The 144,179-nt window shown below is 36.7% G+C and overlaps 2 protein-coding genes across 7 annotated transcripts; one reads left to right on the forward strand and one right to left on the reverse strand.

Moving 5' to 3' along the window:
• The first annotated feature begins 47,411 nt into the window (after positions 1-47,411).
• On the forward strand, positions 47,412-67,718 carry LOC110877728 (BTB/POZ domain-containing protein FBL11). Of its 3 annotated transcripts, XM_035981002.1 has the most exons (19): positions 47,412-47,626; positions 47,759-47,809; positions 48,178-48,295; positions 48,718-48,853; positions 49,643-49,689; positions 49,869-49,957; positions 50,030-50,120; positions 50,713-50,749; positions 50,851-50,993; positions 51,064-51,571; positions 52,151-52,221; positions 52,387-52,572; positions 52,648-52,968; positions 53,035-53,278; positions 66,359-66,414; positions 66,761-66,841; positions 66,927-66,971; positions 67,056-67,124; positions 67,243-67,718. In XM_035981002.1, exons 1-19 carry the CDS (start codon positions 47,454-47,456, stop codon positions 67,384-67,386), a joined length of 2,610 nt encoding a protein of 869 aa, XP_035836895.1. In that variant the 5' UTR covers positions 47,412-47,453; the 3' UTR covers positions 67,387-67,718. The 3 variants fall into 3 exon arrangements, 2 of the variants coding, with proteins under 2 accessions (XP_035836895.1, XP_021981613.1); XM_022125921.2 differs by having other exon boundaries at positions 52,151-52,572; XR_004874941.1 differs by lacking the exon at positions 66,359-66,414 and having other exon boundaries at positions 47,421-47,626; positions 52,151-52,572.
• Positions 67,719-67,808: 90 nt separating this feature from the next.
• LOC110877727 (ABC transporter G family member 39) lies at positions 67,809-100,407 on the reverse strand. Of its 4 annotated transcripts, none has more exons than XM_035981000.1 (22): positions 100,250-100,407; positions 82,245-82,365; positions 82,074-82,162; positions 81,910-81,994; positions 81,690-81,831; positions 81,556-81,611; positions 76,402-76,492; positions 75,222-76,122; positions 74,965-75,125; positions 72,160-72,263; positions 71,855-72,020; positions 71,438-71,521; positions 71,173-71,300; positions 70,569-70,901; positions 70,184-70,474; positions 69,940-70,023; positions 69,731-69,864; positions 69,421-69,648; positions 69,125-69,296; positions 68,699-68,953; positions 68,083-68,593; positions 67,809-67,944 (listed from the first exon to the last, which is right to left on the reverse strand). In XM_035981000.1, exons 1-21 carry the CDS (start codon positions 100,375-100,377, stop codon positions 68,327-68,329), a joined length of 4,020 nt encoding a protein of 1,339 aa, XP_035836893.1. In that variant the 5' UTR covers positions 100,378-100,407; the 3' UTR covers positions 67,809-67,944; positions 68,083-68,326. The 4 variants fall into 4 exon arrangements, with proteins under 4 accessions (XP_035836893.1, XP_035836894.1, XP_035836892.1 ...); XM_035981001.1 differs by adding an exon at positions 83,957-84,017 and having other exon boundaries at positions 81,556-81,831; positions 100,250-100,382; XM_035980999.1 differs by having other exon boundaries at positions 81,556-81,831.
• Between the last annotated feature and the right edge of the window lie 43,772 nt (positions 100,408-144,179).

Here is a 144,179-nt window from a genome sequence, read left to right on the forward strand (position 1 = left end):
GGATGGACATTTTATTTCGTTATTCAAGTTCATATATATATACATTTTTGGTAATTTTTGTGGATGTGTAGTAATTTTGTATTTGTTCCTACTAGAACTAATACATGATGTACACATCAATATATATACACTTATGATACTTGATGAATATTTTTGTAAGTACACATTTTATCCGAAAATATATACTTGTCATTTTTATTTAGAAATCTTTTTATAAAACATGGATTTATGATTTTGTCCAGAATTTGTTTAACCATGTTTAAAGACCTCAAATAATTGTTTTAGTAACAAACTTCTTTGTTTAACAACTTTTAATACATCACAAAATTTATAAAAATTTTGCCATAGTTTTGTTTGAAATATGGATTTTTCCCCAAGTTTATACAAAACTTGTTTTCAAATTATTTGAACACAAAACATCATCAAGTATCAATATTCAACAAAATTTGTCAACAAAAGTAGCATGAACATGATATTGTTCTTAACTTTCCTAAAAAGGAAACTTTATTCCTTATTTTTACCAAAAATTTGTAGGACAAGATTTTATGAAAAACTCTTGTTTTAGATGTCTTACAAAGTCATTTAAAGCATAAATATGTATTCAAAACGTTTACTACCAACATATTTCTTGATTTTGATCCTTTCCAGAAATGGAAACTTTATTCAAGAAATATTTCAAAAATTTATTTTCTTGGTTTTAAATGGTTTCTTACATTTTGCTAGCATGCATGTTCATAAAAAAAACAATTCATGTTCATCACTTTGTTGATGAATCTTGGTTGATCCTACATGCATGTATGTAGATCATATTTTTGAGTAAAAATAACCAAGATTCAAATTTATTAGGCTAGATTTCTCTAAGTTCATCTCTTAATCATAAAAAAAAATCATGTTTAAAAGTAATGATTTTTAGTTGTTTCTTGTTATTTTTCAAGTGGGTTTATGATGAACTTGTAAAAGAAATCAAAAAATAAAAATGAGACTAGTATGATGTTCTTACAAATTTTGCAAGGAAATAAAGATGATGATAAGAAATCTTGATGATTTTAGGCTTCAATTTCCACCAAAAAGATTCCAAAAAGCTTTACTAAACACCCTAATAGTTTGTTTTATCCATGGACCTCCATAAGTGCATGAACTCTTGAGTTTGGAGATTGAAAGAAGATGGTGTGAGGGTGGTTTGATTCTAGCCGAAAATTTGAAGGAAGAGAGAGAGAGAAAGGAGAGTGGTAAATTTTGATGGTTTTGAGATTATGGTAGAAGGTGGAGTGTAAGAATTAACTAGATCTTGGAAAATGCCACTAATCAAGCATGTCCTTGTTCCAACAAAGGAATTTAATGAGTGAGCTTAGATGGGGGTCCCACATGGAACGAAAATTCAGCTAAGGGAGGGGATATTTGCTGAATTTTTAATTAAAATCTTGTTTAAATTATAATCTTTAATCATTTTTTTAGAACTTTGATATTTTATATAAAAATATCTACAAGGTTTTAAGCTCTAATATTTTAAAGTATGGTGACATTAGCTAAAACTAGTTCACCAAAATTTTTAGTTTGTAATTCGGGTGAAAAAGTCGGTTCGGGTCCTGTACCGGGTTAAATACTGACACCGTGTTTTGTTTAGATAAATACATAACAAAAATTATTTTTGCACTTGTTTTATTATCCAAATAATTAATCCAACTTTTTGGACTAAAAATTTTATTACTTTTGACACGGTTCCGGTACCGGCTTTGCTGACTGATAGTTTACTGAACTAGCCGTGGAGCTTAACGCAATAAGATTCGATTGCGAATTTTATGTCGTTTTTAATACCCATTATATTATTTATGTCAAATAATATTTATTTTTGGGTTTTTCAGACAGTTACTGTTTCGCTCTGCGGATTGCTGTATATTTTCGCAGGATTGCTGTATTTTTCTGCGGACTTGGACAGTTTAGTTTTTAATTAGAATTTTGTAAATAATAAGGCACATATTATTTTTGGACAAAGATTTTTTTTTTATAGAATATTTGTGTAGACATAACTGTATGTCTTGTTTTCATTGTGTCAGACTGTACCGCGACTAGTACTGACAAGTATCGTTTATTCGCGTTCCTATTGTTAGTCTAGGATATTGTTTCTAATCGCAACGGATTCGTTATCATTATTCACTATGATTTTTGTAATTCTTAGACTTTTAAGACTTTAATTAATTAAAATTAAGTCGTATACGCGAAAATAAAAGTTTAAATAGTTATTCAGGTTGTACGGAATTACCGGAATTTTGCCGTTTTTCACATTCTCCCCCTGTTAAAGAAAATTTTGTCCCGAAATTTTAAGCTACATCACTTCTTTGTTGGGACTTTCTTAAACAAATGAGGGTACTTCTTTTTGATTTCGTCTTTTCTTTCCCATGTGAACTCGGGTCCTCGTTTCGAGTTCCATCGGACTTTGATTACTTTGATTCGACTTCTCCTTGTTTTGTGAATCTTTGAATCTAGAACCTCAACAGGTTCTTCTATGAAATGGAGTTTGTTGTCTACATGGATTTCGTCCAAGGGAATAATAAGTGGTTCATCCGAAAGACACTTTTTTTTTAAATTCGACACATGAAAAGTGTCATGAACGTTACTGAGTGATTCAGGCAGCTTTAATTTGTAGGCGACATTTTCAATCTTTTCCAAGATCTCATAAGGTCATATGTATCTCGGGCTAAGCTTCCCTTGCTTACCAAATCTAGCTACGCCTTTCCATGGCGAGACTTTTAACAACACCTTGTCTCCAACTTCAAAAGACAACGGTTTGCGACGTCTATCCACGTAGCTTTTCTATCTGTCTCGAGCCGCCTTGATACGGTCTCGAATCTTGAATATTTTATCGGTAGTTTCTTGAACTAACTCAGGACCTAACATTTGTTTGTCGCCTAATTCTGCCCAGCATAGTGGAGATCGACACTTACGGCCATATAACGCTTCGAATGGTGTGGCTTTAATACTCGTGTGGATAACTGTTATTGTATGAGAACTCCACTAAAGGCAAGTGAGTATCCCAATTTCCACCTAAGTCCATCACACAAGCACGCAACATATCTTCGAGAGTTTGAATCGCGCGTTCACTTTGACCGTCAGTTTGGGGATGAAAGGCCGTGCTCAAATTTAATTGGGATCCAAAGGCCTTTTGAAAAGACTGCCAAATCCTTGATATAAAATGACCGTCTCGGTCAGAGATTATCGACACAGGTACACCATGTCTTGCTACAATTTCTTTGAGATAGATTTCAGCTAACTTCTCAGTACTATCTTTCTCACGGATAGGCAAAAAGTGAGCTGACTTGGTTAATCAGTCGACGATTACCCAAATCATGTCGTGACCACGGGAAGTCCTGGGTAATTTAGTTACGAAATCCATAGAAATATGTTCCCATTTTCAATTAGGGATTTCGGGTTGTTGTAGCAATCCAGATGGTTTTTGGTACTCGACCTTAACTTTAGCACATGTTAGACATTTTCCAACATATGTCGCAATGTCACCTTTGATATTAGGCCACCAATAAAATTCCTTGAGATCGTGATACATCTTATCTGCTCCAGGATGTATCGAATACTTGGATTTATGAGCCACATCAAGAATTAGGCTTCGAAGACCACCAAAATGAGGAATCCAAATTCTATTCATAAAATATAAGGCTCCGTTCTCTTTTGGTTCTAATTGTTTTTCCATACCTCTAAGCATTTCTGCTTTGACATTTTCTGGTTTTAATGCTTCTTGTTGAGCATCATGAATTCGAGAGGTAAGTTCGTTATGAATTTGTGAGTCTTAAAGATCGCATACGCAAAGGTTTAACTCGTTCCTTTCGACTTAATGCATACGTGACAACGTTCGCTTTGCCCGGATGATATTTGATCTCGCAATCGTAGTCATTCAACAATTCGACCCATCGTCTTTGGTGCATATTTAACTCTTTCTGGTTAAATATATGTTGAAGACTCTTGTGATCCGTGAATATCGTGCATTTAGTACCATAAAGGTAATGACGCCAAATTTTTAGTTCAAATACGACTGCACCTAACTCTAGGTCATGGGTGGTATAGTTCCTTTCGTATATCTTTAGTTGGCGTGATGCGTATGCAATAACTTTTTCCCTTTGCATTAACACGCATCCTAACCCTTGTCGTGAGGCATCACAATAGACTACGAAATCATCTGTACCGTCTAGGAGTGACAGAATTGGTGCATTACAGAGTTATTCTTTAAGCAATTGAAAAGCTGCTTCTTGTTTCTCTCCCCATTCAAATTTCTTATCTTTTGAGTGAGAGAAGTAACGGATTGTGCAATCTTCGAGAAGTTCTTAATGAATCTTCGATAATAACCGGCTAATCCTAGGAATTGACGTATTTCGGTCGGTGTCTTTGGTGCACTCCAATTCTTTATGGCCTCAATTTTCGGTGGATCAACATGTATGCCTTTCTCGTTGACTACATGTCTGAGAAATTGAACTTCGCGAAGCCAAAATTCACATTTGGAAAATTTCGCATACAGTTTCTCCTTTTTCAACAACTCAAGAATAATTCTAAGATGGTACTCGTGTTCACTCTTGTTTCGTGAATATATCAATATATCATCGATAAACACTATCACGAATTTGTCAAGGTAAGGCTTGCACACGCGGTTCATTAAGTCCATGAACACCCCCGGTGCATTTGTTAAGCCAAAAGGCATAACAAGGAACTCGTAATGTCCGTAGCGAGTTCGGAATGCCGTTTTTGGAACACTTTCTTCTTGAACTCTGAGTTGATGGTATCCTAATCTCAAATCGATTTTCGAATAATAGCTCGATCCTTGAAGTTGATCGAATAGATCGTCAATCCTCGGTAATGGATACCGATTCTTGATTGTGAGTTTATTCAACTCCCGATAGTCTATGCACATCCTAAAACTTCCGTCCTTCTTCTTCACGAATAACACTGGAGCTCCCCAGGGTGAGTAGCTTGGTCTAATTAAAACCTTTGTCCAACAACTCTTGAAGTTGTGTGGAAAATTCTTGCATTTCCAAAGGAGCTGACTGGTATGGAGACTTTGCCACAGGCACGGCTCCTGGAATTAAGTCTATTTAGAATTCGACTTTTCGTTGTGGAGGTATTCCCAACAAGTCTTCTAGAAAGACTTCAGAGAATCCCTTCACAACTGGGATTTCCTCAAGTTTTAGCTCCTTGGCCTTCTTGTGAACAATGTGCGCTAAGAATGCTATACATCCTTTTCGTAGGCACTTTCGGGTTTTCATACAGGAAATAATTTGTAACGGTATTTCGTTTTTCTCACCGTGAACAAGAAGTTTCTCGTTATTAGGAAATGGGATTCGAGTGATCTTGTCGTAACATACGACTTCGACTTGGTTGGTGGATAGCCAATCCATTCCAACTTACAATATCAAAACTACCTAGTTGAACGTGTATTAGGTCAATTTTGAATTTTCGTTTTCCTAGTTCTAAGGAACATCCTTTAACTATTTTATCGGATTCAGTCACCTTTCCATTCGCTAATTTGATAGTGAATGGAACATCTAGTTTAGTTGACTTTAGTCCAAGCATATCTTTAAATTCTAAAGATATAAAACTAAAATCTGCACCAGTATCAAATAAAATAGAAGCGAAATAATCGTTGACAGGGAACGTACCGGTGATTACGTTGGGATCCTGTTACGCTTCTTTAGCTCCAACCACAAAGGCTCGTCCATGACCTTTGTTTTCTTTGGGACAGTCCTTCCTAAAGTGTCCCATTTCACCACCGTTATAACAACCGTGGTTCTTTCCTCGTCTGTTCCCATTACCATTGCCTCCATCTTTCTTGCCTTTGTTTTTATTCCCTTTGTTGTTACACCAACAATTTTCAGTGCAGTAACCCATTTTCCCACATTTATCACACTTGATGGTTTGGCATCCACCATAGTGGTGATATCCACACTTGTTACACTTAGATGTATTTCCATTATATTTCTTACCACTCGTTTCAGTTGTGGCAACGAATGCCTTGGTTTTCTTAGTCGTGGGGGTTTTCTTATGTTTGTTGTTCGCTATAAAACCTTTCTGGAAATACTAATACTTTCTCTTATTGTTACCCGAAGAAGACTCCACATGTGTCTCCTTTTTCACCGCACCTTTATTCAGTTTTCCCATCCTTACTACATCCTCGTAAGACTTAAGGCAAGAGTTATAGCCTGAGCAATTCTCAATATGGTTCCTCCAGTTTCGCCATCGTTTGCAGTATGGTTTGCTTCATGTTGTACGATTGCTTCTACAACTCACTGGTTCAGTAGAGCATCAAGCTCAGTTCGTGTTATAGGTAAGGGTTCCGTTTGGGCTTAAAAAGTGTTACTTCGTTCTGGTGCCATGATCTTCATATATATATAAAATATATATCGAAGAGATTAGACATGAACGAAAATAAAAACATATCGTCACGCACTATGATCATAAGGTCAAGATAGATCATAATGATACTTATGCAAATCTTTCGCACCATATTCATCACATCCTTGCAGGGATGTAAAATAAATTACAACAGTGTGTCAATAAGAAAATACGAACTTATATATGCCATGTCACCTTTTTACAATTATTTTAGTGAAGAAAACAAAAATAATCTCGGAGTTACATCACTTCGGTCGATACACGACATATAGTAATATATAAAATAAGGTGAAGTCTTTTCTTCACATTGTTCATGATTGATATTAAGTCTCCAAGTCTTCAACAGTCTTTAGTCTTTCACAAAATCGGGTATACTTCCCAAAAGTTAGTAATTGAACATAACTACCGTGGTGTGGGATGTGTAAGTGAAGACTTAGAAATTAGACCGTGAAGGCACGTAACCTCCTCCTCGAGACCAAAAATGTGCCTAATGGTGGCAGTCGAGTGGTTCTCAAGGGTATGAATGTGTTCCTCAAATGATAGAGGCGCTTTGTGGAATGTAGATTGTGGATGTACTGATAGGAAAAAAAATGATAGTAATGGGGCATTCTGGGGGAGGTCGAGTAGAAGAAATCTGAGTCTCAAGATCATGGACTCATCGAAAGGGAAAACTAAGATGAATCTTGGAAGATAAAACTCATAGTTTATAATAATAAGCGGAAAATGGCATGGACGATAAGGATTAGATGGGCTCATGTCCGGTGGTGGAGGTTGAGAATGTGCATCGGAATAGTAAGTTGGAGAGTCGTGGGTGATAGGATGTATGTGTTGTCCATATGCCTTAGCAGAACAACCATCTGTCCAGGAGGGGAAAACCAAGCAGTTGCCTCTATCCTTACAGTATGTATTCCATACTCTATGGACCTTGGTCGTCCAAAGTAAGGAAAGTCCTTCATCGCATTAACTCATGTGATGAATACATTGGTATTGTTTGAGCTCAACAAGTTCCAACAAAGTTATTATGATTTCTATAGATATCGAATGGAATATGGTAAGAGAGTTGCGCCATGGCTCGTGCCATATTACCCTTTGAGACAAAACGATTGTCAAATAACGGATTTTATCGCAATAACTCCAATAAATATGATAAGGTGTTATAGGCACCCTGAGATTAGCCCAAATGTTGGAGTTTTAGAATGTTTGAGGAAAATCCTTCCTGGATGGTTTTCCTAATTTGTTTGCTTAGATGACTAGTCTCAATTCTTGTGATATAGATTGGATGCTAGGCACGAAATCAATACGTGTAGTCTTTAATGTATTGTGGGGAGTCATAGTAATCACCTTAGTTAACGTTCTAAGAAATGGAAAAAAAAATGAACTCTCAAGTAACAACTCAAGGATTTTGAACAGGTAATGATCATTAGTCTGACCCGCAGGGCCCACCAGGATTCCCATCCACTGCAAGTTATTATTACGTGGGCCCCCGTAATAATAAATTGCCTTGTATGGTCACCCTAGCGTTCCCTCGTTCAAAACAGACGATCAGTCGGATAGGGGGACATGATTGTCTAATTACCTTTAACATAGAATGGACCTTCATGATGGTCCAAGCGTTAATACTTGAAGCCATCGCTCGCGGAATGGCACGAAGTTAAGAAATAGAAGTAAGAGGATTCATAACAATAATGGGTGAATGGGTACCTTCAAGATGAGTGTTTCATCTTCCTTGTCTTGACAAGAATGTCACCAATCATGATTAATATGAACCATTGGGACCTCGTTCCTACTAATAGAGTATTCATCCAAGGCTACCACCTCCACCTAATTGTCATCATCGAGGTCAGGCATTTTCCGTATCGGAGGGAAAACAACCATCTTTTATGGAATGTCAAGCTCAGGGTTTCACTTAGGGACTACGCCCTACCATGAGCTCATCAACAGATGCGAGGTCAATACGCTTGTTATGAGAATCCAGAATAATAGAATTTGAATACAAAGATATCATGGTCATGGCAAAATAATCCGTACAACGTATACCTATGAACAACTTATAAATAATCAATTTTTGGGCAACTATACTTTCGTTTTCATCGTTGTTTATATCGTATATCGTTTCCAGTTCGACTTATTGTTATCGTGTCTAAACCCCATAGACTTGTACCAAATAAACTAGTCTTTGGTATTATCGTTTCGAACTATCGTTTAATACTATCACATAGTATCCTTGCATTATCGTTTTGTATTAGTGGACGCTTTGTAAAAATATAATGCAGAACGCTTGTTGTAAAGGACATCGTTTTGAAATTGTAGACTAGACTCAAAAAGAATCTTAGTTCACTACAATTGATGCTCTGATACCAGGTCTGTCACACCCTGATTTTCGGTTTATGCGGAAGCGTATGGCGAGGTGTGACGAGAGCAGCAATCGTTACAATCAATTGAGTAAACAACATATTTGAAACATAAAAGATGTTCATCCATACATTTGATTCAAAACCTTAATTTACATTACATATGTCTTGTTTAAAACTTGAAACAACAACAACTTTAACTACATTATTCAAAGTTCAAAACATAACAACTGAAAACGGATGACATCACAAAAGCTTGCGTTCTTGATAACCCATTGAACATATTTTTCCAAAGCCGTCCACTAATCTCCTGTAATACATGTTAATTTTGAAAACGTCAACAAAAGTTGAGTGAATTCATGTTATTTTGTTTTTGCATCAAATGAGTCTCCAAAACATTTGAAGTAATAAAATTCGTTTTTGTATAGTATGATAAAAAAAATTGTATGATCATTAGTGTGTTGCAAGGACACTAATATGTATGCCGAATAGGAGGCAACCAAACCTTGACAATTTATCGTGTGTGTCAACGACACTAGTTTGGACACAAAGGCACTCTTGACGATCGTGGTTATCGTTGTCGTTAAGAGTGGGGCTTGCCAAAACCCAAATAGATCTATCCGTTTGTTCCTCGGTACTTGTTTATTCATTAATGGCCCCTTTATTTTAAACACCTATCCGCATGTGATCATAATAGTTTCATTGTATTATCATACTACTTGTAACATATATACATCCCCGAAGTTTAAAACTATAAACATTTAAAGTAAAAGGGGAAACATAAACTCACAGATTTGCGTTCCGTGCAAATCTCTATTCGATTCCTTGTTCGTGGTTCGATTCTCGACCTACAAGTGTTCTAATCTAGTTAGACACTCAGGTTTATGTTTATCGTACAAATATTCTATCTTGTATTTTGTTTTTGTGTTTTCGTATATATATATATAACTTCCTTGTATATATACAATTATTTTATTTTATTTGTGTTTGGCTGGGCTTAATTTATGTTTTAGAATTTAAGTCCATTTTGGGTATTTGGTGATTATGGGCCTAGCCCAATAACTTTGTTTAAAAAAAATATGGGTCAAGCCCAAATTAATTTGTAGGAGTGGGCCTTAGCCCAAAACATTTTATAAGGTAGGCCTAGCCCAATTTAGTTTATAGTTGTGGACTTAGCCCAAATAACTTGTGTAAGAATGGGCCTAGCCCAAATTGTTTTCTAAAATATATCTAGTCCATAATAATTTGTAAATATTGGGTTTTTAGCCCAAGTGCTTTGTAAAGTGGGCTTTAGCCCAAATTTGACTAAAAATATATTTTTAGTCCATTGTTTTGTAAAAGTGTGTCTAGCCCAAATTTTATTTATGAGAAATGGGCATTAGCCCAATTTTTAATTTATGGACTACCTTTTAAAATACAAAATTTTGGGCTAGTAAAAAAAATAATAATAGTAATACTTGTATTTTTATAAAAATCTAATTTTTATAAAAATCATTACTTATGCCATAGTTGAAACATTTAAGTGCATAAACTTGTGTGACGGCTAATATTTTGTTATAGTCGTTTACTACTTGTAGGTTTTAATTATTCGTATCGTTTATCTCATTTGTGTCGTCCGTCACGTTTTACCAATTGCTTTGTTTGTGCCATTTTAGTTTGTCCAAAAGTCCATATTGTCCAATAGTGTCCGAATTTATCCATTTGTGTTTTCGTGTCAAAGGATTGACATTTTATTTCGTTATTCAAGTTCATATATATATACATTTTTGGTAATTTTTGTGGATGTGTAGTAATTTTGTATTTGTTCCTACTAGAACTAACACATGATGTACACATCAATATATATACACTTATGATACTTGATGAATACTTTTGTAAGTACACATTTTATCCGAAAATATATACTTGTCATTTTTATTTAGAAATCTTTTTATAAAACATGGATTTATGATTTTGTCCAAAATTTGTTTAACCATGTTTAAAGACCTCAAATAATTGTTTTAGTAACAAACTTCTTTGTTTAACAACTTTTAATACATCACAAAATTTATAAAAATTTTGCCATAGTTTTGTTTGAAATATGGATTTTTCCCCAAGTTTATACAAAACTTGTTTTCAAATTATTTGAACACAAAACATCATCAAGTATCAATATTTAACAAAATTTGTCAACAAAAGTAGCATGAACATGATATTGTTCTTAACTTTCCTAAAAAGGAAACTTTATTCCTTATTTTTACCAAAAATTTGTAGGACAAGATTTTATGAAAAACTCTTGTTTTAGATATCTTACAAAGTCATTTAAAGCATAAATATGTATTCAAAACGTTTACTACCAACATATTTCTTGATTTTGATCCTTTCCAGAAATGGAAACTTTATTCAAGAAATATTTCAAAAATTTATTTTCTTGGTTTTAAATGGTTTCTTACATTTTGCTAGCATGCATGTTCATAAAAAAACAATTCATGTTCATCACTTTGTTGATGAATCTTGGTTGATCCTACATGCATGTATGTAGATCATATTTTTGAGTAAAAATAACCAAGGTTCAAATTTATTAGGCTAGATTTCTCTAAGTTCATCTCTTAATCATAAAAAAAAAAATCATGTTTAAAAGTAATGATTTTTAGTTGTTTCTTGTTATTTTTCAAGTGGGTTTATGATGAACTTGTAAAAGAAATCAAAAAATAAAAATGAGACTAGTATGATGTTCTTACAAATTTTGCAAGGAAATAAAGATGATGATAAGAAATCTTGATGATTTTAGGCTTCAATTCCACCAAAAAGATTCCAAAAAGCTTTACTAAACACCCTAAGGTAGTGTTTGGTATGCAGAAATGAAAGGTGGAATGGAATGAATGATTACGAGGGAATGAAGAAAATGATGTTTGGTTGGTCAATGGAATGGAATCATCCATTCCAAAAGGCATTCCATTCCCTCAAAATCATTCCTTCCACACCCCATGTTTTTTTTCCATTCCATCCACTCTTGCACCATTCATCAACAAAACCACAACCCACCAACTTCGCCACAACCCACCACCACCACCACCACCCACCACATACGCCATCGCCGCCACCCGCCAGCACCTCACCCCGATAGCCACCGCCACCCACTCGCCACCGTTATCACCCACAGTTGCGACCAACCGCCAACGTCACTCGCCGCCGCCGCCCACCACCATCGTCGACGCCACCACCACCGCCACCACCAACCATCGCCGCCGCCGCCAACCGCCACCTCTGCTGCCACCCACCACCAATGGCCACCTTGCCGCCACCACCACTCATCGTCACTGCCGCACCGCCACTCACCGCCACCACCACCACCTATCGCCGCCGCCGACACCCACCACCGCCTCCCATAACCACCCACAATCACTACCACCGACCACCACCACCTCTCACCGTTGATTTTATTACTCCGTTTTTCTTGCTTACCGAACAATACACAATAATAATTCATTCCATCCACGCATGGTAACCAAACAAGACATGGAATGGTAATGATCCATTGCATTCCCTCGTCCATTCCATTACCTCGTCCATTCCATTCCTTCGTCCATTCCATTACCCGATACCAAACAGACCCTAATAGTTTGTTTTATCCATGGACCTCCATAAGTGCATGAACTAGTGAGTTTGGAGATTGAAAGAAGATGGTGTGAGGGTGGTTTGATTCTAGCCGAAAATTTGAAGGAAGAGAGAGAGAGAGAGGAGAGTGGTAAATTTTGATGGTTTTGAGATTATGGTAGAAGGTGGAGTGTAAGAATTAACTAGATCTTGGAAAATGCCACTAATCAAGCATGTCCTTGTTCCAACAAAGGAATTTAATGAGTGAGCTTAGATGGGGGTCCCACATGGAACGAAAATTCAGCTAAGGGAGGGGATATTTGCTGAATTTTTAATTAAAATCCTGTTTAAATTATAATCTTTAATCATTTTTTTAGAACTTTGATATTTTATATAAAAATATCTACAAGGTTTTAAGCTCTAATATTTTAAAGTATGGTGACATTAGCTAAAACTAGTTCACCAAAATTTTTAGTTTGTAATTCGGGTGAAAAAGTCGGTTCGGGTCCTGTACCGGGTTAAATACTGACACCGTGTTTTGTTTAGATAAATACATAACAAAAATTATTTTTGCACTTGTTTTATTATCCAAATAATTAATCCAACTTTTTGGACTAAAAATTTTATTACTTTTGACACGGTTCCGGTACCGGCTTTGCTGACTGATAGTTTACTGAACTAGCCGTGGAGCTTAACGCAATAAGATTCGATTGCGAATTTTATGTCGTTTTTAATACCCATTATATTATTTATGTCAAATAATATTTATTTTTGGGTTTTTCAGACAGTTACTGTTTCGCTCTGCGGATTGCTGTATATTTTCACAGGATTGCTGTATTTTTCTGCGGACTTGGACAGTTTGGTTTTTAATTAGAATTTTGTAAATAATAAGGCACATATTATTTTTGGACAAAGATTTTCTTTTATAGAATATTTGTGTAGACATAACTGTATGTCTTGTTTTCATTGTGTCAGACTGTACCGCGACTAGTACTGACAAGTATCGTTTATTCGCGTTCCTATTGTTAGTCTAGATATTGTTTCTAATCGCAACGGATTCGTTATCATAATTCACTATGATTTTTGTAATTCTTAGACTTTTAAGACTTTAATTAATTAAAATTAAGTCGTATACGCGAAAATAAAAGTTTAAATAGTTATTCAGGTTGTACGGAATTACCGGAATTTTGCCGTTTTTCACACGGTATGCTAAAATGAACGTATTTGATCAATAGAGACTAAAAGCGTCAAAAGTGCATAAGTTTGCATTTTTGCGCATATCTTACGTCCTGAATATATCCGGACATCCAAAAAAATATGTAATCATTAAAATATTTTATTTTAGTGATTGGAATGATAAAATTCCATTTGTCGCTTAATTTGGATCGTTTTTGCGTTCGTTACGACTTCCGTCGTAATTAACCGAATAACGCAACCGTACGGCTAAACGAACCGACATCCGTGATGTCTTTGAGCATATTTTAAGTTCCCTATACTTTAATATCATTTTAGTGCCTTGAAATGAGGTTAAAGGGGTTTAAAAGTGCCAAAAAATCTAGTTTTACAAGTGCATGGACCATTTTTGAAAATTCTTGTAGATACATTGAACTTGGTCCATTTTTTAGGCATCCATGGTATTTCAAAACAATGTGCCACACATGGATGGTTTTGATCCTTGTTTTGCAATACCATTTGATGGTTTTAAGTATTCCCATAGTTTTTAAAACCATGTGCCCACATGTAAGGTCTAGATCAAAGCACATTTTTCGACGAACGATCTTAACGGTACTTGAATTCCTATAAATACCCAAACCCATTTCACTCCCAAAGCACACTTGAATCTGATTTTTGCTCTCTAAGTTGAAGTTTATGCTTCATACCTGAGAGTAAATCGGATCAAGAGCTTGCGGGGACCTTCTGTAAGTATTCTTTCGTTCTTTTCATTCATTTCTATCGTTAAAGTCAAACTGTGTTTGACTTTCTACTTTGACCAGTGTATGGTCAACGCGAAGTTCGTTCGAACTTCATAACGTGAGCGTAATCACGATGGTTATAGTCCCTAGTAACTATACCTACTGATTACCACGTTATCTAGGCTCAGTGGCGAGTCGTAGTTTCGGCCAAAATGCGTTTTCTCGCGTATTTTGTAACCAAACTACTCTAGGATGTCAAAACCATTTGTTTTGATATCAAAACCTGTTTTCTAACTTAACTAAACATGTTTCAACATGTTTAGCTCGTCACTTGTTAGTTTAGTGCTTGTGTAGAGTCGTAAGTCAAGCGGACTAAACACCCGCTTAGACTTTCGAACACGACCCGTTTGGTCGATCATTAGGATCCGACCAAACATGTTTAGTGACCATAGTAGCATAGGGAATAACCTTTCAAGGTTATACCTTATGGTCACTTAGGTTTAATTAGTCGCATGATAGGTAGTTATATGCCTTTGGTAAATTACCAAAATGCCCTTTTCATACATAATTGGTAATTAAGCATATGTAACCTAAACTTTTGACACATAACTAATTATGTAACATAATTAAACATGTATGGGCATATAATACTTGTCATAGGACTAGTTAGACGTCTCGAACGCGCTTTTGCGTGCACGACGCGTTAAAGTAGCGTAAGCTACCTTAATGGGTCGCGATGGGTCGAAAGCACTTAGGTTAGGTTCCGATTTAGGATGTGGGCTTTGTTTAACCATATCACATGAGTTCCAACACTCATTTGGTTTACAAGACCTCATTCTGTCCGATCTCCCGATTTAGGCGTCTATTGTTTAACTAGTGGTTCGATTACTAGGAGCTACTTGATTTCTCTGGTTTGCTCGAGTTTGTTGAAGTTCAATTTGATCGAGGATACTTTGCACTACATGTGAGTACATAGTTTCCCCTATTTTACTATTTTTAAATGTTTTGGGGTGATTCATATGTACGAAATGTTTTCAAAGTTTAAACGAGGATTTCAAACGATTTTTACTAAACTAAGAACGATTTCGATAAAGTGAACGAACTTCTTGGTTGTAGTTACATAACGAATGACATTCATTAGCATTGATCAAGCCGACCAATATTAGGTTATGGTACCATAGGATCTGACAAATCCCGTTACTTTACTACACCCATGGTTATGTGTGGGGGTTGTGGGTAGCGACTGAATCTGATGTTTGTTAACTTACCCTTTGGTGGTTTGTTAATACGAGAACGAGTTGAACGATGGACGAGTCACAAAGGTTTCAATGTTGTTAACGAGACGACCATATATAAGTTTTCACAATTAAAACGATGACGATTTAAACGATTTGGGAACGAGTAAACGATTTGGGAACGATTTGGAAACGATGTTACATGATTTCGATAAACGATCGGTTTTTGGTTAGGTGTTTAGATAACGAGACGGGGGTAATGTGGTGAAAACATGGTAGATACGCCGTTGGTACTTCTTATATATAAGTGTTTTCATCATATTACATATTGTGGCGTTATTTAGTTCACTTGGGTAAACGATTTTGAAACGATGTCACACAACGATGTTTTTCTAAGAGATATAAACTATACGAGTTTTTAACGAGTTTTTACAAGATGTTTTACAAGTTGGTTTTCTAAAGAAAATGTTTTTGGGTTAAGAATCATGGCTACGAGGTTTTATAAACTATAACCCGCTTGATTTGAGTTGGTTAATTAAGTTGCAATATTATACTCTTTTCAAAACAAAGTTTTTAATAAAGTATTGCAACACTTAAACTAGCCATGAATTCGACACTCCTTTAAAACCTATGTACTCGCCAGCATTTCTTTGTTGACTAAGTTTTTACATATGTTTCAGGTGTTGATGCTTGAATGACTACTAGGATGCATGCGTCACATAGGATCTGGACGAGGCCTAAGTGACATAATAATAGTGATAGACGATGTAAAACTTGTTTATTCTATGTTAAGACAATGCAATGTTTAATATTATCAATAAAACGAAACACTTTTGTATCCATGGTTGTGAAACAATAGCTTCTGTTGCAACACTCCCCGACGTTTCCGCCACGGTTTGTTGTCCTACGTGGTCGTGGTGTGACAGAAGAAAGTTGGTATCAGAGCCAATGGTTATAGGGAATTAGGTTATTAGTAATGCTTTTACCTAGATTATAACTTTAGGACCCTAACACAAGTTTACTTGTGTTTAGATTTTAAAACAAAACCGTCACCTATCCTTAGGTGATAACTACAACGAGAACACAAATCCGAATCTGCTTCGAAAATTAATCATCCGTTCTAGGATGATTGATTACTAGGTTTTGAACCCTCTGTTATATGGTTTTGAACCCTTCCACTTTGATTCATATTTGGCTTAGTGCCTTTTGAATTTTCAAAATCTCGTCATAGTTTGGGTCTAAATAGTGTGAACACGTGCAAACTGGAAGAGTGGGTGCCTGTACCCTGGGTCTTCTGTCTAAGGCTAGAGTGTTCGTACAAATCCGCAGTATCGGACCAGTCACTCTTACCTGGGAACTCTTGGGGTGAGTATCCACTTATAGGCGAGCATGTCTTTGGCGATACATTAAATTGACCCATTTACTTTGATTAATCTCTGCGTGTCATTTGTTTGTTCGAGGTAACGAACGAATGATCGCCTCTCTTGTGTTTTATTGATGCCTCTTTTGTTTTTTTTTTCCAATGGTCGATCCCGCTCATGGAGGAGCATTCAATCTGAATGCAAACGAGGCTCGAGCTGACCGCCTCGTTGTCAATGGTACCTTTCTGGTGAATGGTACGTTTCTTGTTAACAATCAACCTGCATCTATTCTTTTTGATTCTGGTGCCGATAAAAGTTTTGTTTCTTTATCATTTGAGCCTTTGCTTACGATACCTAGAACTAAACTGAGGAAACCCTTATCTGTCGAAGTTGCTACTGGTAAATCTCTTGTTCTCGATTCTGTTATTCGTGGTTGTCAATTGAACCTCGATAACCATCTTTTTCCTATTGACCTCACACCAATGCAACTTGGGAGCTTTGACATTATCGTGGGAATGGATTGGTTAACCAAACACCACGCTGAGGTGGTTTGTTTCGATAAGATTGTTCGTATTCCTTTGTCTTCTGGCGATATTTTGGAAGTTCGTGGTGAGAAACCTTCAGGTGGATTGAAGCTTATGTCGTGCATTAAGGCCCAGAGTTATTTGAGAAAAGGATATGTTGCTTTTCTAGCACATGTCACCGAGGAGAAAGACAAGAGTAAGAGTATTCAGGATATTCTGATTGTTCGGGATTATCCAGAGGTGTTTCCTGATGAACTGCCTGGTTTGCCTCCAGTTCGTCAAGTTGAGTTTCATATCGACCTTGTACCCAATGCCAACCCGATTGCGAAAGCACCTTATTGTCTTGCACCTTCAGAGATGCAAGAGTTATCGAAACAGCTTCAAGAGTTATCTGATAAAGGATTCATTCGTCCGAGCTTTTCACCTTGGGGAGCTCCAGTCCTCTTCGTGAAAAAGAAAGATGGGTCTTTCCGAATGTGTATCGATTATCGTGAGCTTAATAAGCTTACCATCAAGAATCAATATCCCCTACCTCGAATTGATGATCTCTTTGACCAGCTACAAGGTGCTTCATGTTTTTCTAAGATCGATCTGCGTTCTGGGTATCATCAACTTCGCGTTTTCGAAGAAGATATTCCCAAAACTGCTTTCCGCACGAGATATGGGCATTACGAGTTCACAGTCATGCCTTTTGGCTTGACGAATGCTCCAGCTATCTTTATGGACTTAATGAATAGGGTCTGTAAACCTTATTTAGACAAGTTCATTATTGTGTTCATCGACGATATTCTCATTTATTCAAAGACTCGAGCCGATCACGAGCAACACCTTCGCTTAACGTTGGAACTCCTTAAGAAGGAACAACTTTTCGCTAAATTCTCCAAGTGTGAATTCTGGCTTAAAGAAGTTCAGTTTCTGGGTCATATAGTCAACGAGCAGGGTATTCATGTGGATCCATCCAAGATTGTTGCTATTAAGGATTGGAGTACGCCAACAACACCTACAGAGATTCGATCTTTTCTTAGTCTTGCTGGTTATTATCGTCGATTCATTTCAAACTTCTCAAAGATTGCGGTTCCACTCACTGCTTTGACTCAGAAGAATAAGCCTTTTGAGTGGGGACCCAAACAAGAAGAAGCATTCCAAACACTGAAGTGGAAGTTATGTAATGCTCCTGTTCTATCTCTGCCCGAGGGAAACGATGATTTCGTTGTCTATTGCGATGCATCCAACTTAGGCCTTGGTTGCGTCCTCATGCAACGAGGTAAAGTTATTGCATATGCATCTAGACAGCTGAAAATCCACGAGAAGAACTATACGACTCATGATCTTGAGTTAGGAGCTGTGGTTTTCGCACTTAAAATCTGGAGACATTACCTCTATGGCACGAAGTGTGTGGTTTTCACAGACCACAAAAGTCTCCAGCATATTCTTAATCAGAAAGAGCTGAACATGAGGCAACGACGTTGGGTTGAACTCTTGAACGATTACGATTGCGAGATTCGCTACCATCCTGGTAAGGCGAATGTCGTGGCCGATGCGCTTAGTCGAAAAGAGCGAGTCAAGCTTCATTCTGTTCAAACACTATCTGATATTCAAACTCGTGTTCTTCAAGCTCAGCAATCTTGTGTCTCACAAAATTTGATGTGTATGGAATTACCACATCAGCTTGAGCTTAAACTCGAAGCAAAAGGCGATGGTTTGCTTTATTTCAAGGATCGTTTGTGGGTCCCGAAACAAGATGATCTTCGCGCCCTAGTGATGGACGAATCTCACAAGTCTCGATATTCTATCCATCCTGGTGCTGATAAAATGTACAAGGATCTTCGTACTAAGTTCTGGTGGCCTGGTATGAAGAAAGATGTTGCCTTGTATGTAGCGAAATGCCTAACTTGTCTTAAAGTCAAGGCTGAACATCAACGACCTTCTGGTTTGCTTGTACACCCAGAGATACCGGTTTGGAAGTGGGAGAGCCTTGCAATGGACCTCATCACTAAGTTACCGCGTACATCTAAAGGTCATGATGCTATTTGGGTTGTTATCGATCGATTAACAAAGTCAGCTCATTTTCTCCCGATTCGCGAGGACCTATCTGCTGATAAACTTGCAAAGATTTATGTTGATGAGATTGTGTCACGACATGGTGTTCCTTTGGATATCATTTCTGATCGTGATGCTCGATTTTCATCTCATTTCTGGAAGACCATGCAATCTGCTATGGGAACCCAACTAAATCTAAGCACTACTTATCATCCCCAAACAGATGGTCAATCTGAAAGGACGATTCAAACTTTGGAGGATATGCTTAGAGCATGCGTGATAGACTTTGGTGGTAATTGGGATTCTCATCTGCCAATGATCGAGTTCTCTTACAACAATAGTTATCATGCTAGCATTAAAATGGCACCATTCGAAGCTCTCTATGGTCGCAAATGTCGTTCACCTGTCTGTTGGAACGAGACCGGTGAAGCTCAGCTTACTGGACCTGAGCTCGTTCTGGAAACAACAGACAAAATCAAGAAAATCCGCGATAATCTTGTGATAGCTCGAAACCGTCAAAAGAGTTATGCGGATATGCGACGCAAGCCCTTGGAATTTCAAGTCGGAGACCGTGTCCTACTCAAGGTTTCACCTTGGAAAGGAGTCGTGAGATTTGGAAAGAAAGGAAAACTTGCACCTCGATATGTGGGACCATTCAAGATTGTGGAAAGAATTGGGAAGGTTGCCTATCGACTAGAGCTACCTCCAGAGCTTGGAAATATTCATCCGACTTTTCACGTGTCCAAACTGCGAAAGTGTTTAGCTGACGCTGATCTTCACATACCTCTCGACGAGATCCAAATCGATGAAACAATGCACTTTGTCGAGAAACCCGTGGAGATAGTGGACCGTACTTTCAAGCAGTTGAAGAACAAACGGATTCATTTGGTTAAAGTTCGTTGGGAGTCCAAACGTGGCCCAGAATTTACTTGGGAACGTAAGGATCAAATGATGACCAAATATCCGCAATTGTTTTCACAAGCTTCCTCCAGTTAAAATTTTGGGACGAAATTTCCTGAAGTAGGGGAGACTGTGACAACTGTGCTCTGTAATCTCTGTACGATGTAAAACAATGTTGATTATTAATAAAACAATGTGCTTTGGTGTTATTATATGTGTTTTGGTATTATTTTGTGTGTATTTGTGTTTGGTGATTTTACAATTCAATTAGATTCCAATTTCAAGCTCTAAATCGCTTTCTGGAAGGTTATACGCGCACGGATGCGTAAATATAGCCAGTTTAATGCAACAAACACTCTGGAATAGTGAAATAGGCTTAACATGCCTTAAATAACCACCACATAACTTAGAAATAAGTTTTGGATGGTGTGGTGTGTTAAAATCAACTTTGTTCGATCGTAGGGACTATTTGCGCCAAACTGCGAAACTATACCGATTTGTATGGTAACGAACGTTCCGAAACTTGATCATAATTTAAACATACCCTAAATATCCTTTACATATCATAGAAATAGGCTTTGAGGGGTTCGGTATGCTAAAATGAACGTATTTGATCAATAGAGACTAAAAGCGTCAAAAGTGCATAAGTTTGCATTTTTGCGCATATCTTACGTCCTGAATATATCCGGACATCCAAAAATTTATGTAAACATTAAAATATTTTATTTTAGTGATTGGCATGATAAAATTCCATTTGTCGCTTAATTTGGATCGTTTTTGCGTTCGTTACGACTTCCGTCGTAATTAACCGAATAACGCAACCGTACGGCCAAACGAACCGACATCCGTGATGTCTTTGAGCATATTTTAAGTTCCCTATACTTTAATATCATTTTAGAGCCTTGAAATGAGGTTAAAGGGGTTTAAAAGTGCCAAAAAAATCAAGTTTTACAAGTGTATGGACCATTTTTGAAAATTCTTGTAGATACATTGAACTTGGTCCATTTTTTAGGCATCCATGGTATTTCAAAACAATGTGCCACACATGGATGGTTTTGATCCTTGTTTTGCAATACCATTTGATGGTTTTAAGTATTCCCATGGTTTTTAAAACCATGTGCCCACATGTAAGGTCTAGATCAAAGCACATTTTTCGACGAACGATCTTAACGGTACTTGAATTCCTATAAATACCCAAACCCATTTCACTCCCAAAGCACACTTGAATCTGATTTTTGCTCTCTAAGTTGAAGTTTATGCTTCATACCTGAGAGTAAATCGGATCAAGAGCTTGCGGGGACCTTCTGTAAGTATTCTTTCGTTCTTTTCATTCATTTCTATCGTTAAAGTCAAACTGTGTTTGACTTTCTACTTTGACCAGTGTATGGTCAACGCGAAGTTCGTTCGAACTTCATAACGTGAGCGTAATCACGATGGTTATAGTCCCTAGTAACTATACCTACTGATTACCACGTTATCTAGGCTCAGTGGCGAGTCGTAGTTTCGGCCAAAATGCGTTTTCTCGCGTATTTTGTAACCAAACTACTCTAGGATGTCAAAACCATTTGTTTTGATATCAAAACCTGTTTTCTAACTTAACTAAACATGTTTCAACATGTTTAGCTCGTCACTTGTTAGTTTAGTGCTTGTGTAGAGTCGTAAGTCAAGCGGACTAAACACCCGCTTAGACTTTCGAACACGACCCGTTTGGTCGATCATTAGGATCCGACCAAACATGTTTAGTGACCATAGTAGCATAGGGAATAACCTTTCGAGGTTATACCTTATGGTCACTTAGGTTTAATTAGTCGCATGATAGGTAGTTATATGCCTTTGGTAAATTACCAAAATGCCCTTTTCATACATAATTGGTAATTAAGCATATGTAACCTAAACTTTTGACACATAACTAATTATGTAACATAATTAAACATGTATGGGCATATAATACTTGTCATAGGACTAGTTAGACGTCTTGAACGCGCTTTTGCGTGCACGACGCGTTAAAGTAGCGTAAGCTACCTTAATGGGTCGCGATGGGTCGAAAGCACTTAGGTTAGGTTCCGATTTAGGATGTAGGCTTTGTTAAACCATATCACATGAGTTCCAACACTCATTTGGTTTACAAGACCTCATTCTGTCCGATCTCCCGATTTAGGCGTCTATTGTTTAACTAGTGGTTCAATTACTAGGAGCTACTTGATTTCTCTGGTTTGCTCGAGTTTGTTGAAGTTCTATTTGATCGAGGATACTTTGCACTACATGTGAGTACATAGTTTCGCCTATTTTACTGAATTTAAATGTTTTGGGGTGATTCATATGTACGAAATGTTTTCAAAGTTTAAACGAGGATTTCAAACGATTTTTACTAAACTAAGAACGATTTCGATTAAGTGAACGAACTTGTTGGTTGTAGTTACATAACGAATGACATTCATTAAGATTGATCAAGCCGACCAGTATTAGGTTATGGTACCATAGGATCTGACAAATCCCGTTACTTTACTACACCCATGGTTATGTGTGGGGGTTGTGGGTAGCGACTGAATCTGATGTTTGTTAACTTACCCTTTGGTGGTTTGTTAATACGAGAACAAGTTGAACGATGGACGAGTCACAAAGGTTTGAATGTTGTTAACGAGACGACCATATATAAGTTTTCACAATTAAAACGATGACAATTTAAACGATTTGGGAACGAGTAAACGATTTGGGAACGATTTGGAAACGATGTTAAACGATTTCGATAAACGATTGGTTTTTGGTTAAGTGTTTAGATAACGAGACGGGGGTAATGTGGTGAAAACATGGTAGATACGCCGTTGGTACTTCTTATATATAAGTGTTTTCATCATATTACATATTGTGGCGTTATTTAGTTCACTTGGGTAAACGATTTTGAAACGATGTCACACAACGATGTTTTTCTAAGAGATATAAACTATACGAGTTTTTAACGAGTTTTTACAAGATGTTTTACAAGTTGGTTTTCTAAAGAAAATGTTTTTGGGTTAAGAATCATGGCTACGAGGTTTTATAAACTATAACCCGCTTGATTTGAGTTGGTTAATTAAGTTGCAATATTATACTCTTTTCAAAACAAAGTTTTTAATAAAGTATTGCAACACTTAAACTAGCCATGAATTCGACACTCCTTTAAAACCTATGTACTCGCCAGCATTTCTTTGCTGACTAAGTTTCTACATATGTTTCAGGTGTTGATGCTTGAATGACTACTAGGATGCATGCGTCACATAGGATCTGGACGAGGCCTTAGTGACATAATAATAGTGATAGACGATGTAAAACTTGTTTATTCTATGTTAAGACAATGCAATGTTTAATATTATCAATAAAACGAAACACTTTTGTATCCATGGTTGTGAAACAATAGCTTCTGTTGCAACACTCCCCGACGTTTCCGCCACGGTTTGTTGTCCTACGTGGTCGGGGTGTGACAGGTAAAACACCGTTAGTGTTAAAAATTAACGTAATAAATATTAGAATTTAAATAAATAAACTTGATGTTAATTAAAAGAGGATAAATACTTTGAGAAAACAAAAGTATATAGAAGGCCCGAGTTAACGGGACTTAAAATAAAACGGGTTATGACTTCCCGAACCCATTAAGTTAACTAGGAATGTTTAACCTAGTTAATAAGGGGAATATTACTAGAAATAGGTGGGTTATGGTCTACTTAATAACTAACCAAACATGAGGGACCAAAGTTGGATAACTTGAAAGATATATTATAAAAAATAAAATATAACACAACACACACATAGAGTGTGTGTGTGTGGAGATCGACCAGGAGGAGCTCTTTGGAGCCCAAACCCTAACTTCAACAAAAATCAACAAATTGAAGGAGTATTTGGGTCTCAAATTCGTGCATGAACGCGTAGAAACGACCACCAAGTCATGGGGATCATAAGGTATGTCACAAAACCTAGATTGGTTGAAGTTGAAATTTGAGACAAGTAGGTTACTTGCAAATAAATTGATGGATTATGATCCTAGGATGAAATTAGGAATGATTTTTATGTCTAGGAGTAAACCCTAGTCATTTACTTGTTGAATTGAGGTTCATAATTATGAATTTCATGATTATCCATTTATGTGTTAAATGGGTTTTGTAGAAATAAGATGAACCCTAGAATTATTACTATTAAAATGGTGATTAACTGATTTCCATAAGATGAATATGAGAATAGTATGCATGCTAAACATAATGGAATTGAAATCATGTTTATGCTTAGTAGAAATAACTAGTTATGAACTAGTTGTAAATGTGTAAAAATTTATGCACATTAGGTGTTTGTTAAAATGCCTAAATGAGGACTAAAGTGTTGAAATTAGAGTGAAAATGTGTATTTGAATGATATGGCAATTACGCGTAATATGAAGTGATAAGGGTTCTAAATATTATGTTGATTTAGACTTAATGTTGTAACCCATGTGATCAAAAAGTAGTTAACTTTAGATAAGCTAAGTTAACTAATCATGAAGTGGAATAGTAGCTTCGGCATAGAAAATAAGTGAGGTGGAATAGTCGTGATTTTTATGACTAATTTAACCACCTTGTAAATGATTGAAAATAGTTTGACGCCTAACGAGCTAGGTGGAGGCTTGGGAAAGGAAGCGGGTCAAACAAATCAAGAATGGAGGAAAAGCATAATTCGGATGCAAGGTAGGTATATCTTACACTAGTCATATATTTTAGAATATCCTTTTGTCATGTTAATTACGAAAAAGACAAATACCTAATTGAGATATGGTGTTTCGGCGTGTAGTCGTACGGAACAAGATAATCAAATATGATGAGAAACCATAGTGATGGCTAAAAATGAGTTAAATCGGTAATTCGATCATATTATGACGAATGAAACGTGTACTTTTAATGGTTACCATAAAAGGTAAATCATAATAACCAATAAGGGCAAAATAGTAATTTGGTCACACGTTGACCATAACCGTCAATTTTGAAAGACAATTATGACGTAAGCTATAATAGGCCAAAAAGTGTTAAGAAATGGAATTATAAGTAAAATGACCGTACGGTGTAAATCAGAGCGAGTCATATATACAAGCTGGTAATAATGTCATCTCGCTAATATAATTGGTCATTTAGACCAAACGGGTCAAAAGGTGAAATTATCACCCTTTGACAATATCGACTAATGGGTTGTCGAGTTGTATGATTTTAGGGAATAAATAGCACATGGATGTTTACAGCGCTATCACTTAGCGGCCACTAAGGCAAGGTATTGAAACGGGTCAATATATTGATCCGAGCCAGGTATGTATAATAACACAACTCATCATGTAGAATTTGGAGTTCTATAAGAGTTAGACAAGATTAAAATATAGATATTCGGTTATCTTTTAGGCAAACCGAATAAATTGAATTATGTTTATGATGTTTTAGAAGCACATGGGTTTATAAACAAGATTATAGTTAAAAGGGTCGGATTTTGGGTCAAACAAGTATTTAAAGGTCCTTTGTAGTAAATGAAGGATGAAAATTGACCAAATTGCCCTTGTAAGCTAATTCGGATGAACGACCCTTAAAGGTGGTTCGGAAATGAGTTTTATGATTAAATAAATGCTTAGAATAAGTATAGATAGTGAAAGATGTAAATTCTTGGGTCGAATGACTTTTTATGAGTCTTTGCCGTAAAATGGTAATCCGAGGGGTAAAACTCGGAACATATAGATATCTACATTAAATCCAACACACATATAGTTGTAGTGGAAGATTACTTGATAAGAAATGTAGGAATAAGATGCTAGAAATGAATGAAAGCGATTTCATGCTTTAAAGTGCTTAAAATACCCTTAACGGGTCAAAATAAGCATACGAGCGAAAACGGGTTTAAATTGTGTAAGAAACCTATGATTAGAACCTAACATGGTAGATAAGATTAATTTGAAGAGGTGCATGTGAAATAAGGATCAAAAAAATATGTTTGTTTGATAAAATGCATAAACGGGTTAAAATTCGGTAAAAAGGTAAAACCAAACGACATCACTAAAGGATGTTCATATATCATCATCGTATTTGATGTTATTAGTCATGATCACACTGATCATATAGACCATTAGGGTTGGGTATAATCAACCACTCTGTACAGGGAATCATAAAGACCACCACTAACTTTGTCTTATTGACAATAGAATAAAAGTGTAGCCCGTAGGCATTTCATCACGAGGGATGTTATTATTATGATCATCATACTGATGGTACTAGTCAGGATCACAATGATCATATAGACTATGGGATTTGAGCATAGCTCACCCCCCTTGGGCAAAGAATCACGACAGATTACATTTGCCTTGTCTTAATTGGACAGTATAATATAGCCCTTAGGCAAAACATCATTAAGGATGTTAAATTTTAATCATTGTACTGATGATTTTAGTCATGATCGTATTGGTCATATAGACTATTAGGCTTGAGCACAGCTCACTACCTTAAACATGGGATCGTAAAGATCACAATGTCTTTGTCACAAACGGACAATATAATATGGCCCGTAGGCGAGATATCACTAATGGATGTTTATAATAGGTTCATCATATTCGATGATATAACTCATGATTGCATTAATCATATTAACTATTTGGCTTGAGCATAGCTCACCACCTTAGACAAGGAATAATAAAGATCACAATGTCAACGTCTCAAATGGACAATATATTATAGCCTGTAGGCAAAACATCACTAAAGGATGTTAGATAGCATGATCATCGTATTAGATGATATTAGTCATGATCGCATTGATCACATAGACTATTATGTTTGGACATAGTCCAACATTTGTAGACAGGGGGTCATAGACCACAACTGTCATTGTCTTATTAGACAACAAGTACAGCCCGTAGACACTTCACCACTAATGGATGTTTATGGTATGATCATCACATTGATGATACTTGCCATGATCTATTCTGATCATATAGGCTTTAAGGCTTCGACGCAATCTAATACCTTGACGGCTGGTGTGGTTTCTCACGCCACACTGCCAGGAGTGTTAACATGTTCTTAGATGTTAACAAGGATTAACTTGTCTTAATGTGTCACACCCCCAAATTCCACATGCGGAGTATCACCGCTTGGAGGCGTGACTGACTAGGATCAAGCCACCAATTATATTGAACATAGCGTGTAAATAATTATAAAACCCAAACACAATATAATTAGTGTCCAAACAAAACAATAGTTTAAGTTGTAAGCGGAAGCATAATGTTTAAAACCAAAATATAAGTTCAAAAGTATGATAAATGTTTAACATGGCATATGACCATCCATGTCCCACAACGTCCACGCCTCCTCGTGCAAGCTCCAAAAGTACCTATTGACCTGCAAGGCATGTAACAACGAGTCAACGACAAAGTTGAGCGAGTTCACAGTTGGTTGTTTAGTTTTACCAGTTTGCTTTGAAATCATAAGTTGTTTCGTGTACCACGAGTTAACCAGTTCTTTTGTTTCCCAAACCATAACCATAATCAGTGGGGGGCTTCCCCTGTGAACCACTAGACCGTACCATATCGACTACTAACGAAATATAAGTTGTGCCCTACATCAGTGTCTATCGTCACTGATAGTTTGCCATAGTCCATTAGTACATGCATGTTCGAACGACACGGTGTGAGGTTTGTTAAACCTAATAGCGCTATTAACTAATGATCCGCTCACCATCAGCCTCGGCGATTAAGTCCATATAAAGAGGAGGGACTTCATGATAGAGTTTTGTCTAGTAAGTTAAGGTTGTTGTCCTACCCAAGGAGGACGAACGTACATAGTTCTACCCAAGGAGAATACGCAGGAGTTATAGTGGCATCCTACCCAAGGAGGATGGCCGTACATATCCTACCCAAGGAGGATATGTAGATTCTGTTTTAGTTTATTAACCCATTCCCAACCGTTGGGAATCCCATGCCTTGTAGAAAGTGTGAACTCACCTCGGCTTGCTCGGTATGCTTAATTACTTGTGCACAATTAATTCAGTCAAAGCCTATAGTTTGCATGTACACACAATCAGTTTATATTCACAATGTTCGGCTAACAGTCAAGATCATCACTTACATGCAAGTAACAACTAACACATAGCATTTATCGGTTATACAAGCTCATGCAACCATGTTTTACTATTAACAGTTACTTGTACTATCCTTATCAGTTAACATAGTCTTCACTAACTTAGTTAACTACTAACAGAATTAACCGAGTTACTGTGCAATTTTCTCATTCGACGAAACCCCTTGTTTCGTCGTGGTTCCATAGCGACGAAACACCACCCGTTTCGTAGTGAATACCCTCGGCGAAACACCACCTGTTTCGTCGTGATTACCCTCGGCGAAACACCACCTGTTTCGTCGACATTGGCGTTTCGTCCATTAGGTTAGTTACGTCGTGTAACTGATGATTACCCAGAAACCCTAACCGCCGATCATCATCATACGGAAATCATACCAAAATCATTCATTGTTAATTATCATAATAACATTTAACATCTAGCATGGATCCTAAATCGTAAGGTAACCATATACAACCTAGATTACAACATGTGAGTATCCGATGCTCGGATTCATTTAACACAGCACGACTGATAACATACTAAGTCATCATCAAATCATCAACTTAATGAATCAATCATCATAAACGAATCATTGTGGTTACAAGCATACGTCAACAATTTCTATCATCAAACCCTATGCCACATGAGACTATAATCAATCAAACATACGAGTCAGGCATTCATGGACCACCACGATGTTCATCGATCCTAGCGATATTCATTATCAATACATAAAAGATAAACATTAGAAAATAACTAACCGATCCTAAGAATGATCCAAGGGTTATGTGCGGCGATCGAGCTTCAGAGAATGGAATTGGCCGTCGGGTTTTCAAAGAGGAGGAGAAAGTGTCTAGGGTTGAATTTCACGCAACCTACAGCCTAATATATGAAAGTTGTAACATGTTGGGCCCTTACTGGGCTTCGGGGTGAAGTGGCCGGCGAAATGCCCCGTTTCGTCGTGATAGCCATGGCGAAACCCCTCCGTTTCGTCGAAGTGGTTAATGGCGAAACACTTGGTCTCGTCGAGCTTATACAAGGTGAATTAGTTTTAAGTTTTTTAAACAGGTCACATGATATATCATCAAACACTTTAATCACATTAAACATATAACATATCCAACAAACATCTCAACATGTAATCCAATGTGTACAATTACAAGGCAAACAAGCAAACAACTAAACAATTAACGTGCAATTAATGCGAAGATGGAATCTTGGAAACTCGAGTTGTCACATTATCCCCAACTTGAAAGAAATTTTGTCCCGAAATTTAGCATGCAGTTACTGAGGTTGCGTGGTTTACTGGTTTTCCTGGGGTGTCACATCATCCCCCCGTTGATTTGGAATTTCGTCCCGAAATTCCGCAGTAGCTTCAGCCTCAGTAGTAGTTGCATTGTTCTCGAACAACTGGCGATACTTGAGTTTCATTTGGTCTTCTCGTTCCCAGGTGAACTCTGGGCCACGACGAGAGTTCCAACGAACTCGAACAAGAGGTATTCTGGTGTGCTTGAGAACTTTCACATCTCGGTCAGTAATCTCTACTGGTTCCTCGACGAATCGCAACTGGTCGTCTATAGTGAGCTCCTTAAGAGGAACTATGAGGTTCTCATCTGACAGACACTTCTTCAGATTTGACACGTGAAATACGTTGTGAACTCCACTGAGTTCAATTGGTAGGTTCAGTTTGTAGGCCACCTTGCCTATTTTCTCGATGATTTCGAACGGTCCAACGTAACGTGGGTTAAGTTTACCTCGTTTGCCAAAACGAACCACACCTTTCCACGGTGAGACTTTGAGTAGCACTCGATCCCCAACCTGGAACTCGAGTGGTTTCCTACGCTTATCAGCGTATCTTTTTTGACGGTCACGAGCTGCCGCCATTCGTTGTCGAATCTGAGCAATCCTTTCCATTGTGTCTATTATAAGTTCTGGACCCGTGATCTGACTATCACCCACCTCTGCCCAACAAAGAGGTGATCGGCATTTACGCCCGTACAATGCCTCAAATGGAGCGACCTGAATACTGGTGTGGTAGCTGTTATTATACGAGAATTCAACTAACGGTAGATGTTTTTCCCAACCATTGCCAAAGTCAATCACACATGCCCTAAGCATGTCTTCGAGGGTTTGAATGGTGCGCTCAGACTGCCCATCCATCTGCGGATGATAAGCGGTGCTCATGTCTAAACGTGAGCCAAAAGACTTGTGCATTGCTTTCCACAGCTCAGAAGTAAAACGTGCATCGCGATCGGAAATAATGGAAGTTGGCACCCCGTGCCTCGAAACCACTTCCTTTAAGTAAACGTCTGCTAATGTTGAAAACTTATCCGTTTCTTTGATAGCCAATAAGTGTGCAGACTTAGTCAATCGATCCACTATAACCCAAATAGTGTCATTTCCCCGTTGAGATCTAGGCAGGCCAGTAACAAAATCCATAGAAATTTGCTCCCATTTCCATTGTGGTATCTTTGGTTGCTGAAGTAGGCCCGATGGTTTCTGATATTCAGTCTTGACTCTCACACAACTCAAACATTTGCTGACGTAAGTTGCTATGTGTGCTTTCATACTAGGCCACCAGTATGTAGTCTTTAAGTTGTGGTACATCTTATCTGAACCAGGATGTACCGAATAACGAGACTTATGTGCTTCATCCATCACAAGCTCACGTAATTTTCCATAGAGCGGGACCCAAATACGCCCCCGTTACATAGTAGGCGCCGTCTTCCTTTTGTTCTAACCGTTTCCTTAATCCGCGTAGGGCCTCAGCCCTGACGTTTTCTGGTTTCAATGCTTCTACCTGAGCATCTTGTATCTGGGAAGGAAGACTAGACTGGATGGTAAGTTGTAATGCTCGCACGCGTTTAGGCATAGTATCCTTTTGACTGAGGGCGTCGGCCACAACATTGGCTTTCCCCGGATGGTATTTGATCGCACATTCGTAGTCATTCAATAGCTCGACCCATCGACGTTGTCGCATGTTTAATTCCTTCTGTTGGAAGATATGCTCGAGACTCCTGTGATCGGTGTAAATGGTGCACTTGGTACCATACAGGTAATGTCTCCATATCTTGAGCGCGAAAACAACAGCTCCAGCTCCAGATCGTGTGTAGTGTAATTCCTTTCGTGAATCTTAAGTTGGCGCGAGGCGTAAGAGATGACTTTATCTCGTTGCATCAATACACAACCAAGACCCAGAATTGATGCGTTGCAATAAAGCACAAAGTCGTCTGTGCCCTCTGGCAATGAGAGAATTGGTGCGCTGCATAGTCTTTCCTTTAAATACTGAAACGCTGACTCCTGGGCATTGCCTCAACGGTAGGTGACGCCTTTCTGGGTTAGAGAGGTGAGAGGTTGCGCAATCTTGGAGATATCCTTGATGAACCTTCTGTAATAGCCCGCCAAACCCAAGAATTGGCGGATTTCTGTTGGTGTACGGGGTGCAGGCCAGTTCTTGATCGAGTCTACCTTGGATAGATCAACATGAATCCCACCCTTGTTTACCACATGGCCTAGAAAGTGGACTTCATGAAGCCAAAAGTCGCATTTCAAAAACTTAGAGTACGACTGTTTTGTTCGGAGGAGTTCCAAAATAAGCCGTAGATGGTGCTTGTGTTCCTCCTGACTCTTAGAATAGATCAGGATGTCGTCGATGAAAACAATAACAAACTTGTCCAGGTAAGGCTTGCCCACTCTGTTCATAAGATCCATGAAGACTGTAGGCGTGTTTGTCAATCCAAAAGGCATAACCAGGAACTCGTAATGCCCATAGCGAGTCCTGAACGCTGTCTTAGAGATATCCTCGTCTCGGACTCTCAGTTGATGGTAACCTGACCTCAGGTCAATCTTCGAATAGTAGCTCGACCCTTGCAGCTGATCGAACAAGTCATCAATGCGTGGAAGTGGATAACGGTTCTTCACAGTCACCTTGTTGAGTTCGCGGTAGTCGATACACATTCTGAAGGTATCAGTCTTTCTTCTTCACAAACAATACTGGAGCTCCCCAAGGCGAAGAGCTAGGACGAATAAAACCCTTATCCAAGAGTTCTTGTAGTTGCGTGGACAGTTCTTCTAGTTCTGATGGAGCTAAACGATACGGTGCTCGAGCTATGGGTGCTGCTCCTGGAGCTAGCTCGATTTGAAACTCAACTTGCCGATGAGGCGGTAGACCAGGTAATTCCTCAGGAAATACCTCAGGAAAGTCACGTACGATCGGAAAATCTTCTATCTTCTTCTCTTTCTTCGAGGTGTTAGTAACGAGGGCTAAAATAGCAGCGTGGCCCTTTCGCATACACTTCTGGGCCTTAAGAAAAGAAATGATGCCAACCACAGCACCACTCTTGTCGCCATGAATCACTAAAGGTTCTCCATTTGTACGAGGAATGCGGACGATCTTCTCTTTGCAAAGGATCTCTGCTCGATGTTACGATAACCAATCCATACCAATAACAATGTCGAAACTACCCAATACAATAGGAATGAGGTCGATAGAGAAGGTCTGACCAGCTAAGATGAGATTACAACCCTTAACTACGTGTGTGGCCTCTAAACTCTTACCATTTGCTAGCTCTACCATGTGCTTAGTGTTCAAAAGTGTTGGGACACGCTTTAACATTCGACTAACTTTTAGAGACACATAACTGGTATCGGCACCCAAATCAAATAAAACATTAACATAAAAGTCATCCAGTAGAAACTTACCCATCACGACGTTGGGATCATTCCTTGCATCGCCCTGACCAATCACGAACGCACGGCCCCGGGTGCCATTATTTCCATTGTTTCCCCTGTTGTTATTCTCATTGTTGTTCCCGTTTCCCTGATTATTGTTGTTATTCTGATTCTGGTTCAACTGGGGGCAGTTTCTCTTGAAGTGACCTTCAGCACCACACTGAAAGCATCCCCTGTTACCCTGCTGTTGTTGCGGCTGATTCTGTAGAACTTGCTGTTGCTGTTGACGATTCTGATTCGCAGGTCGCGCGCTCCTGCAATCCTTGGCTTCATGACCAAACTTGTTACACCTCAGACAACGACCCTTGTTGCACTGCCCACTGTGATGCCTGTTGCATCGGTTGCACTTGAGGTGGTTTCCTCTGTATCCACCCTGCCCTTGACTACCAGACGATTTCTGACCAGGACTCTGGTAGTCATCAGTCTTCCGCTACTGAGACTGAGACTGAGCCGATGTTGAACCCTTGCTTGAGATCCCATCCCATTTACGCTTGTTGTCGCCGGGGGCATCAGAGGTAGTAGTAACTGTAGCAGTAGCACCAATGCGCTTGGGCAGCCTGTTCTGCTCGACTGCCTGATCAGTGAGATGATGAGCAAGTCGAGTGACTTGCTGGATGGTACCAAGGTTAGCCGCGGTCACATGACTCTGAATTTCTGGTACGATACCCTTGAGATACAGCTTGATGCGCTTGATAGGAGGATCTACCATAGTAGGACACAAAATTGCCAGCTCATTAGACCTTTTCGTATACGCTTCGATTTCTGACCCCGTCATCTTTAAGTTGAAGAACTCGACTTCCAACTTGTGAATGTCGTCGCGACTACAATACTCTTCCTTGATCAGTTCCTTAAAATCATTCCATCGGGTGGCATTAGCAGCAACAATCCCCAGCATTTGAACCTGAGCGTTCCACCACGTGAGCGTTATTCCTTCAAGAGTACCAGTAGCATACTTCATCCTATGTGCCTCAGGGCATTCACACATCTCGAAAACAGATTCGAGCTTCTCGAACCAGTGGAGGAGGCCTACAGCTCCTTCAGTGCCGTTGAAGGTAGTAGGTCGGCAGTCCATAAAAGTTTTGAAAGTGCACACAGGAGGTTGTGCAGGTTGACCTATCGTGTGTGTAATAAGAGACAAAGTTAAGCACAAGTGTGGGTTTACGAGAGTAGGATTTAGAGATCCTAGAGTAAGTTGCAATGGCATGTTATACCTCCTGCCTGAGCGACTGTTAGTGTTGCAGTAACTTGTTCATTGATTAGAGCCGTTAGCTGGGCTTGAGTTAGGTTAACGCGTCCATTCATGATCTTCATACCAAAGGAAACATGAGTGAGAGATGTTCGCGAAAGTGCGAGGATAGAAGAGAGTAAGCACACATGTGTTTCAAACAATAGTTGTTATGTTCATCTAAGCATACCATGAGCAAAGTACTATATATCTAGCAAGTAGGCAATAATACCATAAACCATATCACCTATAGTGATGAGCCCTGCACGTGGAGCGAAGTGTCGTTGTGGATCGTTGAGCACTGTACAGTTTATAGTCTGGTTTTAACAAAAACTTTTTCCCCTTATTAAAACCAAGTTCACTATAACCAATGGCTCTGATACCAATCTATCACACCCCCAAAATCCACATGCGGAGTATCACCGCTTGGAGGCGTGACTGACCAGGATCAAGCCACCAATCATATTGAACATAGCGTGTAAATAATTATAAAACCCAAACACAATATAATTGGTGTCCAAACAAAACAATAGTTTAAGTTGTAAGCGGAAGCATAATGTTTAAAACCAAAATATAAGTTCAAAAGTATGATAAATGTTTAACATGGCATATGACTATCCATGTCCCACAACGTCCACGCCTCCTCGTGCAAGCTCCAAAAGTACCTATTGACCTGCAAGGCATGTAACAACGAGTCAACGACAAAGTTGAGCGAGTTCACAGTTGGTTTTTTAGTTTTAGCAGTTTACTTTGAAATCATAAGTTGTTTCGTGTACCACGAGTTAACCAGTTCTTTTGTTTCCCAAACAATAACCATAATCAGTGGGGGGCTTCCCCTGTGAACCACTAGACCGTACCATATCGACTACTAACGAAATATAAGTTGTGCCCTACATCAGTGTCTATCATCACTAACAGTTTGCCATAGTCCATTAGTACACGCCCGTTCGAACGACACGGTGTGAGGTTTGTTAAACTTAATAGCGCTATTAACTAATGACCCGCTCGCCATCGGCCTCGGCGATTAAGTCGATGTAAAGAGGAGGGACTTCATGATCTAGTAAGTTAAGGTTGTTGTCCTACCCAAGGAGGACGAACGTACGTAGTTCTACCCAAGGAGAATACGCAGGAGTTATAGTGGCATCCTACCCAAGGAGGATGGCCATACATATCCTACCCAAGGAGGATATGTAGATTCCGTTTTAGTTTATTAACCCATTCCCAACCCTTGGGAATCCCATGCCTTGTAGAAAGTGTGAACTCACCTCGGCTTGCTCGGTATGCTTAATTACTTGTGCACAATTAATTCAGTCAAAGCCTATAGTTTGCATGTACACACAATCAGTTTATATTCACAATGTTCGGCTAACAGTCAAGATCATCACTTACATGCAAGTAACAACTAACACATAGCATTTATCGGTTATACAAGCTCATGCAACCATACTTTACTATTAACAATTACTTGTACTATCCTTATCAGTTAACATAGTCTTCACTAACTTAGTTAACTACTAACAGAATTAACCGAGTTACTGTGCAGTTTTCTCATTCGACGAAACCCCTTGTTTCGTCGTGGTTCCATAGCGACGAAACACCACCCGTTTCGCCGTGATTACCCTCGGCGAAACACCACCCGTTTCGTCGTGATTACCCTCGGCGAAACACCACCCGTTTCGTCGACATTGGCGTTTCGTCCATTAGGTCAGTTACGTCATGTAACTGATGATTACCCAGAAACCCTAACCGCCGATCATCATCATACGAAAATCATACCAAAATCATTCATTGCTAATTATCATAATAACATTTAACATCTAGCATGGATCCTAAATCGTAAGGTAACCATATACAACCTAGATTACAACATGTGAGTATCCGATGCTCGGATTCATTCAACACAGCACGACTGATAACATACTAAGTCATTATCAAATCATCATCTCAATGAATCAATCATCATAAACGAATCATTGTGGTTACAAGCATACGTCAACAATTTCTATCATCAAACCCTATGCCACATGAGACTATAATCCATCAAACATACGAGTCAGGCATTCATGGACCACCACGATGTTCATCGATCCTAGCGATATTCATTATCAATACATAAAAGATAAACATTAGAAAATAACTAACTGATCCTAAGAATGATCCAAGGGTTATGTGAGGCATCGAGCTTCAGAGAATGGAAATGGTCGTCGGGTTTTCAAAGAGGAGGAGAAAGTGTCTAGGGTTGAATTTCACGCAACCTACAGCCTAATATATGCAAGTTGTAACATGCTGGGCCCTTACTGGGCTTCGGGGTAAAGTGGGCCGGCGAAACGCCCCGTTTCGTCGTGATAGCCATCGCGAAACCCCTCCGTTTCATCGAAGTGGTTAATGGCGAAACACTTGGTTTCGTCGAGCTTATACAAGGTGAATTAGTTTTAAGTTTTTCAAACAGGTCACATGATATATCATCAAACACTTTAATCACATTAAACAGATAACATATCCAACAAACATCTCAACATGTATAATTACAAGGCAAACAAGCAAACAACTAAACAATTAACGTGCAATTAATGCGAAGATGGAATCTTGGAAACTCGAGTTGTCACATAATGGTTACACAATATTACCATGATCGCATTGATTATATAGGCTTGGAGGCTTGAACGTACTTCGCCACCTTTGGATAGGAGGGGTAACTCCTTTAACTATCATAGTAGAAGGAATAATCATCCTTAACTACCAAAAGTTTTGGCCAATTAATGTGGACTTGCCACTTGGCAGTGGTAAACCATTAAGAAGATCTTTTGAAATTATTTAGCAGATCGATAAAATTCAAATCAAGTGATACTAATGGTTGATAAAGGACGAAACACCTATATAAATTTTTCAAAACTTTCAATAAATCATTAGGGAATTTACCATAGTGCCTTAAACAGGACTTTTAATATCATACTTGTCCATAGAGGACTTTAAAAAGAAATTATAAGTCCGTATAGGGACTATAAAATTATAGTTTGCCCATGAAGGGACTATAATAAAGTATCAGGTCTATGAAGGGGTTACAAGGAGATATCACATCCGCTAAAGGACTTATAACGAAATCTCATGCCCATGGAAGGATTATTTAAAAATAACATATCCCCGAAAGGATTTTAATAAAATAATATGTCCATAAAAGGACTATATTGAAATATAACGCCCTCGAAGGGACTATGATAAACATACGTATATACCAAGTCTTATTAGGAGACGTTGGTCCGCAAGGACTATAATGAAATACTACGTCCACAAAGGACTACAATAATCAAATACCCAAACAGGGATTTTAATGAAAAGAAGTATGATGAAGGAGGGTCTTCTAATGTCTTCCTTTCTTTATTCTGGTTATTTCTTCATCTTTATTTATCATACGCAGTAGCGACTATGAAGATTTTAACGAATAAAGTAATATTTCAAATCAGGATCCATTGCAGAAGTAGAATCCAAGGATTCAATGATTCAAGAAAAAGACAAGGATCACGGATTAAGTTCTGACTGATATATTCTGAGTCTGAAATTCCGAAACTCAGAGGTAAGAAATAGGGACTAATAACCATCCACATGTATCATCTTCGATGTGGGAGCCTCAGGGACCTTCTGGTATGGACTCCATAATTTGGATAAGGGTTTAAACAAGTTTGGTTTTGGAAATAGGTCCATAAAGGTCTTTCCTCCAACCGGTTGTACGCTTATCCTAGTCGTGGTATGAAGCTTAGCATTTCTTGGCTTCTGGCAGAAAATCCCCATCCACGGCTTCTATGCTTGACGACATATTCAAAAATGCATAAAATCGAAAGCAATGTTTACTTAATAGGGATGAGAGCATTCCTATGTTTTGTCTAGACTCAGAAGGTCTAAGGAATGTGCTACTGTGTCATTTGAGATTAAACACTAATGGCTAGTGTTTAATTCATTCAAACGTTGGCTCTGATACCAACCTGTCACACCCCGATATTTCCACGTATTACCGGTGGGCCCGGTGGGGAGTATCGTGACGTAGTTGATATCATCATGGTCAAATTATCACAGTTTAAATGCACAGCGGAAGTCGAAAGATAAATATATTACAAACCGAATGAAAAGTAATATCAAAGTATTACAAATGGAATGTATAGGATCCGCAGGCGGATCAAATAGAAGATAACTGTTCAACAGATCTTAAGTGACCAAGCTTACAAGACTTTTATTTATTCACTCAGGAGTAGCCAGCCTATTCCGTCTAGTACCTGCACTTTAACCTTTAGGAAAATACGTCAGTTTACACTGGTAAATACAATCAACTAATTCATTTTGAAAAGAGCTTAAGAAAATTGATTTAAATGCACAAGGCACAAAATATCTTTTATAACTTGGGAAAATTAATCTTGTATACAGTTTTACTTATTTGTCGTCCGTCAGGGCCGGTTAGAAGAGCCGGACAAGATTAACTGACACGCCACAGGTATAATGCCCACAAGGTAGATTCCATAAAGTGGGTTACCAGTTTTTACATATGCAACTGTCAGGTGTATGCCTACACCCCGTGCTTAGGTCGTGGCCATTTCAATGAATGATGCCAAGGATATCCGGGACATGGTCATTAAACCCCAAAGGCCATACACCAAATAATACAGATTAAAACGGGTTATGTAAATATATTAATCATAATCCGATTATAAATGACTACATACCCGACCAAGCGGTATTAGTATAATACTGTATCCCAAGCTCGTATAGGGAAAATAAGTTAAAAGTATTTACCTGAGCAAATATTCAAATTTATCTCAACCGTATTCAATCAGCAAGTGCAGATAGCTTTTACTAGGCTCCTAAATCTGGAACGAAGGTTTTTATAACCTATTAGATTCCTAACGGGTCTTAATTAAGCCTAAACTTAGACCGGTTAGTTTTAAAGGAAGATATTCGGTTTAAAACACACGATTAAGCCAAGACCGGATCAGAATGTGGTTTAGACCCGACAAGTTTGTATACTTGTATAATATGGGTAAACTAAACACATTCTGGATTTTGAGATAAAAAATATTAAGGTTTAACCCGTTTCCGCTAATTTATGCAAACTAGTTACATAAACCGCACCGAACGCGAAAAATGCGTATCGGGTAACCAAATGAGTCATGAATAGGTTTCCTAAGTTAATATGACCTAAATATGTTGTGATATCAGTAGGATACCTTCCATTATGCCCAAAATGAATTTAAACTCAAATTATGCCCCGTAGGGGTATTTTGGGCATTTTAAAGGTTATAAAAGAGTTTAAATATTAATCTGAGATTCAGGTCTGATGTAATCAGTAAAAATACTTAATTTAATAAGTTATATCAGTAGGGTATTGCATATATGTGAAATTTACCATTTATAACCAAATTATGCACCGTAGGGGCATTTTGGTAATTTCACATAAGCTTAAAAGGTCAAAATTAGAATTCTGAGTTCAAAACTTTTGCTTACTGTTTAATTATAAAATTTTACTTAAAACATCAGTAGGTATTAAGTCTTATATGATAAAAATGGTTTTAACCTATACTATGCGCTTAAAACGCGTAAAAAGGCGGTTTTAAGCGATTTCCGGGTTTTATAAGAAAAGCTGATATTTTATCATTCCAAAAGGCTTAAAATATTTTATTTATCATATAAAATCAGTAGCAAAAGGTTTGGTATCAAAATGTTATGTAAACCTCATTTTATACAAGAAAAGGGATAACCGACAATTACCGAATCAAAGCTATAACCCTATGTTATGCTCAGCCTAAAAATAAATAAAAATCTTCAAAAATCCCAAAATATTATTTTACATCAGTGGGCAAAAAGTTTGGTATCAAAATTTTGGTTTAAATAGGCTATATGCTAATTAGGCCGTTTAATTGATAAAAGCATCTTAATTACGATATTGAGCATAACTCCTAATCTAGACCTCAAACTGACGTCAAATTTTTAGGACAATTTTATAAATCAGTAATAAATATTATTGTCGTCTCACATTTTCAAAATTTTCGTTTTAAGGTCAAAAGGGCATAATGGTCAACATTTAAGCATATAACGGAAACATGCAAATGAATCGGATAGATTAGGAACCAAGTTGTATAATCTCAGAGAGTTATACTAATCTATAACCTGGTCCTAATGGAACTTTAAGGCATGTCTAAACTAAGCTAAATCGGGCCAGAACTGAAAGTCAAAGCAAAAGTCTACTTTTGCGACTTTCGGTTCCGAACCGAGCCTAAACTCAAAATTGTCGGGTTGAACATGCTTAGATATATTCCTACATTAATTACCAAGTTATATAAGTGTTAAAACAGGTTTCATAGCTTCTACTTTGCTAATTATGATTTTATTTGCAAAATAGCTTTCTGTTGACTTTTTTATAATTAAGTTTGACCCGACAATTGACCTAGTTAGAGTGGGAATCAGACGGTGCCCTTTTAAGGGTTTATTACCCACATAATTACCAACTCATAGGTATTTTCAATTCGAGAATTGACTAGACCATTAGTGATTAATCACTAAGTCAAACCTTAATTACGACGGTTTTGACTTTAGGCCATTAAACTAATAAAACATGATTAAAAGAGGTTAAAGATACTTACAAGGGTCCAATGGACTGAATAGAGGTTCCAAAAATGTCTAGGATCCTCTTCAGAACTGAGAGAATGCTGATTTGAAAAGGAAAGTGCAAATGTTCAAGTGGGTGTTCACTCCTATTTATAGTATTTTGAAAGGAACAAGATTGTGACAAGTGTTTCAAGGGTTTGAGAGATTGTTACAGGTGTAATCTGGTTTTACAAATCAGTTAACAAGCCCCTTGTATGAGTTAAATGGTTTTGGGGTTCAAAAATAAAACAAACAGCAAGGAAACAAGCTGTTGTTTCTGCTGTTAAATGGTCGCGGCCCGCGTAGGTGGCCCAAGTGGCCTTCGCGGCCCGCATAGACATCAGCCCCAACTTATTACTTTGGCAAAATGTACAGCTCTGGTCCCTGTTTCTGATATGTGCATGTTTCAAGTTCCAGAAATGACCATATCAGTCCCTGTTATGTTTTCCAAACATAATTGACTTTCAAAACTGACCAGATCAGCCCCTGTACATGTTAAATGCCATAACTGACACATTCGAGGGCCGTTAAACCATTTTTAAGGATCTACAATAATGCCTAAACATAGGGGACACAAAACATGCCCAAAAATATGTCGGATGTCGGTTTGTTTGGCCGTACGGTCACGTTGTTCGACTAATTACGACGAAATACGAACGGACGCGAAAAACGATCTGAAATACGCGACGAATGGAATTTTATCATGCCAATCATTAAAATAAAATATTTTAATGCTTACATAAATTTTAGATGCCCGGATATATTCAGAACGTAAGATATGCGCGAAAATGCAAACTTATGCACTTTTTGACGCTTTTAGTCCTTGCTTGACTTAAAAGTTTATTTTTGCGCACCAAACACCTCTAAGCCTATATCTAAGCTATGTAAAGGATATTTAGGGCATGTTTAACTTATGATCATATTCCGGAAGGTTCGATATCCAATGAATAGGTATACTTTTGCAGTTTGACGCAAATAGTCCTTTAATCGCACAAAGTAGTGCGAAATGTCGTTTAATGATATCCAAGCCTTCCAAGGCCCATAATGGGTATTACCAAGCATGTGTTTAATTATTACTACGCTCCCGTTCGCTTAAATGGTCACCAAAAGGCGTAGATTCAAAAATTGACGCTTTTGGTCCCTCTAATGCGCAAACTTGCGCATATCATCGTTTAATAGCATCGAAGCCTTATCTAATCCATGTTAGGCATTCTCGAGAGTATTATTAAACATCACGATGCTTCGGGTTCGTAAAAAGGTCATTCAGAGGTATAATTAAACATATTGACACTTTAGTCCCTCTAACTTGCAAAGTTACGCGTAACTTCACTTATAGGCATAAAAGCTCTTAATGGAAGATATTAGGCATTCCCGAGAGTGTATTCAATTATCATGAAGCTCATGGTCTGTTAAAAGGTCACTCAGAGGTAAGTATTAACCTTTTAACCCCTTTGACGCGCAAACTTTTAATTAATTATGCAAACGACTTCTCTCGATCATCAAATGGCTCATTTGTGAATATGATTGCCGTGCAACGTTATTCAGAGGCTTATTTTAAGCATGTTAACATTTCCAGTTCTTCTATAATCAAAGTTTTAGACTTTTCGCAAAATTAGTCCCCCAAATTCAACGTTTGACTTTATTAGGGTTCATTACACGTATCGATATATCATTGGACATGTTTTTACGAGGTGTTACAATTTGGTTCATATCTTGTAAATGGTGAATGGTTGTTGCTTAGTGTGCTTTGAGAAACTCCAGATGTAGTACAATTGAACATCTTGTTGTACATTAGAAGATTTCATTTTTCTAATCTTTTTAAGTTCAAGCTCATGCGATTCAATTTTCTCGATGAACGTGCTTAGATTGAATCCAACATATTCCAAGTTATTTTTCAAAACCAACAAATATGTGCCCCACTCATCATACGGTAAAGCATCTGCCAACTTGTCAACCCATTCTTCATCTATTTTGGTTATGTTCAAACGCTTCATCTCTACAACCAAATGACAATACCTTTCGATCAACTCTTTTGTTGACTCACCCTTGATACCCGTAAAAATATCAAATTCCTTTTTCAGCAATGCTGTTTTGCTCTTTATCATCGAAACACTTCCAAGAAACTTCATTTTTAGTGCATTCCATACAGACTGCAAGTTATCCTGATGTTGTAGTAGAACTAAAATATCTTCTTTGATTGCTTGCTGCAAGATACTCATCATTTTCTTCTCAGCTATAAAGCTTTCCTGTTCAAGCAGAGTTAAGCTGCCAATTGTTTTCTCAATACCCGCTCCATTCATCAGAGGTATATACTTTGACTCAATTTTCATCCAACACTCAAAATGATTTGCCGGTACCCAGGTTTTAAACCTCTATGACCACCCTGAATATTCGTCAATGTTCATTAATTTTGGTGGCTTTTGCATTGTACCAAGCTCATTCTCCATGTTTACGTTCTGCACAATACTCGCTGGAGTTTGAGATGCTGTCATTCCTCCTCCGAAAAACATGTTATAAAATTCTTGGTTCTCCATTTTAAAATGAAAACAGTTTCAAAAAATTTTCTAGGTTTTTGAAAAAATCACTTTTCAAACGAAATGACTTCCACACGATTTGGATTTTCAAACGGATTGGTCCTCAAACGAAATGGACTGTTTTCAAACGAGATGATTTCAAACGAAATGTTGTTTCAAACTACCTGAATATTTCAAACGAATTGGAATGTCAATTCGTACGAAATGAGTAAAAAGTTTCTAATTCGTGCGACTTGAACAGACAATTTGGATTTTCAAGCGAAATGGTCCAATTCGTGCGAATTGGACAAAATTTTCAAACGAACTGGTAAAAAAATCACACGAAATGGTTCATTACATGCGGATTGGACGCAATTTTCACACGAAATGGTACATTTTCACACGAAATGATGTTTTTGAGACTTTTTGATCGATTTTAGTCCAAATTAAGGTCTGTAACTTTGAAGGATTGATTAAAATGGTGTTTTACATGTTATATTCCAAATTCAGTCCATTTTGTCCGTAGAATTGTTCAAAAATCCAAGAAAGAGGTAGAAGTAGAAAGTTCTAAACCATTCAAAGCACTGATTTAGCCGATTTGACTCATCCTGAGCTCTGATACCACTTGTAGGATCGATATTCGACCTAAATGAGTCGGTCTGAGTCAAATCTAGGCCACTAGAAAGGCGGAAACAATCTAGTAACTGTGAATCGGGGTTAGAATGTGAGTAGAAGCAGAGAAATACACTTTAAACTGGTTTTCCATTTATTTTAGACGTTAATACATGCAGAGAATTTGACAGCACTTCGTGAGAGGTTTCACCGAATCGTATCAAATGGAAAACACAACATCCCTATTTATAGGGAATCCATTTCGCACGAGATGATAAGTCCATTTCGCACGAAATGGCAAAGTCCATTTCGCACGAAATGGCAAAGTCCATTTTGTACGACTTGGCCTCACAAACTCCATTTCGTACGAAATGGTTTACAACACTAATAAACTTAACTTTTTACACTTTAACCCCTATTACAAGCTACTGACACGGCCTAGACTGATGACGTACCAACATGACCGTGTCCTGGATATCCTTGGCTCATTTAAAAAGTGAATGGCCACAACTTAAGCACAAGGTGTAGGCATAACACCTCCTGTTGCGTATGTAAAAGATATACTTACTCGTAAGGGTAACTTGTGAGATATATTTGTGGTGTGTCGATTAATCTTGATCAGTTTGTATAATCACCAGCCCTAAATGTTGGACAAACATGTAAATCTGATACAAAATGTTGGACAAACATGTAAATCAATTTTCTTAAACATTTTCAAAAGAGTGAGTTAATTGTATTTACCAGTGTAAACTGACGTATTTTCCAAAAGATTGAGTGCAGGTATTGTACGTAATTGGCTGGGTGCTCAGGGCGTTAATAAGGAATCTTGCAATTCTAGGCGTCTAAAGTCTGTTGAACAGTGTTTACTTTTCTGTTTTAAGATCCACCTGTGGATCCATCTTACATTCCGTTTGTAATATTTAATGTTACCTTCGAATCGGTTTGTAATATATTTACTTTAGACTTCCGCTATGCATTGATCTGTGATTATTGACTATGATGATATTAACTACGTCACGATACTCCCCACCGGGCCCACCGGTAATACGTGGAAATAACGGGGAGTGACATTAAGTCGTAACGAACACAATTAAATGTATAATTAAGTTGTTAAGTTGTACGGAATTACCATTATTTTTTACAGTTGTCACAGTAGTGACCTCGGATGGTATGGTGGGTCGAACTTTCTACAAATTATGAGTTCACAAGAATTTAAAAATTTTGATTTGTTGGCTTGATGGAAAAGTAAGGAAGATCAATTTTCGATCTTAGCCACAATGGCCCGAGATTTACTAACGGTCCAAGCTTCCACGGTAGCTTTAAAAAGTGTTTTTTTTCTATTAGTGGTAGGGTGATCTCGATAAGGAGGACTCGACTAACACCAAAGGCGGTTGAGATGTCGATTTTCTTGAAAGATTACTTGGATGCGGCGGAGAGATGTCAACACATACGCTCGCTCGAGGGAGAATTGGAATACAAAGGTGAAGTGTACGAGGACGAGGTCGAAGCGGAATTTACAACCTCGATGAACGACGAAGAAGCCACATACGATGACTTCCTACGTAATAGTTCAAGTTCGGGTTCAGGCGAAGAAGATTAAACGTTTGTTCCACTAAAAAATATATATTAGTGGACGTTCTTGCGGATTAATAGTTTAAGTTTATGTATTTCCTTTGTTATCTTTAGCGTTCGTATTTTCTTTGTTATATAAAAATGTTTGTTCCAAGACTCAATTATATCATATTCTAAGTTTTTATATTTTCATTGTTCATTTTTTATACAAAAAACTACATTTACAGCAGAAAAAAGGCGAAAAACTAGCAAAAACAACAAAAAAACAGCATTCTGTTCGTTTTCTGCAGAACCAGTTTTTTTGACCGGTTTTTTTGATCAGTTTTTTGACCGTTTTTAACCGATTTTTTGACCGGTTTTTCATTAACCGATTATAAAACCGGTTGTAACCGGTTAGGACCGGTTGCAGGTTTTTAGTTTCAAAACCGGTTTTTTAAATAACCGGTTTTTATTTTTGCTGATATTAACCGGTTCGGTTAATAATCGAAACTGGTTTTTGAAAAAAATCGATTTGTACACCTCTATGAAGGGTAATGGAGTTTGTGGTGTATGTATTGAATGTTTGGCTCAACTCATTTAACCTTCGGGGTTTACATCTCTATTTATAGAGAGTCTGGATCATGAATAAACATTTGTTTATTCATGCATTTATCTACACAAAGTAGCTTTTTGGCATATTCATTGAATTCGTGGATGTCAACTTGCTACTTTTCAAATTGTGTCTGAACCTTATCTTTAAGACAAGTTGGTCCATCAAAAATTCTGATGACTAACTTACCAGAATTCTGTTGAGTTTGATCATCAGCGATTCTGATGATTAGAGTTTACAAGATTCTGATGATAAATATCAGATTTATCATCAAACTTATCAGAATGGCCTTTCCGATCGTCTTCTCTTTGTCTTGATCACCTCGTGATACTTGTTGAAGATGTTTCTTTCTTTCTTCTTGTCCTGTTATCTTGTAGACACATTTTTATTGATCTTCTTTGACTGTATCTTCAGCATGTGATCAGGTTGATCATCTTTTTCTTCAATACTTATCTAAATGTTTCCTAACACGTCTCCTATGACAAAATCCGGCGAACACCGTCGCTTCTCCACCACATCCTTCATTTTGGGTGTTTTTTTCTTAATACATACCCTTTATAACTAAATACAAGAATATTGTTCTAAGACATAGTCATTGGGATCTGTAAAACTTTTAATAAATGGTATCTAAATTTTTATTTAAAATAGCGTTTGCCAGCGGAAATCTCGTTTTGAAGTGGAAACGAGAAGGTGGTGCTGGGTGGCTAGTGTAGATCTCATTTTTCCATTGGTTCATATGATCACATTTGTCGTCATCTCCCTAACGATGAATCTTTTGATAACTAGCCCATGTCATTATAGCCTAGTGATATATTAAGGGGTGAGATAAGACTTAGGGACTATTAGGAGGGTGTTTGGATTATGTTTTGAAGTGATTATTTGATTATTGCATTTGTAAAATATAAATAATCTAAAAAAATGTTTGGATGAAAAAGTGATTATCTACCTCTAAAACGCAGTTTTAAAGAAGCTTGTATCTACATGTTTTTTTCAAAACGCATGCAAAATCTATTTTGAAAATGCATGCAAAATCTATTTTGAAAACGCATAATCTATTAGTAGTCGGTAGGCGATCCAAATTAAAAAAAAAAAGAAAAATAGCTTAAATGGTGGACCAATAGCATGACGTGGCCCAAGCACTGGACGGCGTAAAACAAGTGTTCACCAGGCTGCTTTTAACGCATATTTTTTAGGAGGTCCGTCCGGTAGCACTGGATGGCGTTGACCGACGACGATGTCTGGGTAGTTCTGAAATGCATAGATCCTGATGAGTCCAATCCTAATGAAGTTGACGATGAAGTTCAGATATCAACGGCGGATGTTTACAGTTGGAACTTCTCCTCAATCCTCCAACACAGAATCCTTAAACTTAAAGCTCACAGAAACAGGTAACCAACCTCCTATCAATTCATTCATTCATTCATTCATTTATACCTTTAATTATATTATAATAATAATAATAATAATAATAATCGTTCTTCTCTTGAAAGTTCAATATAATGAGGTTTTGTGGGTGTCAGGCTAATTGAAAATTCATCCTATTTCCATGGACTCCTTGGAGGAAACTTCAGGTATTTGATTATCAGTATTGCTATTGTCACTATCCTGTTTTGACCTTAAATTAACCTATTATCAAAATCATTAAGGGGCATTGCACTATTGCAGCCAGCTTCGAATCCCCAATAATCAATTTAAGTGCACCACTAGTCTATGCTTGTTAAATCAGCTAGCTGTTTAGTCCTTTTTGTTAATAGGGTAGGGAGGGGCAATTACTAAAGCTTATGGGAGAGTCAAAGTTATTCATTTGGTTGTTCATGTTCACTTAAACTTTCTAAATATAACTATTGACTTCTAAGTCATACGTATCAAAAAGATGATGCAAACGTTCAAGTCTTGTTTTGTTATTTAATCTTTCTCTTATTTGTTTATTTATCGTTAGGGATCCAGACGATGAAGTCTTAATTCAGTGGAACCGGTCAACATTTTTGAGTCTTTTGGCTTCAGTGTTTGGTTCTCCTCTGGATGTCACCTCACAAAATTTTCTCTCTATATTTGAGGTATAAATGTTTTCTTCTTTGTAACATCTTTTCTTCCTAGTTAGTTTAAACTTTAAACATTGACACAGTTAGCGGTGTTCTTCCAGAAGTCGAACTTACTAGTGCAAATGGGGTTGTTTTTACTTCAAACTGATGAGTGGGTTTTCTTGGTGCAAAGTCACAATATCAAGATTATTTTTTTTTGGACAGAAGAAAGCTGAAAATCCAAGTCACGTTTGAGTATCAAGATTCAAAAGTACCAATTTTGAATTTATAAGATGTAAAATAGTTATATTTTTGTTGACAGTAATCAACAAATTCCAGTCGCTATGTATCAGACTTGGTTCATCAAACGGCTTCTCCATATATATATATATATATATCTCTAATCTTTTTGTCCCTTAAAGCTAAATCTTTTTGATCTGCAATGTTAATGTTTACAGGGTGCCCTTTATTTTGGTATGGAGATGATTCTCTCACAATGTAAGATGTGGTTAGCAAAGGCGTTATCGATGACTGGAGTTCCGTCGGTGCAACTTAATGACCTTGTCAGTATATGGGAATTTGGGTCTGAACTGTGTGAGTTTAAATGTTAAGATGCTGCAAAATTTCAGTTTTCTTTTTGTTTTTTAGACGTAAACAAATTAACTTTAGAGTTAAATGCCATTTTAGTCCCTGTGGTTTGGGCCATTTTGCTAGTTTAGTCCAAAGGTTTCATTTTTCACCTGTGGGTCCAAAAAGGTTTCACCGTTGCCATTTAGTCCACTGGATTAACTTTATCCATTTTTTCTGTTAACGAGAAGGACAATTCGGTCATTTTATATGGCTGAATTGCCCTTCTAGCTAACAGAATTACATAACAAATGACTGAATTGCCCTTCTCGTTAACAGAAAAAATGGATGAAGTTAACCCGGCGGACTAAAATGGCAACGGTGAAACCGTTTTGGACCCACAGGCGAAAAATGAAACCTTTGGACTAAACTGGCAAAATGGCCCAAACCACAGAGACTAAAATGGCATTTAACTCTTAACTTTAATACGAAAATGATGTTACACAACAGCAAGTTGTGATTTTTCTTTATACCAAAAAGAGCATTTCAAATTTTATAGAACTAGAAACAAAGGCTAACATATATAACAAGAAAAACCTATGATTTTGATTTCAAAAGATGAGCGACATGATGAATCATATATTATAACACGATAAATAAGTAACAAGGCATCCAAATAAACTTTTTTCTACTAATCTATACAAGGGTTTCCAACATTGTTATACCACTTTGTAATATTGCTAGTAATGGTTGATTTGCTTGATCTTGTTAGTTGTTAGTCATATGCTTGATAAGGTGAAGTGTTATGCATTGCAGTGGACTATCTTCGTGAGCTATGTACAAGCTATCTTGCAAGGAACTTTGTACGTGTATTGCTTCATTTATCTCAAAATTTTTCTGCTGAATTTTTCTTGTTAGATGCCATGGTATTCTTTTAATTGGTTCAATTAGTTTGGGATTTCGAACTACTAGAACATTATTTTAATTGATCAAAAAGCGATATTCAATATATCTGTTTAATGAAAGAAAGTTGTTTTTGCAGGTTTGGGCCTTATCCTGTCCCTCCTTTGGTGATGTTCCATATGATTTGCTGCTTTCTACTATAAAGCATCCGCATTTGACTGTTGATAGGTAGGTTTACATTTATAGACAAGCTGTTATAAAGTGTAATTCATCACATAATAATATTCCGGATGTCCACAGTGAAAAACAGCTTTGTGATCACCTTCTGCTTTGGATTGATGCTAACAAGGAATGTTGTACTGAGGATCTATGTATCACACTTTTGAAGCAGGTACATGATACTGTATTTAATATTAATCAAAGAGTTAAATGCCATTTTAGTCCCTGTGGTTTGGGCCATTTTGCCAGTTTAGTCCAAAGGTTTGAAATGTTGCCATTTTCATCCAAATAGTTTCAAGCGTTGCCATTTTAGTCCACTGGGTTAACTCCGTCCATTTTTTCTGTTAGCTAGAAGGGTAATTCGATCATTTTATATTGTCGAATTGCCCTTCTAGTTAACAAAATTACATATAAAATGACTGAAATGCCCTTCTAGTTAACAGAATAAAGGGTTGGAGTTAACCTAGTGGACTAAAATGGCAACGTTTGAAACTATTTGGACTAAAATGGCAACGTTTCAAACCTTTGGACTAAAATGGCAAAATGGCCCAACCCACAGGGACTAAAATGGCATTTAACTCTTAATCAAAATATCAGAAACATATTACCTTTATTTCTACTATCATCTAGCATTTATTTTGTTGGTTGGTTTCCGTTCATTATGCTACTGATTTTTTGTAACTAGAATTCATTTTCTTGGTTGATATGGGGTGTTATTTTAATTATCTTTCTTAATTAATCACCAACCTTCTGTTCGTTTACAGATTCGTATTAGCCTTCTACCACTGTGGTTCGCTGCTGGTATGTTCAAAATTCCCAAATTTACTTCATGGTAGAAACTATACATACTTACTGATTTGTAAGTGTCTTTGCAAGGTTCATTGAACTCATCCGTGTTGTAGGGAAAAACACCTATCAGTCGTTATCCATGTGTTCTAATGGAAGTTCCTGTGGGGCCCTTACCCTGTTGAAACAACCTCTCACATGTTTAAGGGGAGACGGTGACTTGCTTAATCTTAAAATTCGTTTGACTGAGTTCACTCAGGTGTGTATTGTATACAATTGTAATGTAATGATTTTGTATGTAATATTCATTTGCGTTGTCCTACTTGCAGCGAGTGGATCTTGCAGGATGTCCACAGATAACACCAGTGGTTCTTCTCTTGTCGATGCTTCCATCTTCGTTTAGCTTGGAACCTCTGACGAGAAATAAAATTGTGCAATTACTCATCAATCATGAATCTCTTAGGGGAAATTCATGTGAGCTGTGGTCAAGGTTGACATTTGAAGCAGTGCATGAGATAGATATCTCCAATTGTCCGATGCTACATCTTGAGGACGCTGTTGAGTGCTTTAGTAAGTCATTTCCATCGTTGAGAAAGTTGAAGGCGGCTAATTGTTTGAGATTCAGGACGAGAAAATTATTGCAGCTGCTGGTTGACAGATGTCCATTGCTTTGTGATATCGACTTAACTGTCGATGTCAGTCCAGTAATCATCACTCAAATGTCTGTAACTGAATCATCATTTGGCTCCATTAGTTCTCCTTTGCCTGTGTTATGTTCTAGACCGTTGCCATCCAATATTACAAAGCTCACACTGGAGGGACTAATTGATGTCACTGGTATAAACATGATCTATATCTCTACTGCAGGCGTGCTAAACGGGTTGTGTTCGTGGGTTGGCAGGTTCAACCCGACCCGAACCCGAAAATTTTGTCATGCATATGAACCCGAACCCGACCCGAATATTCGTGGGTTGACCCGAACACGACTCGTTTAACCCGAATTTTTTATTTTTTTTTTAAATTTTGCCACAAATTAATATATTAAATTAAAATTTACTTTAAAAACACAAATGTAAATAATACAATTACATTTAATTTTGTAAAGTTTTATATGAATTTCTTTTTTAAAGTTATAATCATGGCATAAAATACACACCCAATTTAATTTATAACATAAAATATATTGTAAAAAAATATAACATAATATAGAGAGGTTAAACGGGTCAACCCGCCAACCTGACTTGGTTGACCTGAACCTGACCCGTTTAGACTAAACCTAAACCCGTGAATTTCGTGTTAGGTTCGTGTCAGAAATTAACACCCCTATCTCTACTTCACTAACTCCCAAACAATCCCCAAAATGATGTATTTGGTTTTGGCCAGTGTGCTTACTTTTCATCTTAAATCTTGTGACAGATTATGACCTCCAACGCATATCTGATATCTGTGTTTCGTTAACTTACATAAGCCTTAAAGGCTGTATTTTGGTGAGTGATGCTGGCATATCTTCACTTATATGCAGTTGTTTGAAGCTAAACTCAATTGTGGCATGTGACACTTGTTTTGGACAACAATCAATTCTGGCTCTTTGCTCTTTAAATGCCTGTTATGATCATGTTGCTGCAAAACATAGTAAACCGAACATTCTCCAGGGTTCTAATCTTCAAATGCTGCATATCGGTGGCTGCAAAGGGATCAGTATGATGTCTTTATCCAAGCTTATGTCTCAAGCCTACATGCTGAAGAATCTTTGTTTAAGGGACACCGAAGTCGTCGATGATTGCCTTTTTAATCTCGGTGGTTCTTCATTAGAGGTGCTTGATGTCTCCAATACCAAGGTTTGTAAATATTGTTAAGGAAAACTGCCGTTTACAAACTGTTTGGATTTTATTAATCTATGCTTTGAATTTCAGGTTTCTGCTGCTGCTATGGCTCATGTTATAGGCCAAAATCCTGGTTTAAAATGTTTAAAAGCAAGAGGATGTAAGAATCTGCTTCAGCAAGGAAGTAAAACCGAAAATAAAAACCTTTACGTTGAGCTTGGGAAGGTGTGCAAATTGGATGAAATTGGTGTTGGGTGGGGATTTTCATTCTTGTCTCTTGAGGGTTTGAAGCCTGCCGTTTCATTTCTAAAAGCAATAGAAGTGGGCTTAGGTGGACTTTTGGGCCATGACGGGCTGAAATGGCTACCTTTAACGTGTCCCTTACTGGAGTCAATAGTTCTGTATTTTCAGGTATGCAAAAATATGTATATAGCATTTAGAGAAATTATCGTCACTTTCTTTGCTGAACTTTGGCAGGTGATTTCTGATGATCTCATAGTGAATATGTTGGAATCCCTGCGACACCTAAAATCATTGGCATTATGCCATTGTCTTGGTGAGACGTCTTCATTGAGTTTTAAAGTCAGCATGCCAAATTTGAGAAAGTTGAGACTTGAAAGAGTAGCACCTTGGATGAGAAATGCTGATTTGATTAGTCTGAGTCAGAACTGTGCAAACTTGATTGAGCTTTCGTTGCTGGGATGCAGACTTCTGGATTCAGGTTTGCAGCCATCATCTCCTTCCTTTATTTACTTGCATGGAAGTAGGCAATGTTTAGGAGGTTGTATATGTTTGTAGGAGTAGATTAGAATTAGGAGTCGTTCTAGAAAAACCAAACATAATTTATAACATATAATATGACTATCATGCTTTCATATAGAACTTAAGCATAAGTAAATAATGTGTATTGATGTCACACCAAGTATTCTCAAATATCAATCAAATCAGAAATCCATTGGTAAAGCAAGCAACATGCTTATAGGATACATGAGTATGCCGAGGGAGGATATTAAATAAATTCTATAGACTACACTGTAGTTAATACTATTTTAATATTCATAATCAACTCGATGGTATTTTCACTCTTCGAGATCAAGAATGCCTTACTTGGGATCCTAGTAGTGGCTTTGCCAACATGTTTGCAAGTTGCATACTTGAACAAACCTTAATGGGCTCAATCGTTCATGAGAGGTCCAAGCTACCTTGCGAAATGACAATCGACTTCATTATTTTCAGTGGCAGAACTAGAACATTAACTCAGGGGTATCCCAAATTTTTTTTACCGTGCAATCGTACAATATTAAAAAAAACGACAATAAATAAATAAAGTAAAACAATTACTTAATAGATTTGTCCTCTTCTTTTCTTCATAGCTTGAAATCGTTCCATCACATTGTTGTCTTTTACTTCACGTAAAAAATCGCACAAACCATAGCATTGTTCAAAAATTCCGGGCCCATTCGATTGCGTAAATCCGTCTTGACAAGCTTCAATTTCGAAAAACATCTTTCAACGATTGCAGTTGCAACCGGTAAAAGCAAAGCTAGCTTCACTACCCGATAAACTGAAGGACAAGAACGATGCGTTCCCGTTTCAACCATAACACGCACAAGATCACTTATCCCATTCAAGTTTGCAAATTTATCATCATCGACGAAATGGGCAATTGGGATTTGGGCTTATTATTTTCAATTGATTGGTATCCTCGTAGTTGTGCCGTGCCGTGCATTAAAACTTCAGGGCAATTGGGCAATTATTTATAATCTTTTATTATTTTGGGCCAACATATTGGGCAATTGGGCTTATTATTTACAATCTTCAATTGATTTGGCTAACATATAGAGCAATTGAGATTTGGGCTTATTATTTTCAATTGATTTGGGCTTACAGACTTTTTTTGGGGTGTTCTCATAGTTGTTCAGGGGTATCCTTGGTATAAAAACCGGAAAAAAATTTACACTACCGATAAAAAATTGAGCCGTAGCCCGTGCCACGGCTCGGTATACATAAGGTCCGCCCCTGATTATTTTTGTACACTCACAAAAGTTCTGGCTGCTAGAAATATGCATGGATGCTTTATTATACATTTCATGAATCCAAGAAAAACATTTCCCATTGCTCCCGTCAAAATCTTGGGCCATTGCTTGATTGTCTGCTTAGACATAGACAGTGATACTCATGTAAAGAATGCCTTGTAATTAGGAGTGGCAATTCTTGACATGACCTGGAACCCGACCCAAACCTGACACGAAAATAAACATGTTTCGGTCGACTAAGGCGACCTGTTTAAAAAATGGGTCAGGTTCGGGTTGACCCGTATTAAAAACAGTTGGGTTTGGGCTGATCCGTATAAAAACGGGTCGACCCATTAACCCAAAGTATTTAAAAAAAAACTTTTATATTTTTGTTTTTTCCATTTTCCATTTACATGGTTAGTTTTGACACACCATATTATTTTTTCCATTTTCCATTTACATTGTTAGTTTTGACACACCATATTATATACTTGTCACACTCACACTCACCATTAAACACGTTATCGATAAGACGATAAATAATGCGACAAGGCAGAATTTGAATTGCCATGGTTCCTGTTTTGACTTCCCTGTGGATTTGGTGTTAGGGTTATATTCACACACACACACGATTAAACACAAACACGAACAAGAGATTTACGTGGTTCGGTCAATGTGACCTACGTCCACGGGCTGCAACTAGGGTTAGGATTTTATTTCTGGGGTGATCAAATTACAAAAGGACCTATCAACTATTTATAATACCCAAATTAGGGTTTACAACTTGTTGACCAAGAAAACGGTAAAATAGGAAAGTGTATAAGGCTTTAACAAATTTAGCGTATCTGCTCCCATAATAATAGCGTCTGCTCCCTAATAGCGCATCCCACATATTAGAGCATCTGTCCACATATTAGAGCATCTGTTATCTGTTAGAGCATCTATTAGAGCATCTAATTAGAGCATCTAGTACTAGAGCATCTATTATTTGATTAGCGCATCAAACAAAAGAGCATCTGCTGCTGCTCTATCCTGCATTTGTTTTCTAAGCCTACATTTCTAACAATCTCCCACTTAGAGGCTTCGAAAAACTTCGAAACTGCCATTCACCAATATCGTCCTTTCCTTTCGTAATCTCTTATCCCACTAGTTGCAGCCGCCTTCTCAATTATTCTTGAAGGCCACAGCTTAAGCTTATCCAACGGTACCACCTTAGTGTACATATCTGCTGGATTTATCTTTCCATCAATTTTCACGAGTTGCAAGGTACCGTCACGAATCAGTCCTCTGATGAAGTGATACCTCAACTGAATGTGCTTCGTCCTTCCGTGAAACACCGGATTCTTTGCAAGATGTATAGCACTTTGACTGTCACAGAATAGATAACAGTTTAACTGTTTCTTACCAAGTTCTTCAAGAAAATTCTTTAACCAGATAAGTTCTTTACTGGCTTCAGCTATAGCCATGTATTCTGCCTCTGTAGTTGAAAGAGCAACGCTTTTCTGCAATCTTGACATCCAACTAACTGCAGTGCATCCCATTGAAAAGATGTACCCTGTGGTGCTTTTGTAGGATTGCTTGCAACCACCCAAGTCTGCATCTGCATACCCCCTTAGCACAACATCTTTTCCTTTAAAACACAATGTTGTTTTAGATGTTCCTTTCAAGTACCTGAGTAACCATTTCACTGCCTCCCAATGTTCTCGTCCTGGATTAGACATGAAATGACTAACCACTCCGACCGCATGTGCTATATCTGGTCTCGTGCATACCATTGCATACATAAGACTACCAACGGCTGATGCATAAGGAACCTTAGCCATCTTTTCCTTGTCTTCATCTGTCTTTGGTGATTTATCTTTGGAGAGCTTAAAGTGGTTTCCCAATGGTGTGCTTCTGATCTTTGCATCTTTCAAGCTAAATTTCTCAAGAACCTTTCCAATGTACTTTTCTTGAGATAGTTTCAGAGAACCATTTTTCCTATCTCTGATAATGCTCATCCCAAGTATTTGCTTCGCTGGACCCAAGTCTTTCATCTCGAATTCTTCAGACATCTGTTTCTTCAGTTTAGTAATCTCTTTCATGTCTGACCCAGCTATCAACATATCATCTACATAGAGCAGTAGAATGACATAAGATTTCTCAAACTTCTTGAGATAACAACAGTGGTCCATCTCACATCTTTTAAACCCGTTTCTGCCCATGAAGTTATCAAACTTCAAGTACCATTGTCTGGGCGCTTGTTTCAGACCATATAAGCTTTTCTTCAACTTGCAAACCAAGTTTTCTTTGCCCTTTGCCTGAAAACCTTCTGGTTGTGCCATGTAAATGTCTTCATCTAGATCACCATGTAGGAATGCTGTCTTGACGTCTAGCTGCTCCAGATGCAAGTTCTCTGCTGCTACAATGCTAAGAACGAGCCTGATGGTAGTCATCTTCACAACTGGAGATAAGATCTCATCGTAGTCAACCCCCTTTTTCTGTTGAAAACCTTTGACAACTAAACGGGCTTTGTACCGCTTAGACCCATCGTGTTCTTCTTTGATCCTGAAAACCCATTTGTTTTGTAACGCTCTCTTTTCTGGCGGAAGCTTAACCAAAACCCAAGTTTTGTTTTTATCAAGAGAGCTCACTTCATCATTCATAGCATTCTCCCACTGGCGAGAATCTTTCACCTTGACTGCTTCAGAGTAACTGTCGGGTTCGCTATTTTCAGTCAAGAGAATGTAATTCACTAAAGGATCATATCTTTGTGGCTGTTTTGTAGCTCTGGTGGATCTCCTAACCCAATGATCATTTTGGTCAGGCTGCTGTGGGGGCGGTTCTTCCTCTGAATCTGAGCTCCCACTATCAGAGGTTTCCTCCTCATTATTACCACCAACTTCAAACTCTGTGTCGACATTTTCTGGTTCGGGAATCGGTTCAGGGACCGACCTAGCTTTCTGGTTTCCTGTTCCTGTCTCGAACTCTACCTGCTGCTTTTGAACCTTAGAGTTTGATCCCAATGAGTCTTTGTACAATTCAGCCTCATTAAAGGTAGCATGTTTGCTGCGAACTACCTTCTTGCTTTCTAAATCCCAGAGTCTATAACCCATCTTGTCAGACTCGTAGCCAATGAAGGTATACTTCTTGGCTTTTGCATCTAGCTTGTCTCTTTCTTGATCCAAATCATATGCACTACACCCAAATATCCTCAGGTGGTTATACTTCACAGCTTCACCTTTCCACTCTTCTTGTGGGACTTTGTATCCCAACGGAACTGATAGGCCTGGATTGATTAAGTAAGCAACAGTATTAACTGCATCTGCCGAGAACATCTTTGGCAATCTAGCATTTATTCTCATGCTTTTGGCTCGCTCATTCAAGGTTCTGTTCATCCTTTCTGCAACCCCGTTTTGCTGAGGTGTGCTCGGGACAGTATTAATCATTCGAATGCCATGTTCAGCACAGTAATCAACAAACTCCTGGCTGACATACTCTCCTCCGTTATCGGATTTCAAAGCTTTCACCTTCAAGTTAGTTTCATTTTCAACAACAATTTTCCATTTCTTAAAAGTATTAAAAACATCAGACTTATGTTTCAGAAATTTAACCCATACCTTGCGTGTTGAGTCGTCGATGAAGGTGACATAATAGTGCGCTCCTCCCACTGAAGCTACTGGAGTGGGCCCGTATACATCTGTGTGAACGAGCTCTAATTTCTGAGCTTTCGGTGCTTTGCCCGTCTTGGCAAATGATACTTTCTTCTTCTTGCCAAATACACATGGTTCACAAAATTCAGATTTGACTTTCTTCAGTTCTGGAAGCTTTCCTCTGGCGACAAGCATTTTCATCCCTTTTTCACCCATGTGGCCGAGCCGTTGATGCCAAACACTGGACGGACTCGGCCCTTTAGCCACTGTATTTGCATTCCCTGCAGGCACTTCAACCATATACAGAGTACCCTGTTTCTTTCCCTTGGCAATTACCATATTACCCTTGACAACCCTCCATTGTCCACCCCCAAAGTGAACATCGTACCCCTGGTCGTCTAATTGCCCAATGGAAATCAACATTCTTTTTAATTCTGGAATTACCCTGACATTTTTCAATGTCCAGACAGTACCCAAAGATGTTTTCAAATCAATATCCCCAATCCCAGTAATGTCAAGCATTTTATCGTTAGCAAGCCTTACCTGACCAAAGTTGCCCAGTCTGAGATTCTTCATCTTTCTCGAACTTGAGATAGCATGAAACGATGCTCCTGAGTCTATAATCCAAGACTCTACTGTATCTTCAACACAACAAATTAAAGCATCATCTAAATCAGAGGCTATCTCTTTCTGGTCTATGGATGATTTAGTGCATTGACTTCTAAAGTGCCCGTTTTCATTACAGTTCCAGCACTTTATATCTTGCCTCTCCTTCCTAGGTTTAGAATTCCCTCTCTTGCCTCTGGATTTAGATCTGCCACGATTACTGCCCCGTTCTTTCTTTCTACCTCTTCCCTCAGTGCTAAGCAAAGAACTGGATGATTCACCTGTACTCTTCCTTCTAATATCCTCGCCTAGGATAAAATCACGGATGCCCTCGAATGTGAGTTTGGTAGTTCCAGATGAACTACTAATGGCAGATCCTGACCAACTCTCCGGTAAAGAGGATAAAAGTAGTAAAGCTTGTACTTCATCATCAAACTTAATGTCAACAGATGTTAAACGGGAAATAATGGTATTAAACTCATTAACATGGGCAGTAATAGACGCACCTTCCCGCATACGGGTGTTAACCAACTGTCTAATCAGAAATACCTTGTTAGACGCGGAAGGTTTCTCGTACATGTTAGACAAGGCTGTCATCAGTCCTTTTGCTGTGGTTTCTTTCACAATGTTGAAGGCAACGCTCTTAGCTAGAGTGAACCTGATAACAACAAGGGCTTTCCTATCCATGTCCTTCCACTCATCATCTTTTACCTTCTCAGGCTTGTCACCAGTCAGAACCTGCAACAGATCCTTCTGACACAGCAAGTCCTCGACTTGCATCTTCCACCAGGCGAAGTCATCAAACTTCTCAATACGAGTCTTAGCATCTTCAGACATCATCTTGAGACACGAAGCTTGAACAAACTGTTCAAAGAACCTGATTGGCTGATTTGCTGCAATCGGCCGGAAAAGGGAAGGTGGCAGCGGTGACGGTGGCTTAGGGAAAAAAGAAACTAGTTCCGGGGCGTGAGGTTTCTAGTCAGTGTGCAAAAAAAAAAAAAAAAAAACAACTAGAACCAAACTGGCTCTGATACCAGTTGTTAGGGTTATATTCACACACACACGATTAAACACAAACACGAACAAGAGATTTACGTGGTTCGGTCAATGTGACCTACGTCCACGGGCTGCAACTAGGGTTAGGATTTTATTTCTGGGGTGATCAAATTACAAAAGGGCCTATCTGTTAGACATATTTATTAAACTTAGTTATGTTAATTATGTATTTATTCGGATCTACTAAGTAGGATAATTATGTATTATAAGTACTCGAACGATTAGATGATAGGAGTGTGCATTGGCTGATGATAAGCGGGTAAAAGAATTCGAATAACTGCCGGAGGCAGTTACCCGCCAAAAACAACCGCCAAAACAATGCATATATATATTGTATTACCGGCAATATGTCCGGCTATCAAGACATTCTTACTATCGTTTGAATTGTCCATTAACATCATCATTTATCATTCATCCTTTCAAATAATGCCTATTCAATTCGGTTCAATCATGCATGAGCACTTCAATTCAGTCACTAATTCCGCTGCACAAACATCTTCTGATCCCCAACATAGTGGTATCAGAGCAGAACCGGGGAAGAAGATGATTGAAATCAAATCATCATCCACAGTGTTGCCTTGTCAACACTGCACGGATGAAATGAAGAATAAGAACAAGCGATTTCAACGTGAGAAAACATGTTTCTACTGCCATCAACCAGGGCATCAAATCTACGCGTGTAACAAGAAGGAAACTGATGAAGCGACTCAGTTGATCCGGCAAGCGGTGAACATGGGAATACAGAATCAAGGGAGAGATAGCAGTAATCATCAAGAGATGATTGTAGTCGGTATCGAAGGAGGGCTATGGAGCGATATTTGGTACGTTAGTTCTGTTATTAAACACCATATGGCTGGAAATTTAAACGTATTCAAACGTATAAAACATATTATCGGGGTTGATACACAATCCGGGGAAAACAATTTTTTGTTTACACGTGGGGTTGGATCGGTTGAAATCAAAACAGGAAACGAAACTATGAGAATTCAAAGTGTCTTCTATTCTCCGGAATTAGACCGAAATGTTTTGAGCATGGATCAATTAACAATGCAAGGATTCACTGTTAACAAAAACGGTGATACTTGTAAAATTTATCCTATGTTCTCTATTCCGGTTGATAATTCCGTGAACGATGCGAGTGGGTTGACAAAGGAAGAAGAAATTGGGTTAAAAGAAAAACAGGGTATTATAGAAGAAAGTATGTATGATGATGAATTCAAAGAAAGGTATTTGAATTCGTATTTTGAAGAACTGGATCTATCGGCACAAGAACCTGACTGGAATATGATGATCGTTAAAGAGATGGAATTCCATGAATTCGCTGACTGCAAATCCTTTCTGGACTTGCTTGATGATCGAGAATTTGTGTTTAAATACAAACACATGTTGGAGATGAAATTTGAGGAAATGGTCAAATGGTTCCTGTATGATTTTATGGGATTAACCACAAGACCGCTTCCACCATTTGCTCCAAACAAGAAGAGGATAAACCTGTTAGGTTTATACATACTGGTGGCAATCGACGGTGGATACAAGGAAGTCACTACGGAAAATTTGTGGCCTGCAATTGCAAAAGATCTAGGATTTGATTACGATGATGGAGATTACATGAGGGTCATTTATGCCATGTATCTCGACATCCTAGAATACTATTATAAATACAAAACAATACAAGGAAATGTGCAGGACAAGAAGGTAGTGCATGAAGAAGGAGGGTCATCCACGGATTTTCACAGAGAAGCAAGAAGGGCAGATAACGATTACCCACAATCTGCAGTTTCAGGACAAGTTGCTCTCTTCGCTGGAGTTGATGATGCTGATTGGAATCAAGGAAAGAAAAGGAAGCGGTTTAACTTCAACTATGCTAGATGGGCAGTCGAAGAAGCAAACCGGAGTGTGATGGAGAAAACTTTTAAACATAACCAAGTTTAAGGGGGTTATGTTAGACATATTTATTAAACTTAGTTATGTTAATTATGTATTTATTCGGATCTACTAAGTAGGATAATTATGTATTATAAGTACTCGAACGATTAGATGATAGGAGTGTGCATTGGCTGATGATAAGCGGGTAAAAGAATTCGAATAACTGCCGGAGGCAGTTACCCGCCAAAAACAACCGCCAAAACAATGCATATATATATTGTATTACCGGCAATATGTCCGGCTATCAAGACATTCTTACTATCGTTTGAATTGTCCATTAACATCATCATTTATCATTCATCCTTTCAAATAATGCCTATTCAATTCGGTTCAATCATGCATGAGCACTTCAATTCAGTCACTAATTCCGCTGCACAAACATCTTCTGATCCCCAACACTATCAACTATTTATAATACCCAAATTAGGGTTTACAACTTGTTGACCAAGAAAACGGTAAAATAGGAAACTGTATAAGGCTTTAACAAATTTAGCGTATCTGCTCCCATAATAATAGCGTATGTGCTCCCTAATAGCGCATCCCACATATTAGAGCATCTGTCCACATATTAGAGCATCTGTTATCTGTTAGAGCATCTAGTACTAGAGCATCTAATTAGAGCATCTAGTACTAGAGCATCTATTATTTGATTAGCGCATCAGACAATAGAGCATTGCTGCTCTATCCTACATTTGTTTTCTAAGCCTACATTTCTAACATTCGGCTCAGTCTCCTGGTGCATATCCTTGTCGAGTCGCTGGTTGGTTTCCTACTGCATAGGTTCTTCATCCTGGAGAGCCATCCCGTCAACCTATGTTCAAAACGGAGCCATATCCCTGCAAGATTCTCTAGTTTCTTGTCTGCCAAGATGTACTTAAGTTCATCTGACTAGACCATTGAAGAAACAAGTTAATCCGGAGATTAGCTTGTGGTTTATGTCTCGTCCAAATAAGGTTAATCTTCTTCTGAACTTGGAGAACAGGTACGTCGATCCTGCAAAACAATGAACACACCGTGAAGCTCGTTACAAGGAGGAGAATAGAGGATTCTCCTTGTAAACACCCTCCGGCGTCAGAATAAGAACTTGCTTTGAGGATAAAAGTGTGTGTATCAAGTGAGAGAGCAAGAGAGCGATTCTTAAACCTGGTGGTGAAGTTCTCTATTTATAGCCGAGGTGAATTGTGAACGAGATAGGCTGATGAGCCTTGGGCCTGAGTTCGACAACAAGGAATATCCATTCTGCTCATCTGTGATGAACGTTAGTGATTCCAGGCGAGAGGGCAGTTGGCGCATGCTTAATGGATCCACGTGTCCTGACGGTTGTCCTTATTGTCTGGTCTGACATCAGCAATTAAGTGGAGATCATGGAGCAGTGGTCGGCGCAAGCTGATTGGTGCCATGTATGGTCCTTGTGTACTTGTCTCCTGCATGATTGCTCATCGTGCAGCATCATAGAATACAACATGTTGAGCGCCTATTGGTCCACTACTCTGCCACTCGCACTTTATGTACCGTCCGACGTTACCCTACGCTTCTTGTCCCCGCGCAACCTGGGGTAAGTCGACGTAAGGTCAAGGAAGCTAAATCTTTTGCCTAAGGAAACTAAGTGTCAGAATTGGTTCGATCTTGGTCCTCACCTCGCGCGCGGCTGGGGCACACCCTTGTAGTCGGCGCAAGGTTGAGGAAGTCAACACTTTGGTTTACAGGTATGGTCTTGCACGCGACCTGAGGTTAACTCATATGGCCGGCGCAGGATTTGGGACCATACAGTCCCCGAGTCCAGTGTTGTTTCCATGCGCGAAGCAAGTGATTATAGTTCTGGACTAAAAATAAAAATTAAGTGTCTGCGCTTTGATTTGGCATTCAGGGGATCATCATGTGTGCTAGAAAGTTGGCGCGCGTACATGTTTTACAGCTTACACGACGCAACTATCTAGCTTACTTCTGAAGTTATCTCTCGTTTTTTGCTTGGCAAAACTTCGAAATTTGAAAAGAGTATCTTCTGACAGGTTGGTGGCGAAAGTGACGTGTGATGTGATTGCTGACACGGCGTCACCGTGTCAGGCACGCCGTTTCATCTTGTGTCAAGCGAGTGGGCTTCACGCGCGCGTGTTAACCGTCACTCCGGTTTTCCTGCCTGACATGTCGATCCTTGAGTGGGTGCGCGATGCAAGTTGTTTGGCATGGTTACCCATCGCATTAAATGAGATGGGTATAAATAGACGAAGAATGCAAACGGTTAGCATGCTAATTCTCTCACCGTTTTCTCTCGAATCTTCAAATCTTCAAAGATTTCTTGAAGATCTTTGAGTGCTCTTCATCCCTTTTCCAGAGGTTTTTCAAGATCCTCGTCTGTATCCCAGATTTCTTCCCTCAATATGTCTAAGAGTGCAGAAGAAGTCGTGGTAGTTGAAGAGACTGGTGGTGGGATGCCGCCGTTAAAAGTACAATATGATTGTTATGCATTAATCTTTCATACTGGCCAGACATGAAAGCAATCTATGGTACACGCTAAGATACTACCAATCACCATATGATGCTTTTATCATACAAAGTTCGGCACTATGGTTGTAAAAATCAATGAAATAAAAATCAATGCTGTGCTCCAGATGATCAGATGGAGGACTTACTGGTTATCAGTAGTTTAAGGAATAGGAGAAATGGATGTAGAAATTACAGCCTCCAAGTAATATAAGAATATTATTGGCGACATTTGCCGTATTTATATAATATAATTTAATATACCCAGATGGGTTTAGATAATTGAGTTTCAAAGCTCGTGATTATAGGCTCTAAGCAAGAACCAGCCAATGTGGTTCCTTTTTCTTATTCTCCAGAATGGGAGAGTGTTGAATCAAAGAACAAAATTTTATGCAAAAGTGCAGATGTGATATCCTTGCCATGATGTGGCTTTCCATTGTTACTGTTGCTCAATTAGCTGGTGAGATATCACCGGAGTGTCTATCAGATGTGATAAACTTCAGATTAATGATATTGGGTATAGGGTTATATCAATGGAGAAATAGCAAAAAGAATAGTATTTGGTGACGAGGTTTAGCATCCTCGTATCGGAGTCACCATCATCAAAACAATGTAGTACGCCATATGGAACTTCAAGCTACTCAAGAGTAGAGTTTATTGAGTCCGCGACCAAGTATACGTCTTTTGCCTCATCCACAACGTCTTAGCGGCATTTGTAAAATATTTGTAAAGTCAATAACTATATATATAGGGTTATTGGATTTTATCACCCCCAACTATCGGCCTTTGGCCGTTGCCACCCTCAACTACCACTTTGACACCCGACACCCCCAACTTAACTTTTTGTTTGTGTTGGCACCACCAAGTTAAATCTTTGCTAACTGGGTTTGTTTTTTATCCGACGTGGCACAAATGTGATGAGTTGGAGCTGATTAACGTTAATACCTCCAAACGTTAGAAAATGAAAAGTTAATACCCTAGAAGGTGATTTTAAACTATTAGTACCTAAGTAAGTTACTTTGTGCAAACCACAGGGACTAACTATGTAATTAACTCTAATGTATATATGTGTGGGCCATCGGGAGGCAAAAGTGAAAGTGCACTAATTTTAACGTTATTTTACTAATTTCGTGAAAATAACGTTAAAAGCTGAGGACGGTTAATCATGCATCATGTGGTGGCGTTGATAGCTGAAAGACAAAAGGGTACATGCACTAATCAGTCTTTGTCCCGATTGCTGAGTGTTATGTGCCTTATGTCCAAGGCTTGATGCAAAACTAATATCGAGCCGGGGGTCTCACTGGAAGCAGCCTCTCTATTTCTACGGGGTAGAGGTAAGGCTGTCTACATCTTATCTTCCTCAGACCCTACATTTGCTTTGCTATTAGTGGGATTTACTAAGTATGGTGATGGTGATGGTGATGGTGATGGTGATTGTGATGGTGATGGTGATGATGGTTGATGGTTGATGATGATGATGATGGTGATGATGTTGTTCCTCTCCTTCCACATAGTCTGGATTAATTGAAGGTAGGGCTGACAATAGATATCTGTATAAGACACGATTAAACCTGTTTACTGAAAAAGTACACGACTTGGTTTTTTACTTTTTTAAAACTAAATAGAATTATAGGAGGGTACAATCAATCATTTCTTCTCCTTGGTATATAAAACATAAACTGTGTTATAGTCAAGAGATATAAAGTAGTTAAAAAAGTTATATTCATGTCTAATATTTATGTTATTTGCGTCGTTAGAGACCTGTTAAAACTGATAAGACACGCTTTGCCAGCCCTAATTGGAGGTTCTTCCTTCCATATATTTGGGATAAGTTGGAGGATTGGACACGTGTGTAATTGTACGGAAATTTTCGGGTGTTGCATAACCTGTCATTGACGATGCATACAACACACATTCAATGGTTGATTGTATATTCTGCTTAAAATTATCTTTGCATTTCATTAAATGGGTTACACTTTGTTATTGTTTTGTTGCATTCATGTATGATCTCAGTCCTGCAGTGTCTACAACTAATTATACGTTATCTTCAAGCGTATAATAAGATCTTTGTCTTCACCTATGTAGAATCGCAAAAGATCATTTCAAGAGGTTGGCCATGTTTGACTTCTGTTCATCTAGAGGTTTGTAACGAACCTTTCTTCTGTGCTTTGCTAGAAAAAAAAAACGTGTTCAAGAAAATCTAACACTTTGAAATACAATTGAATGAAGCCATGTGTTATGTTCGTCTTGCTGTCTATTATATGCTTTGCTCGTGTTTAATACGATGAAATAAAAACCCTAAGCTCAATGGGGTTGGTATTTGTTCCCAGAGGGAAGAAAACATATATAGCATAGCTTAGTTCATTTAACTTTATAATACATAGTTGAATTTATTTTATCATACATATCAATATTTTACCTTTGAAATCACTTTCTGCATATAAAAAAGGTGTTTTGTGTGACTGAATCTGGTAAATACTTTTCTAGGAATGTGGACAAGTGACGAGTAACGGTGTTGAGGCTCTTTTTGACTGCCATGCCCTTGAAGATGTATTGTTGCGCCACAATGTGAGCTTCCTTTAAACCTCTTCTTCACAGAATATAATACTTGGTAACGGTAACCACATGACAGTAATATGATCTTTAAATTCAGGGTTCTGGGATCCAGAAAGGCTTTATTGGTGATGCAGTCACCAAGGTATAATACATACATATATATATGTATATTCAACCTTTTCTATACGCTAACATACATTTTCACATTAATTTATGATGAAAACAGCTGCCGATGCTTCGAAAATTGTCGCTTGATATATGTGATGCAAAATACGGAGAGTTTGACATTCCAGAGGTAAATCATACCATATCTGTCCAATGAAGATCGCAACGATTACCCTTTTTGAATATCTCATGAAAATTGCATATGATGTGATATCTGAAAATTTGTTGTATGCATGAATATGCCACAGTTGGATGATAGACACTTGTTAAACCATGTGAAAATAGCAAGATGTAAATCTCGGAATGTTGGGGCGTCGGTACACAGGGAAACTTTGGTACTCATGTGGGATGGCAAACAGATTATCAGAACCCTAGTCAAGGAAAGAGTCTAGCATTTCAGGCTTTCAGCAAGAAAAGCATGATGTGGAAAATATAGCCGTCATTTCTCACAGTTTGATGTGTGCTAGCATCAAAATTAAATTGTATTTTGGTGCAATTAATTAATTAATTAATTAATTTATGAAGTAGGTTCCTTACAAGAGCTGTGCCTTTTAGGATTGTTCACCCCCCAAAACAAACAAATCTAAGCCAAATATGTAATTTAAAATTAGTAAACGTAGGTTACTTCCTGACCGAACCATGTTCACGGTATGTGGTCTTTGTGTTCACATTCTCATTACATTTGTCATATGTTCACAATGTGCTTTTGACGATTTTCACAGTTCACGAGGACCAAGGTTGTTAATTTCAATAACCACTAACATGTTACAATACGTTTAAAAGTTAGTGATTAATCATGTATTTAACAAATAGTTAGCTTGAATGAGAGAATCATCTATGATTTTAGCTACTTGTTTCTCGCTAGAATTCTCTCAATTCTCTTTCCACTTAATAATGGTATTAGAGCTTCTTGGATTCCATCGGGAGGTTTGCTGGAGATGAGGACAACACTACAAAGGTAATTAACAAGAAGAGAAATGCGATCAATACCCGCCCGCAATCAGGAAATGGAAAAGTTGATCAAAAGAGCATGAAAATCTCTGTTATGACATAAAAGTTGTTCAAAGAAAAATACCAACATTGATTACCTTTGGCAAATATATAAAAAGTCATCAGAATTTCAGTTGATTGTAGCAATGTCAATGACAATTTCATTCAACGAGACAAGAAGCCCGAAAGTTAAATGACGACTTCCCTCGTTATCATCATATGGTTGATATGGGCATAGGCCAGAACACTTCTCTTTGACCATTAGTTTTACAATTATTCAGGAAAGTTTTGCTAAAAAAATCAAATTGATTACATGTAAATAAGGGAATGAGATAAATATTATCAATGCTGAAAATTAAGGAACTTCATGGCGCAGAGGAAAGCAAAGAAAAAAAGAAGGATCCAACCGATATGTGCTATCGCCACCACTGGAAGGAAGTCATATTCGTAACCCAAACCCTCTTTGATGAATCCTTTAACCGTCATGTTACCAGCTCCTAGCACCTCCACCATGGAAGTGTCCTCACCAATCTGCCCAGTTAAGAGACCATAGACTGACCAGCTCAGAGGGTTTGCCCAGTAATACCACCTGCACCATATTGGTATTTTCTGCAACAATATCCATGCTAAATTTCTTAGTTCCAGTATATTTAATATTATTTTTATTTTTTGTAACTTAAACTACGATGACGACTCTTGAAGATAATGACATACCGGTCTTGGGACTAAGAAACCAGAGAACAAGTTCCAAATGCAGCTGAAAAAATATATCAAAACAGCAGAAAGTTCGGGTGCTGGTGTCAATGCCATAGTCATCATGCCAAATAGAGTGAAGTAGATGAAACTCGTAAACAAATAGTAGTAGAAAGACCAAAATTTGGCAGCAGTCCACTCGAATCCAAACATCGGGTACAAAATGAAGGCATAAATAGTAGTCTGAATCGCTATGTATATAGACTCTATGGTAACCTGCACCGTGTCAGCATTTTAGTTATTATTAATTACAATATTATGGCTTCTATAACCTTCGAAATACTCCATTTTTTATTAAATGAGACAATTAACTAGCGATAACCAAACGCATTTGACCCACCCATTTTGCCACCTCTAAAAAACATGTCATTTCTGTTAATTCATTACCTGGGCAAGCGCATAAGGTAATGATGAATACATCCCAGCAGCCCTTTCCCGGTAGAAAACTATTCTCTCTACAGCAACAATAGGTTGCACGGTATTTTCATTCATAGATCCAAGGAAGAGAACGACAGCATATAGAGCTCCGGCCAAATCCACAAGATCTTGCACTTGTTGTCTGTGTACACAAACAAACTTGCAGTTAAGTGCTACAATGCAATATCACCCGGTTGAAGGTGTAGGCAACAAAATACGAGAAAGGAAAAAAAGTTTAATAAGGATCCTTGGTGTGAGATTCATACATCTGTTCACCCTTTTTGGAGAAAATAGCAGCAAACAGTGCACCCATAGCGATGGTGGTGATGAAGCGAAACACATTATATTGTGGGTTCCTCCAGTACGACCAATGTTGTTTCCACAAGCAGGCTTTGCATTGTATGATAAACGGTTGAGCATATTTAGTTGGGAAAAATAAATCCTTTGAACAACTTGGAGGGATACTAAGCTCCTTAATTAGGTTTTCATTGACCCTATATAACATCCATGAACACATGTTAGATATATGGAGATTTAAGAAAACAATTACATGTTATAATCAACATTAGAGTTTACTGATAAAGGGTGGAGTTGACATAAATCTGAGCAAAGTCAACTTTCAGTTGAATTTCAGCCGAAGAAGAAGTCACTTCCAATACCCATGTGGCAGGATTATAACCATTCTTGATCTTTGGAATTCCTGGAATAGCCTATAGAAAATTATTCTGTAAGAAAATTTCACTTCAAGTCCCCAACAAAGAGTTAAATTGAGTTAATAGACTCACTTCAAAATGCTCCACAAGGTTGTGAGATTGATGCCCCAATGGTCCAGCATAGATAATCTGTCCTCCAATCTTCATTAAAAGTAACTGCAAACTAACACACTCAGATTACCATCGACAAAATAATACTTTTGGCATGAAATGAGAAGTCCATTTCAAGGGATCAATGTCTAATGATTCACTTGCGTATGCATAGATTAAAAAAATGTCTACTCATCTTACTACCTCTAGTTTGTATGCAACAAACCTCATCAAAAGATTCAAAAATGTCTATGCTTGGTTGGTGAACTGTGCAAACAACAGTCCTCCCTGTGTCAACTGTGTTTCTTACAGTACGCATGACAATGGCTGCAGATCTAGCGTCAAGACCAGATGTTGGTTCATCCATGAAGATGATGGATGGGTTCGCCACCAACTCTACCGCTACTGTCAGCCTCTTCCGTTGTTCTATTGTAAGACCATTTACTCCCGGAAGCCCAACTATACCATTCCTCAATGGTTGAAGCTCAACTAGTTCCATTAATTCATCAACAAATATCTATAATACACATTAATCATAAATACAGTAGATTTTATACTTAGTTAGTGATATTGAAATCCCAAAAGACATCAGAGGTTAAATAACTTAATACCTTGCGTGTTCTTGCATTAACATCTGAAGGCAGACGAAGCCATGCAGAGTATAAAAGAGACTCATAAACAGTCACATTCGGCGAGTGAATATCATTTTGTTCACAATAACCACTAACACGAGCAAATGTTGGTTGATTCTTTGGGTACCCAGAAATGAAGATATTTCCTTCGGTGTATCCACCAGTCTTCCGGCCTGCTAACACATCCATTAAGGTTGTCTTTCCAGCACCACTTACACCTATAAGTGCAGTCAATATCCCCGGTCTAAAAGCACCACTAACATCCTTGAGCAATTGCAGTCGATTATCTTTAATCCCTCTAGCCTTCATCTCCTGGTCATATATTAGTGATGATCAGGGGTTGTAAAATGGCTAGGCAAGGAGGTAACAGTTAACCATTTTTTTTTCTTTTTTATTTGACATTTGTAGATAGTTATTGCATTAACCAAACTATAGCACTATAATAATAATAATAACAAGTCAGTAAAGCGAGTTAAAAGGTTTTATGCATATTTAAATTACTATTAACCTTTTGTATTTATATATGAAGATGCAGAGAACAGAGAAAATATAAAGAGTGAAGGTTTTAAAGAAAGTTACTAACAGAAGGTGTATCGATATAATAGTTGACATGGTTGAAAGCAAGTGTAAGAGGTTGAAATGGTAAAACCATTCGTCTTTCCACGATTGGATTGTTTCTTCCTGGATTGCTTCTCACAGCCATATCAATACCTTCATAAGCATTTAGAACTTGTCAAAATAATCCATTACCTATTTATTCTTTCATGCTTGATTCTTTGCTCTTGATTTCATTTCACATTATTCCAAGGCTAGGCCTCATGATAGGAATGTTAAAGGCAAAGGCTCACCTTCACAAACATCTTCTCTTCTATCATTGATAGAGTTCTTGATCTCATTTTCCTCTCTGATCACTGGTTTAGCATCACCGAAAGCTGAAAGAAAAGGACGTAAAATGTCAAAGCTAATTTACGAATCTAGAAGGAAGATTGGGAGGTTGGGGTGCTTTAATTTGCATTTTGAACAAAAAAGAATGCCGTAGATAATGTCTGGATGTTCTTTTTTTGTTGAACTATGTAGTAATTCATTAGATTTGAGGTACGAGTGTTTGAAAAATTCTTGCAATTAAGATATATATATATATTAGTATAAATATCACATTCTTTTTTTACCGTTTGGTAATTAGAACTAGTTTATCCAAACAGTAAATGCTGATAATAATTAGTATAAGCGCAAATCCAAACACCTTTTTAATGCAAGGTACCTACGATTCAAAAAAGTTAAAGCTATGATGCATAATATGTTGAAGACAATTGATAATCCAAAGAGGACTCCAAGACATATCCAGAACCAATATTCCTTTGTATAAAAACTTCGTGATTTGAGAAGGGCTTCCCCTACGGTTGACGCATTAATCCGCACATCTATATTAGGCTGCAAGTAGAAGACTTTAATTAAGATGCAATGAGAAGCATATTAAATAGATTCTTTAGCTGTAAATACATACATACACACATATATGTTAATAACATAGATGTTCATATGAAAAAGTATAGTATTCAAGAAAACCTACAGTACTCCATCTTTTGTCAAGAAACTCATTTATAACCAAAGCATTCTGTGCATACATCATAGGAGAGGTATAGAATCCCCATGTTATCCATCGCTTGCTATCATCTGAAATTACAACATTAGATTTGTCAATTTTTTTTTGCTTTGGTGGAAATGTTATTCCTTTGGATCACAAACTATGTCAAATATATATCAGATAGCTATAACCAAAACTCAAACCTTGAAGGCATTACAGGGATCAACTTTGACCTATTTCGGGTGAAAACTGTTGGGGATCAGAAGACACATGTGCAGCGGAATCATGTATTAGGTTTGTGTTATCGTGTGTGATTGATCCGAATTGGATATGCATTGTATAAAGTGATGAACGATATCGATGAATCACAAGAACAATGATTAGTGGACAATTCTTGCAGTGAATAAGAATGTCTTGATAACCGGAGTGTTTGCCGGCAATACAATATATATACATAGTTTTTGGCGGTTGATTTTTGGCGGGTAACTGCCTCCGGTAGTTATTCGAATTTGATCACCCGCTTATCACCGGCCAATGCATTCCCTTATCATCTAATAATCCGAGTTCATATCATACATATTATCTACTTATAATGTTCGAATAACTATAATCATAAACTTATAAACATAACAAAGTTTAATATGACTAACATAACCCCCCTTAAACTTGGTTATGTTTTCCGGCTCGCTCCATGACACTCCGATTTGCTTCTTCGACGGCCCATCTCACATAATTGAAATTAAACCGCTTCCTCCTTTTAACTTTATTCCAGTCATCATCATCAACTCCAGCGAAGAGTGCAACCTGTGCCGGTCCTACAGGTTCTTGTTGAATTTCGCTTGCACTTTTCGGTCTTCTATGGCAGCCGGTGGAGGACCCTCCTTCTTCAAACACCATCTCCTTCTCCTGCACTTTCCCTTGAACAGTTTTGAATTTATAATAATAATCTAGGATGTCAAGATACATGGCATAAGTGACCCTCATGTAGTCTCCGTCTTCATATTCAGATCCTAGATCTTTTGCAATTGCAGGCCACAAGTTTTCTGTTGTTACATCCCTGTAACCACCGTCCACAGCCACCAGTATATATAGACTTAACAAGTCTATTTTTCTCTTGTTTGGAGTAAATGGTGGAACTGGTCTAGTAGTAATTCCCATGTATTCGAACAGGAACCATTTGACCATCTCTTCAAACTTTGATTCGAGTGTGTGTTTATATTTAAAAACAAACTCTCGATCATCAAGTAAATTCATGAATGCTTTACAGTCATCAAATTCATGGAATTCCATGGCTTTAATGATCATTAAACTCCAATCTGTCTCTTGTGAAGACAGATTGAGTTCTTCGAAATAAGAATTTAAATATCGCTCTTTAAATTCATCATCAAACACATTTTCATCGAGTATACCCTGTTTTTCTTTTAACCCAATCTCCTCCTCCCTTGTCAGTCCACTCGCTTCATTAACCGAATTGTTCACCGGAATAGAGAACATAGGAAAGATTTTGCAAGTATCACCGTCCTTGTTGACAGTGTATCCTTGCATTGTCAATTGATCCATGCTCAAGATATTCCGGTCTAACTCCGGAGAATAGAAAACGCTTTGAATTCTCATGGTTTCGTTGCATGTTTTAATTTCTACTGATCCAACCCCTCGCGTAAATAGGAAGTTGTTTTCCACAGATTGTGTATCAACCCCAATAATATGCTTAATACGTTTAAACACATTTAAGTTTCCAGCCATGTGATGTTTAAATACAGAACTGACGTACCAAATATCGCTCCATAGCCCTCCTTCGGTACCGACGACAATCATCTCCTGATGATCTCTGACTCCTTCCTTTTTCTGTATTCCCGTATTCACCGCTTGCCGGATTAGTTGGGTTGCCTCATCCGTTTCTTTCTTCAGACATGAATAAATCTGGTGCCCCGGTTTATGACAGTAAAAATATGTTTTCTCCCGATGACTTCGCTTGTACTTGCCGCTCATCTCATCTGTACAATGTTGGCATGGTAACAGAGTGGACGTTGATTGAATTTCGGTCTTCTTCTTTCCCGTTGATGCTCTGATACCACTATGTTGGGGATCAGAAGACACATGTGCAGCAGAATCATGTATTGGGTTTGTGTTATCGTGTGTGATTGATCCGAATTGGATATGCATTGTATAAAGTGATGAATGATATTGATGAATCACAAGAACAATGATTAATGGACAATTCTTGCAGTGAATAAGAATGTCTTGATAACCGGAGTGTTTGCCGGCAATACAATATATATACATAGTTTTTGGCGGGTAACTGCCTCCGGCAGTTATTCGAATTTGATCACCCGCTTATCACCGGCCAATGCATTCCCTTATCATCTAATAATCCGAGTTCATATCATACATATTATCTACTTATAATGTTCGAATAACTATAATCATAAACTTATAAACATAACAAAGTTTAATATGACTAACAAAAATGGTCCACATTGGGTTAAGTTTTATCATACCTAACGTGATATAAATTTTTATTAAAAAAAGTAGTCATGATTTAAGTTACTAAGCTTAAAAAACGGACAATGAAGTGTTGGTCAGTCAACCACACACGATCTTTTGTAGCAAACCTTGCCATGACTCTTTTCTTCATATTATCAAACGGAAATCTAAATCGATAAATACTAAACATAATTGATCTCAGACAAACTTTATCTTTTCCTTCTTTTCTTGATTAGTTCCATCAATTACAACCCAGCCCACCAGACCATCCATTTTCCAAGGATATCAAGAGAAAGAAAACTGTACCCTTAGCGACTACAAATCCTCCAAGGGTGACTATCATCATCATAATGAAAGGTCCCAAAGTGTTAGAAAGTACTTCTGTTCTGGCAACAGCAGCAATCAATCGAAAAAGAGATGAAGTCATTTGATGTACAACAAAGAAGGTCAAGAATTGTCGACCGAATCTGAACCACAAAAAGTGTTTATTTCAATGTTGAAGAAACTGAATAATAAGTTTATAAAAATCAATGATAGATGGAGAAAAGAACTACTTATTTTACCTGGTGGCATCTGGAGCATACCCTATGGTGTAATATGTAAGAATCACCCAGATTCCTGATTCCATCAAAGATAAGGGTATTCTAAGTAGCCAAATAGGAAGAGCAAATGCCCATGATGGGTACAACAATGAATCTCTTTGTTTATAGAAAACTGGAAGCCTCATAACTGTCAGTGCAAGCTCGGACATCCCATTAAACATTATAATAACGAGACCAAAGAAAAGTGAACCAAAAAACTTCATGCCATCTTCCAAGTTTCCTGCATGCATATTAGTTCTGAAAAACACAGCCATGCCCATCAGTGACATAAATGTTAACTGGACTGTCTTAAAAATGTAAAGCATCGAGTTACGCTTTGATAACAACCACTCCCTATCAAAGCAAGCTTTCAGTAGTTCAATATTAGATATTCCATACTTTTCTTTAACCAGAGCATCTGGATGTGTGTTGGATTTATCATAAGGAATATGAATATCTGTTTCAAGTTTCTGTCCGATGTGAAAAGACTTAAACGCTCTTGAAAATTCACCGACTGTAATGTATCTGTATGGTTGATCTTTAATGAACCAGTATTGTTCTTGGTCCTTTCTTGAAGTTACCTCTTGAAGGAAGTCAGCTACCCCCTTCCTTTCTGGGCACTTGAATCCCATCAACTCAAAAAATTCAATAACATTATCACAAGGACCTTGATACACAATCTGGCCTTCTGACATCAATATGACATCATCAAAGAGTTTGTATGTCTCAGGGTCAGGTTGCAAAAGAGAGATGACCATTGTTAAGTCCATTACATGAACCATCTGTCTTAAGAACTTGATGATACGACAAGTGGTGGAGCTGTCCAGTCCATTCGATATTTCGTCCATGAAAAACACATTTGCAGGCCCAACTAAGATCTCTCCTGCATGAAATTATTGTCAAAAAAGAAACCAAATAATGTGGTTTACTACATATTTTTTACATGTTTGAAATGCAAAAACATTACCTGAATTGTTTCATTCATAGAAACTTTCATTGTTTCAATTGTAATTTTCTCATCTCTAGTAAATTAAGTGAATCATTGTATCATGTTAGAAAGTCTCTATGGCCCACCAATTCTATGAAAGTAATTTATAAAAGTTCCCAAAAATGTGTTTGATACAAACAAACTCATACACATCAACAACAATATAGAACATACCAATAGTGACACGTTTCTTTTCCCCGCCAGAGATACCTCTTCTCATTTGATCACCAACCATAGAATCAGCACAAGTTTCCAGCCCAAGTATCTAGAAAACAAATATAGTAAAATTAATTTGTTGTTGGTAACTCTAGTGTCATCAGCATATAGTACTTTGACTTGAAAACTAAAACCGAAAAGTTGAAGTAATGGTACAAGTTAGTACATGTCAAGTCAGCTAAAATTTGGTCGTCTCAGCAAATTTACTTATGGACAACTAATTTTCATTTTTGGGTTGACATTGATCTAATGAAGGTTTTTGATACTTATCCAACTGACCTAACGGGTCAAATTAACCCATTTCCTGTTGATGATCCTAGACCCATGACCCAGTTAAATGACCCAACTAATTGCAGTCAAATGGCTCAATTAATTGTAGTTCTGACCCAGTCAAAAGACCCAGTTAACTGCAACGTTAATCGAGGGGGAAACTGATGTAATGTGGGGACATGTTAATGGGCAGTTACTTAGTATCTTGTGTCTTTAAATAAGTTGTTTAAGGTGAGAATAAGGTGTCTTGGATATTTTGTTTGTATTGTGATCTGTGATCAGAAATCTAGGAGACTAGCCTCTCTCGAATCGGGCCAACTATCATGTTTATTCTTGTTTCAATGTAATGTGGGGATATGTTAATGGGCAGTTACTTAGTATCTTATGTCTTTAAATAAGTTGTTTAAGGTGAGAATAAGGTGTCTTGGATATTTTGTTTGTATTGTGATCTGTGATCAGAAATCTAGGAGACTAGCCTCTCTCGAATCGAGCCAACTATCGTGTTTATTCTTGTTTCAATTTAATAAGATTTTCAATATCTATCACCAACAATCACACCGGTTCTACGAGTACCCTTTCCCATGTTCTTTACAACCACTCCCATACAAGGGACATACTTTCCAACAGCTCATGTATCACCAAACGCATCATCACCAACTTCATCCGGATGTCGCAATGACCTGCCAAATCAATATGGGATGGCACAAAGTTTTGTTTTCGACACCGGCCTGCAACAAGCTCATAACTTTGCTACTTGCCACCATCTCTCCATCGAATCGTTCAAGGAACAACTAATGATTTAGACGGATCAATTTTCATCAAATCGACTTGAGGGCAGGTCGGTTTTCTGGGCGGGATGTATTGATACTTATCCAACTGACCTAACGGGTCAAATCAACCCATTTCCTGTTGATGATCCTAGACCCATGACCCAATCAAATGACCCAACTAATTGCAGTCAAATGGCTCAATTAATTGTAGTTCTGACCCAGTCAAAAAACCCAATTAACTGCAACTTTAATCAAGGGGGAAACTGATGTAATGTGGGGACATGTTAATGGGCAGTTACTTAGTATCTTGGGGGGGGGGGGATATTCCACGGTCCTCCCAACCGCCGAGGTGATCCCACCTCGCAGACCGTCACCCAGCAAGCCTGAGTCTGGGGGTAAATCCGCTACCGTAGGGGCATTGGGAACGAGCAAGACTCGAACCCGCCACCTCTGGGTTAGAATGCGGGCTGGTGGCCATTGGGCTGACACCCAATGGTTAGTTACTTAGTATCTTGTGTCTTTATATAAGTTGTTTAAGGTGAGAATAAGGTGTCTTGGATATTTTATTTGTATTGTGATCTCTGATCAGAATTTAGAAGACTAGCCCCTCTCGAATCGGGCCAACTATCGTGTTTGTTCTTGTTTCAATTTAATAAGATTTCAGTATCTATCAGTTTTCCATTTTTCCATTGACCTTGTGCATGGTAATGCTTACTCTGATTTGAAAAACACCAAGATATTTGGTTATGATAATAATTACTAAACAAAATCTGCATTTCATTCCAACTTATTTCCTGCAGGTTGCGTGCTGACATTCTGACTAAGTGCTTTCAAAGAGAAAATTCAGCAGTACTTAGAGCAAGCTGGGTATATTTGACTTACATACCATTATGTTCCAAAACTGTTATAAATCAAGCATTATGTGTATGACTATAACGAATGTCGTGTTCTCACAATGAGTGGATGTGATGACTATAATGTTCATTTCTTAGTACCACATACAATACAAGAATTACCTATCAATAGCGGCGACATCATTTAGCAGAGACAAGCCAGATGTCGCCGCTATTGGTTGATCCGGGAACGCGGTGTCCCACGTTAAACCCCAGCCACACAATTGTTATCCTGATCCAACGGTTGGGGTTTAATCACACCTTCAGCAACGACGTTAGGGCAATAGCGGCGACACAATGTCGCCCCTATTGGTTTTTCGCATATACAACAACTATAAGCGCGATTTTCTTCCCTCTCTTCCCATCCCCCCTCCCCAAACCTTCATCTCTCTCACGGCTTCTCCCCTAAATTGGCTCATTCTGCTCATTTTCACTCAATTCTACTTCAAATTGGTTAGCATTGTTTGTTTTAGGTTGAATTTCTTATTTATTTTGATAATTTCTTGATTTTTGGTGTATGTATGTATGTGTGTATGCTAGAGAATTCTGGTCACCAACCACGTCTCCGCCACCACCACGAGTAGAAAGAACACTTTGAAGGTTAGTTTCCTATTTATTTTTGTTCAAGATGAGAAATTGTGTAATTTTAAGTTTGTGTAAGCATGTAAATGGTGAAAATTTGTGTATGTAAATGTGTTTAATTAGTGAAAATGTGTGTATGTTAGTATGTTTGTGTGTATGTAAGTCTATGTATGTGTGTATGTAGGTGTATGTAAGTATATATGTGTGTATGTTTGTTTAAAGTATGCAAATGTATGTATGTATAAATTTTGTGTTTTTTTTGGTGAAATGTGTGTATGTAAGTATGTATGGTAGTATGCATGTGTGTATGTAACTTGGTATATGTGTATGTAAGTATGTAAATGTGTGTATAAAGTATGTAAATGTGTGTAAGTATGTATAAAATATGTGTTAATGTGTGTATATGTGTATGTTGGTGTGTAAGTGTATGTGTATGTAAATGTGTCTATGTTAGTTTGATAATTTGCATGTTTGTGTTTAGGTTAGAAAAAAAGTTATGTTTAAGTTTGACAAAGATATATGTCTATGTTTAGTTAGGTTTGAAATTGATATTACATTGCCTAAAAGTTATTATATTGGTTTATGAAATATCCATCCGAAATTAAAATCATCATTTAAAACATAACGAGTTTAGAAAATACCCCTTCAAAATTGAAATCATCATTTAAAAGATAACGAACATAGAAAATACCCGCTTGAAATTGAAATTATCATTTAAAACATAACGAGCTAAGAAAATACCCGATCGAAATTGAAAAAATCATTAAAAACATAACGAGCTCAGAAAATACCCGCCCGAAATATAAACTATTAACAAGCTTAAAAAATGCGCCCGATATTGAACTCATCATTTTAAACATAATGAACTTAGAAATACCCGCCCAAAGTTGACTTAGAAATTAATTTCGGGTTGTCCCCGTTTAGTTTGGGACTGCTTTTTGAATACTTTATCTCATTTAGGATTTGAATCTGTATTACATGATTGTTTGTTTAAGAAGGATTCGGTTATCATTTTCTCTTTGCTCCTCGGGTATATATATATATATATATATATATATATATATATATATATATATATATATATATATATATATATATATATATATATATATTCTTGCATATATACTTATACTTCGGAGCTAAGAGGAAATGTTGCTGGATTTTTTTTTTAAACAAAGAATCATGTAATACACATTCGTATATGAGATAAAGTGTTCAAAAGGTGGGTTTAGCAGCCCACCCTTTGTCTTGTAAACCCTAGATTAAATTATTTTTCAGCTGCATAATGCCTATTGATAAAAGCTGAATTGATTCTCCACGTCAATCACCTCACCACATGCAAGGACTCAAATCTTTTATCGAGATGTGCGAAAGATTGTTCAACAACGAAGAGAAAGTTAGATGTCCCTCAAAGAAATGTAAAAATTATGGCTTAATATCCATGACAAAAATGAAATACCATTTGAATGTTATCGGTTTTTGGGATAAGTACACGAAGTGGGTCTATCACGGCGAAACGCCTGGGCCTCTAATTGTAGAAGTAGATGAGGTTGCGCCACATGACGGTATGGAATCTAGAACAGGAATAGGTAATGGAAACCAAAGATGGACTACAACACGAGCAATGGGCCAGAAATCTAGCATAAGAACAGGTAGCATGAAATAGAAATCTAGGAGATGAACATGTAAGCCTTGACCGAATAGTGAACGACTCTAGAACTGAACAAGAACATGTAAGCCTTTATCAGAACAATCAGGCTAAAACTAGGGTTCTGACTAGTTTTCTCCAGCAGTAGAAGATTGGCCAAAGACGACAAGCGACGGACCTCGGTGGTGATGGTGTGTGGCGGATATAAGGCGGTGCATAGAAGTGTTTAATGTAGTGGTTAGGGCTATATGGTTCTAGGAAAGCAACGGACTATTGGTAGTTCTTGGAAAGAAATAGACTGGGGCAACAATTTGTAGAGAGTTGCAGAGTAGGGTGAAAGTTCGTTAAAGAATGAGGAGTACAAACTGACTGGAGATTGGAATCAATATTCAAAACTAGAAAAGGGAAGTCGTTGAAATCTAGTGATGAGCAATACTTTCCATCAATGACAGTTACTTTTCTTAAGGTAAACAATGCTTTCTAACAGCGAAAACTGCTTTCTAGAAAGAAACAATATTGTGGCATTGAACAATTTGGTGAATAGTGATTCCAGAGTGAACATTAATGTCGGCTAAAATAGGGTTAGTTTTTGTGTCTTACCAGAATAGATAACAAGATCTGGGACGTGAAATTTGGACAAATGCTAGTACAATGAAAAAGGATAGAAACTAAAACTTAGAAAGAACAAGGATTGGGCAACCATGGCCATGTCTAGGGTTTTTTGTTGTATCTAGAGCCTTAGCACTGATATCATGTAAAATAAACTAGAATGAATAACTGAATGTGGTAGTTAAAATGGTGAGGGAACCCTCAACTTATACATGTTAGAAACCAAAAACTCTAGACAAACTTATAATGGCCAATGGGTTAAAGATAACTAAACCCGGCCTAATAATAAACTAGTAATACGTACTTAAAATTAACAACTAATTTAGTAGATGCAACAAACCTTAAGAACATAATCGGTGATCAAATTTGTTTCGTTACTTGCATCCATGAATGTATCTGCATCAGGACCAGGCTTAGATCCTACTTTTTCAATATTCAATATTTCTCTAAGTAATTTGTATCTTGGCCCGATACCCAAGCATCGTCCTGAAAAATCCAATGTCTCTCTCACAGTCATCTCCCCAGTATGAAGATTATTTGGACTTATATAAGCACATGTTCTTTGAGGGATAAATTCAGAAAGTTGGTAGCCACAGTAGGTGACATTTCCAGATACCTGCTTTGAGAAACCATAATCCATCAACAAACAATCACAAGAAAACATCAAAATAATTGTAAAAGATTACTACAATACTTTCAAATCATTAGCAAGTTTTGCAGCAAGTGTTAGCAGCAATGTGGTTTTCCCTGCACCCGGAGGCCCTAGAAGCAGTGTCATCCTGTATTTTATTAGAAATTAGCAAAGATCCTAGCAAGCAAGATATTGGTATGATAATTAACTATTAAACAAGGAAGAACCTTGATGGTTTGATAATCCCACTAATTGATTGAAGAATCTTAATTTTTTTCTTCTTGGAGGGAGTGAGCCCGATATATTGGAGTGTGCTCTATGATTTGGTTTCATGAGATATTAAACGCAAAACATTAACATTACATATGGAGAAAAAATATATATAAGAGAAAGCACACCTCAATTGAGTTGATGGTAGCATTATATAGTGTGGGAAGAGCTCTATCACCGATATAAGCATCTCCTTCAACTAATAAATTCTCATATCTTACTTCAATTTTTGGTGTCTCAATCCCGACCCTAGATGAATTAATTAAAAAAAAAATAATAATTGTAAGATACATATTTTAACTAAATTATATACCTTACGAATATACATGACGCCATGGGCGTAACAAGGGGTCAAGTGTTTCTTTGACCCTGGTCAGTGTTGTTTTATTTTAAACTATGTTAACCCTAGAACTATAACTTTTGGTCTAAAGTTCATATACTGATACATTTAATTATTTCAAAATGAAAATCTCTGTCTAGGTATGCTAATTAAACAATTGTGTTTGCCTTATCGGGTTACTATGTCTTAACTTAAAATTACAAAAGAGGGGATTTCAAAAACCAAATTTACTAAATAGATATACATGAATCTTCAAACTATATAATCACGAAAAATTTAATATCTTATATTTGGACATGTTTAAATTGTGCGGATGTATGATTTATTTTTCTGTTAGTTAGTACTTGGTAGTTTTTTTTTTTTTTTTTTTTTGTCTTTAGATTGCGGTTATCTTGAGAACTCGATCCAACTATTACGAGAATCGATAAAACTTGCAAGAAACAATCAGAATTACTAATTATTATGAATAGAGTAAATTACAATTTTTGTACTTTATGTTTACATCAAATTGCAGGCGATGTCCTTTACCTTTAAAATTGACAGGTTTTGTACTTAATGTTTCAAAATCTTGCACGGTATGTCCTTTTAGCCTAGCCCAGTTTTTTTTTTTGTTAAATCTGATCAACCAAGGGTATTTTAGTCTTCTTACCCTATTTATTTAACATCATTTTAAAAATAAAACAAAATAATTAATAACTCTACCTATATTCAAAAGTAAATCACTGCTCTTATCGCATAAAATTATGAGCACTAAACTGAAAACTAAATCATCTGATTCACATAAGATTATGAACAGTAACAATTTCACGAACTGTATCGAACAGATTGAAAGAAGTATTCAAATAACTGAGCCAAAATTCGAAGGATGTTGTTGAGATTAAGAGGTTCGTAGCGTCTTCGTCTTGAATTCGAGATCATCGTCTTTCTATGGTTTGGTTGAGTCCAATTGAAGCCTTTATCAGTGGAAAGAAATCAAACTAAGCAGCCATGTAACTAAACTTGAAAATGACGATTAAGAATTTGAGGGAGAGCAAAAGACAAAATTCAATGGTTGTGAGAGTCCTGGTGTTTGTTTGAACAGTGGTTGGTGGTGGTGAAATTGTATTTCAGATTTATTGGTTTTTAATCGGGTACTTGTAATCGGGTCTTAAGAAATTGTAATTGTGTAACATCCGGTAAGAGCAGTGAGAAGATTTGCCGGTGGAGGCGGTGTGCCGGTGAAAGATTTCCGTGGTGATTTGCAGTTGGTGGCGGTGAAAGGTGGTTGGTGGTGGTGAAAGGTGGAGATGATGGTGGTGGTGGTGAAAGTGGGGAAGATGAAGTGGGTGGGGTTGGGTGGGATGATGGGTCCCACATAAATTATTGAATATAGGTAGAGTTATTAATTATTTTGTTTTATTTTTAAAATGATATTAAATAAATAGGGTAAAAGGACAAAAATACCCTTAGGTGGTCAGATTTAACAAAAGAAATAAACTGGGTTAGGCTAAAAGAACATACCGTGCAAGATTTTGAAACATTAACTGCAAAACCCGTCAACTTTAAAGATAGAGGACATCACCTGCAATTTAGTGTAGACATAAAGGACAAAACTTGTAATTTACTCTTAGAGTATTCTCATCCAAACCATCAAAATATGTCAGGGTAATTTTTATATTATAAAGGTTATAAAAAATGGTTGTGAGTGGAGGAGAGAGAAAATGTTACTGTTCATCTGTATATTTGGGGGGACACTGTTCACCCAGTATAATATTTTTTAATATATATTGAAAGTGGTTGTGAGTGAAGGAGAGAGAAAAATGTAATGATAATATTATTTAATTGAAAAGGAAAGATAAAAAGTATTTGTTTTTAGTGAAAATATATTAATATAGGAGTTATTTTTAGTGGAATGTATGTATAATTTGATGGATTGGATGAGAATGCTCTTATGAATAACATAGAAAATGTAATATACATGTTCTATCTATGATTAATTAATTACTCTCTTCTTTTTAAATTACTATTATCAAGTATTTTTTTTACACATGTATAAATGATAAAAACTTATACGATAAATTTACACATGTGTAAATTTATATAATATAAAAACGCATGTAAATTGATGCATATAACAATGTATGTTTAAATTGTAAAGATTGTATTACAGATAAAACTAATGATATTGATTGTTTTCCACTAAGTTCTTGCATTTTTTATGAGCGTCATTTACACATATATACATACAAATAACAATGTTAATTAAATAATAATGATGGTATTATAGAGTTCTCGTATTTTAGAGTTATATATATTCAGTGGGTAATATTAGAAAGTGGGAAACTGAAAAACAATTTATTTAATATATTAAATATATCATAAAATTTTAAGAATCCATAAAAAATGGGTAAAAATGTTTTTTTTTATATATAAAAATGAGTTTTTGGTATGTAAAACTAATGGTATCCTGATTCTCACTTTTTTATGGTTTCTTAGTGAACCTCACCGTATGTGTGTTATATGGACATGATCATGAAAAAATGTTGTGTTTAATTTTTTTGGGTTCAGTTTTAGTATTTAATTTTTAGAGGTTTGGGTTTAGGTTTAGCTTTATCACTAAAGTTTAGGGTTTAGTTTTTAGGGGTTTAGTAGTTTTTTTAATATATAACTTTTCCAACAAAGTGTAAGAAGTCATATCTTTGTGATATGTGTCAATTAGTTATTTTAATCAAAAGGAAATGATGGTAATTTGATAAGTATTTTAATTATGGAGTATATTATATCCTTAACTAACTAATGAGAATTATAAGGAAAATGAATATCTATTTGATTTCGAATGCGGCAGTTATCAACGATTATAATAAGATCGTTACAACATATTCACATTCAGTTTGTATTTCATCTGATTCGTCACATTGTGTATTATTACTAAAACACAACTGGTTTGTCACGTTGTGTTTTAGCAGTCAGTAACCTTAACTGGTCCGTCACATTGTGTTTCATCATAAAGAAATTCTTGATGTTATGTTTTAGCAGTCAATCACCAGTTCGTCACATTATGTTTTCACTAAAAGATACTACTATAAACACATCCAGTACCCAACATCAAGTGTAGTAAAACAAAGTACTATAATCAACTTAAGAAAAAAAAAACACATTGTCTTCAACAAAACATACTGAGTACATGTACATGAAAGATTTAATCACAAATAGGCTTTAACACATCAATCCTTAAATCAATATTAATGTAAAAAACAACACATTCACCACTAAAACACAATGTCAAACACACCTTTCAAATATTCCGAAGAAAACACATGAAAAAACATCTTTGATCTCTAAAACAAGAAGAAATAACGAAACCACAGATCTGATGTATCGAGTTATTTTTTTTTTGTATGATTTGGTGTTTTTGGGGTGTCCGATTAGAGAGAGAAAATCATGACAATTATGGAGGTGGTTTTATGATTGATAGTTATTTCCTTATCTAAAACCAGTTAAATGACACATTTACCACCAATCAATTAAATTAACCTATTTTTAAGACGTGAATATATATATATAGGGTCAGGATTTAGGGAAAACGATGAAAAGTGTAAGAATAGTGAGAACGCTTATGGATTGTCCGATCAAAACAATCTATGAACTAGATTGGCGCGTGGTATTTTCGTAAATAATATAAATTTTATTACATGGATGCGCTTCATTAAGGGTAAAAAAGGTAAAACATCCTTTCTTACATAAAACGCCATTGAAATATAAAACGCCAGGTAAATACAAAACGCCAATTTTATTACTGCATAGTTTTTTCTGTGTTTTAGTTAACGTCTTAGCCTACAAAAACGCCATAAAACGTAAAACGCCATAATATATAAATGCCAAGCCTTACATCCGGATAATTGTTAATTGCCTTTATTGTTATAATAATATCCCGCCTAAACTACGCGCCAAAAACATCGTATAAATAGAAACGTCTCAGCACCTTCCGTTGATCACACCAAAAGGATACACAAAACACAATGGTTCGTAAATACCACTGACTGTAAAATGCCAAAAGTTAGAGAAATCAACAATGGCAAACGTCATTTCTTTGATACTCAGTAATGTTCTGCATGAAGTTTCACTGAATGGTTTGTTAGGTGAGGGGAGTAAGATTTTCCTGCATGAGATGGACAAAATTCAAGAAAAAAAGACTGATGACACCAATGTGTCATTTTGTCTTCTTTGTTCTTGAAGAAGGTTTGGATGAGGAGAACAGACCGATCCCAGTGTAAATGCTACTTTGGCCTCGATGATGATAATGAAGATGACGAGCAAATAGCATCCACCCACACGGAGTCGATCTATGTCTCCAACATCCACAAACCACTTCAACACACGAACAAGAAAAAGAACCACGCCAAACCCAAAACGCCATTTATTTGTGACAGTTCTTATAGTTTTAAAAGAAGAAAGAGAGTGATGACAGTGAAGATTTGGATCATAAATTGCTTCTATTTGTTTTTTTAATATTCTTTTTCTGTTGTTTATTATGTAATTTTCAGCTAAGAACAACAATACATTAATTCTCTAATAAAAAAATATAATAAAATGCCAAACGGGCAAATGCTTGTGAAACGCCATCATGCCATAAAACGCCCAAACTACTAAACTATAATAAAATTACATTGGACAAGTACTATTATAATAAATCTAAAAAAAGGTTAAAACAATATGCAAGAGAATAAAACAAAGTGCCATCTTTATCTAAACGCCATTGTAAAACAAAACGCCATAAAGATGGGATGTGTTACAGCCATAAACAGATGAATCTGAAGCAAAACACAGTAACTACAAACAGTAAAATGAAGCGACAGAAACATAATTACTAACATTTAATATATTAAAAGCCAAATACATGGAGATTTGAATTTATTTATCTTTTCAAAACGTTATAATTACTTGTCACTGCGCGGGAAAAAAATCATTATAAAACATGAGAACACAACTTAACACACCAAACATTGTCTAAAAGGCCACATATTGTCCAAAATGCCAAAAACTAAAAAAATGGCTAAGGTTATTGCATGGAGGTTTAAAAGGTCGGAGAGACGATTCATCCTAAAGTTCTCTGATAGGAGAAAGGTGAAGGTCAGGACAATCAAAGCCATACTTGGTATGGCTGAAGGGGTTCAGAGGGATATTATGGCCCTTGGGGTTCCAATGGCCAACGATTGTGAAAGAACTCAAACGGTAATAAGAAGATTGGAGAGAAAATTTCGGGCAGAAGATGATGATGATGATGATGATATTGGCGATACTCCTCTACCAATAGTTAGCAGTTGGGTGGTGCATGAAGAAGCAGGAACGGTTGAAGTGACTTATAAACACGGGGTAAAATATTCATTGCCGATGGAGGAAATGTTGAAGACAGAGAGGCTATATCTACTTGAACAAGTCTGTGATTTAACACCTTCGAACGATGCAAGATCCAGGGTTGCAATGATATTCAAGTATAGGTTATGGCAAAGAAGAGACGAGATGATGGCGTTATACGCCAATCTAAAATATGATGATGAATCTGAATAAAGTGAGGAACAAAGCGATGGGTACAACTCTGATGTAATCCCATCCACAGAAGACTATTAGTTTATTTTGATTTTGTATTATTGTAATCTTAAAAAATATTAATCATTGGTAATCAATTATTAACAACGCCACGAACGCCAAAAAATGACATGGGAAACGCCATAAGGCAAAAAAATTAACTATGTGACACAAAAAAAAAAAATAATTCAATGAGACGGATAAAAAACAGTAAAACACCAAGTAATTAATGAATCTAGTTAACACCAGACGCCAAAAATGAAGCAGCATGTGACACACGAAATCGGGAAAAAAAGAATATTGAAAAAAGACAAAAAACCCCTCAGACCCTGATTATATCCCGTGCCACGTGTTCCATCAGGATGCGTTCTCACCGTTCTCACACTTTAGGACGTTTTCTCCTGATCCCGTACCTATATATATATATATATATATATATATATATATATATATATATAGGGATAGGTTAACGTACAATGGCCCTTATCGTACAATATGTACACGATCATCTCAGTCGTCCGATCTGGTGCGAATTCATTTTTGGACATGCGATTTGTGCTGAAAAACCAACATGCGAAATTGTTTGATATACCAACATGCGATTTCATCATATTACCAACATGCGAAATTGCTACAAAAAATCAACATGCGATTTCATCAAAAATACCAACATGCGATTTCGAAAACGCTTTTTTATAACTTGCGATTTCACAATATCGTACGTATTGTATGTTAAGTGATATTGTATTTTACACTTTCACTATATATATATATGTGTGTGTGTGTGTGTGTGTGTGTGTATAATGGAGAATTCAAATGAGAATAATTTTTTGTAAGAAGAAAAAAGAAGAAGTCTCAACCAATAAGAATGTTTCATTTTACTTCATTTAATATTTGCATTTAATTTTAATATAAGGGTATATTGGTATACTTACATAGATCATTAATTTGTATTCGTCCCTTTAAATAACTAACTAAATTAAATTTGTAACTCCTTTTCGAAATATATACTTTTTCAAATTAAAAAACAACTTAATTTAAAGTGTAGAATAAATTACTAGTTGTGTAGAATAAATTATGAGTTGTGTAGGATATATTTTGAGGTGTGCAGCATAAATTTCGACTGTGTAGGATAAATTTCTATAATATGTAGGGTATATGTAGGAAAATTTTGACATGTGTAGGTTTTGGAGATTATATGTAGGATAATTAATGATTAGTTGACTAATTAATTAAAAAGAGGAAAATTAATAAGATGAGTTATAAATGAAATAGTATTTTACTAATATGTCCTTTTTTCTTTTTCTTCTTTCAATAATTTTCTTCTCATATGATCCTCCCCCAATATATATATATATATATATATATATATATGGTGATGATCATTTATAAACTATCATTTATCGCGAGAACCACTTGTGAACACAACCAAAACTAGCTTAAAAACATAAAAATAAATTATATTTTTCCATTAAAGTCGCAACTTTTTATAATTATTTGGGTTGGGGGGTTAGTTTTTTTTAGGGGGGGGGGGGTAGGTATTTTGGTGGTGGTGGAGCGAGGGTTTATATGTAGGATTCAGTTAAATTAAGAACCACCACGAGATGAGTTGTGAGAACTATGAGAACTCCTACTTCCTACACAACTTGGGCCACCATTTGTTTGCATAAACGTTGATAAAAATGTTATAAACACATCTATAAAAAGAAATTGTCGAGTCAGTAGTTATGCCTGATGTAAATTTTGTTTACGGCTAATGTAAATTTTCTTTACGGCGATGTAAATTTTTGCATGCGACACATTTCTATATTTTTTATTTTTTTGCCGGAACAAGTGATTTTTTTTTCTTAATTTTTAAGATGGCCTTTTGGAAGGCCTAGTTCTCTTGTTTCTCACAACTCAAGTTGGTTGTCATTTTACCCTTTCCCTATATATATAGGTTGGGTTCAATGGGGAATATTAAAAAAGTGGGAAACCGGGTAACAGTGCTTTTAACATGTTAAATATATCATAAAAATTCAATTTAACATGTTAAATATGTCATAAAAATTCAATATAACATGTTAAAGAAATTTCAATTTTTTTGGAGCTTTTGCATATAAAGATATATAGAAGCTATTTCTATAAAATATACTTTTAAAAGCATTTTTAATAAAAAACAAAAACTAAAAATATAAAAAAACAATTAAAAAGGCTTAATTTATTTTACAAAAATGATTTTTATTGGAATAATTTCTACCCATTTTTATAAGGAAAAACACTGATTTTTTTTAAATTAATATTAACATGTTAAGTTAATTTAATAAGTTATATTTTTTAAATTGTTTTTTAAACATTTTTTATATTTTTTATATTTTTTATTTTTTATTAAAAATGTTTCTACATGTATATTTAAGGAAAACACCGAATTTATTTTAGAAAAAGTTGATTTTTAACATGTTAAGTTGAATTTTTAAAAGTTTTCCCCGGTTCCCCACTTTTTTAGTGTTCCCCAATGAACTCTCCTATATACATACACACACACACACACTAGGTTATAACCCCGTGTATTACACGGGTTGAATAAATATATTTTTTATATTAAATATTAAAAAGTTATATCTATAAGAACCATATTGTATGGGTTGAATAAATGTAATTTTATATACCGAATAAAAAAGTTATATATTTAAAACCACGTGTATAACAGTTTGAATAAATGTAATATTGTTTATCAAATAATAAAATAATACATCTTTAAAAAATCTCATTTATTACACGTGTTGAATAAATGTAATTTTATACAACAAATAATAAAAAAGTTACATATTTAAAAATATGCGTATTACAAGGTTTGAATAAATGTAATTTTCTATACTAAATAATAAAAAAAATATATATCCTTAAAAACCTGTGTATTGTATGAACTAAATAAATCTGATTTTATATATCAAATAATAAAAAGTTAAATCTTAAAAAACCTCATGTATTACACGGGTCGAGTAAATGTAATTTTGTATAGTGAAAATAAAAGTATTTAATATATTAATACAAAGTTTGGTTTTCACGATAAATAATTTGTTTTATTTAAAAATATTTTAAATTAACAATTTAAAATTTAAGATAATATTTTATTAGAAAAATAGAATAAAGGTATTTGAAATTAAAAGTAGGATAAAATTTAATATTAGCTCATTATTCATTTATTTATGTAATTAATATAAGATAAGTTTGGAAGTGGGGCAGGAAAATCATAAAATAAATGCCTACAATGAACGACAGGTTTCACACATTAATGATTTTTTATATAGTATTAATATAAGTTAAGTTTGGAAGTGGGGCGAGATCATAAAATAAATGCCCACAATAAACGACAGGTGTCACACATTAATGTTTTATTATATAGTATAGTATAGATAAAGATTTAGAATGATATAGATAGATTATTCTGTTGTAGCAAAATTTGTTAATAAAGTCTCAATAAATTTAACTGTTTATTTAAAACTCCATAATGTATAAATGATAAATAATATTAGTTAATTTTATTTTAAGTTTTGTAAAATTTATTTGGTACCAAACTAAACAAAACGTTCAAATATATAGTTAATATCAAATTATATAACTAAGTTTGAATTTGAAGTAAATAGATAAATATAAAAGTAATAATTAATTCGAATAAATAATATTATAAATGAGAAAGAGATTAAACTAAATAATAATTATCCATAACATATTAAACTAAATTATATTTAGTATGAGGGTTATCCATAATTAATTAGAAGAGATTAAACTAAAATAATAATTATCTATAAGACATGGTCTAATATAATGGCAAATTATCATAGATCTTAGATTAATGACATTATTGTAATTAAGAATACATCAAATTTAAAGATGAATATTGTCGAGAGTAATGGCTGCTGGAAATGGAGGACTAATTCGGAGGACTCCTTTTCGGTCAAACAAGTGCGGCTGGATATTGAAGAAAATATGGCGCTAGATCCGAGTTGCATCCCGGGTTTCGACTGGATTAGTTGGGCTCCCTCAAAAGCCAATCATCTTTTGTGGAGAGCCATTCTTGGCAAGATTGCTTCCAGAGAAGGTTCAGTTCAAAGGGGCATTTCTTTGTCTGATGTTTCTTGTTTCCGGTGCGGAATTCACGTCGAGAACTCGGACCATATCTTTTTCAATTGTCTATGGCTAAAAGTATATGGTGGAACGTTCTTTCTTGGATTAGGATCAAATTCCCGTTGGTTTGTGATAGTTTGGCCGAGCTTTTAAAACACATTGAAGACAACCCGGGAGGGAAGGTGTGGAAACGGTTAGTTCGAACCATTGTGATGGTGACAATCTGGAGAATATGGAGTGCTAGGAACGTCAAAGTTTTTGACGATTGGTTCATTCCTATCTTAAAGACTGTGGAGCTCGTGAAGGAAGACGTCTATATTTGGATTTGCAACCGGTCTAACCTCAAAAAACCTTCCTGGGAGAAGTGGATTTTGTTTGATGTTGTGGATCTTTTGTAATTGTTCTCTTTGTTGTTCTTTTTCCGTCTGTTTGTAGTTTCCAGCTCCTTGCTGGCTCTTTATATGTATATATAAAGTGTTTTTGATCGTTAAAAAAAAAAGAATACATCAAATTTAACTTAAATTTTAATGGAAAAGGTAAAATTGGAAACTTATGTAGTTATGTTTAAATTGTATTGAAACTTGGCAACAATCGTTTTCGTTTGAAAAGATGACCCCGAAAAGACGCATGATCAGTTTCAATTAAATCTTCCCAATTAAGGGCTCATTTTCGAAAAACCAACCCCCAAAATTACAAGTAGCTTCCGTCATCGGTTCTCTCTAGGAAAAATAAATGGACAACTAGATTTGGTTCTCTAAGTTATTAATTGGACCCTAGATTCTTATTTGAAACTAATCCTATATATATTATTTTAACAAATAATAAATATCACGCACTGAACTACTGATTGTGACCCACCTAAAAATTGATGTGAATTGAATATGATTATATGACGCACTGAATGTGAACAAACTATACGTTAAACTACTAAATGTGACGCACTAAGACCGTGGGGTATGGTGGGACTTGGGTTGGGTTTGGGTTGGGGCATTTGTTGACACGTGGAATGGGAGCCCCCCACCGCCTAGTTACGTGTCCGCGGGGTATGGCGGGGCGTGGGTTGGGCTTGGGTTGGGTGCACCGCGTGACAGAATATTAAAAAAATTACAAAAAATTTATAAAAAATCACACAACATTTATAAAAAAAACCTACAACTTCATTAAAGTTTTAAAAATTACATAATCCTAAAAATTACATAATTTCTAAAAATTACAAAATAACAAACCTAGAGCGTTAAATAAATTTCAAAAAGGTCGATCTTGTCGAACGCCTTTCACTCCTTGCCTCGAAACTCTATGTTCGCCACCGCCACCCGGTCCTCGTGGCTTAACTCGCCGCTCGGAACGACTTCGTAGTAAGCCTTGAAACGCTCGAGCTTGGGCCGTAGCTCGCGCCATTTATGTTGGCATGCGTTGAGGTTGTGGCGGTCGTTACCGACGTTATGTCGGTAGGCTGCGAATGCTTCCGGCCAATATTTTGTTTGGCCCGTTGGCCGCCCCTTCATAGCGTCAACGACGCTAGTGACGAGTGCCATTTCTTCTTCATGGGTCCAGGATGCCATAGTGGGTTCGTGGGATGGGGGGACCAGTGGGTTAGCCGATGGGGTTGGGTTCGTGGGATGGGGGGGACCAGTGGGTTAGCGGGTTCGAGAAAGTGGGTAGCCGGTGGGGTTGGGTTCCTGGGATGAGGGGACCAGTGGGTTGGGGGTTACAATATATAGGGGTTGTTGGGAGACCCGGGTGGCGGTTTGGTTTTCCCCCAAACCGTTTGAATTTAAAATTCAAAATTTGAAAAGTCCGCTATGACGTGGCGGGTGAGCGAATGGGAGGCAGCCAGCTAGCATGTCCATACCGCCCCACGCCCGATTTGAAAGCCAAGCCCCAAGGGCCACGCCCCAACCCAAGCCCACCCGCGATGGTGGCTTGGGCGTTTTCTCCCAACCCACGCCCCAACCCAAGCCCCATACTCCATGAATATGTGTTATATATATATATATATATATATATATATATATATATATATATAGGGGGCTGCTAGAATGAAAACCACCCCGAGTTGTAAGAACCGCGAGAACTACACCCCACGAAGCACCGTTCGCCATGATTTTTTTTTACAAGTAGACGTGTGTATTATAAACACAGCCGTAAAAAATCATGGCGAACGGCGCTCCGTGGGGTGTAGTTTTTTACACCACAAGTTTGGTGTTTTTAATTTTTTTTCTTTTTTCTTTTTTTTTTCACCAAACTTGTGGTGTAAAAAACTACACCCCACGGAGCGCCGTTCGCCATGATTTTTTACGGCTGTGTTTATAATATACACATCTACTTGTAAAAAAAAAATCATAGCGAACGGCGATCCGTGGGGTGTAGTTCTCGCGGTTCTTACAACTCGAGGTGGTTTTCATTCTAGCGGCTCCCTATATATATATTGTTTGATATATAGATACTATTAAGAAATTTTATATTTTATTGTAGTTGTCCCATCTAATAAATTCAAGCTTACCCAGGTGTTCATTTTTCCATCTTATGTGCATTAGGTTTTCAAGCATTTTCAGAAAGACTTGGATTGAAGGCTCAAGAGATGATGAGAGATTCACATGGATATTCATAAAACAAAAATAATGTTTTGTACTTATTGTAATATTGCTAGGTTGGGGTTTTACACACATAGTTAGAGAATCATGAGAAACTCTTTCTTAGGATCGAGGGTTTCACTTTTTGAGTTTAGGGATTAGCTTTTAGGGTTTAACTTTAACATTTAATTTTTAGCTTTTAGGTGTTAGCCTTTAGTGTTTAGGGTTTATTTCTTAGGGATTAAGAAGGGTAAATTACTTTTTGAGTTCCTGTGTTTTATGGGTTTTAACTAGTTGAGTCGAAAAGCAAAAAAGTTTAACGACCTGAGTACCTACAAGCATTTTCTTTAACCATTTGAGTCCAAATTTCTAACTCCATCCACCAATTTTGTGAACTACAAGGGTAATTTGGTCAATTACACACAAAGTACAAGTCTTATATGCACAAGAGTATAAGGAACAAGTCTTTAATGCATAAATATTTATATAAAATATAAAATAAATTATATATACTATTATACAGTGTACACACAAACATTTCACACCCATCCCTCCTGTCTCTTTCTCTCTCATCTAGACCACCATTAACACCACCGCACCATCACTTCACCACCACCATCCCCACCGCACCTCCACCGCTATCACCACCTTCCGTTGACCATCAACCACCACTATCACCGCTGCAAACCGCACCGTCAACCACCACCGTCAACCACCACCTGCAGACGAGACCACCACCACCTACACACCACCGCTGCCACGCCGACAGCCGTCAACCACCACTGTCATCCACCCACTGTCTCCATCTCCACCTACCCAAAAAAATTTCAACGAAACCCTAGAAAAAGAAACCCTAATTTCTGATTTTCCCCAAATTGTTAACTACAAATCAGTTCTCTCTCACTTTCTTCGTCTTCTCCGATCACCGCCAGATCCTTCGGCAGAGCCACCTCCAACTCCTCCGCTTCCGACCTCTTCCTTAGAAACACTTCTACTCCTACTCAGCTCCGGTTCTGCGGCCTCAGAAGAGAAGCCTTCATTGGATGCAAATCGTCTTCCAATGCACCTCTGTTGAAACAATTGCGTCACAATACGACGATTTCTGTGTCGTTGAATGGTAACGGAACTCCTTCTAAAGCTTTTGATTATGTTCTCGTTATTATTGGAGCTGGTGTTGGTGGTCATGGTGCTGCTCTTCATGCTGTTGAAAAGGTGATTCAGTTTTGCACATGAATTATTGTTTTTGCATAGTTAGGTTAACAGATTTTAGGTTTAGGACCGGTTATATGTTTTTATTTTGTTAGTAAGAAGTTCAGTTTCAGTATCTGATCATATGAATTGTATTTCTGCTATGTTAGAAACATGTATGTGTTTTGTATATACATTATTGTTTATTTTTTAATATGATGCAATGATATGTGATTAAAGGTTTATATTAGTAGCTTTTAATGTTTGAAGTTGAGATGGTGATCTCTCCGTTTCCGTTTCCGGCAGGTGGATGATCGGTGGTTTCTTCGACCTCGATCTCCGACGATATGTTGATTATATATGTCGATTTTGATTTCAGATGTAAATTGAATTAGTGAAATGATGAGAGGGAGAGATGGAGGTATGAATTTAGAGAGAGAAAGATATAAAGGTATATAAGAGAGACAAAGTTTTTTTTATTATTTAATTATTATAAGGGTATTTTGGTCATTTAACAATACTTAACCAAAAAATGATGGATAGAATTAGAAATTTGGACTCAAATGGTTAAAAAAAATGCTTATAGGGACTCAGGTCGTTAAACTTTTTGCTTTTAGACTCAACTAGTTAAAACCCATAAAACACAAGGACTCAAAAAGTAATTTATTAGAGTTTAGGATGTAATAATAGTTAGATATCATTTTCTCACAAAGAGTAGTATTCTTAGAGCATTCACATCCAATCCACCATATTTTCACTCTAAATTACACTAAAAAACACTACATTTTATCTCTCCTCTTCAATAAAATAATACTTTTTTATACCTTTATCATTAACTTTTCTCTCTCCTCCACTCACAACCACTTTCAAAATATATTAAAAAATTATAGGGGGTGAACAGTGTCCCCCCAAATATACAGATGAACAGTAACATTTTATCTCTCCTCCACCCACAACCACTTTTTATACTCTTTATATTTTAAAAACAACACACACATATTTAGATTCCTTGGATGTGAATGCTCTCATGATCTATCCTCTCTACTTTAAAAAAATACATTATAATAACGAGTGTTTTATATCTTTAATATGAGTATCATATTATTATAGAGGGGAGGGGGATCAAATGAGAAGAAAAACAATCTAAAAAGAAAAGAAAGAAAAGAGTATAATAGTATAATAATAAAACATTAGATAGTTTACATGTCTTTACATTAATTGTTCCCTCTCTAACTAATTAGTAAATTTCATTTTATACTACACATTATCGAATTTTATACTACATATGTGGAAATTTATCTTACATGTTATCCTATACCCCTCGTAATTTATTATACACTCTATATTAATTTTATTTTTTTTAAATATATTGAAAAAAAGTTACCAACATACCCTTACAACAACATTATATACAACTATTAAATGAAACAAATGAAGCATTCTTATTGTTTGAAATTTTTTTCTTCTTACAAAGAATTTATTCTTATTTGAACCCTCCACTATTGCTATATTTATAATTCCATTTCTAATAGGTGTTTTTAGTCCATGCAGAGGTGCAGGATTTAAGGGGCGGGGAGGGGCGCCCGACCCCCCGAACTTTTCGGTCAATAGTGTTATATATGTACGTTTCGTATAGGATTTTATAGGTATATACGTTTTCGACCCCCCGATTTTATAAAAGAATTTTTTTTAGGTATATACGTTTTCGACCCCCCGGTTTTAATTTTTTTATTTATATAGCCCAAATCATTATATTTGGTAGAATACTAGAATGTATATTATATAACCCAAATCAAATCATTATATAGCCCAACTTAAAAGCCCACCCTATAAAAAAAACCCAAATTCGTTTACTTTGGGACATCGACCAGAAGAACAGAAGCCACAAGCCAGAATTGCAGAAGGGGGAAAAACGCAGGTTCCAGAACTGTTCGACTTTAGCTTCTTGTTCGAGAATAGAAGCCAAAACGCTGCTCGTTGTTGTGTTCTTGTACTCTTGTTCGACTTCTTCAATCTTCATAAGGTTAAGGAATGCGTTTTTTATCTTTAGGTTTAATTTAGGGCTACAATTTATGTGATTTAGGTTAAAATTAGGGGGGAAATTGATCCGCATTTTTGCCCTAAACTTGTTGAATCGGGTACCCACCTTCCTCTCTCCTTTTTATCTTTAGGTTTAATTTAGGGCTGCAATTTATGTGTTTTGGTGTCTTTGTTCGTTTGTTCCTTAAACAATGATTATGTATTAATGTTTGAGAACGTTTTTTATTTGATATTAATGTTTGACCCGACCCGACCCGAATTACCGACGTCTAACCCGAACATACACCTCGAAACTACGCGATAGAATTTTTTTTTAGGTCCGGTACCTTCCGACCCCCCGGTGGAAATTTTCAAGCTTCGCAACTGAGTCCATGGTGTTTTTGGTTATGTTTATACAATTGTGTTTTATGTGTAACATGTACATGGTGTTTATTTTGCATATAACAAATGGTTCATCATGTGGTGTTTTATTTATAGCATGTACATCAGTGGCAGAGGTAGCATGTAATTAGGGGTAGCCCGGACTATCCCTCAACTTTGTCGGCGAAGTACAGTATTAGTGTAAAAAAAAAAAATTCATCTCCGTTTTATGTATTATATATACCCTGAGCATATATTAGGATACCCCTAACTCCAATTAATTTTTAGGATACCCCTGAATTATTTTTCTAAATCCGTCATTGTCTTTTATTTTACTATTAACAAAGGGTTGATGGTGTTTTATTTTGCATGAATTGTCTAATTTACTCTTATTCTCTTTACCCTGGTTATTAGAGCGCTTAAGAACTACCCGATTTCCATTCGGGTATCTACTACTAGGGATGAGCTCGGTATTAGTACTGAAGGTACTGGTACGATAGGTAGCGGTATTTGAAGGTAAAATTCAGCAAAATAATCGTACCATATCAAAATGAAAGTACCAGTAACGAAAACGTAAAAAAGTGGGTACTGAATCTATACCGAAAATAATTCAATACGAGAAATTTGATATCAATACCTGGTACCAAATACTCATCCATACCCACTCCCCTATCAGAAACACCGCCACCGGTGTCCCGAGTAGTGGTCTCGGCTTCTTTACTCGGGTGATACAAGCCGCCGTTGATTGAAAGTGGGTAGGTGATGAATATGTTTGATATATAAATTTAAAAGTGAGAAAGCCAGAAAGGTATAGAATATGTGTTTTCAGTTATTGTAATTTTTAGGTTAAAGGGTGTGGGGATAATAGTTGAGACATGATTTGACACGTAAGAATATAAATGGAAGGCTAAAGCACCTCTTTACATGATCCACCATGGTTTGCATGAATTAAACCATGGCAACCATGGCAACCATGGTTCTCCTTTCCATTTTTCAAAAAATCATTTCCTTTTTGTTTAGACAAAAATAAGTTAAAATAAATAAAAGGATAGTGGTTTGAGTCATGACCACACCATTAGTGTATTGATTTTGAATGGTCGATTAAAGATGTGTGACATGACACTGACTTGGAAGATCATAAGGGTCATGACCAAGTGTATTATATTAAAAAAATATTATGTGGATTCAAGTAATATATATGGAAATTTATTAAATTTCTAAAGTTCACAACTTTCGACAATTAGATTATTTCTTTTATTCTCTTAAAAACTACCTTATTTTATAGTTTGATTATGATCCAAAAAAAAAAAAAAAATCAGTTGCTTTTGTTTTTTTTTTCTAACCGCAACTATTTTATTGATAAACATAAAATAGAACACATGGGCCAGCAGGAAACTGGAAATCCCATACAAACAAAAACATTAGATAATTATATCACGTACATTAAAATCAATTCCTGATTAAGATTCACATTCACCAAATATCATTGTTCGAAAACCTATTTATAGAAAAAATCACTTTTCTATAAATGAAGGAGTTTTATCCTCTGAGCTTTAGTTTGTATTATGGTTTTTTTTTTTTTATTCTGCATTTCTGTATTTGCACTTTTCCTTTCCTGTACTGTATTTGTCTTGAGCTCCTTGCTTACGATTTTTTAATAAATTATCTCCTTTCGTAAAATACATACGGTACGTATTCATGAAATTATTATATATGTAATAGAGCAAGTTGTTGGCTACTGTATTTGATTTTTGTCTTTTTGAAAATTTCACCTTTCAACTTTTAATATTGACATTTAAACCCTCTAAGTATTACATATTTGTATCTGATGTTTGGATAACGTGACTTTTTGACATGCTCTATATATTTTACTTGTTAACGTGCTCTTTTATACTTTTCTTTTTTTCACAATATCAATCATACAAACACTTTATACAGTGATAACTTATAATAAGTTTACCTGTCAATGCTTTCTCTTAATCTCCTTAAGAACTCAGCGTGGTGATCGTTCATAGCTTCAAGCACACTACCATGATCAGGACGCTCATTCTCGGAATCTAAAAAATCACCAAGGCCACCGACGTTCATTGCAGCCACAAAGATAATATTTCTCACTCTCAATGGGGCAGGCCTGAAAAACTTATATAGTGGTCATGAAGGATTACTTTAATTTAAGGATACGTAAATGCACATGCGCCTAGTTGGTTAGAAGTCAACTGTCATTATACTTGGTGTTATAAATGATGAATTAAAAGCTATAATTTGATGTTACAGTGTGTTAGGCTATTGGGTGTCGCAGAGGGTAGTTTTCAAAGGGTGGTCTGTCATGTAGGCGTCCTCACCAGTTGGTGTGGAGATGAGCCTAAAGAGATGGATCTAGGGTGTGCAAATGGCCACAATATATATATATATATATATATAGGGGCTGCTATAATGAGAACCACCTCGAGTTGTAAGAACCGCGAGAACTACACCCCACGGGTGGGCGTTCACCACGATTTTTTTTACAACTAGATGTGTAAATTATAAACACAGCCGTAAAAAAAAAAATTTAAACGCCGCGGCCGAGGGGGTAGTTTTTTACACCACAAGTTTGGTGTTTTTATTTTTTTTTTCTTTTTTCTTTTTTTTTTCACCAAACTTGTGGTGTAAAAAACTACCCCCCGGCCGCGGCGTTTATTTTTTTTTTTACGGCTGTGTTTATAATTTACACATCTAGTTGTAAAAAAAAAATCGTGGTGAACGCCCACCCGTGAGGTGTAGTTCTCGCGGTTCTTACAACTCGAGGTGGTTTTCATTCTAGCGGCTCCCTATATATATGATCCACTAAAAAGTAGATTTTGTCTACGTAGCCTAAAAAAGATTGTGATGATTCTATGTAACACTCCTTATAAGTAGAAAGAAATGACATTTCGGTCCTTATAAATAGGAGTGTGAAAGTGACATGTGACACCCCTTTTGTTTTATAAAAAAAAAATTCAGTACAAAAAAATATAGCACAAAAATGCAGTAAAAAAATAACACAAAAAATCTAGTGCAAAAAAGTATAGCATGGAAAAAATCAGTACAAAAAATATAGTACAAAACATCCAACACAAAAAAATTGAGAAAAAAAATTTAAGACAAAAAATTAAGCACAAAAAATTTAGCATAAAAATCCAGCACAAAAAATGTAATACAACATATAAATACAACATATAAATACAACACATTTTTGTGGGTTTTTAGTCGTCATATTTTATATAGTAATATGGTACTCAAATTAAAGATTAAAAAACGCACGATTTTATTGTGAAATTTTTATAAAAAAATAATGTCGTATAAAAAAGTTATAAACGTTTAAAAAATAAGGGTGGAATATGCATGTGTCTTGCATATGGAGAAGAAAATCAATAAATAGGATTTTCCAAAGATACCCATTACACTCCTCTTTTTTCCTACATTTTCATCTTAACCATTGATTTGAAAAATGAATAGTTAAAATTACTTCTCATTCTACTTAGGCAAAATGAAATTTTCATTTGATCTTACCCCTAAAACTGTGTACGTAAAGTACTTACTAGTATTTACCTATCAACTCATATCTAAACAAACAACGTTCGTTTAATACAGCTAATTATTTTGTTAATTTCGTATTAAATTCATTAACAAAGACATGGTTAATCAGTATTTATTACTTTAGGGTTTTCCAATTTTTTTGAGTATTACACCAACGAGTCGGATTTGGTCCTCACCTCATTTAGCAAGTACCAACCACACTTAGGGAACGATGTTATGAAGTTAGGGGTGAAATCCGCATCTTGGTAACTAGTCCCACTCCTCGATTTTCGAATCCCGCCAAAGTCTCGAACTTTCGATTAGACTAGGGACATGTAGTAACCGGAAGGGTGAATACCGTTAACCGAAATTTCGGCGATAGTATTCTACCTATTAGACCAAAGCATGCTTCCCAAACTCAAAAGAACTTTTGAACACTTTGGTTTAGTCGAAGTTCTGTTTTAGAACAATCCAAGTTTTAGTCAAACTACCATTATACTAAATATCAGTTTTATGCATAACACGATTCAAACTTCTCCTTTTCAAAATTCAAAATATATTACACTAACGATTATACGTACATATCATACTTATCCTTTTCATATATCTTACAACTATTTATATATACGATTTCAAAACGTCACCCGCAAGATAGACGCTACTCATATTCCCAAGAATGGAAGTCTTATCATCAAGATAGAAGTGATTCCATTACTTTGATGATTGACTCTGCTCATTTCTCGAAGAAATCTTATCCTTGAGATGGGATTGATCTCCACACCTCAATGGGAGATTGAATCACAGCTAAACCACATTCATGGCAACCACTCGATTAAATCTTATACTTAAACATTTTATCATTATGTCAATTTTCCACTTATACTTGAATCTCAAATCCTATTGTTTTAACAAACGTGTTACCTTAAAATCTATTTACGTATATCACATATGTGAAATTCTTAATCATGTTTTGTGACATCCCGGAAAAAAAACCCAGGTATCCTTCCTGACTCGATTCTCATTACGTGATTATAATTTAATTATTGTATAGAAATAAAGTTTACGTGCGTCACAAATAATCTAGTAGCACGTCACTTGCTTATATATACATTCCTTTTAACCATAAGACTCAACCCATTAACGTGCAACCCAAACTGAACGATTTGCAGCCCAGATGTGCGATCTAAATTAATCTTCTTTAGTTGCGGCCCAGCCTTTTAACTAGTCCAAAAATTTGGCCAAGCACCTTACCTTTTGGCTTTGCATGGAACTGTTGACCCAGATGACACTCACCCAAATCGCTAATCTAATCCCTTGCCCCACTTTAATTCTGGCGGCCTAATAAACCCACACAAAATATATTTGTTCTCGACCCATGTTGAATCCCAAACCGCCACATCCACAGCCCTTCTTAAGTATATATCATGCATATAATCAGATAAGATTTCCAACCAAAGAAAAAAATATCAAACCCTAGCCTCCCACTCTAAATCGGCGGCAGTCACCATCAATCTTTTCTCTGTCGTTACGCAGCCATCGATCTCGGGTAAGGCCTCACTCCATTGACCGAAACTCTATAAGTTATTGCTGTTGTCACGTTTACTTCTTCGCGGTTTCGTTTTGGTTTGTGAGATTATGTCTAGTGGAATCTTGCCTATATCTTTATATAATTGTGTATGCATAAGTAGTTAATATAACTGTAGACATGATTGGCATGAAAAGTATGTATGTAATGTCAGGCATGAACGTGATCGTATGAACGGGTATCGTTACGATGAACCGGTACTTGATGATTTGGTTATACATGTAAACATAGTCGAAGATTTCTGTACATGAACGATGATATATATATATGTGTGTAGAGGATAGGTGATTACACTTGCACATGTTATCGATGAACTGCACGTGTACGACGTATAATAGACTGTGTGTATAAAAGTTCCAGTTCGACTCCGTTTTAAAGCCATAAAAACCAGTAATCGGATCCGTGTAACATGTTGTTATATAACTGTGTTGTTGGTGCATATGTCTGTTGACTTCATCTTGTATCAAGTCTTGTATCTAGAATGATAGACTAGGACACGTAGAACGAGAAAAACGAGAAACATGTAGGGTAGAGCCATTTCGCATGAAATGGTGTTGCCATTTCATACGAAATGACACTGGCCAGATCGCATGAGCCCATTCCATGCGAACTGGGCCTCACTATAAATATGTGCCTTGGTCATTTCATTTGTAACTTTTTGGATTCCGGTAGCGAAGCTCTGCCGAAGTATCTCCAGGCTGTAAATAGTCATCAAATCAATACAAGAGATAGTTTAAGTGATTCTAGTGTGTATTCAGCTGAAGTAACTCCGATTCGTCTGTTTCCGCCTTTTGTATTGGACGATTTCTTTTTGAACGACTCGTTTGGTCGTACAACGATCCTACAAGTGGTATCAGAGCTCAGGAGGAAGAGTTCTTACCATTTCAGCTTGACTTCATCAAAAATTCTGATTTCTACTCCTTCTTTTACAAGTTTTCATCAAATTAACCAAGATTTCATGGATAAAATGGCTTGATTTTCTAAGCAAAACACTGTTTTAACAAACCCTTGAAAGAATTAGACCTAAAATCGACCTAAATCTTGTTCAGTTTTGTCAAAAACCCGTCCGATCGTGTGAAATTAGTGTGACATCATCATCAATTTGCACGAATTGATCCCCAAATCGCATCAATAAGTCCATTTAGCACAAGTTGAACTTCCAATTCACACGAGTTGGACTCCATTTCGCACCAAAGACATCAGTTCGTACGTATTGGACTTCCATTTCGCTTGAAATAGACCCAGGTCGCACCAAAATGGTCCAGTTCGCATGAAATTGACCCAATTCGTTTGAAAGATCATTAATTCGTACGAGTTGAACCCTAAAGCATCCAGGTCGCACCAAACTTGATTCAGTTCGTGTGAAGTCAAGTTCAGGTCATACGGTTTGATCTATTTCGCATCAAATCAGTTCGTTTGAAACATTTACATCAGTTTGTTTGATAGTTCGTACCGAAACATGGATTCTGAATTCTACAATGCATTTGCTACCGCTCCGGGTACTCCGGTTACCATTGCTCAGAGCGTGAACATGGAAAATGAAACAGGAACGTTACAGAAACCTCCAAAGTTGATGGGCATTGAAGAATACTATTGTTGGAAAGACCGTTTCCAAAATTGGGTTCAAGCAAATCATTTAAGGTCTTGGGAGTGTATTGAAACTAAGTATGTTAAACCTCGTTCAGATGTGGGAGTTATCAAAACTATTTTTGAATTGTCAGATAAAGAGAGAGACATGTACAAGGCAGAAAAAATGATGATTAGTCTACTTCAACAAGCTCTGAAAGAAGATATCTTCATATTACTTCAACACGATGGTACTTCACGTTCGATTTGGGAAGCACTTCGAATTAAGTTTGAAGGAAGTACGGAGATGATCAAGAGTAAGAAATCATTATTAAAGAAAGAATTTGATTTGTTTACAAGTTTGCAGGGTGAAACTACAAAGAAACTGATTGAGAGATATTGTCATTTAGTGCGTTCAATGTCACTGTTAGATATAAATAAAGATCGAGAAGAATGGGTTGACAAATTAGCTGATGCTTTACCTCAGAGTGAATGGGGTACATATCTGATGATCTTAAAGAACACTGGAGAATATGATAGATTGTCAATTGCTCAGTTCATGGAAAAACTTGAAGGACAAGATCTTGAACAACAAAAGATCGCTAGAATGAACAATCCAAGTGGTCAACAAGATATAAAGATGTATTTCAAAGGTGGTGTTCAGAATGTTGAAGCAAGTCCAAAGATCCAAACCGCTTTCAGCGCAGAAAACTCATCCGGATCATTCAATCAAAGTCCAATTAGCAACAGTGGATTTTATTCATACTCGAGTGTTAATCCGAATGTTTCAACCTCAAGTTACCAGTCTCAAAGCTCAAACAATGGTAATAGTCATGTGCTACAATGCAATATCGCGTTGCATCTTCAGAATGGTCAGAATTTCTCTGAAGAAGTTGCTAAAGGTCATATGGCATTACTTGTTACCGTGTTGGAATCATATGAGAGTTTGGTTGCGAGAAGAATCGGAAATCCTATGCTAACAAAAGAGGATTACGATTAGATTGATGCTGAGGAGACGGAGCTTATAGATATTAAGTGGTGTTTAGCGAGCGTGTTGAGAAGAGCTGAGAAATTCAAGCAAATTACCGGAAGAGATGATTTCCGTGATGCTAATGTTTCTACTCTAGGCTTTGATAAATCTTAAGTTACTTGTTTTCGATGCAGGGAAAAATGATATTTCAAGAGGAAATGTACCAACCGAGAAGCAGGTGGAGCTCAAAATCCGTTCGGGAATAATGATTATTATCGAAAAGCAATATATCATCAGGTGTAACATCCCGAAAGCGGGTTTGGTAATCAAACCACGTTAACACTAAAAGACGGGTAAGATACCGTTGGTGGTAAAAATTTAACCCAGTAAATATTATGACTTAAACAAATCATCCTAATATTAATTAATAGGGGGAAAGAAATACTTTGAGAAAACAAAGTATATAAAAGGTTTGAGTTAACGTGACTTAAAATAAAATGAGTTATGAACAAGATAAAGCAACTAGGAATAAATAACCTAGTTAGTCATAAGCCTTATAGTAATAAGAAAATTTGTTAAAACACCCTATATGCAACTTGGGTTAAGTATAGGGGCCAAATGTGATAAACTTGAAACACGTGTTAATAAAATGAAACATGAAACACCAAAACACACACCTTGAGTGTGTGTTCTGGTCGACAATTCTAGAGGAGCCAGGAGCTCTCATCTTTCAAACCCTAACAAGCTAAACTACAAGCAATTGGAAGGGCAAATCACACCCAAATTGAAATCCAAGCATGGATTAGTGATCACCTCAGTAAAATGATCATAAGGTATATGGAATTTCGTTGAATGATTCCAATTGAAATTCTGAATCAATACTTGGAACTCGAAATTTATGATGCATGATAGTTGCTTGGATGAAATAGGAATGAGACAGTGATTAGGGATAAACCCTAGTCAATTACTTGTTGAAATTTTGCTTAATTCTTGTGAATTCACAACCACCATTGAAGGTGATAAGTGGGTTTTCTAAGAATATGTTAAACACTAGAATTTTGATTGTTGTTCTAGTGTAATTTGAGCTCTAGGAAGTGAATTCAGATTTTGTTAATGTGAAAATTTATATGAACATGCTTAATTGATGTTAAGCTTGGCTAAATAACTAGTTATGAAGATTGATAGTTGACTTTATAGAATATGCTCCCAAGGTGTTTGTTAAAATGCCTAAGTGAATGTTCATATTCTGAAATTATGAATGAAACGCGTAATTGCCTTGTTCGATTAATTACGGGAAAGATGTGGTAAAGCGGGTTCTAATCATAATGTTGATTTGACTTAATTGTGTAAACCATGTGATCAAAAACTAGTTAACTTTTGATAAGCTAAGTTAACTAATCATGAAGTCGAATAGTAGCTTCGCCATAGAAAAATAAGTGAGGTGGAATAATCGTGATTTTTATGACTAATTTAACCGCCTTGTAAAAGATTGAAAATAGTTTGACGCCTAACGAGCTAGGTGGAGGCTTGGGAAAGGAAGCGGGTCAAACAAATCAAGAATGGAGGAAAAAGCATAATTCGGATGCAAGGTAAGTATATCTTACACTAGTCATATATTTTAGAATGTTCTTTGTTGTATTGATTACGAATAAGACAAATGCCTAATTGAGATATGGTGTTCCGGCGTGTAGTCATACGGAACAAGATATCCAAATAGGATAAGAAACCGTATTGATGGATTAAAAATGAGTTAAATCGGTAATTCGATCATGTTATGACGAATGAAACATGTAGTTTTAAAGGTTACCATATAAGTTAAATCATGATAACCAATAAGGGTAAAATTTTAATTTGGTCACTCGTTGACAATAATTGTTGGTTTTGAAAGATACTTATTTCGTAAGCCTTAATAGGCCAAAAAGCATTAAGAGTTGATTTATAATTAAAACGACCGTGTGGTGTAAACCGGAGCGAGTCGTGTAGACGAGATGGCAATAAGCTTCATCGCGCCAATATAATCGGTCATTTAGACCAAACGGGTCAAAAGGTGAAAATATCACTCTTTGACCATATCGACTAATGGTATGTTGAGTTGTATGATTACAGAAATAATTATCGAGTGGATATTTACATCGCCATTACTTAGCGGCTATTAAGGCAAGGTATTTAAATGGGTCAATACAAGGATCCGAACTAGGTACGCAAAATAGAATAACTCTCATTTAAACGTAAGGTTTAATGAGAGTTAACAAGTTATAAACCGCGTATGACTAAAATCATTTCATGTTTATGGAATGTAGGTTGCCTAGTAGTACCGGATGACGACTAAGCCCGACGAAGAACTGAACACACGAGATCAAGCTTCCGCGAATAGTTTCGTCGTCACGTTTTAAACGTTAAACTAAATTCACATTTTATTTAGTGTACACTTAATCTTAATGCACTATTATAAGCTAAATCACTTGGACAATTGATTAAGTTGGACAAAGGTTGTTACAAGTTGGTAATCAGAGCTCAAGGTTAAAAGAATAAAGTGTTCGGTTTGAGGCTTGATCGCAAATCCGGTAAGTGCATGTATGTTAAGGGTTTAGCATATTAAAGTGTTGTAAACAACACATAGGGCTATCGTGTAATACACGTTTCCCCAATTAAATGATAGATATAGCTAACAAAATTTCGTGCGTTGACACATATAGTAGAAAAGCCTTGCACTATGATACGGGCGTTTAGTGAAGTTGACATGGCTAACTTTTGTGAATGTCTTAATTAAAGGACACTTGCATTTAAAGATGACAAGGGTTAAACAAATTACAAATATGATAGAGGAATGGTCCGAAGTATGACAAGAGGAGCATGCTCACCAAGGACTAACGTAATGACCACGAACAAGGTTAATGGCAAGGAACGCCCGTTGGGGCAAGCATTACCAGGTGCGCGCTTTTTAGATGTAATCACAGAAATAGCAATATGCAACAAACATGTAGAGAACGATTGTTGCATATGTAAATTAGAAACTCGGAAAACCTGAATAGAATACCTATCCAGGATATTATTTCCAAGAAAACTAAATAGAGGTGTTACTTACATAGGGCGTGATGTGAAAACTATAAAAAGGTCGTGTGTGTCGTGTGTTAATCGCTTACTCTGGCCAAGTAAGTAGTGGCATATGATACCATGAGCTTCTTATAGCGGACACATTTACATCTGATGTAGTAAGGACGGGGTGAGTGGGACAAATTAAAAGTACCCAAATGAATCAAATGAGCAAAATACTTGATAATAATGTAAACGCACAGCCGGGTGACGGAAGCGTATTACATTATGATAACGAGCCCGAGTGAAGGGACAAAGATTAATGTAAAAGGATTAAGATATGCAACGGGAGGGGGTGTACTTACACTCAAACCCAGAAAATCCAAACATGTAAAATAACTAAGATATGCATTGGGAGGGAGTGTACTTACACTCGAACCTGGAAAGTACAAATATGTAAAATGAGTAAGATATGCATTGGGAGGGGGTGTACTTACACTCGAACCCGGAGAATGCAAATATGACTCTTAACGGGCCGTTTTTGTGAAACGCCAAACCTGAGGATAAAGTCGGAATATAAAAGTGAAACGAAGTCTTAATGCATACCGGAAGGGTTGCGATAATAACGACTTCGGTAAAACACCCGGTTGATGGGTAAGGAGTTAAACACATGAGTAGACCGAGAAACGGGGATTCACATGGAAAGTCAAAAGACTCGGGGTTTGAGTCATGACTAAAAGACGACAGGATGAAGTAAATAGAAATTTTGATAAATTTACGTTCAACTATTTTAAAGTTGAACGGGTCGAACAAAGAATGAAGGTTGACATTCATAAGTGATGAATTTTCACGCAACAAGTCAAACGAATTTAATAAAGGTCAACGCTTGCTAAAATAAGTAAGCGTGAACCGATTAAATGAAAGTGAGAAATATTAATAAACCTGGGAAAAGGATTATAGGCGTTAAAAACATTAAAATAAAAGAACCCGATTAATAGGCTGTAAATAAGTATAATTATGAACCGGGAAACGGTGAGCGTAAAACAAACCAATGTGTAAATAATGTAAGGAGTCATAAAGTCGGAAGATTAGTCTGAAAGTAAACGAATGAAGCCTTTGACCACGGTCAAGGTCAACTAAAGCTCAAAAGCGATGATAAATGATTCCAAAAATAACAAGGGGTGCCTTGGAGCTATATATGTATATATATATATACACATTTGAATATAGACACGAATAAAAGATGATCTACGGGATCATCCTAATCTACGGGGTTAAAAAAAGTGTTAAGATCTACGGGACCAAGAAGACCTTTGGGTCACAGATAGAAAGAAACGAATTTTCGGGGTCTCACCTTAAAAAGGTAAAAAGGTAAAAATCTAAAGAAATAGCCTACGAGGCTAAGTGAAAGAACCTACGAGTCAATAGTATAAGACAAGGAAACTGGTTGTAACTTCCGGTGTAAAATAATAACGGGAGATAAAGTTCGTATAAAAGCGATGGGTTTCGCTAAGTTAACTAAATGGGTTAAAAGTGAAGAGATTGTAAAAGGCCAGGTTGGCAATAAGATATACCCTAATGACGGGGAGTATGATGACGGCGACTAATCAGTCTGGCCGGTAAAACCCTTCAAAGTCGGAGTAGTGTTACGACTTATCACTTATATAAAGCGCCCGTTGAAATAAGACTAACTTGAAGTAAACATAAAGAAAATAAATACAACCAAGCGATCAGATGACAACTCGGTCAAATAAATGACAAGAATAAGAAATGCAAAATGAAAGTATTGGCCTGCGAGGCCATACACATAAAAGGCGTATACGCTTTGAAACCAAAAGCACATTACCATACTTTCCTGGTGGGAATATTATGTGTGAGCAATACTCAAGTGATCACCGAAGCTAAGGTTCGGATGATCTAAACTAGTAAAGTACGTAAGAAATGTTTCGGGGACGAAACCTCTTTAAGGGGGGTAGACTTGTAACATCCCAAAAACGGGTTTGGTAATCAAACCACGTTAACACTAAAAGACGGGTAAGATACCGTTAGTGGTAAAAATTTAACCTAGTAAATATTATGACTTAAACAAATCATCCTAATATTAATTAATAGGGGGAAAGAAATACTTTGAGAAAAAAAAGTATATAAAAGGTCCGAGTTAACGGGACTTAAAATAAAACGAGTTATGAACAAGATAAAGCAACTAGGAATAAATAACCTAGTTAGTCATAAGCCTTATAGTAATAAGAAAATTTGTTAAAACACACTATATGTAACTTGGGTTAAGTATAGGGGCCAAATGTGATAAACTTGAAACAAGTGTTAATAAAATGAAACATGAAACACCAAAACACACACCTTGAGTGTATGTTCTGGTCGACAATTCTAGAGGAGCCAGGAGCTCTCATCTTTCAAACCCTAACAAGCTAAACTACAAGCAATTGGAAGGGCAAATCACACCCAAATTGAAATCCAAGCATGGATTAGTGATCACCTCAGTAAATGATCATAAGGTATGTGGAATTTCATTGAATGATTCCAATTGAAATTCTGAATCAATACTTGGAACTCGAAATTTATGATGCATGATAGTTGCTTGGATGAAATAGGAATGAGATAGTGATTAGGGATAAACCCTAGTCAATCACTTGTTGAAATTTTGCTTAATTCTTGTGAATTCACAACCACCATTGAAGGTGATAAGTGGGTTTTGTAAGAATATGTTAAAACACTAGAATTTTGATTGTTGTTCTAGTGTAATTTGAGCTCTAGGAAGTGAATTCAGATTTTGTTAATGTGAAAATTTATATGAACATGCTTAATTGATGTTAAGCTTGGCTAAATAACTAGTTATGAAGATTGATAGTTGATTTTATCGAATATGCCCCCAAGGTGTTTGTTAAAATGTCTAAGTGAATGTTCATATTTTGAAATTACGAATGAAAACGCGTAATTGCCTTGTTTGATTAATTACGGGAAAGATGAGGTAAAGCGGGTTCTAATCATATTGTTGATTTGACTTAATTGTGTAAACCATGTGATCAAAAAGTAGTTAACTTTTGATAAGCTAAGTTAACTAATCATGATGTCGAATAGTAGCTTCGGCATAGAAAAATAAATGAGGTGGAATAGTCATGATTTTTATGACTAATTTAACCGCCTTGTAAATGATTGAAAATAGTTTGACGCCTAACGAGCTAGGTGGAGGCTTGGGAAAGGAAGCGGGTCAAAAAAATCAAGAATGGAGGAAGAAGCATAATTCGGATGCAAGGTAAGTATAGCTTACACTAGTCATATACTTTAGAATGTTCTTTGTTGTATTGATTACGAATAAGACAAATGCCTAATTGAGATATGGTGTTCCGGCGTGTAGTCATACGGAACAAGATAGCCAAATAGGATAAGAAACCGTATTGATGGATTAAAAAAGAGTTAAATTGGTATGTTAAGTTGTATGATTACAGAAATAATTATCGAGTGGATATTTACATCGCCATGACTTAGCGGTTATTGAGGCAAGGTATTTAAATGGGTCAATATAAGGATCCGAACCAGGTACGCAAAATAGAATAACTCTCATTTAAACGTAAGGTTTAATGAGAGTTAATAGGAGTCTAAAATAGATTTTGGTTACTTTAATAGGTAAACCGAAGGTTACAAATGATGGTCATTACGTTTGAAAGGCCTAATGACTTTTCAAACAAAATCATAGTTGGAAAGAGGGCTTATGGGTCAAACATGTTTATAAAAATATCTCATCGTTAATGAAGGGCTGAAATGGACCAAAACGCCCTTATAAGTTAAACTGAGCAAACAACCCTTAAAGGTTGTTTGGAAACGAGTTTCTTGATTAGATAAATAATTAGGATAAGTATAGAAGTTAAAAGATGTAATATGTTAGTCAAATGGCTCTATTTGAGTCCTTGCCGTAAAATAACGAGTTGAGGGGTAAAACTCGGTTTATATAGGTTATCATAGTAAACCCACCATAAATTCAGTAGTGGTGGAAAATTTTATGATAAGAAATGTGGTAATGTAATGCTAGAAGTGATCGAAAACAATTTTAAGCTTGGAAGTGCTTAAATACCCTTAACGGGTCAAAATAAGCACTTGAGAGTAAACGGGTTTTAATACGTAAGAAACTCATTACTTGAACCTAATATGATAGGAGATTTTGAAATTATGAATTTCATAAGTTAGGGGGGGGGGCATACAAACCTGTTTTTGTTGGAATTATACATGAACGGGTCAAAACATCAAAGCATAAAGAACATGCAGCAGCTACCATAAGTTACGGTAGCTACCGTAACTTACGGTAGCCACTAAAGTTGTTACGACGGTTTTATACTGCATTACGACAACCCCAGAATGCCCAGAGGCTACCGTACGGTAGCTCCTAGTTATTTTTTGTTGAGTTTTGTTTCGTGAATCCATTTGAACAAGTTTTAAACCGCGTATGACTAAAATCATTTCATGTTTATGGAATGTTGGTTGCCTAGTAGTACCGGATGACGACTAAGCCCGAAGAAGAACCGAACACACGAGATCAAGCTTCCACGAATAGTTTCGTCGTCACGTTTTAAACGTCAAACTAAATTACAAAATGTTGGAATGTTTTATTTAGTAAAATGTTTTAACAAACTCGCATTTTATTTAGTGTACACTTAATCTTAATGCACTATTATAAGCTAAATCATTTTGACAATTGATTAAGTTGAACATAGGGTATTACATCAGGTTGCTCAACAACCGCCATCATCCAGTGCTAATTTAATTGAAGATGGAAAGAAGAAAGCTTATCTAGTTAATCAAGAAGAAGAAAGATTGCTAGAGGGATTTAGCCGGGACAAATATATTCTAGCTGAAAGTAACTCAAAGTTTTGAGCATTTATTGCACAAATCGTTCAAGAGCCAGAGCTGATGAAAGAATTGATGGATGTGTTTGCAGATGATGAGAAAAGTCAAGATGAAGAGTCTATTTCTTCAGATGATAGTTTAGAAAAGACACTTGTCTTTGATCAATCATCAACTGATAGTAGTGATGATGAAGAAGAAATTAAACAAATAAACATTGGAAAAATTCAATTATCTACTGAAAGTTTCAAATTTTATTTTGCACATAAATTGGAGAAACTAAAGGAGAAGCGAGCAACAAAAGATCAGAAAAAGAAAAAAATGCGAGAGTGTTACTCAGGAAGAGAAGTCTGAACAGAGTAACGAAGTTAAAGTTGCTGAGAAGATTGTTGAAATTGAAAAGATTGTAGAAGTCACAAAACCTTGTCTAAAATGTTTAGAACCATGCAAACATTGTGAATAGAAAGACAAGAAGTTTAGTGAGCTTGACAAGATGAAAGAAAAATTATTGTTCGATGTTAAGTATGTGAACGAATCGTATGATGTGTTGAACAGAACAGTGAATAGTTTGCAAAAGAAAAACTTAGAAAGAGAAGATGCTTTAACAATGATGAATGCAGTGATGATGTCTAAGCAGAAGGCTATCAATCACTATATTGAGGAGTGTGCAAAGTTGAAGCAGGAGTTGGAGACTGAAAAGATTGAGAATGAAAGAATCAGACGATTGCTGCAAAGTTATTCAAGTTCTGATTATTTGATTGATAGAATTTATCCAACTGTTGCAGGTTTTGAAGCTTTTCAAGATAAGAAGTCAGAAGATACGGATACTGGTAAGAAACAAAGTGCAAGTTATAACAAGTGTCCGCCTCCGATCTGGGAAGGTTATTCTCCCAGAAAACCAAATGAGGAACAAGTAAAAAAGGCAGCCAATATAAAGTTAAAGTCTGAAACAACTGATGAGTTACCAGAAAACATTGACGTCACATTTACATCATCTGAAACTGATCATGAGTCTGAGTTAATAAAGAAAGTGGTCGATCAGGTGTTGGATAAGGATGAGGAGTCAGAGTCAAAGTTTGAGTCAGAAACTTCGAGTTCATCAGTCAACAGTTCGAAATCATCGGTCAAAAGGGTTTACAATAAAGAATTTCTGTTATCAAAAAATAATTTGAATGACGAACAATCAAAGTGGCATATACTTTGAATGATTTAGACAAATTATATTCTGATAAACAATTTCCAATAAGAAGTGTTCAAATTGAAAAAATTAAAAAGGTTTTCAAATTAACAGAAATTAATATTTCTGAAATAAAAGATGTAAATCTTACTGAAAAACCTAAAAAATACATTTCAAGGGTTCAACAAAGATTGAACAAGAAAAAAGGTTACAGTTCTTGTTCTGGTTTTCAAAAGAAACCAAACCATAACAGTAATTTTAAAAAGAAAGGTTTAGGCTTTATTCCACCCAAAAATCATAAAAATGAGAAAATTTCTAAAACAAAGCAGTATTTGTTTCAGGGTCAAGTTTTGAAGAAGAAGAAAAGAGCTCATTCTGGAAACAATCGAACAAAGAGTTCTGTATAGAAAAGCAAAAGTTTTAAAAGAATGGAGCTAATTAGAAAAGGGAGACAAGAACCTGTTACCGATGTCAAGAAGTTGGTCACATTGCCTGGAACTGTCCAAAGGCAACCAACACAAAACAGGAAGTGTCTTCTAAACTCAAAGAAAAAGTTGTTGATAAAACTGAACCACCAGCTGAAAAATTCAAAGTGGTAAAAATTTCTACATTTGAAGTTGGTGAGAGTTCAAGAAAGTTTTACAAAAGAAGAGTGAATCTTAACAACCAAACGTGGGTTGTTAAGAAATCAGATGTTAAATCTGGCGATGAATCTGACTCGTCAAAGTCAGAGGAGCCACAAGTTGAGCCAAAACAAGAAAATTCAGTTCCGCCAATGGATGACGCAAACTTTCCACCATTGCGGACTGAAAATTTTAAATCAAAAGTTGGTAAAGTGGAAATTTCGACTCAATTCTATTCTGAAAAGAAAGAATTTGATGTGGAAAAAGCGTTTAATGAAAAAGTGAAAAACATGTTTGGAAAGATGGTTGATGGTAAGGAAAAAGGGGTAAAAGATTTCTATGAAGAAAAAAGGAATGTTCAAATCCCAAGTGAAATTGAACAAGTTGCACCCAAAGCTGGTCAGGCTTGGGTATCTGTATTCCAGAAGTAAAAATCCTGACTTGCCAGAGCTCCCAAGTTGGTAATCGTGGAGCATGAATCGGCATCTTTCTCAAAATTGAAAATTGTCATATTTTGATTTACAAGTGGTTATTGTTGATAAGTAAACCTACAAGTGGTTAATCAAGGTCATTAAGTTGAACTTGATTTAACTTTCATACAAAATGGTTGAAAAAACAAAGTGATGAATTTAATCCCCGATCTTACAAGTGGTTTCGACAAAACTAATTTTTCGGAAAAACCATTTTGATTAAAACAAACTTAAGTGCTTTGAAATCATAATGGGAAAATAGTTTGTTGTCAGGGGGAGTTCTGATTGTTTATGCCAAGTGAATGGAGATTTGAAGTAATTCACATCGGTTTGTCAAATTTTCTTTAAATGGTTTTGAATTTTAGGGGGAGTAAGAAATTTTAGAAAATCCAAAAACATTTGAAAATTTGAAAAAGCACAAAATTCATTTTGAATTGAAAAATATTGAAAAATGACAAAAACATGAAAAAATGAAAAAGAGTTTTGTTGTGAAAAAGAGGAAATGATAGTACAATCAGTGGACTATCACAACATGCTAAAGATTTGGAAAGTCAAATGTGATAAACGATTTCACTGATGATATGTCAGTAGGTTTTTACTCATTCAGTAGATTGTTTTCGAGATATAAACCTAAAGATCAATTCTTACTTATTTCGTGGGGAACATCTCTCGGATATATGGGTAACCCCCGAAATCTTGTTTGAAAGATTTTTTATTTCTGACATACTAGGTCTTTGTGCGTGATGATATCTGGGGTATTATACCAGGACTTCTGATTTTGCGGAAGCAATAGCCTAGTCCTCGTATAATACTCTGCACTGCTTTAATCATAAAGCCCACCAACAGCATAAAAAATGATGAAACATTGAAAAATGCTAATCATGTGCTGTTGAAGAAAAGATCCCCAAACGGGACACACTGAAAGACGAGCCATCATCTCTCTGATTGAACGGAAGTTCTAGCCTGAGCTCTCATGGTCTCGCATTACCCGTTTCCAAATATCATTAGTGTACATTCACCTGTAAGACTGAATATAGAAGTTTGGATACGGGAGTATATTCTGAGGTGGGACACGTGAATAAGTTAAGTCCATTAAAACACTAAATTCGTGTCTCGAAACAGTTGAACTTTGTGTGAAAATTTAAGTGGATCAGTATACTGACAATCTAAGTGAATCGTTTTGAACTTAAAATGTTTAAACCTTAACGGTGTTAGTGATTTGTCTCATAAACTGATTTGATCCTCTTACACAAACTCACAAAAATATTATCTGTAAATATTTCTTTACTGTTTTTCATTTAAGAAAAAAATTCAAAAAGATTGTGTTTTAACATAAAATTTTGAAAAATCAAAAAGATTTTATTTCATCTTATTTTCGACAACTGATGATTGGAAAGCTGATTTTCAAAATTCCGAGTGCTAAACATGATGAACAACTGGGTTGGGAGAGTTTGTTTAAAATGTGAAATGATTTTGAAATGATTAAATGGTTCATTAACTTGAAACCAAATTTGAATGTTTCGATCACAAGTGGTTAAACAAAGACTAAAATTGTTAAAAATAAAAAAAATCTTACTTTTGGGTAGAGTTTGTGCAGATAGTGAGTTCCAGACTGCGATCCCAGCTTATCGAAAGGGGGAGTCTGAGGATATAAGAGCCAGATTCAGATCTTGGAACAAAGCTCGAGATAGAAGCTGCTAATACTGAAGATCTTATGGAATCAACATCCAAGAGGGAATAGCTGTTGATGCTGATAAAGAGAAGAGAGAAGATTGAGGATGCTTACAATGTTAGATACTTTGGAGAGAGCGAGAAGATTGATCAAGACTGAAGACTTGTCATACTGAAGACTCGACACCGAAGACTTCGACAACATCCAAGGGGGAGTCTGTTGGTGCATATGTCTGTTGACTTCGTCTTGTATCAAGTCTTGTATCTAGAATGATAGACTAGGACACGTAGAACGAGAAAAACGAGAAACATGTAGGGTAGAGCCATTTCGCACGAGCCCATTCCATGCGAACTGGGCCTCCCTATAAATATGTGCCTTGGTCATTTCATTTGTGACGTTTGGATTCCGGTAGCGGAGCTCTGCCGAAGTATCTCCAGGTTGTAAATAGTTATTAAATCAATACAAGAGATAGTTTAAGTGATTCTAGTGTGTATTCAGCTGAAATAACTCCGATTCGTCTGTTTTCACCTTTCGTATTGGACGAGATCTCTTCTGAACGACTCGTTTGGTCGTACAACGATCCTACGTGTGTAAGTATCTATATGTATGAGAACAAGTCCCGGTTCGATTTAGGTTAAAAAACACGAACTCGTATACTATCATGCATGTTTTTTTAGAATTGCAAGGATATGAGTTGGTGTATACGATGTTATGAGAAACATGTTGGGTCGATCATGGAGGGTTATACGAGATCGAAAGCTTTCCAAATTCATGTGTAAGGGTGTGCTATATGTACATGGGTGACTATGATGATGATGCCATGGGTGCAAGGGTTACTAGTTAAGGAGTTGCATGTTATATGAAAAATAGGAGGTTATATATATATGGGTTTTGTGAATCATGCTAGACTAATTGTTGGTGGGTATAGTGTGTCACACCCCAACCGAAGGCGGAAACCTCGGGGCATGGCACTGAGCGAAACAGATTGTTCAAGAAAATTCCATAACAACTACTTTACCGGATAGTTTAAATATTATGTCCCATACCATAACCTATCAAGCAAAATAAGTTATTACAGACAGCGATATCTAAAAAACAATAAACATGTTCCGTCAACTCAGATTTCAAATAAAATAAATTGTTTGTTTGTTTCTAGACTCCATCCTACTTGATTCCACAAAAGCAGGAAGAATACCACATCCTAGCAGATAGCATCCTAAACACCTGTTACATACGTTAAAATAAAGCTCAATACACATAGTGTAAAGGTGAGCATACAAGTTTGATATAGCATAAAAGAGTTCGAATTCGTTTACGCATAACCAGCATGTACAACGTATAATGTGAAGCATGTAAGTTATCGACAAAGATTCTATGAATACCAATGACTGCGATTTGACTGCGAGTAACGAGTGCGCAACACATGTTCACCAATGCGAACACGTGAAGTAATATGTAACCTAAATCTTGACATCTAAACTGATTAGGCAATATTATTAGACATGTTAAGGCATATAATACTTGTCATAGGACTAATTAGGCAGTCCGAACGCGTTTTACGCGAACGACGCGTTAAAGTAGCATAGACTACCTTAACGGGTCGTAAGCACAAAGGATAGGTTCCGATTTAGAATGTAGGCTTTGTTAAACCATATTACATGAGTTCCTATACTCATTTGGTTTACGAAACCTCATTTTATCCAATCTCCCGATTTAGGTCCAGTTTGTTAACGTAGTTACCTATATTAGGTGTCGATTGATTCCGTGATCCTTCAAGCTTTGTTTGATTGTTATTTCAAGACTCTTAAGCATTATCAAGTGAGTACATAGTCCCCTCTTTTACTGTTTTCAAATATTTTGGGGTGAAACACATGTGCCTACTTGTTACTTTCTTGCTTTTCATGCTTTTATAACATATGCTTGCTATGTTCATTAGTACACATATAGTACATGATTTCATCTATGTTTTTTGCTATGTATGCTTAATTAACATGCTAGTACATTGATTTCATAAACACATTTGTTTCATATGTTTATTTCAGCATATGTACACATTGATTTACATCACATTTTTGCTATGTATGTTCATTTAGCATACTTATTACATTATTTTCACATAACATGCTTACATTTGGTATGACATTTGGTTTGTTTAACGGGTCATAAATACGTTCATTAACATTGATCACGCTGCTCGGTAGTATCTAGTGGTACCATAGGACTTGACAACTCCCATTCCTGAAATCCTAGGTTTGTTTGGACGTAAGGAATGACAGAATCCGATATACATAATTTTGATAAACCTTTAATTTGTTTAAGGGTTTTTCTCCCCAGTCGCAAGGCTTGAATGTATGCATTAAACATTACCGAATAGATGTTTGAATCAATAAAGCTTTGATTTGTTTTTGCAAAACATAAAATTTTGATTTAAACTTAGATTTATTCAAATACATTGTTTTGTACATTTTACCTATGGTTTGAGTTGATACTTTTGCTTGCCATACATAACATTTGATTATACATGAACATTTTGACATTGGTGTAAACAATACATTTTGGTGGTTTATTTTGGTAAGTGACTTAAATAACGAGGCGACATGTAATATGATAAAAGCATGGTGGATACGCCGCTGGTACTTCCTATATATAAATGTTTTTATAATATTACATATCGTAGCGTTATCTAAACCATTTCAAATTATACAAAGACATGATACATTTTACACAAATGACATAATTTATGCAAATTCTTTTTACTTGGTTATTCATTTGACCTCACACATTTCTTTTATAACATCTGATTTCCTTATCGAATTTCGTATGATTTATAAATGAAAACACTTTTAATAAGATTCATGACTAACTTTTTGTTAAACATTTCTTTCAACTACAAGTCATGAATCATTTATCAATAAAACCTATGTATCTCACAAGCATTTTTATGCTGACGTACCTATTTTCACATGTGTTTTCAGGAGTTGATGCTTAGGGTTGATCAAGATACACTTAGGCGGACTTGGACCTTAGCGACAATAAAAGATGCAAGACTAGTTAATTATGTTATGTTTCTTTGTTTTTAAAACAATGTAACCTCTTTTAATTCAATAAAATAAAACTTTAAATACCATGGTTGTGAAACAATAATTCTGTTGCTCCACTTCCCGACGTTTCCGCCGTGGTTTGTTGTTTTACGCAGTCGGGGGGGGGGGTGACAAGGGATGTGCATGATTTATTGGTTTCAAGGGTGTGTTAATCTTGGATAACCATTTTATATGTGATTATTCACTTTACCGTTAGATATTATGTAAATTGTAAAAAGTTTGAACCGGGTATGACTTTAGACCTTAACCTTAATCTCGGGAAAGGGACGTGTGTTTCTCGTTCGACCCACGTGAAAGTGAAAAATAGATTTGCTTGAGGGCAAGCAAAAGACAAGTGTGGGGATGTGATGGGTTGGTAAATTTCCAAAGCTTAATATGTTTAATTTGATTCAATTTGTGTGAAATTGAGTTTTAGAATACACTCCTTTGAGATGGTTTGTATTTTGCAGGCCTTGACATGTTTAAGGTGTATTTTGGAAGCTTAATGGAGCTTGGGTGTTGCTACTCCCGTCCCCTAATTACCCGGGAACGGGCGGCCGCGACCAGTTTCAGTGGTATCGGTGTTTATCAATTTGGCAGCAGAATTTACATCAGGACCGTAGTTAGGAAATATTTTATCAAAGTAAAATACCACACTTTTATAATATTAAACACATGGGGAAATCCCAAGTTTCCAGTACACACATTTTCATAGGGATAAACCCTATTTTATTTAAATAAAAACATCTCTTTAATTAGGTAACTTTTATAGCCACTTTTCCAAGGCTTCAGTGCTGTCCAGCTGGCTTCTATTTGGCTTTCACATTTTGTTACCTGAAACGCGTTTAAAAACATTTTGTCAGTGGGAAATACTGGTGAGTGAATCCCAGTTTAATTAAGACAGGTAAAACCGTTTACAGCATTGAGGGCGGTTGCGCAATTACATTTGTTTATTTTCTACTTTAATTACCACCCACGGTACTGTCAACCCGACTTGTGGTCATGTTACTACTCATAGTGTAGTAACAAATTTTGTATACAAAACCCCATCATACCAACGATAATTGTAGAATACAAATACTCAATCACTGTTTAATACAATGTAAAACATTTGAGGCTTTGTAAAAACAGTATGCAAAAAGGAGATTACTCACATTGCTATCTTAGGGTTTTCCTTTGTGATTTCCTAGTGATTATCTATTAATTACACAATGCACATGCGTTAGTATAATAACCCAATATTTACATTAGTTATACCCTCCCCGAGACAGAACTCCAACGACTACGTCGAGCAGAGCCTCAACAGCCGTTACGGAATCCTAGATCAATCGGGCAACGTATCTAATACGTAATCGGGGGTTTAAATACTTACAATGGGGAAAAGCTTCGCTATTTTAGTGGGTATAATACCCGATTATAATGCCTACTATTCAGAATTTAGAGAGAGATTTCGAATTTGAGCGACGGAAAATGACTGCCGAAGCTCCCAGTTTATAGGAGCTGCTTTCAAGTTCCTCGCGACGCGTAAGCTGAAGGCTTAGCCTTCGCGGTCCGCGACGTAAGGGTGTCGGGTCATAGGGTTGCTCGGTCACGAATATAGGCTCGATAAGTGGCGACACGTGGCACCTCAGGGTGTCGTCTGACCTCCTAGCTGTCGCGGCCCGCGTAAGACGAAGAAGGAGTCTTCGCAGTGTGACAACTGGCACCCAACCGGTAATTTCCGTACACTTTGATTATTATTTAATGACTGCAATTATGTGCTTAAATGTCAACATTGTCTGATTACATACTATACAAGTGAATTCATGCATGTTTTATACTACAAGATATTGCTTTATGCATTAATGAACAGCGTTGCATCAGAAATACTAGTAAACTCACCCGTAAGACACATTGTGTCAACAAATCTGCAGAAAGCAATCAGACAAAAGAATTGGGGCCTAGGTGTAGGTCCAACGACAAGAATACATTAAAATCCAAGAGTACATACAAGGGTTAACATATAGACTTTCCGGAAGTTAAAATACGCACTGAAAAGCACCCGAAATACACTTTAAAAGCTAAATTTTATATATTTCAGCAAAATTCAGCATTATAACAAGATTTTACCATGCAAAAACATGATTAAATGGTTCAGAATACTTTCCTAAGTGTCGATAATTGAAAGTATCAGAAAAGGGGACATAAAGGACACTAAACGGTGCAATTTAGCACTTTAACAACCGGTATTTAACCGAACAACCGGACATAACCCGGAACACCAAAATATTGCTAGAAGCATTGTTTTACTTTTACATTGCTAGAACCAAGTTCAAAATATGATTTTTGAAAGATCATGGTTTTTACTTGAACCTACACTATTTTTATTAGAAAAACAAGTGCATAAACACTTATGAAACAAGAAAAATACAAAAGAAATATTTTTAGAAAAATCATCTTACAAGTTGTAAATGACTAGATCCTTCAAGAATGAGATTTACAAACAAACAACCATGTTTTTAAGAGTAACTAAACCTACTAAATAACATGGTAAGTTACTACAAGTTTTTACAAAAAACTTCAAGTTCATGATGTAGTGTAATATACTTGATTTTGACACTCGGTAAGTGTTGAATGTGTTGTTGATACTTGATGATGATTTAAAAGAAAATAAACACATGTTTTGAAAACATGGGAAACCTCCATTTTTAGGGGAAACTATGTCAAATTTTTTTATAAATTTTGACACTTAGAAAAATATAAGTTTTTGAGAAATTTATTCCCTAAAAATGTATCTAAAAATATTTACCAAGGCTTCCCTAATTTTTGTGTTAAGAAATGATGAATTCTTCAAGATTAAAATTGATATTAAGTATTTATATTTTTGAGAAATATATATATATATATATATATATATATATATATATATATATATATATATATTTATTGATCACCAAATTTTGTGCTAAGTGTATGTAGTATGTATTACATGTAATAGTGTACTAGGACTTGAAAATACACTAAATACTCCTAAGGAGCGAAAATACAAAAATACACGTACAACATGCTTAGACAAATACGAGAAAATATATTTATGAAAATATAATTCTTCATAGAATAAATAACTTGGACAAGTTATGAACATGAAATGAAGTTTTGGACAAAATACATAATTCGGGTGAAAAATACAAGATACTTATATTTATTGTTGAGAAAATAATATAAGTAAGACACATACAAGAACAAATACATACAAGATGGTGACTTGTACTTGTGCGATACAAGTCTAGTGACTAACGTTAATAAAACACGTTTAGGTCACGACGCTAGATAAGCAAAAACCGGTGAAGTTTACGGCGCAAGGAACGCAAAGTTGTGAGCTCATGCTCCCCCTTTTCTTTTAACTGTTTTCAGTTTTATAACTTCGGGGGTGAAATACATGTTACAAATGTTACAATGTTTACAAATGGTATGATGGATACAAGAATTGAGGAATGATACAAGAAATCGTGTCACGAATAGGGTACCATAAGCACCATTAATCGTGTACATACTAAGACCGCAGAACAAAAGGTTAGATCTAATGGGTTTTCGGGCAGCCACACGCTTGGTGAAAACTAGTACCGAGTAGTGCTTTTGTGTCTCAGTCGTGAATCGACAACTCGAAAAATGCCTATGGTTTGGATGCTTCCAATGTCGTGTCACATGTTAATGGCCTTGCAACCCATTAACAACATGATACATATAGAAATACTTGATTTATAAAAGATACATACCATGTTTTTCATACAAAGTATACAAACGTTCAATACAAGAACTGCATGAATTCACACCAACATTATGTTGACGTTTTTCCAAAAACTCACATGTATTTCAGGTAACTAAAGTGGATGTGCGCACGGTCTTACTCTTGCTCGTTGTGACACATGTGCCACCACGAACACCAAGCAAATGACCAACCAATGAAATTTTGTATTTCATACTTGGGATTTGTATAAATATGTGTATCTTTTGCACATATCAATTCTTGTTCAATTCCGAGCTTTAAATCGCTTTCTGGAAAGTTATACGCGCACTGGTGCATAAACGTAATCAGTATAACGCGACAAACACTCCGGAATAGTGAAATAGGCTTAACATACCTTAAATGACCTTTACATAACTTAGAAATAAGTTTTGGAAGGTTTGGTATGGCAAAAGCAAGTTTATTCGATCACAGGGACTATTTGCGTCAAACTGCGAATCTATACCGATTCGTATGGTGTCGAACGGTCGGGAATCTAATCATAAGTTAAACATACCATATATAACCTAAACATGGCTTAGAAATAAGCTTTGATAGGTTCGGTGTGCGAAAACATGCTTATACGATCTTACAGGGGCTAAAAGTGTCAAAAACGGCGTAAGTTTGCATTTTCGCGCATATTTTACGTTCTAGACACATCCGGGCATCCAAAATTTTTGTACACACTAAAATATTTTTATTTTAGTGATCGGCATTCAAAAATTCCATTCGTCGCTTAATTTGGTTCGTTTTCGCATCCGTTTGAGTTTCGTCGTAATTAACCGAACAACGCGATCGTACGACCAAACGAGCCGACATCCGAGAATGTTCCAAGCATATTTTGAGTTCTCTAAACTTTATTGACCTTGTAGAGCCTTGAAAATGGCTTAACGGGGGTCAAAAAGGCCTGATATGGACTCGATTGCATGCAGGGACCAAAACTGTAAATTTTGAAAGTTTGCTGATCTGGGGGCTCAGGCGGGGTGCGTAAGCCCAGCCTCAAACCTTACGCGGGGCGCCTCAGGTGCCCAGCGACCAGAAAGTTGGTTTTCAGCAACTGTTTGCAAGTTCAGGGGCTGTTTTGGTAAATTCTTGGTGTGTTGAGTAAGTTTGTGTGTTCACCAAGGCTCCTAATCAGTTTGTAACAAATGGATGGTCATGATTTATTGCTTAATGGTTAAACAAACCACTTTTGATGATCTTGTTCATCACCAACAACTATAAATAGCTTGGCCAACTTCCTCATTCCTTGCTCATTTCCTTCTCTTCACCTCTCTAATCTGATTTGGGAGCTTTCTAATCTGCTTGGAACTTTATTCTTTGTAGAAAAGATAGCTAGGACCCTTTGTAAGTCTTCTTTCATGCTTGTTCTTTATGTTTAAGCAGAAAGTCAAACAGTTTGGCCAACAGTTTGACTTTCGATTTTGACCATCAATTGGTCAAGTCAATTGAACTTTGACACGTGATTGTAATCACGATAGTTATAATCCTTCGTGATTATAGCCGCTGATTACCACGTTAACTAGGTATAGTGTCGAGTCAAAGTTTCGGTCAAAATGCGTTTTAGCACGCATTTTGCAACGGAACTACTTTAGGGTATCAAAACACTTTGTTTTGATACAAAATCAGTAGGTTAAACATGTTTCGACATGTTTAACTCGACACTATTAGTTTAGTGCTTGTTTAGGGTCGTAAGGTAAGCGGTCTAAACAACCGCTTAGACTTTCGAACCCGACCCGTTTGGTCGATCTTTAAGATCCGATCAAGCTTAGTTAGTGATCATAGTTGCATAGGGAATAACCACTGAGGTTATACCTTATGATCACATAGGATTGGTTAGTCGTATGCTAGTTAGCTTGTATGCCCATAGGAAATGACCAAAATGCCCTTTTGAAGCTAAAATCCGTATTTTGACTATGTGAACATATTTTTGACATATAATCTGAATTAGTAACATGTTTAGGGATAATTGGGCATGTAAGACTTGACATAGCACATAGTTAACCATCCGAACATAGTTTCACGCAAACGACGCATTATAGTGGCTTATACTACCATAATGGGTCGAAACGGGTCAAAAGCACTTAGGTAGACTTCTAAATCAGAATGTTGGGACTATTAAATCATACCATATGAGTTCAATTACTCATTTGATTTATAGAACCTCATTCTATCCTATCTCCCGACTTAGGATCCGATTGTTTAACATAGTGATCCATACTAGGTACCACTTGATTCCTTGATTTCTCGAGCTTTGTTAGGACACTTAATCAAGGATACTCGCAATCTCAAGTGAGTACATAGTCCCCTCTTTTACTGTTTTCAACTGTTTTGGGGTGAAACATATATGCCTATCTGTTATTTTCCTGATTTTAAACTACATGATTATACATGCTTAGTACATATTCTTTTGATAAATTAAACGATTACCTATGGTTTAAACACTGATTTTCCAAAATTTATAAAACTAAATTGTTGGATTGTACCTATTTTTATACATTCACCCAGCCGATTGGTAGTATGATATAGCGCTATAGGACTAGACACCCCATTCCTGTTGTATGGAATGTCAGAAACCAAATTTTAACCAAATAGAAATTGCCTTCGTGGTATTTCTATAGTCTACAAAGTGTAGTATGATACACTAAGGCTTGATTGAATACCAAATCACACTTTCTTTGTATATGTTGATATACTACTAAAGTACAGTTTGATGTGCTCTCAAATGTAATCTACCAAAGTATATTTTGATATACTAAGTACAAAATCCAACATATGTTTTAACTTACTACTTTGTTATTTACCAAAGCATAGTTGATATGCTATTTTTAAACCAAAGCATAGTTTGATATGCTACTGTTTACCAAAATATAGTTTGATATACTACCAACATTTTTATTTCATAAACCAAAGTATAATTTGATATACTACCAAAGCATAGTTGATATGCTATTTTTAAACCAAAGCATAGTTGATATGCTATTTTCAAACCAAAGTATAATTTGATATACTATCAATACTTTTATCCTTAAACCAAAGTATATTTTAGATATACTACCAAAACTATTATTTTAATTACTAAAGTATATTTCGATATACTATCCATTTAACTATTTTAAAACTAAAGTATACTTTGTTATACTATTTATACATACTTTTCAAAACCAAAGTATATTTTTGTCTATACTATAAACCTTTTTCCAAAACGACACGTTTTCAGAAACAAAAACTTTTATATTGGATTCATGGCTATTTTTGAAAACATAAATTCATGTCTCGCATTATCCAAAGCCATGAATCTAATACACAAAACCCTATGTTACTCACAGGCATTTTTATGCTGACGTACCTATTTTCATATATGTTTCAGGTATTGCTATGTGATGATTGTTGATGCATGCTACACATAGGATGGACTCGGGCCTTAGTGACTATAAAACTGAGAAACAATTATTTGTATTTATCTGAATTGTACCAAAACATTGAGTTTAATAATTCAATACAACGAAACTATTTGATCCATGGTTGTGAAACAATGATTCTGTTACAACACTCCCCGACGTTTCCGCCACGATTTGTTGTTTTACGTGGTCGGGGTGTGACACTCGTGGATGTTGCTTATGTTTTACTTTTGAATAAAGTTGTAAACTTTTCAGACAATTTGCTGTCTCGTGATGAAAACACTTAAACTATGATTTCGGTTATGTAATGTTTGGCATTTGAAGTCATTTTTATGAGCATGTAGTATGTTTACCAATCGTATGCAATGAAAACCTTTCATGATCACACCTCGTGTTTCCGCCTTAGAAAGGGGTGTGACAGATTGGTATCAGAGCTACGATTGTAGTGAACCAGGATTCCTTCTCGAGTCTAGACTACAATCTCTAGGATCCTTGCAAGAAAACAATTTTTTCAAAAATTTTTCATTGCACAAAACTTTCCGCGACATCCACTACCTGAAACTGTTTACAAAGAGTCATGAAAAGACACTACGAAACTTAGAGTGCACTGGAGTAGCACTTGTCTTTGATTAAGAAGTACTTGCAATTATGTGTGATAATTGATATATGCATATACTAGAAGTAGAATATCTCAGGTATTCGTGACTTTGCCTGAAGACAGTGACCTATCTGAAGGAAGAAATATGAGGATGAAACGAACTGTGCGGACTGTGCAAGGAGTTACGTAATTATGGATGCATACATAATTATGGAATTCAGTGCACAGAAACCACAACAAGTCTTGTCACGTATAGATTCCCTCAGTATAAGAAAAGGTCGAACGTGAACACCCCTCCCCCAGCCTATTAAATACTCTGCTGGAGTAATAATCGTTTGATATCACTTATGAGAGTATATGTCATACTACTACTGTCTCGTAAGACGATATCAAACAAATGTCTAACCCTATTGTGTTGTGTTCTATCAGAACATGGCACCCAGAAGAGCTGTGAACGCTCGTGATCAACCTCCTCCACCCCCACTGCCAAGGACTGCTGAAGAGCTAAACGCCCTACTGGAAGAAAGGATCTCCGCAGCTATCGCCCAGTACGAGGCGAACCGTACTGAAGACAGTGGAGGACCAAGCAATGCAAGATGTAATGGAAATGGAGATTCATCTGGAGGAAACGCAGCTCAGGGCTGCACTTTCAAGCAGTTCCTCTACTACAAACCGCTGAACTACGATGGCACTGGAGGTGCAGTGGCATTTGTATGCTGGACGGAGAAGACTGATGCCACTATCCGCATGAGCAAGTGTACCGCGGATCAACAAGTCACTTTTGCTACTAGGTTGTTCGTTGATGAAGCTTTGACGTGGTGGAATTTGCAAGTCTAGACTCTGGGTGATGATGCCGCGTATGGCGTATCTTGGGATGAACTGAAAGAGAAAATGAGAGAAAAGTATTGCTCTCGTGCTGAACTCCAAAGATTGGAAACAGAGTTCTGGCACTTGACCATGGAAGGTGCTGACATTACTGGGTATACTCGAAGGTTCCACGATCTGTCTAGAGTGATCCCCTACATGGTGACTCCCGAATTTAAGCGCGTTGAATGCTACATTTAGGGATTGGCCTCAGAATTTCACAGCATGGTAACCTCGGCCAAACCCGCAACGATCACTGAGGCTGTAACTCTGGCTGTCAGCCTTACTGAAGATGCTGTTCGCATGAAGAAGTTATCACTGAACCCAACTGAAAAGACCGAGACGCATGCTGAGTCGTCTGGTGACAAAAAAAGGAAGCGTTCGAATCTGAACCAAGCAACCCGTAACAACAACAAGGGTTCCAACAACAAGAAGCACGACCCACCTCAGGAGGCGAAAAATCTTGCAACCATGAATGACGCTCCTGCCAAAAGGTACGTGGGCACTCTGCCTTTCTGCAACCAGTGCAAGCGTCATCACGGAGGAGTTTGTCGCATTCCAAAATGCGACAAGTGTGGGAAACTTGTAGGATCGGTTTTGACTCCGAAACGATTGCGAAACAAACGTATGACGTGCGGAATCCGTACACGAACGCGACCTAACACACACGATGTAATATAAACGTGATTCTATTAGAAATCTAACAAGAACAAGCACCTTGAACCACTTTCTCTCTCTAGATTCTCTCTCTAGATCTAGAGCTCTCCTAAACACAAATGAGCCAAAAGTCTCTAATCTAACATAAAGGCTCCTATTTATAGTCCTTGGCTTTTAATGAGATTTCTCATTAATTACAGAACTGCCACCTTGCCTTTTGACTAGCTATCTCTAATATTACAATATAAAGCTCGTTTTGAACTGTTTCTCGCTACGGCTCGGATTGACGAAGGCGATAGACATAAATGCACTAACTAAACTGGGTCACCATACTGAGGACTGTTGGGGAAAAGGAAAGAACGGGAATGGAAACCGCAACGGTGCTGGAAATGGAAACAATGGTGGAAATGGATATGGAAATGGCAATGGTAACCGGAATGGCAATGGAGCTGGGCAAAACCAAGGATGATTTGGTTGTGGAAGCACGGATCATTTCAAGAAAGATTGCCCAAGGGGAAACAATGTTCAGGCTCGAGCGTTTGTAATTGGAGCAAGGAATGCACGCAAGGACCCTAATGTGGTCACCGGTACGTTTCTTGTTAAAAATCACTTTGCATCCATATTATTCGACACTGGTGCCGATTATAGCTTCATGTCTGTGGAATTTAAACGCATGCTTGGAATAGAATCTAGTAGATTAGATATTCCTTATTCTATCGAGCTAGCCAATGGTAAACTTGTTGAATCGGGCGAAGTTGTTAGAGGTTGCACATTAGAACTTGGTGAGAGAAGATTTAACATCGACCTCTTACCTATTCAATTGGGTAGCTTCGATGTAGTAGTCGGAATGGACTGGTTGTCCAAGAACAAAGTTGAAGTTATTTGTCACGAGAAAATCATTCGCATCCCTTTGGCGAATGAAGAAAATCTCATCGTACATGGAGAAAAGCGAGACGCGCCTCTGCGAATCATCAGTTGTATGAAGGCCCAGAAGTGCTTAAGGAAAGGATGTGTTGCTTTCCTAGCACACGTTGTAGATAAGAAGGATGTGGAGCCGGAACTCGAAGAAATTCCTGTGGTGAAGGAATTCCCTGATGTTTTTCCCGAAGATCTGCCAGGACTACCTCCGCAACGACAAGTCGAATTCCGTATAGACTTGGTTCCAGGAGCCACTCCTGTAGCCAAGGCACCCTATCGGCTTGCACTATCTGAGATGCAAGAATTATCTATACAACTCCAGGAGTTGTTGGATAAAGGATTCATAAGGCCAAGTTTCTCACCCTGGGGAGCTCCAGTATTGTTCGTGAAGAAAAAGGATGGAACTCTGCAGATGTATATCGATTACAGAGAACTGAACAAGCTCACAATCAAGAATCGGCACCCACTACCGAGGATTGACGACTTATTTGATCAATTGCAAGGGTCAAGCTATTATTCCAAGATCGACCTTCGATCTGGATACCATCAATTGAGAATCAAAGAGGAAAGCGTACCAAAGACTGCATTCAGAACACGCTACGAGCATTACGAGTTCCTTGTGATGCCATTCGGACTGACGAACGCGCCAGCAGTATTTATGGATCTGATGAACCGCGTTTGCAAACCATATCTCGATAAATTCGTGATTGTATTTATCGATGATATCCTGATTTACTCGCGAACGAGAGAAGAGCACGGGCAACACCTTAGAACTATTTTGGAACTACTAAAGAAAGAGAAACTTTATGCAAAATTCTCAAAGTGCGAATTCTGGAATCGCGAAGTACAGTTTCTTGGCCACGTTGTGAACGAGAAGGGCATTCATGTAGACCCATCCAAGATAGAAGCAATAAAGAATTGGGAAGCCCCCAAAACCCCAACAGACGTTCGACAATTTTTGGGCTTAGCGGGCTATTATCGACGGTTTATTGAGAATTTCTCAAAGATAGCTTAACCGCTAACTACCCTCACACAGAAAGAGAAGAAGCACGACTGGGGTGACAAGCAGGAAGAAGCTTTCCAACTACTCAAAAATAAGCTATGTGATGCACCAATACTATCCTTGCCCGAAGGCACTGAAGACTTCGTGGTTTACTACGACGCTTCGCGTCAAGGCTTGGGTTGTGTGCTCATGCAACACCAAAAAGTCATCGCTTACGCTTCAAGACAATTGAAAATACATGAAAGGAATTACACCACGCACGACTTGGAACTAGGCGTGGTGGCATTCGCCTTGAAGATTTGGCGACACTATTTATACGGAACTCGATGTACAATCTTCACAGATCACAAAAGCCTACAACACATATTTGATCAGAAGGAATTAAACATGCGTCAGCAATGATGGGTCGATATGCTGAACGACTATGACTGTGATATTAAGTACCATCCTGGAAAGGAAAATGTTGTAGCAGACGCATTAAGTCGAAAAGAAAGGGTTAAGACCCTAAGGGTTCGAGCATTGGAAATGACTATTCAAACGAACCTCACTACACGTATTCATGACGCACAACAAGAAGCCCTTAAGGGAGAAAATCGTAAAGCTGAATACCTCCGGGGTATGTTGAAATATATGGTGCCAAATGAAGAGGGAACCTTATACTTTAAGAAGCGTATTTGGGTACCGCTCTATGGCGGTATTCGAGAAGTCATCCTCGATGAAGCAAACAAGTCGCGATACTCGATCCATCCAGGATCGGACAAAATGTATCAAGACTTGAAAGAATATTATTGGTGGCCGAGACTCAAGAGCGACGTTGCTGTTTATGTTGGAAAGTGCCTAACCTGTGCTAAGGTTAAGGCTGAATATCCGAAACCGTCCAGCCTACTACAACAACTAGAGATACCCATGTGGAAGTGGGAGCAAATCTCGATGGACTTCATAACGAAATTACCCAGGACCCCGAGAGGGCATAATATGATATGGGTGATAGTTGACCGATTGACGAAATCGGCGCATTTCCTACCAATCCGAGAGAAGGATAGCACTGGAAAGCTTGCTGAGATATACTTAAAGGAAATCGTGGCACGTCATGGAGTGCCAATCTCAATTATTTCAGACAGAGATGGACGTTTTGTCTCAAGGATCTGGCAATCCTTTCAGGAAGCCTTTGGATCTCAATTAGATCTAAGCACGGCCTTCCATCCGCAAACAGACGGTCAGAGTGAACGAACCATACAAACGCTGGAAGATATGCTTCGCGCATGTGTTATGGACCTAGGCGGTAGCTGGGATACTCATCTACCTTTAGTTGAGTTTTCCTACAATAACAGTTATCATACAAGCATAAAAGCCGCACCGTTCGAAGCTCTATATGGCCACAAGTGCCGCTCGCCCTTATGTTGGGCGTACGCTGGAGACAAACGCATGGTTGGTCCTGAACTTGTGCAAGAGACAACCGACAAGATCATGCAGATCCGAGAGCGCATTAAGGCGGCTCGAGATGGACAAAAGAGCTACGCTGATCGAAGACGAAAACCATAGAATTCGAGGTGGAGACAAAGTTTTGCTAAAGGTCTCACCTTGGAAGGGCGTAGTAAGATTCGGAAAACGTGGGAAGCTGAATCCCCGATACATCGGACCATTCAAGATTTTGAAAAGAATTGGTACCCTGGCTTACAAGTTGGAATTACCGGAAGAACTTAATGGAGTACATGATACGTTCCATGTAACCAACCTCAAGAAGAGTCCAACACAAGAAAACGTGATCATCCCTGCGGATGAAGTGCATATTGAAGACACCCTCCGATTTACAGAACAACCCGTTGAGTTTACAGACTTGAAAGTCAACAAGACCAGGAGGAGCACTATCAAACTTGTCAAAGTACGTTGGAACTCTAAGCACGGACCCGAGTACACGTGGGAACTTGAAGACCAGTTTAAAGAAAAGTACCCCCACCTGTTCAAGAAGACTCCTGCGAGAGTTAGTTCAGCCTGAATTTCGGGACGAAATTCTTTTAACGGGGGGAGACTGTGACAACTGGCACCCAACCGGTAATTTCCGTACACTTTGATTATTATTTAATGACTGCAATTATGTGCTTAAATGTCAACATTTTCTGATTACATACTATACAAGTGAATTCATGCATGTTTTATACTTCAAGATATTGCTTTACGCATTAATGAATAGCGTTGCGTTAGAAATACTAGTAAACTCACCGGTAAGACACATTGTGTTAACAAAGCTGCAGAAAGCAGTCAGACAAAAGAATTGGGGCCTAGGAGTAGGTCCAGCAACAAGAATACATTAAAACCCAAGAGTACATACAAGGGTTAACATATAGACTTTCCGGAAGCTAAAATACGCACTGAAAAGCACCCGAAATACACTTTAAAAGTTGAATTTTATATATTTCAGCAAAATTCAGCATTATAAGAAGATTTTACCATGCAAAATCATGATTAAATGGTCCAGAATACTTTCCTAAGTGTCGGGAATTGAAAGTATCACAAAAGGGGACATAAAGGACACTAAACGGTGCAATTTAGCACTTTAACGAACCGGTATTTAACCGAACAACCGGACATAACCCGAAACACCAAAATATTGCTAGAAGCATTGTTTTTTCTAAGCTAATTATGGCTCCTGAACACTATAACATATTACATAAAGCATCCTACATATACAACACTAGCTTTTACATTTAACCTCCACTAATAACCTACTTACCATTGAAGTTACAAATTACCCCCCCCATTGATGTAATCGGCCCAAGAGGTGGCCCCTACACCAAGATCACCACAAATCTTCTAAATCTCCTTGGATTTTGCTTAGATCTTGATTAGATAATGCTAGTACTTGTGGAGACACAAAACCCATTGGACATTAGTATTGAATTATAAATAAACACTTCACCTTTCATCTTCATCACCACAACTCACCACTCCCTTCTTCCCCTCCCTCTCTCGGCCGAGAATAGGCAACACCACCACCACCATTTTCGATCTTCAATCATCCACTCCAAGGTTATCACAAGGTGTAAGAAGCAAGGTTAGAAGGCTTGGAACTCTGGGATCTTGAATGACCACTCACACTTGCTTTTATCCACTCAATCTTCATCATTGTTCTTCCCTAGCTTGAAGCTAGTAGTAAGCTTCTTGTAACTCTTGTTACTTCATATTTTTAGTGGATAAAAGATATAGTATGTTGAAATAACAAGAACACTAAAAGACTTGAACTTGAATCTTGAACATAAAGCTTTGCACATGATGATATATGAATAGAATGATATTGTTTAGTACATGAATAATGTTTGTTTGTTGATTTCTTGAGATGATGATGTTGATCATCACATGAAGCTTGCTAGACGGTGTTTAAACAAATGATCTAGCAAGTGGGAGGATGATTATGTAACAACCTAGAATAATCATCTTCTTGTAAAGACATGAACTTGATGAATAAAAATGATTTCCTGTAAGATGATAAACAAAGTAAACTAGTGAACTTGTAGATTCAAGATTATTAAATGATTTTCCAAGAAAACCAAGTTTAAAATATGATTTTTGAAAGATCATGGTTTTTACTTGAACCTACACTATTTTTATTAGAAAAACAAGTGCATAAACACTTATGAAACAAGAAAAATACAAAAGAAATATTTTTAGAAAAATCATCTTACAAGTTGTAAATGACTAGATCCTTCAAGAATGAGATTTACAAACAAACAACCATGTTTTTAAGAGTAACTAAACCTACTAAATAACATGGTAAGTTACTACAAGTTTTTACAAAAACTTCAAGTTCATGATGTAGTGTAATATACTTGATTTTGACACTCGGTAAGTGTTGAATGTGTTGTTGATACTTGATGATGATTTAAAAGAAAATAAACACATGTTTTGAAAACATGGGAAACCTCCATTTTTAGGGGAAACTATGTCAAATTTTTTATAAATTTTGACACTTAGAAAAATATAAGTTTTTGAGAAACTTATTCCCTAAAAATGTATCTAAAAATATTTACCAAGGTTTCCCTAATTTTTGTGTTAAGAAATGATGAATTCTTCAAGATTAAAATTGATATTAAGTATGTATATTTTTGAGAAAAATATATATATATATTTATTGATCACCAAATTTTGTGCTAAGTGTATGTTGTATGTATTACATGTAATAGTGTATTAGGACTTGAAAATACACTAAATACTCCTAAAGAGTGAAAATACAGAAATACACGTACAACATGCTTAGACAAATACGAGAAAATATATTTATGAAAATATAATTCTTCATAGAATAAATAACTTGGACAAGTTATGAACATGAAATGAAGTTTTGGACAAAATACATAATGCGGGTGAAAAATACAAGATACTTATATTTATTGTTGAGAAAACAATATAAGTAAGACACATAGTTAAAAATATAAATTATTTTTAACACAAGAACAAATAGATACAAGACGGTGACTTGTACTTGTGCGATACAAGTCTAGTGACTAACGTTAATCAAACACGTTTAGGTCACGACGCTAGATAAGCAAAAACCGGTGAAGTTTACGGCGCAAGGAACGCAAAGTTGTGAGTTGATGCTCCCCCTTTTCTGTTAACTGTTTTCAGTTTTATAACTTCGGGGGTGAAATGCATGTTACAAATGTTACAATGTTTACAAATGGTATGATGGATACAAGAATTGAGGAATGATACGAGAAATCATGTCATGAATAGGGTACCATAAGCACCATTAAGCGTATACATACTAAGACCGCATAACAAAAGGTTAGATCTAATGGGTTTTTGGGCAGCCACACGCTTGGTGAAAACTAGTACCGAGTAGTGCTTTTGTGTCTCAGTCGTGAATCGACAACTAGAAAAATGCCTATGGTTTGGATGCTTCCTATGTCGTGTCACATGTTAATGGCCTTGCAACCCATTAACAATATGATACATACAGAAATACTTGATTTATACAAGATACATACCATGTTTTTCATACAAAGTATACAAACGTTCAATACAAGAACTGCATGAATTCACACCAACAATATGTTGACGCTTTTCTAAAAACTCACATGTATTTCAGGTAACTAAAGTGGATGTGCGTGTGACATCTGTGCTTGCGTAATCATTGTACAGACTCTGAACAATACAATATCAATAAAACAATGTATTTTGATCCCAATGTTTGAAATTTATTTTTGACATTTTGTGCGTTTTGGTTTTCGATTGATTTCAAACTCTATATCGCTTTCTGGGATGTTATACGCGAACTGATGCGTAAACGTAATCAGTTTAACGCGACAAACACTCCGGAACAGAAACATAAGCTTAACATACCTTAAATAACCTTTACATAACTTAGAAATAAGTTTTGAAGGTTTTGGTATGGAAAAAACAAGTTTATTCGCTCTTAGGGACCATTTGCGTCAATTTGCAAAAGTCTGCCGTTTCGTACGGCAACGTACAGTCCATAACAGGATCATAAGTTAAACATACCATATATAACCTAAACATAGCTTAGAAATAAGCTTTGATAGGTTCGGTGTGCGAAAACATGCTTATATGATCTTACAGGGACTAAAAGTGTAAAAAACGGCGTAAGTTTGCATTTACGCGCATATCTTACGTTCTGACCACATCTGGACATCCAAAATTTTTGTACACACTAAAATATTTTTATTTTAGTGATCGGCATGTAAAAATACCATTCGTCGCTTAATTTGGTTCGTTTTCGTGTCCGTTTGAGTTTCGTCGTAATTTAACGAATAACGCGACCGTACGACCAAACGAGCGGACATCCGAGAGTTTTCCGAGCACATTTTGAATCCTCTAAACTTTATTGACATTGTAGATCCTTGAAAATGGCTTAACGGGGGTCAAAAGTGCCTGAAATGGACTCAAACAAGTGCAGGGACCTGAACTATAAATGCTGAAACTATTGCTGAGCTGCAGGGACCAGGCGGGCCGCGTAAGCCTGTCCCTCAGCGTACGCGGGCCGTGTAAACATGCCCAGCGACCAAAAATCATTTTCAGTATTCTGTTGATAATTCAGGGACCGTAAATGCAAATTTCTTGGTGATAACCAAGTTAACACCTCTCCAAGGCTTTGAACCTGCTTGTTACAATTGTATGGCCATGATTTTTGCTTGGAGATCACACAAACATGTGTCATGATCTTGTGAGTTTGCAACAACTATAAATAGCCTACCAATTCATTTGTAGCAACTCACACTTGATCTAAATTCTCTAAGTTGATGTTTTTATAACTTCATACCTGAGAATTATAAGATCAAGTTCAAGTAAGGACCTTTTGTAAGCCTTCTTTCATTCTTTTATTGCTTTCTAGCTTATAAGTCAAACAGTGTTTGACTTTCAGTTTGACCAGTCAATGGTCAATGCAAAGTTCGTTTGAACTTTGTAACGTGATTGTAATCACGATGGTTATAATCCTTAGCGATTATACCTACTGATTACCACGTTAACTAGGCGTAGTGACGAGTCAAAGTTTCAGTGAAAATGCGTTTTAGCACGCATTTTGCCACGGAACTACTTTTAGGTATCAAAACACTTTGTTTTGATACCAAATCAGTTTTCTAAGTAGCTTAAACATGTTTTGACATGTTTAACTCGTCACTATTAGTTTAGTGCTTGTTTAGGGTCGTAAGTTAAGCGGTCTAGACAACCGCTTAGACTTTCGAACCCGACCCGTTTGGTCGATCATTAGGATCCGACCAAGCTTGATTAGTGATCATAGTTGCATAGGGAATAACCTCTGAGGTTATACCTTATGATCACATAGGATTGGTTAGTCATTTGTTAGTTAGCTTATATGCCCATAGGAAATGACCAAAATGCCCTTTTGAAGCATAAGTCCGTATTTTGCATATGTGATCAACTTTTTGACATATAATCTGATTTAGTAACATGTTTAGGGATAATTAGGCATGTAAGACTTGACATAGCACATACTTAACCATCCGAACATAGTTTTACGTAAACGACGCATTCTAGTAGCTTATACTACCATAATGTGTCAAAACGGGTCAAAAGCACTTAGGTAGACCTTCAAATCAGAATGTAAGGTCTATTAAATTGTACCATATGAGTTCAAATACTCATTTGATTTATAGAACCTCATTCTATCCTATCTCCCAATTTAGGATCCGATTATTAACATAGTTACCTATATTAGGTGTCGGTTGATTCGTGATCCTTGAAGCCTTATTTGGTCTTAATTTCAAGACTATTAGGCAATCCCAAGTGAGTACATAGTTCCCCTCTTTTACCGTTTTCAAATACTTTGGGGTGATAGACATGTACATACGTGTTACTTTCGTGCATTTCATTGCCTTTATGACATAAACATGCTAGTTTCACCTAGTACATATCTAGTACATGCTTTCAATTATGTTTTGCTATGTATGTTAAGCATGCTAGCACATTGATTTATTTCACATTTGTTGCGTATGTTTACTTAGCATATGTACACATTGTTTTACATGACATTTCTGCTATGTATGTTTACAAAGCATGCTAGCACATTGTTTTACATGAACATTTCTACTAGGCATGTTTACTTAGCATACCTAGTACATGGTTTTCAAAGCATGCTTACATTGGTTATAACATTTGGTGTGTTTAATTGGGACAATAATACATTCATTAACATTAGCTACGCCGCTCGGTAGTATGTAATGGTACCATAGGAATTGACAACTCCCGTTTCCGACTTCCTGGGTTTGTTTGGAAGTTGGGAATGACAAAATCTGATATACATAATTTAGATAAACCTTTAATTCGTTTAAGGGTTTTTCGCCACAGTCGCAAGGCTTGAACGTATGCGATTAACATTACTGCATAAATGTTTGTAATCATAAAGCATTGTTTTCTTCAAAACATGACATTTGATTTAAACTTAGGTTTATTCAAAAACCTTGTTTTATACATTTTTCCTATGGTTGAGTAATTACTTGTTATTCACCATACATGACATTTGTTTCACATTGACATCATCACATAGTTTAAGTAGGTACTTGCTACTTATTATGCATTTCATTTGGTTATACATGATACATGTTACACATGACATTGAACATGGTTTATACATAAACATTTTTGACATTGAACAAGACATTTTGGTTGGTTATTGATAAGTGACTTATGTAACGGGGCTATGTGTTATATGATAAAAGCATGGTGGATACGCCACTGGTACTTCCTATATATAAGTGCCTTTTATTGTATTACACATTGTTGCGTTATCTAAACCACTTGGGCAAGGCATGAAACATTTTATACAAGAACATGACATTGTTTTACAAATTACATATTTCATACAAATTCACTTTTACTTGGTTATTCATTTAACCATGCATTGTCCTTTCATTATCATTTGATTTTCATATCGATTTTCATATGGTTTCATAAAGGAAAACATTTTACAAGGTTAATGACTACATTTTTGTTAACACTTCTTTTAACTTCAGGTCATGAATCCTGCATAAACAAAACCTATGTATCTCACAGGCATTTTTATGCTGACGTACCTATTTTTACATGTGTTTTCAGGTACTAATGCATGATGATGTTTGTGCTTCACTTAGGCGGACTTGGGCCTTAGTGACTTAAAAGACAATTATTTATGTTATGTTTAGTTTGAACTCAAAGACAATGTAAACTTTAATCAATAATACATAACTTTAATTACCATGGTTGTTGAAACAATAATTCTGTCGCATCACTCCCCGGCGTTTCTGCCACGGTTTTGTTGTTTTAACGCGGCCGGGGTGTGACAATGCGCACGGTCTTACTCTTGCTCGTGGATGTTGCTTATGTTTTACTTTTGAATTAAGTTGTAAACTTTTCAGACAATTTGCTGTCTCGTGATGAAAACACTTAAACTATGATTTCCGTTATGTAATGTTTGGCATTTAAAGTCATTTTTATGAACATGTAGTATGTTTACCAATCGTATGCAATGAAAACCTTTCATGATCACATTTCGTGCTTCCGCCTTAGAAAGGGGTGTGACACACGGCCCGCCAGAAAACAATAAATATTGTTTTTATTTTTATTTTATTAAATTAAAGGTATTAAGGGCTATTATACATATAGGGGGTGTATCTTAAGGCTTATAGGGACATTCTAAATATATTAGGGGTGTCGGAAATAATTTTTGAGGGTTGTTATATCCTCCCCACCTTGTTTTAGAACTCGTCCTCGAGGTCTACTGGAATAAGTGTGGATATTTCCTTTGCATCTCTGATTCAAACTCCCAAGTATATTCTGGTCCTCTCTTGGAATCCCATTTCACTTTGTCCAGAACTAATCTCTTGTGTTTGAGATTTTTGACTTTTCTGTCTTCAATCAGTAGTTGTTTTTCTACAAACTTAAGCTCTTCATTTACCTCTATGTCTTTCAGAGGCACTACTAGTGATTCATCGGCTAAACACTTTTTGAGATTACATACATGAAATACATCATGTATTCCTGCCATTTCCTCTGGCAGTTGTAGTTGATAGGCTACAGGTCCTATTCTTCTAATAATCTCAAAAGGTCCAACATACCTGGGGCTTATCTTTCCCCTTTTGATGAATCTTACCACTCCTTTCCAAGGAGAAACTTTCAATAACACCTTGTCTCCTACTTGAAACTCCAATGGCTTTAGCCTGTTATCAGCATAACTCTTTTGTTGATCACGTGCTGCTTTCAGTCATTCCTTGAATTAAATAATCTTGTCGGTTGTTTCTTGCACTATCTCAGGTCCGGATAGTTTCTTTTCTCCAATTTCTGCCCAACAGACTGGAGTTCGGCGCTTTCGTCTATAAAGTGCTTCGAATGGTGCAGCATTGATACTTGTGTGATAGCTGTTATTGTAAGAAAATTCTATTAATGGTAGATGATCGTCCCAATTACCTCTGAAATGAATTACACAAGCTCTAAGCATATCTTCCATTGTCTGAATTATCCTTTTGCTTTGTCCGTTCGTTTGAGGATGATAAGTAGTGCTTAGATTCAACTTGGTTCCCATTGCTTTTTGGAAACTTGTCCAAAAATGAGAGGTAAAACGGCTATCTCTATCAGAAACAATTGATGAAGGAATTCCATGCAATGAAACTATTTCATTTACATACAACTTAGCTAACTGTTCCATACTGAAAGTTTCCTTCATTGGTAGGAAATGAGCTGACTTAGTTAGCCTGTCTACAAGCACCCAGATTGTATCATTACCTTTTCTTGAAAATGTTTTGGATAATTTGGTAACAAAATCCATTGTTATCAATTCCCACTTCCACACTGGCATTTCTAACTGCTGCAATAAACCTGAGGGTTTCTGATGTTCAACTTTAACTTGTGAACAGGTTAAACACTTAGAAACATAAGCTGCTATATCTTTCTTCATTCCTATCCACCAAAACTTCTTTCTTAAGTCCTGATACATCTTATCACTTCCAGGATGCATCGTATACTTTGACTTATGGGCTTCTTCTAATATACGGTGGCGTAGGTTTCCTAATTTAGGTATCCACATTCTTTTCTTATGGAATCTCCAAATTCCATCTGTTCCTTGATCTAGTTCCTCAATCATTCCTTTCAACTTCTCAGTATCATCCTTGATTACTGATTCTTGTGCCTTCCTAATCTGTTCATTTAAATCTACTTGTAGATTTAATTTAAGAGAATGCACTCTTTTTGGCTTTTCGTGATATTTCGACTTAAAGCATCGGCTACTACATTAGCTTTTCCCGCATGATACTGGATATTACAATCATAATCACTAAGTATTTCCATCCAGCGTCTTTATCTCATATTCAACTCCTTTTGCCCGAAAACATACCTTTAACTCTTATGATCTGTGAAAATGGTAAACTTACTACCGTAAACGTGACATCTGTGCTTGTAATCATTGTAAACAATTCTGTTATCAATGAAATAAAGTTATTTGATCCCAATGTTTTTTTATTTGTGTTTGATGTTTTTCATGTTTTAACTATTATTCGATTTCAAACTCTATATCGCTTTCTGGAGAGTTATACGCAAACTGGTGCGCAAACGCAATCAGTTTAACGCGACAAATACTCCGGAACATCAATCTATGCTTAACATACCTTAAATAACCTTTACATAACTTAGAAATAAGTTTTGAAGGCTTTGGTATGGCAAAATCAAGTTAATTCGCTTACAGGGACTAAAATTGACAAACTACGAAAGTATGCCGATTTGAACTGTAACGAACATTCCGGAACATGCCCATAAGTTAAACACACCCTAAATATCCTTTACATAGCTTAGAAATAGGCTTTGAGGGGCTCGGTGTGCTAAAATAAACTTTTGAGTCATTCAGGGACTAAAAGCGTCAAAAAGTGCATAAGTTTGCATTTTCGCGCATAACTTACGTTCTGAATACTTCCGGACATCCAAAAATTTATTTAAGCATTAAAATATGATGTTTTAGTGTTTGGCATGAGAAAAATCCATTCGTCGCGCAATTTGGATCATCTTTCGCGCTTATGCGCATTCCGTCGTAATTAAGCGAATAACGCAACCGTACGACCAAACGAACCGACATCCGAGATATTTTTGAGCATGTTTTGAGTTCCCTACACTTTAACTTCATTTTAGAGCCTTAAAATGAGGTTAACGGGGCTTAAACATGCCAAAAATGGGCCAAAATACATGTTTCTGAAGTTCAGGGACTAAACTGCAAATTCTGAATACTTAGCCATGCGGCCCGCGTAAGCCCATGTGCATATCTTAAGCGGGCCGCCTGAGATGCCCAGTAACAGAAAAACAAGTTTCTGAAACAGCAGCTGGTTTACAGGGTTTTTGGACATGGTTTTGATCATTCTATGGGCCAATTTTGATGGTTTTTGAGAGCCCATGATATCCAAATACCATGTGCCCAGTTGTACGGATGAGATCAAAGCTCAATCTTCGAGAAACGATCCTAACGGCTCTTGAAAATCTATAAATACCCACTTGCTTTCACTTGCATTCCTCAAATTTGATCTGATTCTTGCTCTCTAAGTGGAAGTATTTGCTTCCTACTTGAGAGTGAATCGGGTCAAAGCTTGCGGGGACCTTTTGTAAGTATTCCTTCGTTCTTTTCGTTCATTTCT

This window comes from Helianthus annuus, chromosome 12, assembly GCF_002127325.2.
Source record: "Helianthus annuus cultivar XRQ/B chromosome 12, HanXRQr2.0-SUNRISE, whole genome shotgun sequence".
NCBI classification, from domain to species: domain Eukaryota; kingdom Viridiplantae; phylum Streptophyta; class Magnoliopsida; order Asterales; family Asteraceae; genus Helianthus; species Helianthus annuus.

Excerpts from the sequence above, each read along its gene's own strand:
- LOC110877728 (XM_022125921.2), top strand. The coding sequence starts at position 47,454 with ATGGCGTTGACCGACGACGATGTCTGGGTAGTTCTGAAATGCATAGAT. Across the intron at positions 50,121-50,712 it reads GTATCACACTTTTGAAGCAG|ATTCGTATTAGCCTTCTACC; the intron begins GTACATGATACT and ends GTTCGTTTACAG. Across the intron at positions 50,750-50,850 it reads ACCACTGTGGTTCGCTGCTG|GGAAAAACACCTATCAGTCG; the intron begins GTATGTTCAAAA and ends TCCGTGTTGTAG.
- LOC110877727 (XM_035980999.1), bottom strand. The coding sequence starts at position 100,377 with ATGAACGTCGGTGGCCTTGGTGATTTTTTAGATTCCGAGAATGAGCGT. Across the intron at positions 82,366-100,249 it reads TTAAGAGAAAGCATTGACAG|GGTCGGGATTGAGACACCAA; the intron begins GTAAACTTATTA and ends TAATTCATCTAG. Across the intron at positions 70,024-70,183 it reads TTTTTGAATCTTTTGATGAG|TTACTTTTAATGAAGATTGG; the intron begins GTTTGTTGCATA and ends GTTAGTTTGCAG.